General features: G+C 28.5%; 3 protein-coding genes and 1 long non-coding RNA gene across 7 annotated transcripts; 3 read left to right on the top strand and 1 right to left on the bottom strand.

Annotated features, from left to right (window-relative positions):
• Window positions 1-27829: 27829 nt before the first annotated feature.
• On the bottom strand, window positions 27830-33465 carry LOC127281084 (uncharacterized). Of its 4 annotated transcripts, none has more exons than XR_007842928.1 (4): window positions 33142-33465; window positions 32312-32477; window positions 31647-31812; window positions 27830-28000 (listed from the first exon to the last, which is right to left on the bottom strand). It is a non-coding gene; the product is annotated as an uncharacterized LOC127281084 (long non-coding RNA). The 4 variants fall into 4 exon arrangements; XR_007842927.1 differs by having other exon boundaries at window positions 33308-33465; XR_007842929.1 differs by lacking the exon at window positions 31647-31812.
• A 4905-nt stretch (window positions 33466-38370) lies between these two features.
• On the top strand, window positions 38371-39303 carry LOC127281093 (caspase-3-like). Its single transcript, XM_051304589.1, has 2 exons — window positions 38371-38513; window positions 38717-39303. The coding sequence occupies exons 1-2, from the start codon at window positions 38417-38419 to the stop codon at window positions 38953-38955; spliced, it is 336 nt and encodes a 111-aa protein (XP_051160546.1). The 5' UTR covers window positions 38371-38416; the 3' UTR covers window positions 38956-39303.
• Window positions 39304-46363: 7060 nt separating this feature from the next.
• Window positions 46364-56760, top strand: LOC127281088 (uncharacterized). Its single transcript, XM_051304581.1, has 9 exons — window positions 46364-46556; window positions 48617-48847; window positions 48949-49127; window positions 49475-49610; window positions 50146-50383; window positions 51175-51413; window positions 51580-51758; window positions 51837-51984; window positions 55401-56760. Exons 2-9 carry the CDS (start codon window positions 48622-48624, stop codon window positions 55658-55660), a joined length of 1605 nt encoding a protein of 534 aa, XP_051160538.1. The 5' UTR covers window positions 46364-46556; window positions 48617-48621; the 3' UTR covers window positions 55661-56760.
• A 5001-nt stretch (window positions 56761-61761) lies between these two features.
• LOC127281085 (high-affinity choline transporter 1-like) lies at window positions 61762-107232 on the top strand. Its single transcript, XM_051304577.1, has 13 exons — window positions 61762-61937; window positions 82665-82845; window positions 94335-94442; window positions 97125-97353; window positions 97467-97695; window positions 98541-98778; window positions 98929-99035; window positions 99126-99229; window positions 100560-100690; window positions 100820-101061; window positions 101212-101751; window positions 105833-106026; window positions 106710-107232. The coding sequence occupies exons 2-13, from the start codon at window positions 82674-82676 to the stop codon at window positions 106990-106992; spliced, it is 2577 nt and encodes an 858-aa protein (XP_051160534.1). The 5' UTR covers window positions 61762-61937; window positions 82665-82673; the 3' UTR covers window positions 106993-107232.
• Window positions 107233-108121: the final 889 nt, after the last annotated feature.

Genomic DNA, 108121 nt, shown 5'->3' with positions numbered 1-108121 from the left:
AAAGTTCCCAAAAAAATTCAATTTTTCTTAGGCAGACTATTTTATTGCATTTTCTTGCACAAAATACACCTAAAAGTGTAGAAAAAAATTGACAGCCAAATACGAGTAGAGGAAGACACCTATTACCACCAAAAAGTCATTTGACCCAAAAATCCAAAATCATAAAAAAGTTCCCAAAAAAATTCAATTTTTCTTAGGCAGACTATTTTATTGCATTTTCTTGCACAAAATACACCTAAAAGTGTAGAAAAAAATTGACAGCCAAATACGAGTAGAGGAAGACACCTATTACCACCAAAAAGTCATTTGACCCAAAAATCCAAAATCATAAAAAAGTTCCCAAAAAAATTCAATTTTTCTTAGGCAGACTATTTTATTGCATTTTCTTGCACAAAATACACCTAAAAGTGTAGAAAAAAATTGACAGCCAAATACGAGTAGAGGAAGACACCTATTACCACCAAAAAGTCATTTGACCCAAAAATCCAAAATCATAAAAAAGTTCCCAAAAAAATTCAATTTTTCTTAGGCAGACTATTTTATTGCATTTTCTTGCACAAAATACACCTAAAAGTGTAGAAAAAAATTGACAGCCAAATACGAGTAGAGGAAGACACCTATTACCACCAAAAAGTCATTTGACCCAAAAATCCAAAATCATAAAAAAGTTCCCAAAAAAATTCAATTTTTCTTAGGCAGACTATTTTATTGCATTTTCTTGCACAAAATACACCTAAAAGTGTAGAAAAAAATTGACAGCCAAATACGAGTAGAGGAAGACACCTATTACCACCAAAAAGTCATTTGACCCAAAAATCCAAAATCATAAAAAAGTTCCCAAAAAAATTCAATTTTTCTTAGGCAGACTATTTTATTGCATTTTCTTGCACAAAATACACCTAAAAGTGTAGAAAAAAATTGACAGCCAAATACGAGTAGAGGAAGACACCTATTACCACCAAAAAGTCATTTGACCCAAAAATCCAAAATCATAAAAAAGTTCCCAAAAAAATTCAATTTTTCTTAGGCAGACTATTTTATTGCATTTTCTTGCACAAAATACACCTAAAAGTGTAGAAAAAAATTGACAGCCAAATACGAGTAGAGGAAGACACCTATTACCACCAAAAAGTCATTTGACCCAAAAATCCAAAATCATAAAAAAGTTCCCAAAAAAATTCAATTTTTCTTAGGCAGACTATTTTATTGCATTTTCTTGCACAAAATACACCTAAAAGTGTAGAAAAAAATTGACAGCCAAATACGAGTAGAGGAAGACACCTATTACCACCAAAAAGTCATTTGACCCAAAAATCCAAAATCATAAAAAAGTTCCCAAAAAAATTCAATTTTTCTTAGGCAGACTATTTTATTGCATTTTCTTGCACAAAATACACCTAAAAGTGTAGAAAAAAATTGACAGCCAAATACGAGTAGAGGAAGACACCTATTACCACCAAAAAGTCATTTGACCCAAAAATCCAAAATCATAAAAAAGTTCCCAAAAAAATTCAATTTTTCTTAGGCAGACTATTTTATTGCATTTTCTTGCACAAAATACACCTAAAAGTGTAGAAAAAAATTGACAGCCAAATACGAGTAGAGGAAGACACCTATTACCACCAAAAAGTCATTTGACCCAAAAATCCAAAATCATAAAAAAGTTCCCAAAAAAATTCAATTTTTCTTAGGCAGACTATTTTATTGCATTTTCTTGCACAAAATACACCTAAAAGTGTAGAAAAAAATTGACAGCCAAATACGAGTAGAGGAAGACACCTATTACCACCAAAAAGTCATTTGACCCAAAAATCCAAAATCATAAAAAAGTTCCCAAAAAAATTCAATTTTTCTTAGGCAGACTATTTTATTGCATTTTCTTGCACAAAATACACCTAAAAGTGTAGAAAAAAATTGACAGCCAAATACGAGTAGAGGAAGACACCTATTACCACCAAAAAGTCATTTGACCCAAAAATCCAAAATCATAAAAAAGTTCCCAAAAAAATTCAATTTTTCTTAGGCAGACTATTTTATTGCATTTTCTTGCACAAAATACACCTAAAAGTGTAGAAAAAAATTGACAGCCAAATACGAGTAGAGGAAGACACCTATTACCACCAAAAAGTCATTTGACCCAAAAATCCAAAATCATAAAAAAGTTCCCAAAAAAATTCAATTTTTCTTAGGCAGACTATTTTATTGCATTTTCTTGCACAAAATACACCTAAAAGTGTAGAAAAAAATTGACAGCCAAATACGAGTAGAGGAAGACACCTATTACCACCAAAAAGTCATTTGACCCAAAAATCCAAAATCATAAAAAAGTTCCCAAAAAAATTCAATTTTTCTTAGGCAGACTATTTTATTGCATTTTCTTGCACAAAATACACCTAAAAGTGTAGAAAAAAATTGACAGCCAAATACGAGTAGAGGAAGACACCTATTACCACCAAAAAGTCATTTGACCCAAAAATCCAAAATCATAAAAAAGTTCCCAAAAAAATTCAATTTTTCTTAGGCAGACTATTTTATTGCATTTTCTTGCACAAAATACACCTAAAAGTGTAGAAAAAAATTGACAGCCAAATACGAGTAGAGGAAGACACCTATTACCACCAAAAAGTCATTTGACCCAAAAATCCAAAATCATAAAAAAGTTCCCAAAAAAATTCAATTTTTCTTAGGCAGACTATTTTATTGCATTTTCTTGCACAAAATACACCTAAAAGTGTAGAAAAAAATTGACAGCCAAATACGAGTAGAGGAAGACACCTATTACCACCAAAAAGTCATTTGACCCAAAAATCCAAAATCATAAAAAAGTTCCCAAAAAAATTCAATTTTTCTTAGGCAGACTATTTTATTGCATTTTCTTGCACAAAATACACCTAAAAGTGTAGAAAAAAATTGACAGCCAAATACGAGTAGAGGAAGACACCTATTACCACCAAAAAGTCATTTGACCCAAAAATCCAAAATCATAAAAAAGTTCCCAAAAAAATTCAATTTTTCTTAGGCAGACTATTTTATTGCATTTTCTTGCACAAAATACACCTAAAAGTGTAGAAAAAAATTGACAGCCAAATACGAGTAGAGGAAGACACCTATTACCACCAAAAAGTCATTTGACCCAAAAATCCAAAATCATAAAAAAGTTCCCAAAAAAATTCAATTTTTCTTAGGCAGACTATTTTATTGCATTTTCTTGCACAAAATACACCTAAAAGTGTAGAAAAAAATTGACAGCCAAATACGAGTAGAGGAAGACACCTATTACCACCAAAAAGTCATTTGACCCAAAAATCCAAAATCATAAAAAAGTTCCCAAAAAAATTCAATTTTTCTTAGGCAGACTATTTTATTGCATTTTCTTGCACAAAATACACCTAAAAGTGTAGAAAAAAATTGACAGCCAAATACGAGTAGAGGAAGACACCTATTACCACCAAAAAGTCATTTGACCCAAAAATCCAAAATCATAAAAAAGTTCCCAAAAAAATTCAATTTTTCTTAGGCAGACTATTTTATTGCATTTTCTTGCACAAAATACACCTAAAAGTGTAGAAAAAAATTGACAGCCAAATACGAGTAGAGGAAGACACCTATTACCACCAAAAAGTCATTTGACCCAAAAATCCAAAATCATAAAAAAGTTCCCAAAAAAATTCAATTTTTCTTAGGCAGACTATTTTATTGCATTTTCTTGCACAAAATACACCTAAAAGTGTAGAAAAAAATTGACAGCCAAATACGAGTAGAGGAAGACACCTATTACCACCAAAAAGTCATTTGACCCAAAAATCCAAAATCATAAAAAAGTTCCCAAAAAAATTCAATTTTTCTTAGGCAGACTATTTTATTGCATTTTCTTGCACAAAATACACCTAAAAGTGTAGAAAAAAATTGACAGCCAAATACGAGTAGAGGAAGACACCTATTACCACCAAAAAGTCATTTGACCCAAAAATCCAAAATCATAAAAAAGTTCCCAAAAAAATTCAATTTTTCTTAGGCAGACTATTTTATTGCATTTTCTTGCACAAAATACACCTAAAAGTGTAGAAAAAAATTGACAGCCAAATACGAGTAGAGGAAGACACCTATTACCACCAAAAAGTCATTTGACCCAAAAATCCAAAATCATAAAAAAGTTCCCAAAAAAATTCAATTTTTCTTAGGCAGACTATTTTATTGCATTTTCTTGCACAAAATACACCTAAAAGTGTAGAAAAAAATTGACAGCCAAATACGAGTAGAGGAAGACACCTATTACCACCAAAAAGTCATTTGACCCAAAAATCCAAAATCATAAAAAAGTTCCCAAAAAAATTCAATTTTTCTTAGGCAGACTATTTTATTGCATTTTCTTGCACAAAATACACCTAAAAGTGTAGAAAAAAATTGACAGCCAAATACGAGTAGAGGAAGACACCTATTACCACCAAAAAGTCATTTGACCCAAAAATCCAAAATCATAAAAAAGTTCCCAAAAAAATTCAATTTTTCTTAGGCAGACTATTTTATTGCATTTTCTTGCACAAAATACACCTAAAAGTGTAGAAAAAAATTGACAGCCAAATACGAGTAGAGGAAGACACCTATTACCACCAAAAAGTCATTTGACCCAAAAATCCAAAATCATAAAAAAGTTCCCAAAAAAATTCAATTTTTCTTAGGCAGACTATTTTATTGCATTTTCTTGCACAAAATACACCTAAAAGTGTAGAAAAAAATTGACAGCCAAATACGAGTAGAGGAAGACACCTATTACCACCAAAAAGTCATTTGACCCAAAAATCCAAAATCATAAAAAAGTTCCCAAAAAAATTCAATTTTTCTTAGGCAGACTATTTTATTGCATTTTCTTGCACAAAATACACCTAAAAGTGTAGAAAAAAATTGACAGCCAAATACGAGTAGAGGAAGACACCTATTACCACCAAAAAGTCATTTGACCCAAAAATCCAAAATCATAAAAAAGTTCCCAAAAAAATTCAATTTTTCTTAGGCAGACTATTTTATTGCATTTTCTTGCACAAAATACACCTAAAAGTGTAGAAAAAAATTGACAGCCAAATACGAGTAGAGGAAGACACCTATTACCACCAAAAAGTCATTTGACCCAAAAATCCAAAATCATAAAAAAGTTCCCAAAAAAATTCAATTTTTCTTAGGCAGACTATTTTATTGCATTTTCTTGCACAAAATACACCTAAAAGTGTAGAAAAAAATTGACAGCCAAATACGAGTAGAGGAAGACACCTATTACCACCAAAAAGTCATTTGACCCAAAAATCCAAAATCATAAAAAAGTTCCCAAAAAAATTCAATTTTTCTTAGGCAGACTATTTTATTGCATTTTCTTGCACAAAATACACCTAAAAGTGTAGAAAAAAATTGACAGCCAAATACGAGTAGAGGAAGACACCTATTACCACCAAAAAGTCATTTGACCCAAAAATCCAAAATCATAAAAAAGTTCCCAAAAAAATTCAATTTTTCTTAGGCAGACTATTTTATTGCATTTTCTTGCACAAAATACACCTAAAAGTGTAGAAAAAAATTGACAGCCAAATACGAGTAGAGGAAGACACCTATTACCACCAAAAAGTCATTTGACCCAAAAATCCAAAATCATAAAAAAGTTCCCAAAAAAATTCAATTTTTCTTAGGCAGACTATTTTATTGCATTTTCTTGCACAAAATACACCTAAAAGTGTAGAAAAAAATTGACAGCCAAATACGAGTAGAGGAAGACACCTATTACCACCAAAAAGTCATTTGACCCAAAAATCCAAAATCATAAAAAAGTTCCCAAAAAAATTCAATTTTTCTTAGGCAGACTATTTTATTGCATTTTCTTGCACAAAATACACCTAAAAGTGTAGAAAAAAATTGACAGCCAAATACGAGTAGAGGAAGACACCTATTACCACCAAAAAGTCATTTGACCCAAAAATCCAAAATCATAAAAAAGTTCCCAAAAAAATTCAATTTTTCTTAGGCAGACTATTTTATTGCATTTTCTTGCACAAAATACACCTAAAAGTGTAGAAAAAAATTGACAGCCAAATACGAGTAGAGGAAGACACCTATTACCACCAAAAAGTCATTTGACCCAAAAATCCAAAATCATAAAAAAGTTCCCAAAAAAATTCAATTTTTCTTAGGCAGACTATTTTATTGCATTTTCTTGCACAAAATACACCTAAAAGTGTAGAAAAAAATTGACAGCCAAATACGAGTAGAGGAAGACACCTATTACCACCAAAAAGTCATTTGACCCAAAAATCCAAAATCATAAAAAAGTTCCCAAAAAAATTCAATTTTTCTTAGGCAGACTATTTTATTGCATTTTCTTGCACAAAATACACCTAAAAGTGTAGAAAAAAATTGACAGCCAAATACGAGTAGAGGAAGACACCTATTACCACCAAAAAGTCATTTGACCCAAAAATCCAAAATCATAAAAAAGTTCCCAAAAAAATTCAATTTTTCTTAGGCAGACTATTTTATTGCATTTTCTTGCACAAAATACACCTAAAAGTGTAGAAAAAAATTGACAGCCAAATACGAGTAGAGGAAGACACCTATTACCACCAAAAAGTCATTTGACCCAAAAATCCAAAATCATAAAAAAGTTCCCAAAAAAATTCAATTTTTCTTAGGCAGACTATTTTATTGCATTTTCTTGCACAAAATACACCTAAAAGTGTAGAAAAAAATTGACAGCCAAATACGAGTAGAGGAAGACACCTATTACCACCAAAAAGTCATTTGACCCAAAAATCCAAAATCATAAAAAAGTTCCCAAAAAAATTCAATTTTTCTTAGGCAGACTATTTTATTGCATTTTCTTGCACAAAATACACCTAAAAGTGTAGAAAAAAATTGACAGCCAAATACGAGTAGAGGAAGACACCTATTACCACCAAAAAGTCATTTGACCCAAAAATCCAAAATCATAAAAAAGTTCCCAAAAAAATTCAATTTTTCTTAGGCAGACTATTTTATTGCATTTTCTTGCACAAAATACACCTAAAAGTGTAGAAAAAAATTGACAGCCAAATACGAGTAGAGGAAGACACCTATTACCACCAAAAAGTCATTTGACCCAAAAATCCAAAATCATAAAAAAGTTCCCAAAAAAATTCAATTTTTCTTAGGCAGACTATTTTATTGCATTTTCTTGCACAAAATACACCTAAAAGTGTAGAAAAAAATTGACAGCCAAATACGAGTAGAGGAAGACACCTATTACCACCAAAAAGTCATTTGACCCAAAAATCCAAAATCATAAAAAAGTTCCCAAAAAAATTCAATTTTTCTTAGGCAGACTATTTTATTGCATTTTCTTGCACAAAATACACCTAAAAGTGTAGAAAAAAATTGACAGCCAAATACGAGTAGAGGAAGACACCTATTACCACCAAAAAGTCATTTGACCCAAAAATCCAAAATCATAAAAAAGTTCCCAAAAAAATTCAATTTTTCTTAGGCAGACTATTTTATTGCATTTTCTTGCACAAAATACACCTAAAAGTGTAGAAAAAAATTGACAGCCAAATACGAGTAGAGGAAGACACCTATTACCACCAAAAAGTCATTTGACCCAAAAATCCAAAATCATAAAAAAGTTCCCAAAAAAATTCAATTTTTCTTAGGCAGACTATTTTATTGCATTTTCTTGCACAAAATACACCTAAAAGTGTAGAAAAAAATTGACAGCCAAATACGAGTAGAGGAAGACACCTATTACCACCAAAAAGTCATTTGACCCAAAAATCCAAAATCATAAAAAAGTTCCCAAAAAAATTCAATTTTTCTTAGGCAGACTATTTTATTGCATTTTCTTGCACAAAATACACCTAAAAGTGTAGAAAAAAATTGACAGCCAAATACGAGTAGAGGAAGACACCTATTACCACCAAAAAGTCATTTGACCCAAAAATCCAAAATCATAAAAAAGTTCCCAAAAAAATTCAATTTTTCTTAGGCAGACTATTTTATTGCATTTTCTTGCACAAAATACACCTAAAAGTGTAGAAAAAAATTGACAGCCAAATACGAGTAGAGGAAGACACCTATTACCACCAAAAAGTCATTTGACCCAAAAATCCAAAATCATAAAAAAGTTCCCAAAAAAATTCAATTTTTCTTAGGCAGACTATTTTATTGCATTTTCTTGCACAAAATACACCTAAAAGTGTAGAAAAAAATTGACAGCCAAATACGAGTAGAGGAAGACACCTATTACCACCAAAAAGTCATTTGACCCAAAAATCCAAAATCATAAAAAAGTTCCCAAAAAAATTCAATTTTTCTTAGGCAGACTATTTTATTGCATTTTCTTGCACAAAATACACCTAAAAGTGTAGAAAAAAATTGACAGCCAAATACGAGTAGAGGAAGACACCTATTACCACCAAAAAGTCATTTGACCCAAAAATCCAAAATCATAAAAAAGTTCCCAAAAAAATTCAATTTTTCTTAGGCAGACTATTTTATTGCATTTTCTTGCACAAAATACACCTAAAAGTGTAGAAAAAAATTGACAGCCAAATACGAGTAGAGGAAGACACCTATTACCACCAAAAAGTCATTTGACCCAAAAATCCAAAATCATAAAAAAGTTCCCAAAAAAATTCAATTTTTCTTAGGCAGACTATTTTATTGCATTTTCTTGCACAAAATACACCTAAAAGTGTAGAAAAAAATTGACAGCCAAATACGAGTAGAGGAAGACACCTATTACCACCAAAAAGTCATTTGACCCAAAAATCCAAAATCATAAAAAAGTTCCCAAAAAAATTCAATTTTTCTTAGGCAGACTATTTTATTGCATTTTCTTGCACAAAATACACCTAAAAGTGTAGAAAAAAATTGACAGCCAAATACGAGTAGAGGAAGACACCTATTACCACCAAAAAGTCATTTGACCCAAAAATCCAAAATCATAAAAAAGTTCCCAAAAAAATTCAATTTTTCTTAGGCAGACTATTTTATTGCATTTTCTTGCACAAAATACACCTAAAAGTGTAGAAAAAAATTGACAGCCAAATACGAGTAGAGGAAGACACCTATTACCACCAAAAAGTCATTTGACCCAAAAATCCAAAATCATAAAAAAGTTCCCAAAAAAATTCAATTTTTCTTAGGCAGACTATTTTATTGCATTTTCTTGCACAAAATACACCTAAAAGTGTAGAAAAAAATTGACAGCCAAATACGAGTAGAGGAAGACACCTATTACCACCAAAAAGTCATTTGACCCAAAAATCCAAAATCATAAAAAAGTTCCCAAAAAAATTCAATTTTTCTTAGGCAGACTATTTTATTGCATTTTCTTGCACAAAATACACCTAAAAGTGTAGAAAAAAATTGACAGCCAAATACGAGTAGAGGAAGACACCTATTACCACCAAAAAGTCATTTGACCCAAAAATCCAAAATCATAAAAAAGTTCCCAAAAAAATTCAATTTTTCTTAGGCAGACTATTTTATTGCATTTTCTTGCACAAAATACACCTAAAAGTGTAGAAAAAAATTGACAGCCAAATACGAGTAGAGGAAGACACCTATTACCACCAAAAAGTCATTTGACCCAAAAATCCAAAATCATAAAAAAGTTCCCAAAAAAATTCAATTTTTCTTAGGCAGACTATTTTATTGCATTTTCTTGCACAAAATACACCTAAAAGTGTAGAAAAAAATTGACAGCCAAATACGAGTAGAGGAAGACACCTATTACCACCAAAAAGTCATTTGACCCAAAAATCCAAAATCATAAAAAAGTTCCCAAAAAAATTCAATTTTTCTTAGGCAGACTATTTTATTGCATTTTCTTGCACAAAATACACCTAAAAGTGTAGAAAAAAATTGACAGCCAAATACGAGTAGAGGAAGACACCTATTACCACCAAAAAGTCATTTGACCCAAAAATCCAAAATCATAAAAAAGTTCCCAAAAAAATTCAATTTTTCTTAGGCAGACTATTTTATTGCATTTTCTTGCACAAAATACACCTAAAAGTGTAGAAAAAAATTGACAGCCAAATACGAGTAGAGGAAGACACCTATTACCACCAAAAAGTCATTTGACCCAAAAATCCAAAATCATAAAAAAGTTCCCAAAAAAATTCAATTTTTCTTAGGCAGACTATTTTATTGCATTTTCTTGCACAAAATACACCTAAAAGTGTAGAAAAAAATTGACAGCCAAATACGAGTAGAGGAAGACACCTATTACCACCAAAAAGTCATTTGACCCAAAAATCCAAAATCATAAAAAAGTTCCCAAAAAAATTCAATTTTTCTTAGGCAGACTATTTTATTGCATTTTCTTGCACAAAATACACCTAAAAGTGTAGAAAAAAATTGACAGCCAAATACGAGTAGAGGAAGACACCTATTACCACCAAAAAGTCATTTGACCCAAAAATCCAAAATCATAAAAAAGTTCCCAAAAAAATTCAATTTTTCTTAGGCAGACTATTTTATTGCATTTTCTTGCACAAAATACACCTAAAAGTGTAGAAAAAAATTGACAGCCAAATACGAGTAGAGGAAGACACCTATTACCACCAAAAAGTCATTTGACCCAAAAATCCAAAATCATAAAAAAGTTCCCAAAAAAATTCAATTTTTCTTAGGCAGACTATTTTATTGCATTTTCTTGCACAAAATACACCTAAAAGTGTAGAAAAAAATTGACAGCCAAATACGAGTAGAGGAAGACACCTATTACCACCAAAAAGTCATTTGACCCAAAAATCCAAAATCATAAAAAAGTTCCCAAAAAAATTCAATTTTTCTTAGGCAGACTATTTTATTGCATTTTCTTGCACAAAATACACCTAAAAGTGTAGAAAAAAATTGACAGCCAAATACGAGTAGAGGAAGACACCTATTACCACCAAAAAGTCATTTGACCCAAAAATCCAAAATCATAAAAAAGTTCCCAAAAAAATTCAATTTTTCTTAGGCAGACTATTTTATTGCATTTTCTTGCACAAAATACACCTAAAAGTGTAGAAAAAAATTGACAGCCAAATACGAGTAGAGGAAGACACCTATTACCACCAAAAAGTCATTTGACCCAAAAATCCAAAATCATAAAAAAGTTCCCAAAAAAATTCAATTTTTCTTAGGCAGACTATTTTATTGCATTTTCTTGCACAAAATACACCTAAAAGTGTAGAAAAAAATTGACAGCCAAATACGAGTAGAGGAAGACACCTATTACCACCAAAAAGTCATTTGACCCAAAAATCCAAAATCATAAAAAAGTTCCCAAAAAAATTCAATTTTTCTTAGGCAGACTATTTTATTGCATTTTCTTGCACAAAATACACCTAAAAGTGTAGAAAAAAATTGACAGCCAAATACGAGTAGAGGAAGACACCTATTACCACCAAAAAGTCATTTGACCCAAAAATCCAAAATCATAAAAAAGTTCCCAAAAAAATTCAATTTTTCTTAGGCAGACTATTTTATTGCATTTTCTTGCACAAAATACACCTAAAAGTGTAGAAAAAAATTGACAGCCAAATACGAGTAGAGGAAGACACCTATTACCACCAAAAAGTCATTTGACCCAAAAATCCAAAATCATAAAAAAGTTCCCAAAAAAATTCAATTTTTCTTAGGCAGACTATTTTATTGCATTTTCTTGCACAAAATACACCTAAAAGTGTAGAAAAAAATTGACAGCCAAATACGAGTAGAGGAAGACACCTATTACCACCAAAAAGTCATTTGACCCAAAAATCCAAAATCATAAAAAAGTTCCCAAAAAAATTCAATTTTTCTTAGGCAGACTATTTTATTGCATTTTCTTGCACAAAATACACCTAAAAGTGTAGAAAAAAATTGACAGCCAAATACGAGTAGAGGAAGACACCTATTACCACCAAAAAGTCATTTGACCCAAAAATCCAAAATCATAAAAAAGTTCCCAAAAAAATTCAATTTTTCTTAGGCAGACTATTTTATTGCATTTTCTTGCACAAAATACACCTAAAAGTGTAGAAAAAAATTGACAGCCAAATACGAGTAGAGGAAGACACCTATTACCACCAAAAAGTCATTTGACCCAAAAATCCAAAATCATAAAAAAGTTCCCAAAAAAATTCAATTTTTCTTAGGCAGACTATTTTATTGCATTTTCTTGCACAAAATACACCTAAAAGTGTAGAAAAAAATTGACAGCCAAATACGAGTAGAGGAAGACACCTATTACCACCAAAAAGTCATTTGACCCAAAAATCCAAAATCATAAAAAAGTTCCCAAAAAAATTCAATTTTTCTTAGGCAGACTATTTTATTGCATTTTCTTGCACAAAATACACCTAAAAGTGTAGAAAAAAATTGACAGCCAAATACGAGTAGAGGAAGACACCTATTACCACCAAAAAGTCATTTGACCCAAAAATCCAAAATCATAAAAAAGTTCCCAAAAAAATTCAATTTTTCTTAGGCAGACTATTTTATTGCATTTTCTTGCACAAAATACACCTAAAAGTGTAGAAAAAAATTGACAGCCAAATACGAGTAGAGGAAGACACCTATTACCACCAAAAAGTCATTTGACCCAAAAATCCAAAATCATAAAAAAGTTCCCAAAAAAATTCAATTTTTCTTAGGCAGACTATTTTATTGCATTTTCTTGCACAAAATACACCTAAAAGTGTAGAAAAAAATTGACAGCCAAATACGAGTAGAGGAAGACACCTATTACCACCAAAAAGTCATTTGACCCAAAAATCCAAAATCATAAAAAAGTTCCCAAAAAAATTCAATTTTTCTTAGGCAGACTATTTTATTGCATTTTCTTGCACAAAATACACCTAAAAGTGTAGAAAAAAATTGACAGCCAAATACGAGTAGAGGAAGACACCTATTACCACCAAAAAGTCATTTGACCCAAAAATCCAAAATCATAAAAAAGTTCCCAAAAAAATTCAATTTTTCTTAGGCAGACTATTTTATTGCATTTTCTTGCACAAAATACACCTAAAAGTGTAGAAAAAAATTGACAGCCAAATACGAGTAGAGGAAGACACCTATTACCACCAAAAAGTCATTTGACCCAAAAATCCAAAATCATAAAAAAGTTCCCAAAAAAATTCAATTTTTCTTAGGCAGACTATTTTATTGCATTTTCTTGCACAAAATACACCTAAAAGTGTAGAAAAAAATTGACAGCCAAATACGAGTAGAGGAAGACACCTATTACCACCAAAAAGTCATTTGACCCAAAAATCCAAAATCATAAAAAAGTTCCCAAAAAAATTCAATTTTTCTTAGGCAGACTATTTTATTGCATTTTCTTGCACAAAATACACCTAAAAGTGTAGAAAAAAATTGACAGCCAAATACGAGTAGAGGAAGACACCTATTACCACCAAAAAGTCATTTGACCCAAAAATCCAAAATCATAAAAAAGTTCCCAAAAAAATTCAATTTTTCTTAGGCAGACTATTTTATTGCATTTTCTTGCACAAAATACACCTAAAAGTGTAGAAAAAAATTGACAGCCAAATACGAGTAGAGGAAGACACCTATTACCACCAAAAAGTCATTTGACCCAAAAATCCAAAATCATAAAAAAGTTCCCAAAAAAATTCAATTTTTCTTAGGCAGACTATTTTATTGCATTTTCTTGCACAAAATACACCTAAAAGTGTAGAAAAAAATTGACAGCCAAATACGAGTAGAGGAAGACACCTATTACCACCAAAAAGTCATTTGACCCAAAAATCCAAAATCATAAAAAAGTTCCCAAAAAAATTCAATTTTTCTTAGGCAGACTATTTTATTGCATTTTCTTGCACAAAATACACCTAAAAGTGTAGAAAAAAATTGACAGCCAAATACGAGTAGAGGAAGACACCTATTACCACCAAAAAGTCATTTGACCCAAAAATCCAAAATCATAAAAAAGTTCCCAAAAAAATTCAATTTTTCTTAGGCAGACTATTTTATTGCATTTTCTTGCACAAAATACACCTAAAAGTGTAGAAAAAAATTGACAGCCAAATACGAGTAGAGGAAGACACCTATTACCACCAAAAAGTCATTTGACCCAAAAATCCAAAATCATAAAAAAGTTCCCAAAAAAATTCAATTTTTCTTAGGCAGACTATTTTATTGCATTTTCTTGCACAAAATACACCTAAAAGTGTAGAAAAAAATTGACAGCCAAATACGAGTAGAGGAAGACACCTATTACCACCAAAAAGTCATTTGACCCAAAAATCCAAAATCATAAAAAAGTTCCCAAAAAAATTCAATTTTTCTTAGGCAGACTATTTTATTGCATTTTCTTGCACAAAATACACCTAAAAGTGTAGAAAAAAATTGACAGCCAAATACGAGTAGAGGAAGACACCTATTACCACCAAAAAGTCATTTGACCCAAAAATCCAAAATCATAAAAAAGTTCCCAAAAAAATTCAATTTTTCTTAGGCAGACTATTTTATTGCATTTTCTTGCACAAAATACACCTAAAAGTGTAGAAAAAAATTGACAGCCAAATACGAGTAGAGGAAGACACCTATTACCACCAAAAAGTCATTTGACCCAAAAATCCAAAATCATAAAAAAGTTCCCAAAAAAATTCAATTTTTCTTAGGCAGACTATTTTATTGCATTTTCTTGCACAAAATACACCTAAAAGTGTAGAAAAAAATTGACAGCCAAATACGAGTAGAGGAAGACACCTATTACCACCAAAAAGTCATTTGACCCAAAAATCCAAAATCATAAAAAAGTTCCCAAAAAAATTCAATTTTTCTTAGGCAGACTATTTTATTGCATTTTCTTGCACAAAATACACCTAAAAGTGTAGAAAAAAATTGACAGCCAAATACGAGTAGAGGAAGACACCTATTACCACCAAAAAGTCATTTGACCCAAAAATCCAAAATCATAAAAAAGTTCCCAAAAAAATTCAATTTTTCTTAGGCAGACTATTTTATTGCATTTTCTTGCACAAAATACACCTAAAAGTGTAGAAAAAAATTGACAGCCAAATACGAGTAGAGGAAGACACCTATTACCACCAAAAAGTCATTTGACCCAAAAATCCAAAATCATAAAAAAGTTCCCAAAAAAATTCAATTTTTCTTAGGCAGACTATTTTATTGCATTTTCTTGCACAAAATACACCTAAAAGTGTAGAAAAAAATTGACAGCCAAATACGAGTAGAGGAAGACACCTATTACCACCAAAAAGTCATTTGACCCAAAAATCCAAAATCATAAAAAAGTTCCCAAAAAAATTCAATTTTTCTTAGGCAGACTATTTTATTGCATTTTCTTGCACAAAATACACCTAAAAGTGTAGAAAAAAATTGACAGCCAAATACGAGTAGAGGAAGACACCTATTACCACCAAAAAGTCATTTGACCCAAAAATCCAAAATCATAAAAAAGTTCCCAAAAAAATTCAATTTTTCTTAGGCAGACTATTTTATTGCATTTTCTTGCACAAAATACACCTAAAAGTGTAGAAAAAAATTGACAGCCAAATACGAGTAGAGGAAGACACCTATTACCACCAAAAAGTCATTTGACCCAAAAATCCAAAATCATAAAAAAGTTCCCAAAAAAATTCAATTTTTCTTAGGCAGACTATTTTATTGCATTTTCTTGCACAAAATACACCTAAAAGTGTAGAAAAAAATTGACAGCCAAATACGAGTAGAGGAAGACACCTATTACCACCAAAAAGTCATTTGACCCAAAAATCCAAAATCATAAAAAAGTTCCCAAAAAAATTCAATTTTTCTTAGGCAGACTATTTTATTGCATTTTCTTGCACAAAATACACCTAAAAGTGTAGAAAAAAATTGACAGCCAAATACGAGTAGAGGAAGACACCTATTACCACCAAAAAGTCATTTGACCCAAAAATCCAAAATCATAAAAAAGTTCCCAAAAAAATTCAATTTTTCTTAGGCAGACTATTTTATTGCATTTTCTTGCACAAAATACACCTAAAAGTGTAGAAAAAAATTGACAGCCAAATACGAGTAGAGGAAGACACCTATTACCACCAAAAAGTCATTTGACCCAAAAATCCAAAATCATAAAAAAGTTCCCAAAAAAATTCAATTTTTCTTAGGCAGACTATTTTATTGCATTTTCTTGCACAAAATACACCTAAAAGTGTAGAAAAAAATTGACAGCCAAATACGAGTAGAGGAAGACACCTATTACCACCAAAAAGTCATTTGACCCAAAAATCCAAAATCATAAAAAAGTTCCCAAAAAAATTCAATTTTTCTTAGGCAGACTATTTTATTGCATTTTCTTGCACAAAATACACCTAAAAGTGTAGAAAAAAATTGACAGCCAAATACGAGTAGAGGAAGACACCTATTACCACCAAAAAGTCATTTGACCCAAAAATCCAAAATCATAAAAAAGTTCCCAAAAAAATTCAATTTTTCTTAGGCAGACTATTTTATTGCATTTTCTTGCACAAAATACACCTAAAAGTGTAGAAAAAAATTGACAGCCAAATACGAGTAGAGGAAGACACCTATTACCACCAAAAAGTCATTTGACCCAAAAATCCAAAATCATAAAAAAGTTCCCAAAAAAATTCAATTTTTCTTAGGCAGACTATTTTATTGCATTTTCTTGCACAAAATACACCTAAAAGTGTAGAAAAAAATTGACAGCCAAATACGAGTAGAGGAAGACACCTATTACCACCAAAAAGTCATTTGACCCAAAAATCCAAAATCATAAAAAAGTTCCCAAAAAAATTCAATTTTTCTTAGGCAGACTATTTTATTGCATTTTCTTGCACAAAATACACCTAAAAGTGTAGAAAAAAATTGACAGCCAAATACGAGTAGAGGAAGACACCTATTACCACCAAAAAGTCATTTGACCCAAAAATCCAAAATCATAAAAAAGTTCCCAAAAAAATTCAATTTTTCTTAGGCAGACTATTTTATTGCATTTTCTTGCACAAAATACACCTAAAAGTGTAGAAAAAAATTGACAGCCAAATACGAGTAGAGGAAGACACCTATTACCACCAAAAAGTCATTTGACCCAAAAATCCAAAATCATAAAAAAGTTCCCAAAAAAATTCAATTTTTCTTAGGCAGACTATTTTATTGCATTTTCTTGCACAAAATACACCTAAAAGTGTAGAAAAAAATTGACAGCCAAATACGAGTAGAGGAAGACACCTATTACCACCAAAAAGTCATTTGACCCAAAAATCCAAAATCATAAAAAAGTTCCCAAAAAAATTCAATTTTTCTTAGGCAGACTATTTTATTGCATTTTCTTGCACAAAATACACCTAAAAGTGTAGAAAAAAATTGACAGCCAAATACGAGTAGAGGAAGACACCTATTACCACCAAAAAGTCATTTGACCCAAAAATCCAAAATCATAAAAAAGTTCCCAAAAAAATTCAATTTTTCTTAGGCAGACTATTTTATTGCATTTTCTTGCACAAAATACACCTAAAAGTGTAGAAAAAAATTGACAGCCAAATACGAGTAGAGGAAGACACCTATTACCACCAAAAAGTCATTTGACCCAAAAATCCAAAATCATAAAAAAGTTCCCAAAAAAATTCAATTTTTCTTAGGCAGACTATTTTATTGCATTTTCTTGCACAAAATACACCTAAAAGTGTAGAAAAAAATTGACAGCCAAATACGAGTAGAGGAAGACACCTATTACCACCAAAAAGTCATTTGACCCAAAAATCCAAAATCATAAAAAAGTTCCCAAAAAAATTCAATTTTTCTTAGGCAGACTATTTTATTGCATTTTCTTGCACAAAATACACCTAAAAGTGTAGAAAAAAATTGACAGCCAAATACGAGTAGAGGAAGACACCTATTACCACCAAAAAGTCATTTGACCCAAAAATCCAAAATCATAAAAAAGTTCCCAAAAAAATTCAATTTTTCTTAGGCAGACTATTTTATTGCATTTTCTTGCACAAAATACACCTAAAAGTGTAGAAAAAAATTGACAGCCAAATACGAGTAGAGGAAGACACCTATTACCACCAAAAAGTCATTTGACCCAAAAATCCAAAATCATAAAAAAGTTCCCAAAAAAATTCAATTTTTCTTAGGCAGACTATTTTATTGCATTTTCTTGCACAAAATACACCTAAAAGTGTAGAAAAAAATTGACAGCCAAATACGAGTAGAGGAAGACACCTATTACCACCAAAAAGTCATTTGACCCAAAAATCCAAAATCATAAAAAAGTTCCCAAAAAAATTCAATTTTTCTTAGGCAGACTATTTTATTGCATTTTCTTGCACAAAATACACCTAAAAGTGTAGAAAAAAATTGACAGCCAAATACGAGTAGAGGAAGACACCTATTACCACCAAAAAGTCATTTGACCCAAAAATCCAAAATCATAAAAAAGTTCCCAAAAAAATTCAATTTTTCTTAGGCAGACTATTTTATTGCATTTTCTTGCACAAAATACACCTAAAAGTGTAGAAAAAAATTGACAGCCAAATACGAGTAGAGGAAGACACCTATTACCACCAAAAAGTCATTTGACCCAAAAATCCAAAATCATAAAAAAGTTCCCAAAAAAATTCAATTTTTCTTAGGCAGACTATTTTATTGCATTTTCTTGCACAAAATACACCTAAAAGTGTAGAAAAAAATTGACAGCCAAATACGAGTAGAGGAAGACACCTATTACCACCAAAAAGTCATTTGACCCAAAAATCCAAAATCATAAAAAAGTTCCCAAAAAAATTCAATTTTTCTTAGGCAGACTATTTTATTGCATTTTCTTGCACAAAATACACCTAAAAGTGTAGAAAAAAATTGACAGCCAAATACGAGTAGAGGAAGACACCTATTACCACCAAAAAGTCATTTGACCCAAAAATCCAAAATCATAAAAAAGTTCCCAAAAAAATTCAATTTTTCTTAGGCAGACTATTTTATTGCATTTTCTTGCACAAAATACACCTAAAAGTGTAGAAAAAAATTGACAGCCAAATACGAGTAGAGGAAGACACCTATTACCACCAAAAAGTCATTTGACCCAAAAATCCAAAATCATAAAAAAGTTCCCAAAAAAATTCAATTTTTCTTAGGCAGACTATTTTATTGCATTTTCTTGCACAAAATACACCTAAAAGTGTAGAAAAAAATTGACAGCCAAATACGAGTAGAGGAAGACACCTATTACCACCAAAAAGTCATTTGACCCAAAAATCCAAAATCATAAAAAAGTTCCCAAAAAAATTCAATTTTTCTTAGGCAGACTATTTTATTGCATTTTCTTGCACAAAATACACCTAAAAGTGTAGAAAAAAATTGACAGCCAAATACGAGTAGAGGAAGACACCTATTACCACCAAAAAGTCATTTGACCCAAAAATCCAAAATCATAAAAAAGTTCCCAAAAAAATTCAATTTTTCTTAGGCAGACTATTTTATTGCATTTTCTTGCACAAAATACACCTAAAAGTGTAGAAAAAAATTGACAGCCAAATACGAGTAGAGGAAGACACCTATTACCACCAAAAAGTCATTTGACCCAAAAATCCAAAATCATAAAAAAGTTCCCAAAAAAATTCAATTTTTCTTAGGCAGACTATTTTATTGCATTTTCTTGCACAAAATACACCTAAAAGTGTAGAAAAAAATTGACAGCCAAATACGAGTAGAGGAAGACACCTATTACCACCAAAAAGTCATTTGACCCAAAAATCCAAAATCATAAAAAAGTTCCCAAAAAAATTCAATTTTTCTTAGGCAGACTATTTTATTGCATTTTCTTGCACAAAATACACCTAAAAGTGTAGAAAAAAATTGACAGCCAAATACGAGTAGAGGAAGACACCTATTACCACCAAAAAGTCATTTGACCCAAAAATCCAAAATCATAAAAAAGTTCCCAAAAAAATTCAATTTTTCTTAGGCAGACTATTTTATTGCATTTTCTTGCACAAAATACACCTAAAAGTGTAGAAAAAAATTGACAGCCAAATACGAGTAGAGGAAGACACCTATTACCACCAAAAAGTCATTTGACCCAAAAATCCAAAATCATAAAAAAGTTCCCAAAAAAATTCAATTTTTCTTAGGCAGACTATTTTATTGCATTTTCTTGCACAAAATACACCTAAAAGTGTAGAAAAAAATTGACAGCCAAATACGAGTAGAGGAAGACACCTATTACCACCAAAAAGTCATTTGACCCAAAAATCCAAAATCATAAAAAAGTTCCCAAAAAAATTCAATTTTTCTTAGGCAGACTATTTTATTGCATTTTCTTGCACAAAATACACCTAAAAGTGTAGAAAAAAATTGACAGCCAAATACGAGTAGAGGAAGACACCTATTACCACCAAAAAGTCATTTGACCCAAAAATCCAAAATCATAAAAAAGTTCCCAAAAAAATTCAATTTTTCTTAGGCAGACTATTTTATTGCATTTTCTTGCACAAAATACACCTAAAAGTGTAGAAAAAAATTGACAGCCAAATACGAGTAGAGGAAGACACCTATTACCACCAAAAAGTCATTTGACCCAAAAATCCAAAATCATAAAAAAGTTCCCAAAAAAATTCAATTTTTCTTAGGCAGACTATTTTATTGCATTTTCTTGCACAAAATACACCTAAAAGTGTAGAAAAAAATTGACAGCCAAATACGAGTAGAGGAAGACACCTATTACCACCAAAAAGTCATTTGACCCAAAAATCCAAAATCATAAAAAAGTTCCCAAAAAAATTCAATTTTTCTTAGGCAGACTATTTTATTGCATTTTCTTGCACAAAATACACCTAAAAGTGTAGAAAAAAATTGACAGCCAAATACGAGTAGAGGAAGACACCTATTACCACCAAAAAGTCATTTGACCCAAAAATCCAAAATCATAAAAAAGTTCCCAAAAAAATTCAATTTTTCTTAGGCAGACTATTTTATTGCATTTTCTTGCACAAAATACACCTAAAAGTGTAGAAAAAAATTGACAGCCAAATACGAGTAGAGGAAGACACCTATTACCACCAAAAAGTCATTTGACCCAAAAATCCAAAATCATAAAAAAGTTCCCAAAAAAATTCAATTTTTCTTAGGCAGACTATTTTATTGCATTTTCTTGCACAAAATACACCTAAAAGTGTAGAAAAAAATTGACAGCCAAATACGAGTAGAGGAAGACACCTATTACCACCAAAAAGTCATTTGACCCAAAAATCCAAAATCATAAAAAAGTTCCCAAAAAAATTCAATTTTTCTTAGGCAGACTATTTTATTGCATTTTCTTGCACAAAATACACCTAAAAGTGTAGAAAAAAATTGACAGCCAAATACGAGTAGAGGAAGACACCTATTACCACCAAAAAGTCATTTGACCCAAAAATCCAAAATCATAAAAAAGTTCCCAAAAAAATTCAATTTTTCTTAGGCAGACTATTTTATTGCATTTTCTTGCACAAAATACACCTAAAAGTGTAGAAAAAAATTGACAGCCAAATACGAGTAGAGGAAGACACCTATTACCACCAAAAAGTCATTTGACCCAAAAATCCAAAATCATAAAAAAGTTCCCAAAAAAATTCAATTTTTCTTAGGCAGACTATTTTATTGCATTTTCTTGCACAAAATACACCTAAAAGTGTAGAAAAAAATTGACAGCCAAATACGAGTAGAGGAAGACACCTATTACCACCAAAAAGTCATTTGACCCAAAAATCCAAAATCATAAAAAAGTTCCCAAAAAAATTCAATTTTTCTTAGGCAGACTATTTTATTGCATTTTCTTGCACAAAATACACCTAAAAGTGTAGAAAAAAATTGACAGCCAAATACGAGTAGAGGAAGACACCTATTACCACCAAAAAGTCATTTGACCCAAAAATCCAAAATCATAAAAAAGTTCCCAAAAAAATTCAATTTTTCTTAGGCAGACTATTTTATTGCATTTTCTTGCACAAAATACACCTAAAAGTGTAGAAAAAAATTGACAGCCAAATACGAGTAGAGGAAGACACCTATTACCACCAAAAAGTCATTTGACCCAAAAATCCAAAATCATAAAAAAGTTCCCAAAAAAATTCAATTTTTCTTAGGCAGACTATTTTATTGCATTTTCTTGCACAAAATACACCTAAAAGTGTAGAAAAAAATTGACAGCCAAATACGAGTAGAGGAAGACACCTATTACCACCAAAAAGTCATTTGACCCAAAAATCCAAAATCATAAAAAAGTTCCCAAAAAAATTCAATTTTTCTTAGGCAGACTATTTTATTGCATTTTCTTGCACAAAATACACCTAAAAGTGTAGAAAAAAATTGACAGCCAAATACGAGTAGAGGAAGACACCTATTACCACCAAAAAGTCATTTGACCCAAAAATCCAAAATCATAAAAAAGTTCCCAAAAAAATTCAATTTTTCTTAGGCAGACTATTTTATTGCATTTTCTTGCACAAAATACACCTAAAAGTGTAGAAAAAAATTGACAGCCAAATACGAGTAGAGGAAGACACCTATTACCACCAAAAAGTCATTTGACCCAAAAATCCAAAATCATAAAAAAGTTCCCAAAAAAATTCAATTTTTCTTAGGCAGACTATTTTATTGCATTTTCTTGCACAAAATACACCTAAAAGTGTAGAAAAAAATTGACAGCCAAATACGAGTAGAGGAAGACACCTATTACCACCAAAAAGTCATTTGACCCAAAAATCCAAAATCATAAAAAAGTTCCCAAAAAAATTCAATTTTTCTTAGGCAGACTATTTTATTGCATTTTCTTGCACAAAATACACCTAAAAGTGTAGAAAAAAATTGACAGCCAAATACGAGTAGAGGAAGACACCTATTACCACCAAAAAGTCATTTGACCCAAAAATCCAAAATCATAAAAAAGTTCCCAAAAAAATTCAATTTTTCTTAGGCAGACTATTTTATTGCATTTTCTTGCACAAAATACACCTAAAAGTGTAGAAAAAAATTGACAGCCAAATACGAGTAGAGGAAGACACCTATTACCACCAAAAAGTCATTTGACCCAAAAATCCAAAATCATAAAAAAGTTCCCAAAAAAATTCAATTTTTCTTAGGCAGACTATTTTATTGCATTTTCTTGCACAAAATACACCTAAAAGTGTAGAAAAAAATTGACAGCCAAATACGAGTAGAGGAAGACACCTATTACCACCAAAAAGTCATTTGACCCAAAAATCCAAAATCATAAAAAAGTTCCCAAAAAAATTCAATTTTTCTTAGGCAGACTATTTTATTGCATTTTCTTGCACAAAATACACCTAAAAGTGTAGAAAAAAATTGACAGCCAAATACGAGTAGAGGAAGACACCTATTACCACCAAAAAGTCATTTGACCCAAAAATCCAAAATCATAAAAAAGTTCCCAAAAAAATTCAATTTTTCTTAGGCAGACTATTTTATTGCATTTTCTTGCACAAAATACACCTAAAAGTGTAGAAAAAAATTGACAGCCAAATACGAGTAGAGGAAGACACCTATTACCACCAAAAAGTCATTTGACCCAAAAATCCAAAATCATAAAAAAGTTCCCAAAAAAATTCAATTTTTCTTAGGCAGACTATTTTATTGCATTTTCTTGCACAAAATACACCTAAAAGTGTAGAAAAAAATTGACAGCCAAATACGAGTAGAGGAAGACACCTATTACCACCAAAAAGTCATTTGACCCAAAAATCCAAAATCATAAAAAAGTTCCCAAAAAAATTCAATTTTTCTTAGGCAGACTATTTTATTGCATTTTCTTGCACAAAATACACCTAAAAGTGTAGAAAAAAATTGACAGCCAAATACGAGTAGAGGAAGACACCTATTACCACCAAAAAGTCATTTGACCCAAAAATCCAAAATCATAAAAAAGTTCCCAAAAAAATTCAATTTTTCTTAGGCAGACTATTTTATTGCATTTTCTTGCACAAAATACACCTAAAAGTGTAGAAAAAAATTGACAGCCAAATACGAGTAGAGGAAGACACCTATTACCACCAAAAAGTCATTTGACCCAAAAATCCAAAATCATAAAAAAGTTCCCAAAAAAATTCAATTTTTCTTAGGCAGACTATTTTATTGCATTTTCTTGCACAAAATACACCTAAAAGTGTAGAAAAAAATTGACAGCCAAATACGAGTAGAGGAAGACACCTATTACCACCAAAAAGTCATTTGACCCAAAAATCCAAAATCATAAAAAAGTTCCCAAAAAAATTCAATTTTTCTTAGGCAGACTATTTTATTGCATTTTCTTGCACAAAATACACCTAAAAGTGTAGAAAAAAATTGACAGCCAAATACGAGTAGAGGAAGACACCTATTACCACCAAAAAGTCATTTGACCCAAAAATCCAAAATCATAAAAAAGTTCCCAAAAAAATTCAATTTTTCTTAGGCAGACTATTTTATTGCATTTTCTTGCACAAAATACACCTAAAAGTGTAGAAAAAAATTGACAGCCAAAAACGAGTAGAGGAAGACACCTATTACCACCAAAAAGTCATCCAACCCAGAAATCCAAATTCATAAAAAAGTTCCCAAAAAAATTCAATTTTTCTTAGGCAGACTATTTTATTGCATTTTCTTGCACAAAATACACCTAAAAGTGTAGAAAAAAATTGACAGCCAAATACGAGTAGAGGAAGACACCTATTACCACCAAAAAGTCATTTGACCCAAAAATCCAAAATCATAAAAAAGTTCCCAAAAAAATTCAATTTTTCTTAGGCAGACTATTTTATTGCATTTTCTTGCACAAAATACACCTAAAAGTGTGGAAAAAAATTGACAGCCAAATACGAGTAGAGGAAGACACCTATTACCACCAAAAAGTCATTTGACCCAAAAATCCAAAATCATAAAAAAGTTCCCAAAAAAATTCAATTTTTCTTAGGCAGACTATTTTATTGCATTTTCTTGCACAAAATACACCTAAAAGTGTAGAAAAAAATTGACAGCCAAATACGAGTAGAGGAAGACACCTATTACCACCAAAAAGTCATCCAACCCAGAAATCCAAATTCATAAAAAAGTTCCCAAAAAAATTCAATTTTTCTTAGGCAGACTATTTTATTGCATTTTCTTGCACAAAATACACCTAAAAGTGTAGAAAAAAATTGACAGCCAAATACGAGTAGAGGAAGACACCTATTACCACCAAAAAGTCATTTGACCCAAAAATCCAAAATCATAAAAAAGTTCCCAAAAAAATTCAATTTTTCTTAGGCAGACTATTTTATTGCATTTTCTTGCACAAAATACACCTAAAAGTGTAGAAAAAAATTGACAGCCAAATACGTGTAGAGGAAGACACCTATTACCACCAAAATTCATTTGACCCAAAAATCCGAATCATAAAAAAGTTCCCAAAAAAATTCAATTTTTCTTAGGCAGACTATTTTATTGCATTTTCTTGCACAAAATACACCTAAAAGTGTAGAAAAAAATTGACAGCCAAATACGAGTAGAGGAAGACACCTATTACCACCAAAAAGTCATTTGACCCAAAAATCCAAAATCATAAAAAAGTTCCCAAAAAAATTCAATTTTTCTTAGGCAGACTATTTTATTGCATTTTCTTGCACAAAATACACCTAAAAGTGTAGAAAAAAATTGACAGCCAAAAACGAGTAGAGGAAGACACCTATTACCACCAAAATTCATTTGACCCAAAAATCCAAAATCATAAAAAAGTTCCCAAAAAAATTCAATATTTCTTAGGCAGACTATTTTATTGCAATTTCTTGCACAAATTACTCCTAAAAGTGTAGAAAAAAATTGACAGCCAAATACGAGTAGAGGAAGACACCTATTACCACCAAAAAGTCATTTGACCCAAAAATCCAAAATCATAAAAAAGTTCCCAAAATATTCAATTTTTCTTAGGCAGACTATTTTATTGCATTTTCTTGCACAAAATACACCTAAAAGTGTAGAAAAAAATTGACAGCCAAATACGAGTAGAGGAAGACACCTATTACCACCAAAAAGTCATCCAACCCAGAAATCCAAATTCATAAAAAAGTTCCCGAAAAAATTCAATTTTTCTTAGGCAGACTATTTTATTGCATTTTCTTGTACAAAATACACCTAAAAGTGTAGAAAAAAATTGACAGCCAAATACGAGTAGAGGAAGACACCTATTACCACCAAAAAGTCATCCAACCCAGAAATCCAAATTCATAAAAAAGTTCCCAAAAAAATTCAATTTTTCTTAGGCAGACTATTTTATTGCATTTTCTTGCACAAAATACACCTAAAAGTGTAGAAAAAAATTGACAGCCAAATACGAGTAGAGGAAGACACCTATTACCACCAAAAAGTCATCCAACCCAGAAATCCAAATTCATAAAAAAGTTCCCAAAAAAATTCAATTTTTCTTAGGCAGACTATTTTATTGCATTTTCTTGCACAAAATACACCTAAAAGTGTAGAAAAAAATTGACAGCCAAATACGAGTAGAGGAAGACACCTATTACCACCAAAAAGTCATCCAACCCAGAAATCCAAATTCATAAAAAAGTTCCCAAAAAAATTCAATTTTTCTTAGGCAGACTATTTTATTGCATTTTCTTGCACAAAATACACCTAAAAGTGTAGAAAAAAATTGACAGCCAAATACGAGTAGAGGAAGACACCTATTACCACCAAAAAGTCATCCAACCCAGAAATCCAAATTCATAAAAAAGTTCCCAAAAAAATTCAATTTTTCTTAGGCAGACTATTTTATTGCATTTTCTTGCACAAAATACACCTAAAAGTGTAGAAAAAAATTGACAGCCAAATACGAGTAGAGGAAGACACCTATTACCACCAAAAAGTCATTTGACCCAAAAATCCAAAATCATAAAAAAGTTCCCAAAAAAATTCAATTTTTCTTAGGCAGACTATTTTATTGCATTTTCTTGCACAAAATACACCTAAAAGTGTAGAAAAAAATTGACAGCCAAATACGTGTAGAGGAAGACACCTATTACCACCAAAATTCATTTGACCCAAAAATCCGAATCATAAAAAAGTTCCCAAAAAAATTCAATTTTTCTTAGGCAGACTATTTTATTGCATTTTCTTGCCCAAAATACACCTAAAAGTGTAGAAAAAAATTGACAGCCAAAAACGAGTAGAGGAAGACACCTATTACCACCAAAAAGTCATTTGACCCAAAAATCCAAAATCATAAAAAAGTTCCCAAAAAAATTCAATTTTTCTTAGGCAGACTATTTTATTGCATTTTCTTGCACAAAATACACCTAAAAGTGTAGAAAAAAATTGACAGCCAAAAACGAGTAGAGGAAGACACCTATTACCACCAAAATTCATTTGACCCAAAAATCCAAAATCATAAAAAAGTTCCCAAAAAAATTCAATATTTCTTAGGCAGACTATTTTATTCCAATTTCTTGCACAATTTACTCCTAAAAGTGTAGAAAAAAATTGACAGCCAAATACGAGTAGAGGAAGACACCTATTACCACCAAAAAGTCATTTGACCCAAAAATCCAAAATCATAAAAAAGTTCCCAAAAAAATTCAATTTTTCTTAGGCAGACTATTTTATTGCAATTTCTTGCACAAAATACATCTAAAAATGTAGAAAAAAATTGACGGCCAAATACAAGTAGAGGAAAGCACCTATTACCACCAAAAAGCCATGCGACCCAAAAATCCAAAATCAGAAAAAAGTTCCCAAAAAAATTCAATTTTTCTTAGGCAGACTATTTTATTGCAATTTCTTTCACAAAATACTCCTAAAAGTGTTGAAAAAAATTGACAGCCAAAAAAGAATAGAGGGAGGCACCTATTACCACCAAAAAGTCATTTGACCCAAAAATCCAAAATCAGAAAAAAGTTCCCAAAAAAATTCAATTTTTCTTAGGCAGACTATTTTATTGCAATTTCTTGCACAAAATACTCCTAAAAGTGTAGAAAAAAATTGACAGCCAAATACGAGTAGAGGAAGGCACCTATTACCACCAAAAATTCATTTGACTCAAAAATCCAAAATCAGAAAAAAGTTCCCAAAAAAATTTAATTTTTCTTAGGCAGACTATTTTATTGCAATTTCTTGCACAAAATACATCTAAAAGTGTAGAAAAAAATTGACGGCCAAATACAAGTAGAGGAAAGCACCTATTACCACCAAAAAGCCATGCGACCCAAAAATCCAAAATCAGAAAAAAGTTCCCAAAAAAATTCAATTTTTCTTAGGCAGACTATTTTATTGCAATTTCTTTCACAAAATACTCCTAAAAGTGTTGAAAAAAATTGACAGCCAAAAAAGAATAGAGGGAGGCACCTATTACCACCAAAAAGTCATTTGACCCAAAAATCCAAAATCAGAAAAAAGTTCCCAAAAAAATTCAATTTTTCTTAGGCAGACTATTTTATTGCAATTTCTTGCACAAAATACATCTAAAAGTGTTGAAAAAAATTAAACAGCCAAAAAAGAATAGAGGGAGGCACCTATTACCACCAAAAAGTCATTTGACCCAAAAATCCAAAATCAGAAAAAAGTTCCCAAAAAAATTCAATTTTTCTTAGGCAGACTATTTTATTGCATTTTCTTGCACAAAATACACCTAAAAGTGTGGAAAAAAATGACAGCCAAATACGAGTAGAGGAAGACACCTATTACCACCAAAAAGTCATTTGACCCAAAAATCCAAAATCATAAAAAAGTTCCCAAAAAAATTCAATTTTTCTTAGGCAGACTATTTTATTGCATTTTCTTGCACAAAATACACCTAAAAGTGTAGAAAAAAATTGACAGCCAAATACGAGTAGAGGAAGACACCTATTACCACCAAAAAGTCATCCAACCCAGAAATCCAAATTCATAAAAAAGTTCCCAAAAAAATTCAATTTTTCTTAGGCAGACTATTTTATTGCATTTTCTTGCACAAAATACACCTAAAAGTGTAGAAAAAAATTGACAGCCAAATACGAGTAGAGGAAGACACCTATTACCACCAAAAAGTCATTTGACCCAAAAATCCAAAATCATAAAAAAGTTCCCAAAAAAATTCAATTTTTCTTAGGCAGACTATTTTATTGCATTTTCTTGCACAAAATACACCTAAAAGTGTAGAAAAAAATTGACAGCCAAATACGTGTAGAGGAAGACACCTATTACCACCAAAATTCATTTGACCCAAAAATCCGAATCATAAAAAAGTTCCCAAAAAAATTCAATTTTTCTTAGGCAGACTATTTTATTGCATTTTCTTGCCCAAAATACACCTAAAAGTGTAGAAAAAAATTGACAGCCAAATACGAGTAGAGGAAGACACCTATTACCACCAAAAAGTCATTTGACCCAAAAATCCAAAATCATAAAAAAGTTCCCAAAAAAATTCAATTTTTCTTAGGCAGACTATTTTATTGCATTTTCTTGCACAAAATACACCTAAAAGTGTAGAAAAAAATTGACAGCCAAAAACGAGTAGAGGAAGACACCTATTACCACCAAAATTCATTTGACCCAAAAATCCAAAATCATAAAAAAGTTCCCAAAAAAATTCAATATTTCTTAGGCAGACTATTTTATTCCAATTTCTTGCACAATTTACTCCTAAAAGTGTAGAAAAAAATTGACAGCCAAATACGAGTAGAGGAAGACACCTATTACCACCAAAAAGTCATTTGACCCAAAAATCCAAAATCATAAAAAAGTTCCCAAAATATTCAATTTTTCTTAGGCAGACTATTTTATTGCATTTTCTTGCACAAAAAAAAACTTAAAAGTGTAGAATAAAATTGACAGCCAAATACGAGTAGAGGAAGACACCTATTACCACCAAAAAGTCATCCAACCCAGAAATCCAAATTCATAAAAAAGTTCCCGAAAAAATTCAATTTTTCTTAGGCAGACTATTTTATTGCATTTTCTTGTACAAAATACACCTAAAAGTGTAGAAAAAAATTGACAGCCAAATACGAGTAGAGGAAGACACCTATTACCACCAAAAAGTCATCCAACCCAGAAATCCAAATTCATAAAAAAGTTCCCAAAAAAATTCAATTTTTCTTAGGCAGACTATTTTATTGCATTTTCTTGCACAAAATACACCTAAAAGTGTAGAAAAAAATTGACAGCCAAATACGAGTAGAGGAAGACACCTATTACCACCAAAAAGTCATCCAACCCAGAAATCCAAATTCATAAAAAAGTTCCCAAAAAAATTCAATTTTTCTTAGGCAGACTATTTTATTGCATTTTCTTGCACAAAATACACCTAAAAGTGTAGAAAAAAATTGACAGCCAAATACGAGTAGAGGAAGACACCTATTACCACCAAAAAGTCATCCAACCCAGAAATCCAAATTCATAAAAAAGTTCCCAAAAAAATTCAATTTTTCTTAGGCAGACTATTTTATTGCATTTTCTTGCACAAAATACACCTAAAAGTGTAGAAAAAAATTGACAGCCAAATACGAGTAGAGGAAGACACCTATTACCACCAAAAAGTCATCCAACCCAGAAATCCAAATTCATAAAAAAGTTCCCAAAAAAATTCAATTTTTCTTAGGCAGACTATTTTATTGCATTTTCTTGCACAAAATACACCTAAAAGTGTAGAAAAAAATTGACAGCCAAATACGAGTAGAGGAAGACACCTATTACCACCAAAAAGTCATTTGACCCAAAAATCCAAAATCATAAAAAAGTTCCCAAAAAAATTCAATTTTTCTTAGGCAGACTATTTTATTGCATTTTCTTGCACAAAATACACCTAAAAGTGTAGAAAAAAATTGACAGCCAAATACGTGTAGAGGAAGACACCTATTACCACCAAAATTCATTTGACCCAAAAATCCGAATCATAAAAAAGTTCCCAAAAAAATTCAATTTTTCTTAGGCAGACTATTTTATTGCATTTTCTTGCCCAAAATACACCTAAAAGTGTAGAAAAAAATTGACAGCCAAATACGAGTAGAGGAAGACACCTATTACCACCAAAAAGTCATTTGACCCAAAAATCCAAAATCATAAAAAAGTTCCCAAAAAAATTCAATTTTTCTTAGGCAGACTATTTTATTGCATTTTCTTGCACAAAATACACCTAAAAGTGTAGAAAAAAATTGACAGCCAAAAACGAGTAGAGGAAGACACCTATTACCACCAAAATTCATTTGACCCAAAAATCCAAAATCATAAAAAAGTTCCCAAAAAAATTCAATATTTCTTAGGCAGACTATTTTATTCCAATTTCTTGCACAATTTACTCCTAAAAGTGTAGAAAAAAATTGACAGCCAAATACGAGTAGAGGAAGACACCTATTACCACCAAAAAGTCATTTGACCCAAAAATCCAAAATCATAAAAAAGTTCCCAAAAAAATTCAATTTTTCTTAGGCAGACTATTTTATTGCAATTTCTTGCACAAAATACATCTAAAAGTGTAGAAAAAAATTGACGGCCAAATACAAGTAGAGGAAAGCACCTATTACCACCAAAAAGCCATGCGACCCAAAAATCCAAAATCAGAAAAAAGTTCCCAAAAAAATTCAATTTTTCTTAGGCAGACTATTTTATTGCAATTTCTTTCACAAAATACTTCTAAAAGTGTTGAAAAAAATTGACAGCCAAAAAAGAATAGAGGGAGGCACCTATTACCACCAAAAAGTCATTTGACCCAAAAATCCAAAATCAGAAAAAAGTTCCCAAAAAAATTCAATTTTTCTTAGGCAGACTATTTTATTGCAATTTCTTGCACAAAATACTCCTAAAAGTGTAGAAAAAAATTGACAGCCAAATACGAGTAGAGGAAGGCACCTATTACCACCAAAAATTCATTTGACTCAAAAATCCAAAATCAGAAAAAAGTTCCCAAAAAAATTTAATTTTTCTTAGGCAGACTATTTTATTGCAATTTCTTGCACAAAATACATCTAAAAGTGTAGAAAAAAATTGACGGCCAAATACAAGTAGAGGAAAGCACCTATTACCACCAAAAAGCCATGCGACCCAAAAATCCAAAATCAGAAAAAAGTTCCCAAAAAAATTCAATTTTTCTTAGGCAGACTATTTTATTGCAATTTCTTTCACAAAATACTCCTAAAAGTGTTGAAAAAAATTGACAGCCAAAAAAGAATAGAGGGAGGCACCTATTACCACCAAAAAGTCATTTGACCCAAAAATCCAAAATCAGAAAAAAGTTCCCAAAAAAATTCAATTTTTCTTAGGCAGACTATTTTATTGCAATTTCTTGCACAAAATACATCTAAAAGTGTTGAAAAAAATTAAACAGCCAAAAAAGAATAGAGGGAGGCACCTATTACCACCAAAAAGTCATTTGACCCAAAAATCCAAAATCAGAAAAAAGTTCCCAAAAAAATTCAATTTTTCTTAGGCAGACTATTTTATTGCAATTTCTTGCACAAAATACTCCTAAAAGTGTAGAAAAAAATTGACAGCCAAATACGAGTAGAGGAAGGCACCTATTACCACCAAAAATTCATTTGACTCAAAAATCCAAAATCAGAAAAAAGTTCCCAAAAAAATTCAATTTTTCTTAGACAGACTATTTTATTGCAATTTCTTGCACAAAATACATCTAAAAGTGTAGAAAAAAATTGACGGTTAAATACGAGTAGAGGAAGGCACCTATTACCACCAAAAATTCATTTGACTCAAAAATCCAAAATCAGAAAAAAGTTCCCAAAAAAATTTAATTTTTCTTAGGCAGACTATTTTATTGCAATTTCTTGCACAAAATACTCCTAAAAGTGTTGAAAAAAATTGACGGCCAAATACGAGTAGAGGAAGGCACCTATTACCACCAAAAAGTCATTTGACTCAAAAATCCAAAATCAGAAAAAAGTTCCCAAAAAAATTCAATTTTTCTTAGGCAGACTATTTTATTGCAATTTTTTGCACAAAATACATCTAACAGTGTAGAAAAAAATTGACAGCCAAAAACGAGTAGAGGAAGGCACCTATTACCACCAAAAAGCCATCCGACCAAAAAATCCAAAATCATAAAAAAGTTCCCAAAAAAATTCAATTTTTCTTAGGCAGACGCTTTTATTGCAGTTTCTTGCACAAAATACTCCTAAAAGTGTAGAAAATAATTGACAGCCAAAAAAGAATAGAGGGAGGCACCTATTACCACCAAAAAGTCATTTTACCCAAAAATCCAAAATCAGAAAAAAGTTCCCAAAAAAATTCAATTTTTCTTAGGCAGACTATTTTATTGCAATTTCTTGCACAAAATACATCTAAAAGTGTAGAAAAAAATTGACGGCAAAATACGAGTAGAGGAAGGCACCTATTACCACCAAAAAGCCATCCGACCCAAAAATCCAAAATCAGAAAAAAGTTCCCAAAAAAATTCAATTTTTCTTAGGCAGACTATTTTATTGCAATTTCTTGCACAAAATACATCTAAAAGTGTAGAAAAAAATTGACAGCCAAAAACGAGTAGAGGGAGGAACCTATTACCACCAAAAAGTCATTTGACCCAAAAATCCAAAATCAGAAAAAAGTTCCCAAAAAAATTCAATTTTTCTTAGGCAGACTATTTTATTGCAATTTCTTGCACAAAATACATCTAACAGTGTAGAAAAAAATTGACAGCCAAAAACGAGTAGAGGGAGGCACCTATTACCACCAAAAAGTCATTTGACCCAAAAATCCAAAATCAGAAAAAAGTTCCCAAAAAAATTCAATTTTTCTTAGGCAGACTATTTTATTGCAATTTCTTTCACAAAATACTCCTAAAAGTGTTGAAAAAAATTGACAGCCAAAAAAGAATAGAGGGAGGCACCTATTACCACCAAAAAGTCATTTGACCCAAAAATCCAAAATCAGAAAAAAGTTCCCAAAAAAATTCAATTTTTCTTAGGCAGACTATTTTATTGCAATTTCTTGCACAAAATACATCTAAAAGTGTAGAAAAAAATTGACGGCCAAATACAAGTAGAGGAAAGCACCTTTTACCACCAAAAAGCCATGCGACCCAAAAATCCAAAATCAGAAAAAAGTTCCCAAAAAAATTCAATTTTTTTTAGGCTGACTATTTTATTGCAATTTCTTTCACAAAATACTCCTAAAAGTGTTGAAAAAAATTGACAGCCAAAAACGAGTAGAGGGAGGAACCTATTACCACCAAAAAGTCATTTGACCCAAAAATCCAAAATCAGAAAAAAGTTCCCAAAAAAATTCAATTTTTCTTAGGCAGACTATTTTATTGCAATTTCTTGCACAAAATACATCTAAAAGTGTAGAAAAAAATTGACGGCCAAATACGAGTAGAGGAAGGCACCTATTACCACCAAAAAGTCATTTGACTCAAAAATCCAAAATCAGAAAAAAGTTCCCAAAAAAATTCAATTTTTCTTAGGCAGACTATTTTATTGCAATTTCTTTCACAAAATACTCCTAAAAGTGTTGAAAAAAATTGACAGCCAAAAAAGAATAGAGGGAGGCACCTATTACCACCAAAAAGTCATTTGACCCAAAAATCCAAAATCAGAAAAAAGTTCCCAAAAAAATTCAATTTTTCTTAGGCAGACTATTTTATTGCAATTTCTTGCACAAAATACATCTAAAAGTGTAGAAAAAAATTGACGGCCAAATACAAGTAGAGGAAAGCACCTATTACCACCAAAAAGCCATGCGACCCAAAAATCCAAAATCAGAAAAAAGTTCCCAAAAAAATTCAATTTTTCTTAGGCAGACTATTTTATTGCAATTTCTTGCACAAAATACATCTAAAAGTGTAGAAAAAAATTGACGGCCAAATACAAGTAGAGGAAAGCACCTATTACCACCAAAAAGCCATGCGACCCAAAAATCCAAAATCAGAAAAAAGTTCCCAAAAAAATTCAATTTTTCTTAGGCAGACTATTTTATTGCAATTTCTTGCACAAAATACATCTAACAGTGTAGAAAAAAATTGACAGCCAAAAACGAGTAGAGGAAGGCACCTATTACCACCACAAAGTCATTTGACCCAAAAATCCAAAATCAGAAAAAAGTTCCCAAGAAAATTCAATTTTTCTTAGGCAGACTATTTTATTGCAATTTCCTGCACAAAATACATCTAAAAGTGTAGAAAAAAATTGACAGCCAAAAACGAGTAGAGGAAGACACCTATTACCACCAAAAAGTCATTTTACCCAAAAAACCAAAATCATAAAAAAGTTCCCAAAAAAATTCAATTTTTCTTAGGCAGACTATTTTATTGCAATTTCTTGCACAAAATACATCTAAAAGTGTAGAAAAAAATTGACAGCCAAAAACGAGTAGAGGGAGGCACCTATTACCACCAAAAAGTCATTTGACCCAAAAATCCAAAATCAGAAAAAAGTTCCCAAAAAAATTCAATTTTTCTTAGGCAGACTATTTTATTGCAATTTCTTGCACAAAATACATCTAACAGTGTAGAAAAAAATTGACAGCCAAAAACGAGTAAAGGAAGGCACCTATTACCACCACAAAGTCATTTGACCCAAAAATCCAAAATCAGAAAAAAGTTCCCAAAAAAATTCAATTTTTCTTAGGCAGACTATTTTATTGCAATTTCTTTCACCAAATACATCTAAAAGTGTAGAAAAAAATTGACGGCCAAATACAAGTAGAGGAAAGCACCTATTACCACCAAAAAGCCATGCGACCCAAAAATCCAAAATCAGAAAAAAGTTCCCAAAAAAATTCAATTTTTCTTAGGCAGACTATTTTATTGCAATTTCTTGCACAAAATACATCTAACAGTGTAGAAAAAACTTGACAGCCAAAAACGAGTAGAGGGAGGCACCTATTACCACCAAAAAGTCATTTGACCCAAAAATCCAAAATCAGAAAAAAGTTCCCAAAAAAATTCAATTTTTCTTAGGCAGACTATTTTATTTCAATTTCTTGCACAAAATACATCTAACAGTGTAGAAAAAACTTGACAGCCAAAAACGAGTAGAGGGAGGCACCTATTACCACCAAAAAGTCATTTTACCCAAAAAACCAAAATCATAAAAAAGTTCCCAAAAAAATTCAATTTTTCTTAGGCAGACTATTTTATTGCAATTTCTTGCACAAAATACATCTAAAAGTGTAGAAAAAAATTGACAGCCAAAAACGAGTAGAGGGAGGCACCTATTACCACCAAAAAGTCATTTGACCCAAAAATCCAAAATCAGAAAAAAGTTCCCAAAAAAATTCAATTTTTCTTAGGCAGACTATTTTATTTCAATTTCTTGCACAAAATACTCTTAAATGTGTGGACAAAAATGGACAGCCATATATGAGTAGAGGAAGACACTTCTTACCACCAAAAAGTCATTTGACCCAAAAATCCAAATTCATAAAAAAGTTCCCAAAAAAATGCAATTTTTCTTAGGCAGACGATTTTAATACAAATTCTTGCACAAAATACTCCTAAAAGTGTAGAAAAAAATTGAAGACACATATTACCACCCTTAAGACTACCCATATCATAAAAAAATTCGAAAAATTTTCCTTTTTCTTAGGCTGACGATTGAATTTCAATTTCTTGCACAAAATACACGTAAAAGTGTAGAAAAGAATTGATATTTAGGAAATGTTATAAATTATATAAAATATCCAAAAATATTACTTGTTTGCAGATACAAATTTACGTTTGCTCGCTATATTCGAAAACGTCTTACCTAACTATTCTGGCCACATCCATCCCTGCTAATTAAAAGTATCTGAAGATAACAAAGAAAATTAACTTTGAAAATTTTAAATCTGTGATTTTTACAACTTTTTTAATTTAAGATTTTTGTTGTTATAAATAAATAAATTGCTAAAATGACAAATTGACTTTAACCAAATTTAAATGTATTTTTGTTGTTTTTCCAAAACAAATTTTTTGTAGAACTTGCGTATATAGATGGCACCGAAACTATTGTAAAATGCGCAGAAAATTCTTTCCTTGTAGGTAACATTAATCTTATACAAATTCTAGTATAGGTCACTGGGGTAAAAAGGCGTTTTTTTTTTTGTTAGAAATCTGTAACTCTTTTATAATTGACAGTTTAAATATTAAATAAATATATTCGTTTTAAGGGTAAGTCCAGTATGTGAAACGTAAACAAACATGAAAATGTAAGAAATCTTGTGTACGCCCATGGAGTAGTATAAGGAGACCGAACGACATACATTTAAAGTGGACCAAATTTTGGTAACCGCTTATTGTCATGAAAATACGTAATGGAACACAAGCGCTCTTGTGGGAAGTGAGTAAACCACGAAGTAGTGTAAACAGTGGAAAAAATTAGAAATACGTTGAACATAACCCAAAAATACATTGCTCTTTATTTTTAAAACTTTTACAATGGCTGACTGTCCAGCTGAGTTTAACACAATCAGTGGCGCTAGTGTTCCATTACGTATTTTAATGACAATAAGCGGTTACCAAAATTTGGTCCACTTTTAACGCAGATTTAACATGGTCGTTCGGTCACCTTATACTACACCATGTTTACGCCTTTTCTTAAAACGAATTGTAAATTTTAACCAATTTTTACAAACAATATCTCATTCTTCTCTATGAAAGATTTTCTACAATTATCTGTTCGTTGAATTTTATTAACATAATATTTCGTTCAAAAGTTAATAAACAAATAAAATTTTTATTTTTTAATTCAGAATTGTAGAGAATCTTTCAAAGAGAAAAATGAGCCATTTTTTATAAAAATTTGAATGAAAATTATAAAATTGTTCACTAACTTTTGCGAAAAAAACACAAAATAATGTTTATTAATTATTATTTAGTAACAAATTTTAACTGAAAATAATTTTTTTTGAAAATTTTACAATTGGATCTTTCAAATTTTGCTGGAATCAATTTTAAGTATATTTTTAGTTCTATTAAAAACTACTTTTTAGTTTGATGTTATGTTAATGGTTTGAATCTCCTTAACCTTTTAGTTTAAATCAAACATATTATAATTTTCATTTAAATAAATAATATTTTTAAATTAAACATTTTTAAATATTATTTTTTCTAAATGTGGCTATAATGTTAATTGCAAATTCGAATAAATAGAAATTCCGTGAAGTGAATTTTCGGTTGGAAATTGGAAATTCTATCAAAAAATAATTCGAAGGAATAAAAATTTGGCTAAAAGAAAATTCTATCTAATAAACTTCCATTAAATAAAAATTCTCACAAAATAATTTTTTTCACAAAAAATACCAATTCACAGAATAATGATTAAATAAAAAAAAACTTTTAAGCATAAAATAATTTCTCTTATAAATTTTCATATTTTCTATTCTAATTTTTTTTTTTTTTTGCATCCTTTTGAATTAGTTCTACTATATTAATACTTGGGTTTCAAATTCGAATAATAAATAAATATGATTTTTATTTCAGGCTTGTCGAGGTGATAAATTCGATTCGGGAATTTCATTAATGCGAAGTGCTGTCAGAACAGAAACAGATTCTGCAACTGCTGCATATAAAATTCCAACCCATGCAGATTTCCTTATTGCTCACAGCACAGTCCAAGGTATTTTTTTTTTTTTTTTTCAAAAAAACCTTTTTCAAAAATTGCAAATTTTTTTCCAAGATTTACAACAGCAAAAGTACAAAAAAAAATTTTGTATTCTTCTAATGTATATGAAAAAAAAAATTGCATTTATTTTCTCTAATGGTAAAATTAACACAAAATTAAAAAAATTTCTATTTTTAAATATGTGTTTATAATTTAAGGATTTTTCTCCTGGAGAAATCCCGCGGAAGGAACATGGTACATTCAGTGCTTATGTGAAATAATCGATGAGCATGCTGAAACGACGGACCTTGTTAGAATGCTGACAATGACGTCGCGTAAAGTGGCCACGGAATATGCATCCTATGATAATTTAAATCCAACAAGACACGATCAAAAACAAGTTCCATCAATCACTTCAATGTTGATAAGAGATTTGTTTTTTACCAAAAAAACATAAAGTCAGTATAGGCTATTTTATAATTATTATCACCAAAAAAAAAGAAAAATTCAGCAGGATAATCAGAAAGATAGAGGGGAAAAAATATAATGATAATACTCTCCAAACGATCATACAAAAAAAAAAAATAAATCATTCCATGTATAATTATTGTACTGCAGTCTCTTCGATTATCACATGCGAAGATGAGATGAAACGGGAAAAGCACAAAAGAAAAATGACCTTTGAATGTCGAGTGGCTCCGCGTATATACCTCAAAAGCTCCTTTTTAGACAAAGGATGAACGACTTCTTGTCGTTCGTGTTCCACTTTTTTTTTTTTTTTTTCTTTCTTTCTTTCTTTTTTTCATCAAGAGAAAGAAAGATGACGAAAAAAAATTAAAGCTAGACTTGTTAATGTTACATGAAAGACAAAGCGTTTCGACAATCAAAGTAGAATTGAGAATTCTTTGCTTTTTCCATTGTCGACGACATTCTACGAAATGGCTTTAAAATTCTAGTAAAGAATAATCGTTGTTGAACCACTTTTTTTTCTATTTTAGAGACGATAATTTCATTCTAGATATATTATAGTTACATAGGGTTAGTTAATTTATATGTTCAAAAATCAAACACACACACAAAAACAAATTTAATATCTATAGTGTCTATTTATATATTTCCCACATTAGATCTGTGGCAAGTTTTTTGGTGTCGAATTAAAAAATTAAAAAATTTTTTTTTTTTTAACACAATTTTATAAAGTAGATTTTATCAGCTGAATTTTTTATATACTGAAGAATTTCTATTAAATTAAATTCTGATTTAATAAAATTTTCTATCTAACTAAACGTTCATGAAGTAAGATTTTCTAATATAACGAATAATAAAATTTCCATTTAACAAAATTTATGTCTAGACAAAATTTTCGGGAATTTTTATTTATCTATTGTTGTTTTATCGAATTTCTATTTTTTCCAAATATTTGAGATATTCAATATTATTTTTCTAAAAAAATTCAGAATTTTCGTTTAATAGAATTTTTCTATACATTGGAAAAAAATTTATTTGATTCAAATAATAATCGGTAATAGTCATGACTATATTATCAAATAAATATATTTACTAGAACTAAATAATTTTTGAGTCCATTCTTATGTTTTAAGTACAAAAAAATATTTGGTTCAAATACAGTTTATTTAATTTAAATAAAAATTATTTGGTTCAATTTCTAGAAAAAGAAAAAATTATTTAAGGATCATTATGACGTCATTAAAAATTCGCGTAACAAACAAAAATAATCATAATAAAAATCAAAGTTTAATGATAAATGACGTCATAATGTATTTTATTGATTCTTGGAAATGTTTTTTGAAATTTGTTAAATGTGATAGATGAATTTTTTTTTTAAAAATATATAATTTATTTTATACATTTTTCTATCACATATATATTTAATGTAAAAGTTATTTGTTGACTTCAAAAGGAAAATTTGAATTTAAAAAATTCTTTCTATAATTATTGTTAATAACAATAATAATTAAGATTCAACAAAAACTTAATTATTAATTTCCTATATTTGTAAAATAGGAAAAATATTGTAATTTTCTCATAGTTTATATTTATTTAATTCACTTTAGAGATATTACAATTTAGAAAAATTTGTTACTTTTGTATCAACTCTGTGAATCTTTTTTTTTTTTTTTTTTGCGAATAAATACAATTTTTTCACTTTTATATAGTGTCTGTATAAAAAAATAAAAACAAATCACTAAATCAAAAATGTACAGAAGTTTCTTGTAAATATTTTGAAACATTCATAAAATTCGAATTCAATGTTTGAATTAGAGAATTTTAAGTTTATCATCAACATTTGTGTGAAATTAGGAATTTTTTTTTATTTATTTTCAAAAATTATATAATAATAAAATGCTTGGTTTTAGTCGATTTATATTCCAAAAAAAGTGGATTTGTTTTTTATTTTAACAAAAATATTTTACAGATTTTTAAACAAAAAATTTTATTTTTAATAATAATCCTTTTCGAAGGGTTAAAGTTGAAATTTTTAGAAATAATTAAATTTCAAAAGTTCTTGTTAATTTTCAAACAATTATTAAATTTTACAGAACTAAAAATAATTTATCAAACAATTTTTGAAAAACATTTTTTAAATTTAATTGAATTTTCAAAGATTTAAAATTGAGATTTTTGAAATTTATTGAAACTTTAAGTGTTTTGTAATTAAAATTTTAGATGATTTCACTAAAAATTTATTGGAAAATGCGGACAAAATACAATAATTTGAAAATCATTTTTAATTGAAAAATGGTTTCAGATAGTTGAATTTTCAAAGAATATTATTAAAATAGTTAAAAATAATTGAATTTCCTTAGAGTTATAATTGAAATTATTGAATTTCAAAAAAAAAAATTTTCGATGGAAAATTTTAGAAATAATTAAATTTTAGATTTTTTCAGTTCATTTTGAATTGAAAATTTTGGGAAATACTTGAATTTTACTTGAAATTTTTTATAATAATTTAATTTAAGTTCATTTTTGATTGAAAATTTGGATAATTAATTTTGAATCGAAATTTTAGAAAATAATTGAATTTTATTTCATTTTAAATTGAAAACTTGGTAAATAATTAAATTTTAAATTGAACATTTTCGATAATTATTGGATTTTTAATTGATTTTGAATTAAAATTTCGGGTAATAATTGAATTTTAGTTTATTTTGAATTGAAATTTTTAAAAAATAATTCAATTTTATTGTGATATTTTTTTTTTAAATTATAAACAATTGTTAAATTTCATAAAAATTTTAATTGAAAAATAATTTTAATATAATTGAATTTGTGATGTATTTCATTAAAATTATTAAAAATAATTAATTTAGTGAAGAATCATTTTAGTTCAAAATTTGTTAAATAATTGAATTGAAGAAGATCTGAAGAAGATCTACATTTTATACTAAAAAAATGTATTTTATTTAAATTTTTTTTCAAATGTAAAAAAAAAATGTCGCATTTTATTAAAATAAGTCGATAAAAGTCGTATTTTTGAAAAAAGTCGGAAAAAGTCGTATAATCCGAGGCCTGTAAACGTATAATTTTCATTATTATTATTTAATATGTAATAATATTCTAATAAATTAAATTATTATTGATAATATTAATCTTTAATTTCTTTTTAACAAACAATGAAATACTCAATTTGGCGCGTTTAATTTTGCTAGTTGATAATATAAACTATAAACCTTAAATTTTGGCTTAAAACTTGTAAATATTATTTAATCGACAAAAAACATTACTTTCGCTGAAAGGGAAAAAAATTTCCTAATATGTTTATCAAAGACTAAATTAAAAATATTTTTCAAAAATTGTTTACTTCAATTTTGAGAAAAGTCACAATTAATTTCAATTTTTTAGATGCATTCGTTGCAATTACATTATTTTATACTAAATTTTTAAAATTTATGAGAAAAATCGAAAAAATTTGATACATTATTTTTTATCAGTTAGTATAACATAAAGAAAAACGTGTTTCAAAAGTACTTTATTTCTAAAAAAAAATTTTTTTTAATACTTAAAAAAAATCATAACCATAATCATTTAATTATATTTAATTTAATTGACTAGAAATTCCAGAAAATTAAAAAAATTCCTTACCATTTGAATTTGCCTTTTCCATTATTTTCCTTACCTTTAGACACCCTTGTTCATTTTTTCTATTAAAATCACCAAAAAAAAGGGAAAATAAATTTATTTGGTCGTAAACAACTTTTTTTTCACACGCGGACATAAATATTAATGTTATGATATACTTTTTGTCAAAGAATAAAAGAAAGCTTATAGAAATTGAAGCATTAATAAATTGTTAAAAATTTACTTTAAAGACGCTTCAAAAGTTATTATATATTTTTTTTGTCACACTTTTTTCAGAAAGAAAATTCATCTTTTTTGAGAATCAAATTAATAAATAAAAAATAAATAAGTTAATTAAAATTTATTATAAATAATACGAAAGAATATATATCGATTATAAGTAAATGTAGTATTTATAGAATGTTAATTTTGTTTCTCTATATAAATCCACATATTATTTTTAAAAAATCATTAAAATTAACATTCGCATTCACCCGTCAATGTTGGGACTCTTCAGATTTAAATACTGAAAATAAATTAATAATTAATTAATTAATTAATTAATAATTAAATAAATTTTATAAAAATATATTGAATTTAAAATAAAAAAATTTTTTTTAGAAAAATAACTAATATCAAAGTATATGGGAATTTTTTAAAATTATTTTTATATTTAAATAATAAACACGTGTGTAGAGTTTAACGGTGTGCAATTTAATTGTGTAGAATTTAAAAAAAAAATTAATTAACCAACAACTAATTAAAATGTAGAATTTAACGATGTCCAATTTAACTGTGTAGAATTTAACAAAATTTATAAATTTATTTTGTAGAATTTAACTGTGTAGAATTTTACAGTAATAATTTTCATTTTTGAAAATAAATTTGTGCAGAATTTAACAAAATTAATATTTTTTATTATATAAACGTGTGTAGAATTTAACACAACTAATAAACTGCGAAGAAATTTATTTTGTAGAATTTAACTGTGTAGAATTTTATAGTAATAATTATCATTTTTTTAAACAAATTTCTGCAGAGTTTAACGGTGTTCAATTTAACTGTGTAGAATTTAACAAAATTATTTTTGTTTTTAAATATAAACGTGTGTCGACTTTAAAGGTGTACAATTTAACTGTGTAGAATTTAACGAATTAATTTTTATTTTTAAATATGAATTTGTGTAGAGTTTGTCAGTGTGCAATTTAACTGTGTAGAATTTAACAACTAAATTGTGAAAAATTGAACTTGTGTAGAATACAACATTGTAGAATTTAACGTGTAGAATTTATACGGTGTAGAATCTAAATGTGTAGAACTTGAACCGCCCCCATGAAAATAAAAAGAAAATTTTGCAATAAGTTTTAGAGTGGGCCTGATGATCCTTTTGTTTATATAATTTGGTTTAAAAAAAACTTTTACTTTTTTTTCGTTCTTTTTTTTTATTTTCCAAAATGAAAAGTGTTTTTGAGACTAGTATCTAATAGTAAACTAATAGAAAAGCAAATTAAAATACATTTTATTTTGAAAAATAAAAAAAAAACTAAAAAAAATTATAATTTTTTTTTAAAACAAATTATATAAACAAAAGGATCAGCAGGCCAACTCGAAAACTTATTACAAAATTTTCTTCTTACCTATTTTCTTTCTTTAAATTTTTCCCGAATCGTTTTTATAAAAAGCAAAACTGCCATCTACCTTCTAAAAAGCTCGGCTATATTGATTTTATCGACAAATTTTTTCTCATGCATTTTAGGTTATGTTTATAAGCTGTCACTTTTTAATTATCGAATTGCACATTGTCTTTGATTTTCTGTTATTTTCATTTTCAAATTAAATAGTGAAATGGTCTCCGCAATTGTACTATTACCAAAATATCTGAAAAAAATTCGTTTAATTTTGAGTCGATTCAATTCGGCCATGATTGATATAAATTGATTAAATTTTTTGCATCAAAAAATGAGACCGTTTCGTGTATTATTTCTAAAAATGATACATAAAACGATCTCTTTTTGATATAACTTATGTGCATCAAAACGTTGCAAAGATTTGATGCAATTTTTGGTCTCAATTTGATACTTTTAGGAAAACTGTGAAACGTCGCTAGCCTCAAAAATGAAATTGCAACATCAATAAAAATTCATTTTTTGCACTTCCATTTCGTCTTCCTTCCCTTAAACCTTGGGCAAGTAAGTGATGATCAAGGTGAAAGACTTCATCAAGAAATATATAAACAATAAAAAACGCTTCTAAGGGAAAAGTACAGTGAATATAATCTCCGAATATTGCTGGACGCTTAAATTTTACGAGGACGATTCAAATATAAAATAAAATAAAAGGACTGATGCGAGCCAAAAGTTTTAAACGTTCATATGAACGAAATTTGTTTTTCTACTTCTTTAAGTGCGAATTTTATTACAAAATATTGTTTAAAATATCAAAAAAGAAGTTATTAATTTAATAATTGTTTAATTTAATTTACTGTTTTATTTTACATGGTCATCATAATTTTTTAATAATTTTTATAGATTGAGAAAAAATATTTCGTTCAGATGAACGTTCAGAACTTTCGGCTCACAAGGACTGAATGAACTCTTCTAATTTCAAAATAATATGAATTTTCGGATATTTTTTTAATTTAGTAATTAATATTAAAAATTTAAGTTGAATTTTAGTTAGTAAATAAAAACATTCTTGACAAAAAGTATATTTATAAAATATGTTACAATTTCATTTTTGAGGCTAGCTATACGTTTTTTTTATATGGAAAATAAAATTAATATTTACAGAAAAACTTATTCTTATAGAATGACCAAGATACAAAAAAATGTTTAAAACTTCAGAAGCACTTTACATATAAAACAATTTAAGAATAAACAATTAAGAAAAACTGATAAATACTTAAATTTGCTCTACGGGTCTTTGAAATAGAAAAACTGCAATAAATCAGTCAATTTTTAAAGAAAACTATTCAAATAGGGCTCGTTCGACGCACAATTTAGTACGCTTGAATATTATACATGAAGAAAAAAAATGTTTAAAACATAATTATAATGTGGTAAACATCGGTTAAAGTTGTAAAATTGAGGAAAAACTGACAATTTCTAAACTTTCTTGTAACTTTTCTCTTGTAAATATTGCTTTTAACATAAAAACTCTATGTGGGTTGAAAAGTCCTGCTTTTTAGCTTCAAAATGAAAAAAAAACTTTAAATCGGTGCAAAATTAAAAAAGTTACAAGGGTTTTAGTCATAAATATATGTAAAAACGGTTTTTTGGCTCTAAAATTAAAATTTGGGGGTGTTAGGGAAATTTTAAATATACCATTCTTAGTTTTTTGTTACCTACAACCTCTAGTAGGTCAGATAAAAAGTGTTTTTCGGCTGTCGGACAGTGTAATTATATTATTTTTTAATCGAAATTTAAAAACGTAGATACAAAATATTTAAAGGAATATTATAATAAATTATAAGAAATAAATTAAAATGACAAACACATAACCTCAAATAAACATATTTATAAATATATATTTATTAATAATTACGATACATACTGACAGGTTTCGTAAAAGTTTATATAGATTATGTAAGTAAGTAAATAAGTAGTAAGTAAATTAATATTAGATAAATATAATTATAATTAAAATAAAGAAAATAAAATTATATTTAATAATAAACTATCGATAAGTTAAAAATCAACAATCAATATTCGTTTTTTCGATATCCCCTCTAGTTTGCTACATACAGAGCAAGAAAGGAGGGAGCCTGCGCCATGATCTATGCGCATTTCAAGATTTAGAGATAAGAGAACAGCCAGTATTGAATTTGCCGGTGGATCTCGCGACATTTTTGACAAGTCGAATATTAATGTATTTTGGAGTGAGTTAAGTGAAACAAAAAAAAATAATAATAATAGTACGATAACAGCAAGGTGTGGGGCACAGTTTTACATGAGTTTTGTGTAACAATCAGTATTGGTGAGTTTCTGTTGTTTACATATTTTTTCCTGTTTTATCAATGGTAGTCTTCTTTCCCCGCCATAGTCGGCGGGAAAGGGTAAAGAGATTTGAAAATAATGACGACAAATTATCTGACTTTGCCATCGTGTTATCTTGCAATAAACGTTACAATTTTTAAGAAAAAGTAAAAACTGATTCTTTTAATGACTAAATTTATTTCAAATTGGTTGAACAGGTTGAATTTTTTCGGTGCTGAAAATTTATTTCATGTACGATATTTTGTTTTTTTTAAATAATTTTTAGACGACACATTTGGTTAAAATTTTTTTTTTTATAAAGTTATAACAATTTTAATTATTTAAGTCGGAAAAGTCATTTATCTTAAAATTAAAAAGCAGCGATTCCAGATGAGATTTTGACTTTTTTGGAATAGGTTAACCGATTGCAATATTAAACTTTAGAATTTTGTTATATATAGTAAGACTAATCTTTAACGTAAATTGCAGGTTAAAATATTTGTTAGTTTACGAGATTTGCAATAATAAAAAATTTCAAACTGCTATATCTTCCATTCTAATAATCGGATTAAGGTCTACTTTTTTTTAAAATGTCAAGGAAAATGAGAGGAATAAATCTCTTTCAGTTACAATTTTTTATAATTTTACAACCAAAAAAATTATTAAATAATAATTGAATAAATTTCACGCGACAAACTAAAATTCAATCACTTAAACGCTAAAATGATCTTACATGTGTTTTCTTTAATGTTCCAAAGGAATCCAATTGTAAATGCAAGTTTAACTTATTTAATTTTAATAATTTACGAGTATAAACAATTGGCGATTTCTGCTAGTTGACGTTGCAGACGACATTGCGTACGCAGCATTCTCCTGTAACCAGCTGACGTGATTCGTGGACTAAATTGGCTACATGAGAATGCTGCGTGCGCAATGTCGTCTGCACGTCAACTAGCAGAAATTAAAATTGTTTAAATACTAGTAAAATATTGAAATTAAGGACCCAAGCAGCACGGTATATTCCCTGAATATCCGTTGAATACCACAGTGGAATATTCTCATGATCTTCTAGGAAAATCAAAATGTCCGCATCATGGGAATATTCCATAGTGACATTCAGGGTATATTCCAGTGACATTAAGGGGATATTCAGTTGATATTGTGGAAATATTCCAGTGATATTGAGGGAATATTCCACGGTTACATTGAATTTTTTTTTAAATGTGTTTTTAATCTTCCTGCTTATTCAAATAACAATTTATTATATATTTCTATTATTTCAACACTTAAAAAAAATTCAATATAACCGTGGAATAAACCCTCAATATCACTGGAATATTCCTTTAATATTACCCTCAATGTCACTGGAATATACCCTGAATGTCACTGTGGAATATTCCCATGATGCGGACATTTTAATTTTCCTGAAACATGATGGGAATATTCCACGGTGGTATTCAAGGGATATTCAGGGGATATACCGTGCTGCTTGGGGAGGTTCTATGGATAATCGGATAAACAAGCAGATTTTGATAATACTTGGTGTACTACTAGATAATGCTTCTAAAATTATGTAGTTAAATTTTTAAGACCTGTAGGTTCTTGAGAAAAAAGTTATGTTCGTTTTATTTTTTCACTGCCCCAGTAAACGAAAAAGGATTGACGTGAATTGAATTCACGAAGAGCTTTGGGTGAATCCCGTTTAGCGACAAATACAAATTGGAGTTATTTTGCAAATCTCCTGAATACGACAAACCTCTATTGAACTGCGACGAAAAATCGTTCGATTTCAGCGAATTAATTTTCTATAAGCTTTAATTCTTTCTAATTTGTCTGCACAAATTCAATAAATGGGTTAATCAATTCGTTTGAATTCTACAAGAAATATTTTTTTATGCAAAAAATTAGAGAATTTTTCATTTTAAAAAATTATTTTTTTAAAACATTGTTTATCATATACGTTGCGTACTGCAGCTTCATTTAAATGTCTAAACAGAATAGATTTGTAATGTTATTTTAAAAAAAAAACACTGTCTTATTTTTCCATTTTCTTTTCATTAGCAAAAATGCCAACAGATAAGGACGCACATTGGTATAATATGAAGCATGAGAATCGAGGGAAATGTGTAATTTTTAATCATGAAGATTATGACGAGGATTTTGAATTCGATAAAAGAGAAGGATCAGCTAAAGATGTAGAGATAATTCAAATATCTTTTGGTAATCTTGGATTTACAGTTGAGACGCATAACAATTTAACTTACTATGACATCAAACATGTACTTAAAAACCGTACGTACCAGTCCATTATTATATATACATATATATGAATTAAATAAAATATTTTTTTTATGCTTTTAAATTTCTAATAGACAATTAACTCCATAATATAGTTCAGGAAGAAGACCACAGTAAAAACGACTGTATTTGCATCTTTGTTTTAAGTCATGGACTAGAGAAGAATCTCCTTTGTGCATACGATGTCGCCTATCCCTTAGATAAAATCTGGAAGCCATTTACTGGGGATAAATGTGAATCCCTAGCTGGAAAACCTAAATTATTCTTTTTTCAGGTGAGAAATGGTACTAAATGAAAAAAATCTACCTTTCAAATATGCTAAACTGAAACATTTTCTGAGATCATTAATAAAATTATTAATTTGTAAATATTCCTTTATTTTTTGCATGAAACTAAAAATAAAATTTTAAGGATTACAAAGTTACCATAAATTTGTATTATTAATTAACTATAAGCAAATGTATGAATTTAACATATTAAAAAAGTAAATTTTTCAAAAATTATATTTCCCCAACCACTTTCAGATGAAATTCAATGGAATTAGTCAATTAATTTCAATTACAGTTCTAATTATTGTAGTGCATTCGAATGATAAATAAATAAATATGATTTTTTTCTCAGGCATGCCGAGGTGACAATTTTGATCTCGGATTTACATTTTCGGGAAGTAGTGACTCATCAGAAACAGATTCTTCGGCTGCTTCATATAAAATTCCAAACCACGCAGACTTCCTTTTTGCGTACAGTACAGTCCAAGGTAATTTTATATCGTATTAATTATTTTATTTTTACTCTTTACACAATAATTTTTAAGTGTGTACATAGGGAGAATTTTGATTCAAATATACACAAAAAAAAATCAAATTTTCTTGATTTTTGTGGTGTCGCAACAATCTGTTGATCAAATCAAAAAGTGCGCCATACATTTTTTGTTCGGAACTTTTTTCTAATGACTTTTATAGTATTCCGAAGCGATTATCTCGAAAATTTAATTTTTCGAAATTTTTTCGGAACTTTATTTGAGTGTAGCTCAGCATCCGCTGGACCAATCAAAAAGTGCTCCATACATTTTTGGTTCGAGACTCCCGGGTTAAAGCTTTGGTGGTATTCCGGAGCGAATATCTCGAAAATTTAATTTTTTCTAAATTTATTTGAGTGTAGCACTGTGGAATACATCTCACGGAAACTTTTCGCTATCGAATTCGTAATCAAAATAATGAACGTTTCATAATTATCTTTGGCATTTGCCGCACTAAAGTCGCATTGTTGCAATAATATTTGTGTACTTTAAGGGTTTCGCTCCTGGAGAAATCCCGAAGATGGAAGTTGGTACATTCAGTCCTTATGTAAAATAATCAACAATTATGGAGATAAAGTGGCTCTTGCTAAAATGATGACAATGACGTTACGTAAAGTAGCCACGGAATATTCATCACTCCCTTCGGATAATGCGACTGAAAAGCACCAGAAACAAATGCCTGTATTTACTACAACGCTGCTAAAAAATTTGCGTTTAACCAAAAAAAACATGTAAAGAAGGTTGCCAATTTTAGAGCTGTAATATAATGATAATGCTATCGCATATAGCGCAAATCTCAAGGTGGTACAAATTAGCAAGTGCACGCCTTTTTTTTAAAAAACAAAATAACAATTTTTCTTTCTCTATGCAGAAATGGAAAATTGATATATAAAACTATAAAATGACATCTTATTTAACTAATTATATGAAAAAATAATTATAAAATTATTTCTCTAAAATGAAAAAAGATTTTAGGCTAAAATTTTGTGGGTTGATAGATTTGGGTACAATGCACCGCGCTGTTCTCCTGAAAAAACTTAATTTTGCGTTAAATTTTTCTAAAAATAAGTTTAAAAAGTTTAATTTTTAAACGAAAATGACAACAAAGATGGCGGCGCATACACAGACGTTGCTTGCGTGTGTCAGTGTCCCAGTAAACAGCGCCAATTCGAGCAAGTGACCGCTGAATGAACTATGATATTATTTTACTATTTATTGCTTTATTTTTATTATTTTTACGTTAAGTGAAGAACAGCCCTATGCTTTGCACCCTCCTTTATCAAGTTTTGAATATTTTAACCCGAAATCATTATTTATTTCAGAGAAAGTTGGAAACCACAAAAAAACGGCTTTTGCCCACATGGCCTTAATGTAGAAAAATCCTTTTCTTTGTCTTGAAAATAGTAAAAAAAAAAATGAAAAATTTGCTTTTTTGACACCTTAAGATTTTGCCCTTGAAAGTCAAAGCAGAATAGATTTTGATAATGTTATTTAGAAAATAAATTTTGTCTTATTTTTCCAGTTCCAGCTCATTAGAAGAAATGCTAATAAATAATGACTCCCATTGGTATAATATGAATCATAAAAATCGAGGGAAATGTATAATTTTCAATCATGATATTTTTAACACTGGACCCGAACAGAGACAAGGATCAGCTAAAGACGTAGAGAGAATTCAAATCTCTTTTGATAATCTTGGCTTTATAGTCAAAGTGCATAACAATTTAACGTACGATGAAATCAAAGATGAACTTATGAAACGTAGGTACCACTCATATTGTCAGTATAACAATTGAATAGAATATTTTTCTAGTTTTTTTTTTTTTTTTAAATTTCTTATAGAAAATTAATTTTATTGTTTTTCTATGCATATATAAGGTAAAGGAAATTAAAAATTTATTATTAATAATTGAATATTATGATATAGTTCGAAGAGAAGATCACAGTGAAAACGATTGTCTTTGTATTTTTGTTTTAACTCATGGACTAAGCAAGAATCTCCTCAAGGCCAAAGATAAAACTTACCCATTAGACGTAATCTGGAAACCGTTTACTGCTGATAAATGCAAGTCCCTAGCTGAAAAACCAAAATTATTCTTTTTCCAGGTGAAAAATAATTTATTGTATACCAATTATTATAGAATTGAGTAGTTTTTTCGACAAGTTTAAAATTTTTCATTTCAGACTAACAGAGGTGAAAAACTTGATCCCGGAATTACAATAGAACGAAATAATTACAAAATAATAGAAACAGATACTGGAACAACTGATTCAGGTTCAGATAAAATTCCAACCCATGCAGACTTTCTTTTTGCCTATAGCACATTTCCAGGTAATTTCATACTTTTTTCTTGTATTTTTAAAATTTTATCAGAGGAAAAAAAACAGTGTAATTTTTGTTATTCCAATCAATATGTATTTACAAAAAAAAATTATAAAACACTTTTTGATAGGATCAAACGTTAATTTTCTGGATTAATTCAAAGTGAACGAAATGTTTTCTGAATTTTTAATAATTGAATCGTAAATTTTAAGGCCAGGTCCAAGTGAGGCACCGCCATCTACATTGAAACTAAAATTTTGGAAAATTTTCAACAGCCTTTTCTTGAAAACAAGAAGGTAAAATGCTTTTTCCTTTATGGATAATTGATTATTGGCAAGATATACACCAGCTAAAACTTTTTTTGAGTTAAAATAATAAAAAAAATTTCATGTCAATAAATTAAATATGAGCACTTTTTTCACAAAAACTGTAACAGTACTTTCTCAGAAATTACAATCAAAAATGCAATTTCCATTTGGAAAATTAATAAACGCTAAAAAATACACGACCTAAGATTTACCAATCACGAAAATAACAAAAAAAAAGTTTTTTAACATAACATATTTTACTCATTATGACAGCCGTTTGGCAGGTTATATATGTCACCAGACGTTTTTGGTTTTGCCGAAAGGAGGAGATTGGCGCTGTTGCTAACCACCTGAAATACATAATCTACCAAAGGGCTGTCACAATCAGTAAAGCAGTATCAATATGTTAAATATTTAATAAAAATTTTTTTTTGTTATTTTCGTGATTGGTAAATCTTAGGTCGTGTATTTTTTAGCGTTTATTAATTTTCCAAATGGAAATTGCATTTTTGATTGTAATTTCTGAGAAAGTACTGTTACAGTTTTTGTGAAAAAAGTGCTCATATTTAATTTATCGACATGAAATTTTTTTCATCATTTTAACTCAAAAAAAGTTTTAGCTGGTATATATCTTGCCAATAATCAATTATCCATAAAGAAAAAAGCATTTTACCATCTTGTTTTCAAGAAAAGGCTGTTGAAAATTTTCCAAAATTTTAGTATCAATGTAGATGGCGCTGCCTCACTTGGACCTGGCCTTAAGGGCATCCGGGAGAAAATAATGGTTTTGTAGATTTCTTCTAATTTGAAAAAGATAGAATATTTTAGGTTGTAATTTTTTGGAAATAATAGAGGAAGGTCTTCTCGGAATTTTGCATAATCTTGATAAATAATTATTTGAAAAAAATGTTTAAACATTGGCAAAAAGAGGTTTCGTAAATTTCTTCTCATCTTTAAAGGATAAAGTATTTCGAGTTGGCATTTGGAGGAATAATAGAGGAAGGGTCACTGAGTTCATCACTCTTCTCCACACTGAGAAAAATGTTTAGTATCATCTACCAAAGTTTGGTTCTCTCTACCAAATTTTTTATTTGATATATGTGCAACTAATCCGTTTGGTTCGGGCTACTAAATTTTTTCGTTGAATCATTTTGTTCGGTCTACCAAATTTTTTGTTTTGCACAACTAACTTATTGTTTTTAAGCAAACAAAAAATTTAGTTAAATGAAAATTTTTTTTTTGTTTTCTCAACCAACTTATTTTTTTGTTTCACCTTTTTCTCTTTATATAACCTACCTACACGGAGAGAAAAATCTGCCTTTTATAGTATAGAAAGGTTTACATTTAATGCACAGAAATTTTCTATGCTATATAGGCATGAAATTTGAGTAATTATAGTACAATCGTATGTCTTTTTAGCATGAAACTTGTCTATGCTAATAAAGTTTGTCATATAGCCTCTTATTACATACTTATTATACTTTTAATCCAACGGCACCATGCGAAGATCGCACATAACATCATCCTACTATGTTTGCATAAGTTCTATGCTTTTTCGGGGATAGACTCTTGCAACTGGCGATTAGGGCAGTTCCAATTAAGTAAAGGTGGGCGTGGCCTAATCGCCAGTTGCAAGAGTCTATCTCCGAAAAAGCATAGAACTTATGCAAAAATAGTAGGATGATGTTATGTGCGATCTTCGCATGGCGCCGTTGGATTAAAAGTATAATAAGTATGTAATAAGAGTCTATATGACAAACTTTATTAGCATAGACAAGTTTCATGCTAAAAATTCTCAAATCTTTGCTCTATTAGTACACTGAGAGAAGTTTAACGCAACATCTGCATTTTTTGAGAGACAGATATTGTACCACAATTATGTGCAGACGCAGTACTAAAATCGAACAGCAGCAGCGCCAATTGAGTACTGATTCTGACCTAACTTATGGGACAAACGATTTAGTACAGTATCTGTCCACCAAAAAGCGCAGCTGCGATACAATTTAGAACCGATGTTGCTCGAAAGGTTAGGTACACTATCTGAACGTGTGTTTAGTACGAAATCTGTGTTTAACTTCTCTCAGTGTATGAAAAGTTTAAAGAAAAATAGCAGCAATCTATTTCATACTATAAAAGGCAGATTTTTCTCTTCGTGTATGCCTACTTAAATTAATTTCTATCGCGGAAAAAACCTAACACTGCTGGGGCTCGAACCCTCAGACTACGCAACGCTAGTCGAGAACGCTGACCACTACTCTACGAATCCTACTAACAATTTGAGATTAAATCATTTTCACAATGTATAAAAGCTGGAAAAAAACTTTCGTTCTTGTAACAAGTTTTATTTATTTATTTTCACTACACAAACTTTTTTTTTTAAAAAATGTCTGAAAAACATAAAAACTTCAACACTGAAACTTCACGACGCGAACGACATATGGTTAATGTTGACATCCCGTGAATGGGAAGCGACGCCATATTTACGAGAAGAGCGCGTGCGCAATACAGCATGTCAGCTATTTAGTACTGGGAACCAAACTATTTAGTTCGTAAACATGAAAGCTTCAAATATATTTTTTGGTAGAGCCAACTAAACTTCCCGATTTATTGCCACTTTCTATTCTGTTGTGACAACCATATTTTAGTAACGCCAACTAAAAAAGCTCAACAAAATTATTTTCTTATTATTACGAAATTATTTTTCTCAGTGCATTTTTGCAATAATATTGTAATTTGGGATAAGTTAGTTCAGCAGCGGCCACTATAGCTAGTATTGGCGCCACATAGATTCAATGTCTGTCCCCACTTCTGTCAAAAATCCAACTTTTATAACCACAAAATTACTTGTAAAAATGGAGATGATTCTTAATCAGCGAGCCCTCATCTAATTAATCCGAACAAAATATTTCAAGTTATTTACGAGTTATATCTCGCAAGGGAAAACACTTTTAGGTTAGGGATTTTTCCCCGATGGCCTTAAATTAAATTTTTTAAATTTCGTATGCAAAAATGACACTTACGCATTTTTTGTAGTTGACTTTATTTCGAATTTTACGATTCAATTATAGAATATTAAAACTAATAATAAAATTTTAAAAAAAATTTATACACTTTAAGAATTTTCCTCCTGGAGAAATATTGAGGAAGGAAGTTGGTACATTCAAAGTTTATGCGAGATATTGGATGACCATGCACATGAGATGGGCCTTGCTAGAATGTTGACAATGACATCACGAAAAGTAGCAACAGAATATTCATCTTATGCCAGTAATTATGGACATGATATGAAACAAATCCCTACAATTACCACAACGCTGCTAAGAAATGTGTTTTTTACCAAAAAACAAAAACCAAAATCCAATAAACGTCGTTGTTAATAATTTATATTATAAATGAGCAGGAAATTACACAGAAAAAACCTGTATTCCTTTTAAGTATATAGCGTATACGCTAATCAATTTGAAATTGGGATCTGAAATACTGCGATACGCCATCTGGTGACGACCTCGTTGTGTCAGCCATTTTTCGTTTCATCCTTTTTAAAATATATGTAGATGAAAGAGATAAAAAATCAAGATGGCTGACGCAACGAGGTCAGTTTCCCCATAATTCCCTATGATTTCAGATCCCATATTTTCATTTTGAGAATTAAAAGTTGGCTCCCTGAAGTTGGCGTGAAACGCTCAGCGTCGAAAATTATTTTTCATGCGACCAAAAATTTTAAATCATTTAAAAAAATTTTGAAAAATGTTTTGGGTTCACATAATATACCTTAAAAAGTATTTCTCGATGTATTATTTGGACGGAAAATATTTTTAAAAAAAATAATTTGACATTTTTTGGTTCTGTAAACAAAATTTTCAGCGCTAAGCGACGACGCCAACTTCATGGAGGTAAGTAAAATATGTTTTTAGGTTAGAAAAATAAAAACATTTGTTTTCATATCAAGAACGTTACTGCCAACTTAAATATAATAGCGCTAAATTTAAAAACAAAAAAAAAACTAAACTAAACTTTAAAAAAAGTAATAATTATTATTTTTTACTTAAAAACTACTAAATATTTGTACTAATAAAGAAAATTTTTCTGGTATTGTCGAAATATTAGAAAAATAATTATAATATTCAAAATCATTCTCCAAATGCAGCGAATCTAGAAATATGAAATTCCAACTAGGATCATTTTGAGTAACTTGAAGTTTGGCGCTTACTCAATTCGATACCCAACTCAAAATGAGTTCATGTTTTTTCTGTGTATGTTTCCGTGAAAAATTAAATTTCCTATTGTAAAATATAGGAAAGTCGTAATGTTCTCGTATTTTTTTTTTTTTTTATTCATTTTAGTTAATAAGTCAGAAAATTTATTATATTTTCTTTTGTATCACTTTTGTGAGTGTACAATTATTGCGAATGAACAAATTTTTTTACAATATCAGTATAAATTAAAAATAAATAAAAAATAAATTTAATCATTATTATTTATTATAGTGTTTGTTCTTTAAATTAATAATTAGATTTTAATTTTTTTTAATTCATTTAATACAACATTTCTTGAAAATATAAAAGAAAAAAATTTGTCATTACCATTTAGAGGAAAGTGGAATAATTTTTATAAATAAAGAAGACAGATAATAAATTTACCCTCAAAAAGGTTCATTTAATACAATTTTTCAAATTCATAATTCAAGAGGAATTATAAAAAGGACATTTAATTTTTCTTTTTTCCGCTTTATATTGTAAGGCTTTTAGAGCGGAAAAAATCTTAGGTGCATTCAGTCAGTGGAAAAATGTTTTTTTCTTTCCCCCTTGACTTTACTTGATCGTAATTCAACACTGAATTAAAAAAAAAAAAGTCAAGTTGGATTAACGAGAATAATTCTGATTAAGATATAATTTCAACATTTAATTCTAATTAGATTAATCAGAATTTATCTAAATAAAAATCCTAATTCTAAACAATTCTAATCTAAATAATGAAATACATATAAAAAAAAAGTGGTTAAGAAAAATTGTTCATGGCTAATTGAAATTTCAGTCGAATTATTACCTAAAAAATTGAAATAATTTTAAAAAGTTAGTCAAGCTAGTTTCTTAATTGAAATTCTATAAACTGTTACAGTTTTTGTGAAAAAAGTGCTCATATTTAATTTATTGACATGAAATTTTTTTTATTATTTTAACTCAAAAAAAGTTTTAGCTGGTGTATACCTTGCCAATAATCAATTATCCATAAAGGAAAAAGCATTTTACCTTCTTGTTTTCAAGAAAAGGCTGTTGAAAATTTTCCAAAATTTTAGTTTCAATGTAGATGGCGCTGCCTTACTTGGACCTGGCCTTAAGTCGACAAAAAGTTGAAGCTGATTTCCCCGTTTCTCATACAATTAACAGAGGTGTCGAACCTATCGGAAAAGTTGGGAACTAGTTACCCACACTGACACAAAGTGTGTACATACAGTTACTAACACATAGCACTTTCGCAAAATGGCTGCTGTGACATAACCTGCATAAATTGATTGTTTTTATATCGGTTTGTTTTTTTCTGGTTTTTGTAAATAATTTAAAGAAAAAAAAAGGAAATATGATTAGTTGTTCTATTAAAGGTTGCAAAACAAATTGTGTTAAAGACAATACAAAATATAAATCTATTTACAAAACTATTTTCAATGAAATACAAATAATAATGATGAGTTTCATTTTAAATATAAACCTTATTAATATTTTTATCACAACTATAATTAAAATAAAATTTAAACAGTTTAATAATTTATATTCACTTGCAGTTACTAATTTTACTTCGTTACTGTGTTTTTACACAATATAAATAATTATATCATGTTTATATTCATGGAGATTCTCCATGTTTACATCGCTCATGTCACTTTTAGCAGACGAAATTTCGGAGGTATCAATTTTTCCCGTTAGGGTTCGACACCTCCGTTAACTGTATAAGAGAAACGGGGAAAACGGCTTCAGCTTTCCCGGACAGTGAGGTCTCCTTATACTACTTCGTGGAAAAAAACCCAGTCTCATTTTTGTTGCAACTCAAAATGAGTAAATGCTAAACGACATAGAAAGTGGCGCCACCAATCTGACTCATTGTTGTTGCACCTCAAAATGAGTAGTGTACGCTACTCATTTTGAGATCAGGTATTTTCTGTGAGGAGGTTTTTCCTAAGCTTTGACTTTATGCATTATAGGTCATTATCTTTAATTTTTTATGTAATGTTTTCAGGTTTTAACCTCAAATCCAGCGACCACTTATCTTAAGATCTACAATTTTGAGGTTATGTTTTCAGGTTTGTTATAGTTTTTTTCTCGGCAATTCCTTCAACAGCGGCTGCGATATTTTTTTGTAATATAGGGAGATGACTTTCCGAATAGAATGAATAAAAACTAGATTGAAATATTTCAACATTTCAAGTATATATATATATATATATATATATATATATATATATATATGTTGGTTGGAAAGATTTCAATAAATCCTTTTGAGATGAATAATTTGGAGTTGTACAATTGTAAGTTGAAAATCGAGAAATTTATGTAATTTTCTATTAAAAGATTGTACTCTTGACTTTATCAGAATAGCAATTCCACTTCATTTTTATTGGATTTCTCATTCATTTAGTTTCAGAGTGGGTCAACGTTCTCTTCTCAAAAGTTATTTGAATACGGTCCAATAAAGAGGATTCATCATACTTCTTATATATATAACAAAACAGAAATTGACTTACTGTGATCAATTTAAAAAAGGGTTTTAGTCAGGGTCTCGTCAGTTTTTCTTGTTTGTAAAAATGAAAATAAATTGAATTTTTAACATTACCTTTTGTAAAAAATTTATTAACAATTAAAAGGAATATTTAAAATATTAGTGTTTTTTTGAGTAATAAATATAAACTGTCAAGAGTTCTTTGTATATTCGTATAATTTCAGAAAATTATTTAATAAAATTATCATCTGATTGGAAATACGAAAATGATATAACAAAATTTGTTGCGTTTGATAATATAGGAATCTACCTTACCGACAGATAACGAAGTAAGAAATTGAAAATATAAAATATTACCGACTTGCAGATATATACCTTGCCGACTAATAGTAAAAACAGAAAAATGAAAATATAAAAAAAAATTGCTGACTTGCAGGAATTTATATTGCCGACTGCTGGTAAATTAAAAAATATTAAAAAACTACCAACTTGCAGATATTTACGTTGCCGACTAAAGATTAAAACAGGAAATTGATGATTGTAAAATGAAAATATGAAAAATTACCGAGTTGCAGCTTATTTAGGTCAGTAATTTCTTATATTTTTGTTTTACCATCAGTCGGCAATATAGATTCCTATAAGTCGGTAATTTATATATTCTTTATTTTACCGTTAATTGGCAATGTAGATTCCTGTAAGTGGGTAATGTTTTATATTTTCATTTTTCTGTTTTTACTATGCGTCGGCAATGTAAATTTGCGCAAGTCAATAATTTTTTTTATTTTATCTTAAGTCGGAAGTGTAAATTCCTACAAGTCGGTAATGTAATTTTTATATTGTCATTATGCACAACGTTGGCATTGTAAACAACAAGTCAGTATTTTATGAATTTTTATTTTACCACATGTCGGCAACCTAGATTCCTACAAACCGGTATTTTTATATTTTGATGTTACTATAAGTCGGCAATGTTGATTTCTGCAAGTCGGTAAATTTTTATTTTGCAATAAGTCGTCAATATATATATGTATTTCTAAAATGGGTAATATTTTTTTCATTTTACCATCAGTCGGTATTGTAGATTTCCACAAGTCGGTTATGTAATTTTTATATTGTTATTTTGCACTAAGTTGGTAATGTAGATTCCAACAAGTCAGAATTTTTTGAATTTTCATTTTGCCATAAGTTGGCAATCTAGATTCCTATAAGACGGTATTTTTATAGTTTGATTTTATTATAAGTTGGCAATGTTTCTGCAATAATTGCATCATGTCATTTGTAAACGTTCTTAGTCGGAAATGTAGATACTTGAAAGTCGGTAATTTTTATTTTTTAATTTTACCATCAATCGGCAATATAAATATCTGCAAGTCGGTAATTTTTTTTATATTTTTAATTTCTTATTTTGTTAACAGTCAGTAAGGTAAATTTCTATATTATTAATCGTCAATATTTTTTGTCTTTTTAACATTTTTCATTTACAATCAGCATGTTTGACTTTTCAATTTTTCTTTTCACTCTCAGTCGGTAACGTAGATTTCTACATTACCAAAAGTCGGTAATCTTTGCCTTCTCTATTTTACTTTCAATAAGTAAGAAAGTACAAAGACTTTTTTAGTTGAAATAATCTTTCTCTTCCCTGCTTATCCCGTTTCAACGTCATTATTTTCCGAATAACTAGTTTCCGTACAACCAACGTTATCGCGTACCTATTTTCACTATATCTGCCATGTCAATAATATTATTTGAAAAAAATAATCAAATAGTAGGATTAAAAATTTTTTTTCAAAACAAAAATTTAATCAATAAATATTTATTTATTTAATTCAAATAAATATTTAATGAACAACAAGTAAATCATTTATACGAATAATTCCTTTATTTAAATCAATTATTATAAATTTCAAATTTCTCAATTATTTGGATCAAATAATTTTTATTTTGATCAAAAAAAAAATTTTTCAGCTTAAAAAAAATCTCATTCAAAATCAAATGAATATGAAAAATTCAATAAAAATAAGTTAACAATCAATAAAATTGAAAACTATAATGAATGACATTTGTGTCACACCCTTCTCAACTTTGCAAAAAAAAAAAAAATAGAGGGTTGTATGGAACGTTTGAAAAACGTCAAAAAAAAAAAAATATTAATTTAACCCCACGGTTGTCAACGCACTTAAATGGTGTATTTTTTTTTTTCTCTGAAACGCGAATGGAATATGAGAGTCATCTCTTCCTCAACGCAATGGCACGTATCATATCATGACGATGAGGGGTGGCTCCTGCCTGTATGAGAGAAGAAAAATTGTAGAGGAACCCTAAGAGGCGGGAGTTTGCGCGAAAAGATCAATACGTCGACCCCTCCACCCTCCTATATATACACGTGGATCTCCATCTCACTCTCTCTCTCTTGTGTCGCTATTCTCACCCCCGTAGCTTTATTTCACTCTGATTCACTCTTAACCACCCCTAGATGTGGTCCAGAGCTGAAACTGGATGCTGAATTTGGAATTCAGTCGTACGCCTGACGGCCTGACTCTTCAGCATCCGAGTAGCTCATGAGCGTGCGGTCACGGCCACGCGATTCACGATATAGGCACGTACTATTTTTTTACACCCCCCCCCCCCTTCCCCCAAAAAGCCCCCCACAATATCACCCCTAATTTTTATTGCTTTAATTTTTTTTTTTTAATTAATATTAATAAAGAAATTAAAATAGAAAAGTTTTTTTTTTATTACATTATAATTTGATTTGGAAATCAGGAGAGAACAAAAAACATCGTCTACATTTTGGGTGTGTTGAGCGGAGAAAAAGAGGGAGAATTGTAATTCCAAATTAAGAGATCCTGGACCGCGACTGCTATAGAGAAAAGAAGATGCTGGACTGAGGCGATCGAAACTTAACGCAGGATATGGTGAATCGTTAAGAGAGACGTTTTTTTTGTAAGTTCACTTCTTTTTATACATCAAATTCAAAAATTTAATATAATAATAATAATAAAAAAATTATTTTTGAATTTTTTTATGAATAATAATATATTCTGTATCATAAAGTATAATTATTTGCTAATTAAAAATAGTAATTTGTGAGAGCAAAAGTAATTTTTTTATTAAAAATATTTTGTAATTAAAAATAATTTTTTTGAACTTAAAAAATAATTTTTTTTTTCTAATTCACAAATAATTTAAAACCACCTCAAAAAATATTCAATAATTTATTAAATTACATTTTTTTTTTTTTGAATTTGATAAAAAAAACTACATCCAAAAAAAAATATTTCTTTGACAAATTTTTCTTTGTTAATAAAGAAAATTTATTTGGTTAAAACAAATTACCTTTGATTAAAAAAAAAATTATATTCGTTTCAAAGAAATATTTTATTAAATTCAAGTAATTATTTTTTTCACATATCAATGTTAGAATTTCTTTGATCTTTGATCTAAGAAATTTGTATCATTAAATCAAAGAAATTTTTCCTCTGGTTGTAAGGTGAGATACGAAAAATTATTTGCTTATATTTTATTTTATATATTATTTATTATAAATATTTATATTTTTTATTTTCTTTATTCAATTTCAAAATAAATTTTTTTTCTTTCATACAAAAAAGAGGTTTTGTTTCATTCAAATTAAATTTTTCTTTGATATACAAAAAAATAGGTTTTGTTTTTATCAAAATAAATTTTTCTTTGAAACCAAAAAATAAAGAATTTTTTGTTTTAAAGAAATTTGTAAATAAAAAAAATTATAATATTGATATAGAAAGTGAAAGCAACATTTATTTAATTTTAGAAAAAAAAATTCTTTATATATATATTTTTTGGAGGAACGAATAAATTTTGTTTTAATTATAAAGGAAAAATTGCCTTTAAATTAAAGAAATATGCCAAAAAAAATTATTTCATGAAACTTTTTTTCTGATTTGGCATTAATATAATTTGTCATAATCAAATAATAATATCAAAAATTGATTATATTAAAAATAAATTTTTTTTAAAAAAATACTCTCTCAATTTAAATTAGTGAAAGTTTTTATAACTAATTCAACACCCAGAAAAAATATTTCTTTGATTTTAAAGAAACCAGTTTCTTTGACTTGTTTTCTTTGATTCAAAATAAAATTTTCTTTGAAATAAAAAAAGCTTCTTAGTTTCAAAAAAAAATTTCTTTGATTCAAAAAAATTTTCTTTGAATAAAATAAATTTGTGCATGAAATCAAAGAAATTCTAACATTGATATAGAGTTAAAGAAACATTTATTTGAATTAATAAATAACAAAATTTCTTTAAAACGAAGATAATTTTGTTTGAATCAAAGATAATTTGTTTGAAAGAAAGAAATTTTCTTTGAAACAAAGAAAAATTTGTCAAAGAAATCTTTTTTCTAGGTGAAAAAGTCTTCTTAGTGACTATAAATATTGTGAAAAAAAAACTGGGGCAATTATGACATAGGGGTAAATTGAACAATATGGATATTTCTAAACACTAATGAAAAAGTTTTTTTTTTTTAATGAAATGCACACCCAAATGGAAAAAAAGTAATCTCGTATTCAATGGATTCCTCCTACTTTTATTTATGCAACTTACTCTTTTTGTATACGGTATCAAAATGAATTCCTCTTTTTTAAGAGGCTTTATTGCTAGAAAACTAAAATATTATTTTCGAACATTGACTAATTATTCTTTTTTAAAAATATGCATTTATTTGAAATGAAAATTTATTTTCTGTCTTAAAATATTTTTAAATATTAAAAGAAAACTTTTAAACGAATAGAAAAGCGTTGAGCTACAGTTTTTGCAATTCTTTTAATAATATAAAAATATTTATTTACATAGTAATAAACGTATTTCCTTTATCTTCAATATTTCCTTTATCTGTAAATCGATAGCAATGTCTATTTTTATAACATTAAAATTTATAATTCTTAAATATTTGAAAAAAAAGAAAAATTAGAAAATAAAAAATATTCATAATTAAAAATTAAAAAATATTCACAATTAAAAATTAAAAAATAAATTAAAAAATTTAAATTTAAATTAGAAATTTAATTTTTAGCACATATAACAATTTTGTTAAAAAATATAAAAAAAATATAGCACACGCAGTGAATTGCTTTTTTTTTATTTATAAGCATTTTAGTACACACAGTAAAATGATGACATATTTATGTGGAAAAAAAATTATTTTTCCACTAAAAAAAAAAAAAAATGAATAAATCAGGATTCTATTATAAAAAATTTTTTTATAGACAACTTTATTTATTTCTATTGTGTTCTTCAACTTCCGGCTTATGTTCCATATTTCCCTTAAAAGTTTCTCGTTTGTCGATTTTTCAATGTGCCAGTTTAGAAAACTTTCTGTCCATATTTTATACAACAGACGGAAAAGCAAACTTTCCAATATTCATATATATGTGAAATTAAATAATATCTACTTGACTAGGTCAATTTTTTAAAATTTTCTACTGTATGCTATTAAAAAAAAAAAAAAAAAAAAAAATTTTTATTCAAAAATTTTTTTACGTTCCATTGCAGAAAATAATTTTTGGTTTCGAATTTTTTAATTAAGAAAACCTGTTGCAAAGGCAACAGTCTGTAAACGAATGGAACGTTTGGCAAATTACTTAATTCTGGCTAAAGCTAGTAGTATAGGTCAACGTATGGTCAGGCGAAATTTTCATCCAAATTGCGGAGTAAATTTGTATATAACTTCTCAGTTTTAGTAGAATGATTACGAATAATTATTTTATTTATTTTATTTTATAATAATAATAATAATTCATGCTAAGAATTTTTTTTTTAAATAATATAAATTATTATTATTTTTATAAAAATAATAAAATTATTTATTACGGTAACTGTAGGTATTGCTGTGCGTGATGGTATTACTGTCATTTTAAAAAAATTATTATTATATATAATTTATAAATATATATTATTTTTCAAAATGATTACAAAATTTATTATAAATCATACTTAATGGAATAGTCAATAAAAATGTGCATTTCATCAATTGGTTATTTAATTATTTATATTTAAAATTGATTATGATTGAATTCCATGAAATTATCAAATATGGCTGCCGTGAACACTTATTCGAAAGCGTTAATATTTTCAATATTTTCAATAATATAAACAATTCAGTGTTATTACTCAATTAAGTATATGCTTCAATGTTTTAAAAAAATACTTATTTATCTTTATATTATTTATTTATAATTAATATTTCTTATAACTGTATTACCAGCAATAATTTCACTGCTTGTTGGCATTACTGTCATTTTTAAATACGTTAACTGCGCAACTCGCCGCAAAGGTAACCTAATCTTTTTGTTGACATGCAGCTCGATTTTAACAGTAATGCCGTCACAGTAATTGCCGTTTTGTTAGTAATTATCGCACAGAAATACCGACATTTTAACAGTAACACACGCATTTGCCATTATTTTTTAAATGGATGTTTTAAATAAAAAAAGTGCCAAACTAATCTCGAGTTTAATGATTAAGTAAAATTTAATAATTAAACTTTTATCTACAATTGGAATAACAACATTTGATGTATTTTTGAGGTTAAATTGAGCTTTGCAAAGTTAGTATATACAAAAAAGCACAGTAATACCCACAGTTACCCTATAGTTTTAGTTGGACACCGTTTTGGACTTTGTTTATAATCTTTTTTAAAAAAAATAAATTTAGTCAATTGAGTTATATTGTTAGAAAGATGTACAAAAGAGGAACACTTTTGCTGAAGATCGTAAATTGATTGGTCTAAAATTAAAAAAGTTCTGATCATTTTACAAAAAAGAAAAATCTAGTCAAGGTTGGACATTTTGTGAAAATCGTAGTGAATATGATTTAAAAAATAAAATAATATTTATAACGTTACTGAAAACGTTTTTCATGTTTATTTTTCATTTTTACATTATTATTATTATTATTATTATAGTTGACAATTAATATTATTTATAACGTTACTGAAAATGATTTTTAAGTTCATTTTTAAACGTTATTATTATATTATTTTTTTAATATCTTTGGCTGAATATGTGCTGTGTGTGTGTGCGTCAATGTTTATTTGCATATTTATTTATAAATTGTGTCAAATTCATAATTAACAAAGTGTCCAACCCTAATAGTAGAAGTAACAATTTCGAATTGTGCTAACCATAATCAGACATGTTTTGCGATTCGATTTTTCACTTCATTTTTTCTTTAATCATGAACCCCACAATACATGCAATAAACTTATTTTGCCGATTTCTTGTTTTCTTTATTCATTTTTTATGCTTACAAAACTTTTTTGGTTCCTACAAATGCACCGACGTCACAGCAGACGCTACTTTTGATCCTCCAAAAATGTAATGGCATTTAAGGAAGTTCTCTCGCAAACAGAAATGACGAAGAGTTAATTATCAAGCTTGATAAACTGATAGATAATGGTTTAAAGAAGATGTAGTTAAATTTTTAGAGGTCTAGGTGGATTTTGACAAAAGATATAAATAATTTTCTCTTTTCACATTTAACACGGGTTCTTATGGGAAATTGAATTTTTTGGTCTGAAATCTCAAATTGTGAAAAATCTGACGAAAAGATATTACTGGAACTTTATATACATAAAGTTTAATAGCCAGTGTTCACTTACTTTTAATAAAATTGATCAGACCTGGCTTAGGAGACTCACAATTAATTATTTTGTCTAAAAAAACACCGTATTTTGACAATCAGAAATTACTTAGCACAACGCTTGGCAACGTTGCGTCTTGTAGGTTAGGTATAGAAAAAGCGCGAAATTTGAAAGTAATATAAGTAGTATATACATATAATAGTATATTCTTCAAAGATTCATAATAATGAATAATAATTTGAATTTGCTTATAAAAAATTAAGATTTTTAAAATAATAAATTATTATTATTATTATTTAAAGAAAATAAATCAAACAATAGCAGACGACACGAAACGGAACGGGGGAAATATAATCCAATGTTGCCAAGCATTGAGCTAGTACTACGTGATACAAATGAAAACTTAAATGGGCATTGATTTGACTGACGTTGGAGGGGGACAACTTCCTTAAGGCCAGATGCAACTCGTCAAATGTAAACAAACATGAAAATGTACGTCCTAATTATTGACAAATTTGCGACAGCCTTTTTTTTAATAGAAAATAAAAATTGTTCTTTTTCTATGTGAAAATGGAAAATTCATATATAAAACTACAGCCTGACACCTTATTTGACTAATAATATATGAATAATATTAGTAATTATAATAAAATGAAAATTACACTGAAACAACAATTTTCTCACGCTGCGTCTACAATAGATTAAAAAATGTGTAACGATCGTGTAGTGCGTAAAGTCGTGACTTAGAATATTGAAAATTAACTGCTGTTAATAAACAAAAAACATAACCTCAAATTCAGATTTTTAATATTAAAAATTAAAATTGATAATTAAGTTAATTAAATTAATATTAAAATTAATTAAATTAATATTAAAAATCTGAATTTGAGGTTATGTTTTTGTTTATTAACAGCAGTTAATTTGCAATATTCTAAGTCATACAAGATACACGACTTTACACTACACTACACTACACGATCGTTACACATTTTTTAATCTATTGTAGACGCAGTCTTAAGGTTACGAATTTTTTTTTAGAATTAGAATTTGTTTATTGATATCAATTAAAGTTTTACAAAAGTTATAACATTTGTATTAACATAATGAAACTTAACCTATGGCTCCTGCCTGTGCGACTTATCCATATATATAAAAAATATTATTTTATTTATTTATTAAACATAATTTTTAAGGAAAATTTTAAATGAATGAAACAGGAAAATTTTTGAAAACCTGCTTAGCTTGTTGACTTAAACTAGTTTTAGATATTATTTACATATTTACAACTTACAACTATATTTACAATTTTAATATGTTTAATCTTAATTTGTGGTTTGTAACAAATGGTTGGGTAATCTACATTTTTAAGGTTACGAAAAAAAACCATTTGAATATATCTGAGGCACGGACGTTATGAACCTAGGTGGGAGAAAGAGTTGAGCGATTGGATGGTCACATCTTGGAAAGGGTAAAATTCTGAAACTATACCCCCACCAGAGGACAGAGACTAGGTCTTTTACCCCTTCCCACACTATTTCTCCCACCTAGGTCCTCTTCGTCCGAGCGTCAGATATATAATACTCAAATGGTTAATGGTTATTTTTCGTAACCTTGAGAAAGATGTCTAAATTAATTTAATTTTTTTTTATTATAATTATTCATATTATTAGTCAAATACAGTGTCAGGCTGTAGTTTTATATATGAATTTTCCATTTTCACATAGAAAAAGAATAATTTTTATTTTCTATTAAAAAAAAGGCTGTCGCAAATTTGTCAATAATTACGACGTACATTTTCATGTTTGTTTATATTTGACGAGTTGCACCTGGCCTTAAAAAAAATGACTGTCTATATGTATGTCTGTAGACAAAATTTTGTCCGACAATAACTCGTTTGACAAACATTCGTGTCAAAAAACTATACAGAAATAAATTATAAAATATGTACAAGGGGTGCAACATAACCTCGTAAATATATAACTGTCATTAATATTTATATGTTTTTCAAGTTTATTTTATTACTTTTTCTCTTAAAATTACTTAAAAAAGCTTATTAGAAATTCTATTGAGTTGTTTACTTATAACTTAAAAAATGTTAATTTTTTAAAAAAATTTTACGTTTTAGTAAATGTATGGATTTTAAAATTAGTAATATTTCAATATTAATTTTTGAATTTGTTAAACAATTTTCACAAAAAAAAAAAATAAAAACTTTTTTTTAACTGCAATTTTGACTATCTGTAGAAAATATTTTACATAAATAAAACAATTAAATAAATTTTTAGGTTATTTTTATAAATAAACAAACTTCAATGTATCTATTATAACGTAAAACAGTTAAAAAAAATTTCTTTTAAATTATGAATTTGATGAGTAATTATAATTGAGTAATTGATAATAATAATAATAATAATAATAAACTGTAATTATAATAATTTTATTATATTATTGAAATTAAAATCGTTTTAATAAATTATTTAAAGAAAAATTATATTTCAAAAATAAATATAAATTAATTAATTGAAAAAAAAATTATATTTCAAAAATTAAATTATTTTAATATCAGAGGTTTATCTAACCAGACCATTTTTCAGAAACCGGTGGTTGAACCCGCGGGTTCAATGAACGCAATAACTTAAATCGACGTGCTAATAGATTTCTTATTATGACTATATTTATTATTTATTTATTAATTCTTTTTATTATTATATTATTCGACATTTATTCCATAGAAAAAACAAATATCAACGTCAGATGTTGTCTTATATAAATCATCTAAAATTGGTGCACTTATCCTTTACAGGTTTAATTGCTCTTAAAAAAGAATAATAAAATAGTTTTATTTTTTACAGAAGCAGAAGTTACAGCGGGAAATTTGATTTACAAAGAGTCATATGTTTTTTTTAATTAAATATGACGATATGAATATTTTTCAATTGAAAAAAAAATAAAGAAAAAAGATTTATATTATGTTCATCTTTTCATATATCAATAAAAAAAAAAAAAAAAAAAAAAAAAAAAAAAAAAACAAGAGGAAAAAGAAATGATTGTAAAATGAAATCACGGATTTAAAAAAGAAAATAGAGAATTTATCTGCATAAAATCTCTATATAAAAAGATTTTTATATGCATACCTATATATAAATGTTTGTGTGTAAAATGGGAAATGAAAAAGAAAATCTGTTTTTCGAGGCACTCGAAGCTTTTCCGATTTTTCTATATACCACAGAAGTTTAATATGATCCGTCAAACACGGTGACCCTATTTGTGTGTGTGTATGTGTCATAGTCGATGATCGCCCGGCAGGAGTTGCTAGAATAGGTTTTGGTATCCTCGTTACTTTAATGGTCGTTGATCCGTATTGACTTTGTTCAAGAGTCAACCGCCAATTTCATTACTTCAATATTGACGATGCTCGAGTAGCAAATAAAAATTTAGATTTCTAATTTTCACCTCGTTAAAAAATTTCAAATAAGCTTCATCGTATAATATATTATAATTTTATCTCAAAATTATTTTTACAACATTTTCACTTCTTTTTTTAATTTAACCGAATATATTCTCTATGTGTGTACATAAAAAAATTGATATGTTCAATAATTTTATCCATCTATATCCGAGAATTATCAAACATTCTTCTTCCTCGAAATAATTTTACAGTATGAAATATATTTGATATTTTAACGAATTTCACAATTCAATAGACTATTAATTTTATATATAATGAATAGAGATTGTGAGAGATATGTAGGGGAGACCGAGGAGGAAAGTAACAAAAATCAGTTTTTTTATGCTAGCATTAAAAATATTTGTCGGATAAATTTGTCCAATATATTAAATGAAAGCTTGGACATTCACCTTTTAAATAAAATTTGAATTAAACATTTATAATAAATTGACAGTTCACAGTATAACTTTTACGCAAGCTCTTCATCTGTTACTTTCCTCCTCACCCCCGAGGAGGAAAGTAACAGTATAAAATTATGTAAAATTCTTTAGACTAATGACTATTATTAATTAGAAATATTTTTATTAGGAACACATAAAAGTTTAAGTACACTTTATACTTATTTGGCACATATTTGGGACATATTTAGCACATATTTCGAACATTTTATGAATTTAGCTCATTTTTTTTCTTAAACATATTTTATGCTTACCTAGATCACAGGTTTTTCTTAAATAAATCTCTGTTATTCGTAAAATTAAATACGATTTGCTTCAATCATTAGTTAAAACATGGACAATATCGACAACAGGAGAAAAGTAGCGTGTTACTTTCCTCCTCGGTCGCTTTTTTCTTGTATGTCAACAAAAACGTTAAAACTACACAAATGTTAAATTGTTTGTTTAAGCACAACTTAAAGACAGATAATAAGGCTACAAAATAACGAAAGGCACATTTTGAAAAACAATAAAATTAAAGAAATACGAGACTTTGAAAAATTGAACGAAAACTTACTTTTGACGTTTTTTCTGCACGTCATACCGGAATCAGACCTAACCTTTCTTGTCAGGCTCGGACACACTATGGAGGAGGAAGGGGGAACAGTGCCGACTAAAAATATGTTTGAACCATGTCTATCCGATAATTTGTTTAAAAGTTATAAGCTTTGTTACTTTCCTCCTCTGTTACTTTCCTCCTCGGTCTCCCCTAATAAAAAAAAAAAAAAAAAAAAAAAAAAAAAAAAAAAAAAAAAAAAAAAAAAAAAAAAAAAATGATAAATTGAAAATTGAATTGTGATCTAGATTTTTGGTAGGTCAGGTCATGACCCGAGGCGAACGTTGATAAACGTATAGCCACAAAGTGCTCATTATTAATTCGTATTATGTGAGATTCACTTTTTTTTTTTTGCTGTCGCTGCATTTTGTTCTGAGTGGCAAAATTGGAGTGAGAAATAATAGAACTGCCAGGAAGGAGAGATAATAATTTATTTTTATTATTATTCTTGAATTTAAAAATTGCATTTTTTTTATTAAATTTTTGAAACACTATTTATTATTTATTTAATTTTTTATATTTTATTTCGGGCATTCCATGTGAGATTTTCATTCAAAAAAATTTTTTTTTTTTTACTAAAACATTTTTTCCGAAATTGTTATAAAAAATGCGCCGAGTACTTTCACAGAAAATTAAAAGGCATTAAAATAAGCTGCAACGCTTCTTATTTTAATCCAATTTTGCTTATTTTAATACCAAAATGGATTTAAATAAGCAAAATTGGATTAAAATAAGAAGCGTTGCAGCTTATTTTAATGCCTTTTAATTTTCTGTGTTATAAAACATGTTTTTCTCTGTCATTCTAACAGATAAAAAATAAATTACATGAAAATTGAAATTTCGGACTGAGTATAGAGAACAATTGAAATAATTTCTATTACCGTAGGAATAAATAGAAAATTTGAGGTTTCTATCCCAAAAAGTTTAGTAATGATTATTATTAATTAAAATGAATTCTAAATATCTTAGAAAACATCTTAAATATTTTTCATTAAGCGAGTGCTATCAGTTTCCCTGATTTGTTTTAACTCGTAAAGGAATTACTATGAAATAAATTTTATGATCGTGTTCTAGAGTGAAATAAAATCTTAATTGAAGTTCATATTAGCGGTTACATTAATTGTGTACATTTTAGTACTTTGAAAAAACAATGAATTATAAGTTGCAAAAAATTGAATATACAGTTATTACATTTACATTTATTTTAATTCAGTTTTTCAATAATTAGATTAGTCTTTAGATTCATTTCTAAGCAGTTAAGGGTTCAATGTGCAATTCGATAATTAAAAAGTGACAGCTTATAAACATAACCTAAAATGCATGAGAAAAAATTTGTCGATAAAATCAATATAGCCGAGCTTTTTAGAAGGTAGATGGCAGCACTCATCTATTTTCTTTCTTTAAATTTTTTCTGAATCGTTTTTATAAAAAGCAAAACTGCCATCTACCTTCTAAAAAGCTCGGCTATATTGATTTTATCGACAAATTTTTTCTCATGCATTTTAGGTTATGTTTATAAGCTGTCACTTTTTAATTATCGATTTGCTCATTGTCTTTGATTTTCTGTTATTTTCATTTTCAAATTAAATAGTGAAATGGTCTCCGCAATTGTACTATTACCAAAATATCTGAAAAAAATTCTTTTAATTTTGAGTCGATTCAATTCGGCCATGATTGATATAAATTGATTAAATTTTTTGCATCAAAAAATGAGACCGTTTCGTATATCATTTCTAAAAATGATACACAAAACGATCTCTTTTTGATATAACTTAGGTATGTGCATCAAAACGTTGCAATAGAAAAAGATACAACCAAGTTTACTGTGTAATGAAATCTTTCTTTAAACTGTTTACCAAAAGCCTTTAGTGAAAATCCTATAAAAAACTTGGATTTAATATTTAAAAAGATTCAATATTTAAATATATTTTATAAAGATATAATAAAAATCTCTTTGAAAAGTTTTTTAAAATTAAAAATATTCTAACAGTTTTATTTATTTGATTCTAGATTTTTTATTGAATTTCAAATTGAATATTCTAATGAAAGTAAATATATATTTCTGATAGAAATATACATATATCAATATAATAATGATAAATAGTTAGTTTATTAATAATTGCAAGAAATATGAATGTTCTGATTAATAAATATAATAATTCAGGTTACAAAAAGATTTTAGTTATTACATTAAGTTGAAAATAGCTCCACACTGCTTGGCTCACGTTATAGTCCGTTCAGGACTCAGTACTAGACTCAAGTAGAACTCATTCTAGAAGCGCCTATCGATATGTTCATCTGCTTTGCACCGCCTATAAGCAAGCATATGAATCTTAAAACGTAAAGTCTATTAACGTGTTTTTTCCCCTTTTATATCATTTATTTTTAAATTTTTCATCGTGGAGCGGGAAAGGTAGACTACTTTAGGAATGAGACTTAAATTACAAGTATTGAAGCCTAATATTTCAAATCGAATTTCTCTCCGTGTAGTAAAAAAATAACATAACTAGAACGGAAGCATTAAAAATTGTGAATTAAGACTAAAAAGCGAAAAAAAATGAAAATAATTTCCACCATTATGTTATTGAAAATTTTTTACCTGCTCTTTCAAATGGTGCAAAATTCTTTTAAAAAAAAATTCAAAACTTACCCCTTTTTTCGAAAATAAAAAAATATATTTCAGAAATTTTGCCTAATATATATTTTTTATCGTGGTATTATTAAAAAAGTTACTATAAGAACAAAATTTTATAAAGTATTTTTAATAAAGTGAGATAAAATATATATAAATCAATCAATTTTTTAAAAAAGCCTTGAGGGTAATTTTTATAATTTTAAAAAGAAGGACAAAGACAATAATAAAATAACCTTCTTTTATTCCTAAAGGTTCAATGTCGGGGTTAATTCTTTAGTTAATGTGATCATCAATATGCAACTCCAATATGCCAATAAGATTAATTATACTTGGGTGAACCGGATGTGATGCAGGCGTATTCTCATCAGGTTTATGTTTCGAGGTCTATTGAGCATGTTATAGGTATGATGGACAGTACGTATTTAATCGAATTTTCAAAATTAATTAACCACCTCATTTTCGTTATTAGTAATTATATATACAAATATAATCATTTTTTGTTTTATTTAACAGTAAACGGAGTAATTTATATCCACAGAAACACTATATATTTTTTACTTAACACGTTATTAAAATACAGTATTAAAAAAAATTTTTTTTTTTGCAAATTGTTGAAAAAATTTGAAAATTAACCTTTAAACTGTTACAGGGGTCTCTCAGACCGCTATCTAAACATTTTTTTCTTTTATTTTTAATTTTTTCAAAATTGACATTTTTTAGATTTAGTAAACAAGTCAATATTATTTTTAATATGCTTTTTAAATTATTATTTTGAGAGAAAAAGTTATAAAATTAACTTAAAAAACATATAAATAATAATGAGAGTTACATTTTTGAGGTTATATTTACTAATTTTATCTCTTGATCTAAAAACTTAAAATTTTACCTTCAATTTTGACGTTATGTTCGCTCTCTTGATCCAGAAATACACTGTAAAAAATTATTTTGGAGATTGTACATTCACAATTTGTATTTGTGTTAAAATTTGTAAAATTACTATATTCAATAATAAGGTTATGTTACTACATTAAAAAAAGCACCTTTACCATTTCTATAAATTTACTACTTTCAAAGTGGGTAATAGATGAAACATAATTAGTTGTTGCATCTGTCACCTATTACCCACTTCGAAAGTAGTAAATTTACAGAAAATGGTAAAAGTGCTCTTTTTAATGTAGTAACATAACCTTATTGAATATAAAAATTTTACAAATTTTAACAAAAATACAAATTAGGAATGTACAATCTCCAAAAAGATTTTTTACAGTGTAGATCTAATTTTGAGGTTATGTTTGCCGATTTTAATCTCAAACCCACCGTTTTTTTGTTCAGGGCAACAAAAATACCAACAATCATGAAAACATAACCTCAAAAATAAGTGATAAATAATGGTCAAGAGGCAAAGGAAAAATTTAAAGGAAAATTTGGTTTCTAAAAACATGTTTGTAAATTAAATGATGATTTATGAATATAAATGATATTATATAGATATATATATATATGAATGAATATCTTTTTATTATATAAGCGCATTATTGATGATGAATATTCACAGAGGATTTAAGCGTATTTTACTGGTGGTTTCCAGGTGTATATTTACTTGTCAATGTTTGCAAAATGCTTCATAACTGATCAAATATTGACAATTTTCTATCCTATAGGTATAATGATATTTAGAATCACTTCAATTTGATACATGCTTAATAAAGCACACATAAAAGTATAGCAAATGAAAAGAGTTTAATTGAATGATTCATCATTCAATTATAAACAAGCTAAAAAACTCTCATAAAAAGAGAGGCAATACACATTATGTAATTCAGTCAACATTGGACTGTTATTGATTTAACATAAATGGCCGCACATCAAAAGCAAAACCATTTTATATATATTATAGGAAAAATCTATTTTTTTGCCAATTAGATCAGGATAAAAAAAAATTTATTTGAAACAAACAAATAAGTATTATTTATTTATATATATATGACACGCGTTCTGAAGAAAGCGGGTTCAGATACACGGAAAAAAGGAAAAAGTAATTTTTACTACTTTCATAGTAAAATGGGAAGTGTTCGAAGTTTCTGTAACTTTTACTCCAAAAATAGTAAAATTTACTCCAGAAATAGTAAAAATTACTACGGAACAGTAAAATTTTCTTCGCCTTCTAAAATAATCGATAGCAGATTTTCGTAGGTCATATCACCAGTTTTATTTGCATTAAAATCTGTGGAACAGGCAGCTTCTGAATCAAATTCTTTGACGTAAAACCAAAAAATTATTTTGAGTTGAAATTTGTTGTTAAATAATATTTAATATACATTTTGTATTTTTTAAGGTGAGGTTATGTTCAATAGTATAACCGTGTATAACTCACCGATAAACGATGAAATTGTCTCTTCATCCATTCACCACATTTGCAATAGATTTCTCACTTTAACCGGGTTCATTAATTAACAGCACTTTGTCATTTAAAAAAAAAAAATTTTGCGAGAATTCAAGATGACCAAGTGACATGGAACAATAAACCTGTTAGCTGCACAAATCCGGATTGTTCCATTAGCAATTGACAGAGAGTTTGCTTCTGCAACTGTACGGATTTACAAACTGAACAAAACTGACAACAAAAAATTCGTATTGTTCTTAAAACAAGACACATTTGCATTGACAACAATCCGAATTGTAATATCAACAAATCTACTGACAACAATTCAAAAATTGTTTGCACCACAATTCCATTTTTCTCCCTATTAAGTTAATTGAATATAGAAATTTTTCGTTTGGAGCAGTAGCTGCATCAAAAATTTTTCAGTGATACCTAGGGAAAAACTTATCAGAGCCTTGTTAGATTTTGTTTAAAGTCACCTATTTTATGATTTTTTTATTTTTTGACAGTTTTCACCATTTTTTTTTTATTTCTAACTCATATTCTACCCCCACAGCACCGAAACTATGCTGAAAATTTAGTAAATATTTACTTGCAATATTTGGAATATTTAATTGCAAAGTTTAGTGAAAAAATTAAGTGAAAATTAGTGAAAATTAAGATTATTAAATATACGAGCCTTGTATACTCTGACCACAATTTTGTTAAATCAAATAATAAAAATGTAAAGATTAAAAATATATATATATAAATATCCTAAATAGAACGTTACTAATTAGATCAATAACAGTATTTAATATTCTTTATATGTTCTTAGTTTTTTGATATTTATATATAATGTAAATATATAACAGATAGAGTGAAAGAAACAATAATTTATTTTTCAGTACCATTACAACTGAAATAATTCACTGGCGTCCTAATTTCAGATGTTTTAAATAAATTACCTTCGAGACTCTGTTGACCTAAATTGGAAATCTTTTAATTATATATGGGCAAATCCACGAAACTTTTAACTTTTGTGATTCTCGAATCGAACACTTAAAAATATTTTAAATTAAAACTTTGGGTATAATTTGTTTTTTTTTGCCAAATTATATACAAAGGAACATTTACGTACAGTATTAGAACAAAATATATTTATTTGACAATTAGTTTTATAAGTTAAAAAAGGGAAAAAATGCTTAAATTTCATTTGAATTTCTTGAAAAAGTTTATAAATTCTTAACGTTTTTATTTTTGCGGCGTGTAAAATATCACTTCAGCTACTATGGAAATATCTAACAGACATATTTTGTCAAAAAATTTTCACTATCCTATTAGTGTGCCACCACTAAAACTAAAAATACGATTGATTGAGTGATAGCACTTTTTAAAAAATTCAATTCAACGTCTTCTTATGAAAATATTTATTACGGTGTTGGATAAAAATAAAAGTTCAATGCATTTCTTAAAAGGTGATGAAGAAACAAAAATTTTAAGACCTTATTCAATGATGTGCCTCTAATTGTATTACTGTGGCAACAATTTAAAAATGATAATAAAAATCGTGATTTCATTTAAATTTATACATTTTTGAAAGGCACAACTGCATTTTTGCTTTAAACAGGTCAATCTATGGTGTGATTGAAACATTTTCATACATATATATTTGAACACAAAAACGCCGCTTAAGGGCAGGTCCAAGTGAGGCAGCGCCATCTACATTGATACTAAAATTTTGGAAAATTTTCAACAGCCTTTTCTTGAAAACAAGATGGTAAAATGCTTTTTCCTTTATGGATAATTGATTATTGGCAAGATATACACCAGCTAAAACTTTTTTTGAGTTAAAATAATAAAAAAAATTTCATGTCAATAAATTAAATATGAGCACTTTTTTCACAAAAACTGTAACAGTACTTTCTCAGAAATTACAATCAAAAATGCAATTTCCATTTGGAAAATTAATAAACGCTAAAAAATACACCACCTAAGATTTACCAATCACAAAAATAACAAAAAAAAAAATTTTATTAAATATTTAACATATTGATACTGCTTTACTGATTGTGACAGCCCTTTGGTAGATTATGTATTTCAGGTGGTTAGCAACAGCGCCAATCTCCTCCTTTCGGCAAAACTGCGAAACGTCTGTTGACATATATAACCTGCCAAACGGCTGTCATAATGAGTAAAATATGTTATGTTAAATTACTTTTTATTGTTATTTTCGTGATTGGTAAATATTAGGTCGGGCATTTTTTAGCGTTTATTAATTTTCCAAATGGAAATTGCATTTTTGATTGTAATTTCTGAGAAAGTACTGTTACAGTTTTTGTGAAAAAAGTGCTCATATTTAATTTATCGACATGAAATTTTTTTTATTATTTTAACTCAAAAAAAGTTTTAGCTGGTGTATATCTTGCCAATAATTAATTATCCATAAAGGAAAAAGCATTTTACCTTCTTGTTTTCAAGAAAAGGCTGTTGAAAATTTTCCAAAATTTTAGTTTCAATGTAGATGGCGCTGCCTCACTTGGACCTGGCCTTAAGGATTTTGAGTGAAATAAATTTTATTAAGTTAAGAACATGCTGAAAACACTTTTTTGGATTCTTTACCCCCTCTTTTCTCAAAATCCTGACGTGCTATGCAAATTTGGGTGCCAGAATCGTGTTCAGAGGACGAAAATACTTTGGAAAGCACTCCGATATCAAAAATAAAAAAAAATTGAATTTTTCAATTTTATATGTAATTTATTAACATTAAAGGGTTTAAAGAGTTAAAAATTGACGGCGTGAGCTAAAAATGAATCACGCATATGAATTTGTAGTGCTAAAATGTACTTAAACGTATGTATACAAAGTGACATCAATGTGTCAGCAAATGAAAAAAAAGAAAATTTTTTTTCTTGAAAGTTAAAAGTTTTGTGGATTTGCCCATATATACATATTACGTACATTCAACACAAAACTCGTGCATTTATTTCACATATTAAACAAATATTAAATATCAATTTAATAAAATTTATTATTGAAAGCTTTATATAATATAATGAATTGGAACCTCAATTGTTTAGCTGCTAGTAAAAATTACAATTTAAAAAAAAATTATCCTTTTAGCTGTTATAGTATTCGAGATATTTATATGAATTTTTTAAAAATGTGATTTTTGGATTGCTGAGGTCGAATAAAACATAAAGAGAAATCAAAAAATCGAGTTCGAAAAATTTTGGTATTACAATGCTTTCTCCATGAGGAAGCGATAATGCCTAGTAAATTTAGTAGTATAATAAATAATAATAATTATGTTAATATATATAATTTAAACGAAATTAAGTGATTTCCATCGAAAAATGTGAATGAACTTTTTTCTTTTATCGAGTTTCTTGTATAATTAGTTTATAAATTTTTTTCACCGTATATATATATATAAGAATGAATAGTTCATTTTCGTGTCGTAAAAATTTTTAATGTACTTTTTTAACAGTCTGGCATATAATCATCAGTAAGACTGCACCTGGTCCAGACTTTACCCACTTCAACTTCAACTTTGGCACTTGTAGGTCTGCTCTTTCGTAATTTCCGAGATTCTGAGCTGAGAAAAGCTTTTCACTATATATATCATCATCATCCCATGTGAATTTTCTGCAGTTACTCTCACTAGTTTTCAGTATATACATATACACATTCATTATTCGTTCATCAAAAACTGTTTAATTTATATTTCTGCAAACTTGCGCCCCTCGACTGAACGATTTGAATTATATAAAATGCGAATTATTTCTTTCCAGTTATCATATTTTGTTGCTTTTAGTTCTCTTGTATATCTTTAAATTATCAATAATTTAAAAAAGATAATGATCTTCTAGGAAAATTATAATAATCCACCTTACGGGTAAATTCCACATTGACATTTAGGAAATATTCCAGTGACAATATAAACTATTCATGTTTAAGTTTTCATTACATGCAAAATTAATATTCAATAAACACTGCGATTTTAATTTTTAATAATTAAACAGAAACTTTCAATCAAGCTAAAACATAGATAAACATAACCTTAAAATGATTTGCTTCTTAGGTCCCTTTTACCTGAAAGCGTATCACATATATGATTGGGAGAATTTTTATTTATTAATATCAGAAAAAATTAATATTATAAATTTTTTATTCATGTCTCGGATTTTTTTTCAGAATTCGGTAAATTGTAATGATAGTGATGCTAAATAAGTGTACAAAGAACACCGCACCATATACATGGGAATTTGGGGTCCGGTGAAATTTCTTGAAACTTTGTAATTTTGTAGTTTTTGACCTCCTGAACAAAAAATGTGGGGCGCATGATTATCTCATAAAAATCATTAGCTAGAATTTTCATTTGTATGAATTTCATTTGATAGAAATTCTATTTTGACGAATTTTCATTTTTCGAATTAGTATTTGAATTACTTTCTTTGTAAACGAAATTTTATTTAACATATAGTTTTTAGGTACCGAATTTTAATTTAATATAATTTTTATTTTACCAAATTTTTTTGTTATCCAACTTTTTATTTTATAGAATTACAATTTAAACCAATTTTAATTTATCAAAATTCTCATTCAGCAGAATTTTAGTGATTCGAATTGTATAACGTCAGAATTTTTAAACTATCGAATCTCCATGTGTCAGAATTTTTATTTACACGAATTTTTATATTTAATAGAATCCCTAAAACAGAGAATTTCCATTTGATAGAAATTACAAATGTCCGAACAAGCAAGCGTTAGAAAGATTTCGGCGCTAGTTTTAAAATAAACCAATCACAATTTTCTTAATAATTTCTGATTGGTCCATTTGAAAAACTGCGCCGAAATCTTTCTGACGTTTGTTTGTTCGGCCATTTGTAATTTCTATTAAATGAAAATTCGCTGTTTTAGGAATTCTATCAAATAACAATTCGTGTAAATAAAAATTCTGACAAATGGAGATTCGATAAATTAAAAATTTTTTTTGAGTTATTAAAATAATAAAAAAAATTTCATGTCAATAAATTAAATATGAGCACTTTTTTCACAAAAACTGTAACAGTACTTTCTCAGAAATTACAATCAAAAATGCAATTTCCATTTGGAAAATTAATAAACGCTAAAAAATACACGACCTAAGATTTACCAATCACGAAAATAACAAAAAAAAAGTTTTTTAACATAACATATTTTACTCATTATGACAGCCGTTTGGCAAGTTTGGCAGACGTTTCGCTGTTTTGCCGAAAGGAGGAGATTGGCGCTGTTGTTAACCACCTGAAATACATAATCTACCAAAGGGCTGTCACAATCAGTAAAGCAGTATCAATATGTTAAATATTTAATAAAATTTTTTTTTTTGTTATTTTCGTGATTGGTAAATCTTAGGTGGTGTATTTTTTAGCGTTTATTAATTTTCCAAATGGAAATTGCATTTTTGATTGTAATTTCTGAGAAAGTACTGTTACAGTTTTTGTGAAAAAAGTGCTCATATTTAATTTATTGACATGAAATTTTTTTCATTATTTTAACTCAAAAAAAGTTTTAGCTGGTATATATCTTGCCAATAATCAATTATCCATAAAGGAATAAGCATTTTACCATCTTGTTTTCAAGAAAAGGCTGTTGAAAATTTTCCAAAATTTTAGTATCAATGTAGATGGCGCTGCCTCACTTGGACATGGCCTTAAATACACCATTGTATTTTTCTTTTCTTCTTTTTTTCCGAATTTCTCATAAATAAATTCAACTATCTCTTTATAGGTTTTCTTTTTAAATAAAATTTCTCTCTCCGCTTTTGGAGTACATGGCTGTAATAATTCTGTAAAATAAGAATTCAATAAAATCAAAATTCTGACAAATGACATTTTGGTTAAATAAAACTTATGCTACATGAAAAATTGATTACATATGGAAATTCCGTTAAATACAAATTTTGAAGAAATGAAAAGAGAATGAAAGAATTTCCGATGGGATTCCGACGGAATTCTGACGGAATTAGGACTCTAAAAATTTTGAAACAAATTAATCGGAATTCCGTCGGAATCCCATCGGAAATTCTTTGGAACTCCGATGGAATTCCGACGGAATTACGTTGGAAGTTCCGGCGGAATTCTGATAGAATCTCCATGGGGCACTTTCCGGGGAATCTTTCCAAGTGGGGTATAAAAAACAAATAGTACTTTTAAATGAAATTTTTATTTAATTTTTTTTTTTAAAAAACTTTATAAATGAAAAATAAATTTTGCAAATTTCATCTTTATAATTAGAAACTTAAAAAATATAGGAAAATTTTGATTTAAAAAAAAAATTATTTGCGACTTTTTGAAAAGTCTTAGTTAACAAAAAAGGAAAATAATAAATTTTGATTTATTTAATAGATTAAAAAGTTTTATTTTATTATATATATATAGTAGAACGAAAAATTCTCAAAAAAAAGAATGCAGTAACTTTCCAATATGGAATATATAAATTAAAGATATATTATATTTATACATAAATGTAAACTTATATAGAAACTTTTTTTTTTATTTCAGAAATCCATAATGGGTCTCTACATACCAGGTGTAGCAGGATTCGCAACATTCTATTCCGGAATCCTGGGAGTGGGAATATGCGAGGCAATACTAAAAAGAAAAAAACTCCAACAAGGACAGGATCAAATGCTCCTGGGGAATAGAGATCTTGGAATTTTTTGTGGAGTATTTTCTCTTATTGGTGAGTATTATTGGTTAAAAACTATATTTTAAAAGAAAAATTCAAATTACATATTATTTTCTAAAAATTTATGCTAAAAAAAAAAATTTATTTGATTCAAATAATCGGTTACTTGACTATTATCAAATAAATATTTACTTGAACCAAATAACTTTTATTTGAATCAAATAAACTGCATGTATGTATGTATTTGTATGGTATTAACTTTTCGCAAAGTTAAATTTTTAAAAATTTTTTTTTACATTTCTATTTGTTTAATAGAAATATTTCTATTTTTATTTTAGTATTAATCCTTAACTGGCACAATTCCGCGTTCGAACGTAAATGGCACAATGGGTCTACTGGACCCGACGTATTCAAACGTGTATTGTAAAGCCTGTATTGAATATTTTTGCACAAAAATTTAATCTGAGGTAGCTTATGCCCTAATAACACAAGATATCTTGGGATATATTGGTAATATCCCGCAGATATCCCAGGGATATCAAAAGGATCTCTTAAGGATATCCAAAAAATCGGCGGTTTGGATATCCTTTGGATATCCACATGATATCTTCTGGATATCTCTATAGACTTTCATAAATGTCCTCCAGATATCCCATAGATATCATCAGGATATCCAATAGATATCGTCAGGATATCCCACAGATATTTTCAGGATATTCTCAGTATATCTTCTGGATGTCAAGAAGATATTCTCAGGATACATTAAGTGCATGAGTTTATTTAAAAAATTTGAAAAATGCGTTTCAAATCTTCATTTAAAATAAATTAGAAGCTCATAAGATTTTTGTTTTTATTATATTATTATTCATTATATTAGCTTAACAATTTTAACCTTTAAAAATATATGTTGAGATATTAAATATCCCCTGAATATCCCACGGACATCCTGAGGATATTCCATGGATATCCTGAGGATATCCCACGGACATCCTGAGGATATTCCATGCATATCCTGCGATATAATATCCAATAGATATTTTGTGGATGTTTTAGGGATATCATGTGGATATCCTATGGATGTCCTTTTGATGTCCCAAAATATCCTGGGGACCATTCTAGGATATCGACCATTGATATGGATATCCCATGGATATCCTAGAGATTTTGTTATGAGGGTGATGTGTTTTTTAAAATTTCATAAGTTTTATAGGGATTAATTTATTTCAAGTTAGTTAAAAAAAATTGTGAAAAATAAAAATAAAAAATTTGCGTGTTTTTACTTAAAAATTCATGAGCTATTTAAATTTTAATATTTTAACTTAAAAATTGAAGGTTATACTCTTCATGTGTTATTCTTTAAAGAAAAAATTACCATACAACAGCAGGACTTGCAAAAAAGGTATTTATTTTGCAGAATAAAATGTGACTTTTTAGGTTAAAATTAAAAATTTATAATTATTCATGTTTGAAGCTAATTTATTATTTTGTATCGAATTATATAATTATTATTATTTTATCAAAAAACTTAGAAAATTACTAAGAATATATGTCAAACTAATATATTAAAATATAAAAAATATAAAAAATATACACATTCAATTAATTTGAGCTCGAAAAAAATGCTCAGGTCTACTGGACCCATAATAGTGCCAGTTAAGGATTAATTATTAGTTATAATTTATTAAAATTATTTCGTTTATGAATATTAATTTTTAGATAATTTTATTTGAAAAATATTTTTCCAAATATAAGAAACAAATGCTATATACCTATTTTTCTTACAATTTATAAATTTGAAATGTTGAAGCAATTTCATCATTCAAAATTACGTAAGTAGCAATATCCAATGATACAAATCTCCCTTAAGAAGATTCTTTTTCAGTTAAATGATATATATGGTATATAGAAAAAGAAAAAATATCATGGATATTTCATGTACATTGCCATTATGCATGAGTCTGAATACATATACATAAATGCATGTACAATATATATTTTCACACAGTCTATAAAGTCAACGAATAATATTACAAAGATGAAAAGAATAGAAAGATTTCTTTTGAATTTATGAATTTTCACTAATTAAAAGTGGTGGATATAATAAAAAGTTGTTTTTGGAAATTTAGTGCTGATATATCAAGTATTTCTCTTTTTATATATAGCAAAGAAACAAAAATAAACATTTTTTGCTTCCTCATGGAGGAAGCTTTGTAGTCCTTTCGTTTATAAAACTTTTCAAAGTGGCGGAAACAAATTTTTTTCTTTATAGAAACATGTTATATGAGATCCTGATCAATTGTCCGGATGTATGTATGTGTGTGTGTGTGGATCCCTTTTTTGTTTAGAAGATAACTTTAACAGGTTTTAATGGATTTAAATAAAATTTGGTAGGCTCATTTATCATATTACTACCTCAAATCTGACCAAAGGATTTTGAAAAATACCCCAAAAAAAAAAATTTTATCGTCTTTTTTCCAAAAATTTTTTTTTAATCGAAAAAAATTTTAAATAGAAAAATTTAAGGTTACCCTCACAGCACCAGATATCCTAGGATTTTCCAAAAACATCCCTTGGATATCCTAGGGATACCCCAGGGATATCCTAAGGATACTTTAAGGATATCCAAAGTAGCGGCGGTTAGGATATCTTAGGGATATCCCAGGGATATCTAAGGATGTCCCTAGGACGTCCCAGGGATATCCTAATCATTTCCCCGGATATTATTAGGATATCCTCAGGACGTCCTAAGGATATCCCAAGGATATCCCTGGAATAATTAGGGATGTCCTTAGGACGTCCTAAGAATATCCACAGTATGTCTATATCTAAAATGATTTACCTCCCTAACAGCTTCCGGATATTTAGGATATCCTACAGACGTCCCATAGATAACCGTCGATTAGGATATCCATAGGATCTCCCAAGGATATCCGTTAATATCCTATGAATATCCTAGGGATATCCTAATTTCCGGATACGACTAAGATGTCCGTCGGATATCCTAAAATATCTGTTGCTGTTAGGGCTTGTCTACAAGAATTCTTTTTTCTACTTTTTCTTTAAAAAATCTCTTGAAACCAACTTAAGCGCTAACTATTTGTATCAAAAAATCGCTATCTCAAATAGTCAAAATTTGAATCATATAATGATATCCTAGGGAGATCTTAGCGATATTTCTGAAATATTTGAACGATATACCAAGTTTATCCCAAGAATATCCCCACGATATCCCCACAAGAATATCCCTGGAATATCCCAGGGATATCCCTAAAATATCCTCAGGATATCCCCAAGATATCCTCAGGATATCCTCAAGATATCCCAGGATATCCTCAGTATATCCCCATGATATCCCAAAAATATCCTACGTTACGACGGTTTGGATGTTCTTTGGATATCTTCAGGATATCCTAGGATATCCTACGTTTTCAGGATATCCTCAGGATATCCTTTTGTTGTGAGGGTATATATAATAAAATCGTATTCCTTACGTCAAGACGAATCGATCGATATATATAAAGTATACATTCGAGGTAAATTTAAAGAATTAATGAAAGTTAAAAAATCAAAAATTCACATTTTGGCTATAAAATTTTGCTTTCTCCACGAGGAAGCAAATTTTTTTGCTGATCGTAAAGAGGAAGCAAAATGTTCATGTAATGAACATCTGTATTTACAACTTGTTTTTAGAAATTTTTGACGAATTTTCATTTGTTCGAATTATTATTATTTAACAAAATACTTAGAAAATTATGTTAAAAATTTTCGGTTAATTAAAAATTCTTTAATGAAAATTCTATATCAAAAAATAATTCAGAACAAATAAAAATTCGACTAAAAGAAAATTCAATTTAATGAAATTCTATTAATTAAAAATTCTAACAAATTAATTTTAGATATTATTCATGCGTCTAGTATATAATTTTGTTGAATTTAATTATTTATATTTTCGAGTTTAGAGAACTCGGAGAGGTTCATTATTTTATTAAGAGGTGTGTAAAATATGTATAGGTGTCATATATATATATATATATATATATATATATATATATATATATATATATATATATATAAAGAATGAAAAACTAAATTAACAGACATGATGCAATTAAAAATATTTTTAGTTTTTCTTTCCCACAACTTTTCTCATAAAAAGTTTCACTTGTTTTATTTGACTATACCTAATTATTATAAGAAATTTTAATAATTAAATAATAATAATAATAAAATATTATATTATAATTAATGTTAACAGAAAATCCATGTAGTTAAAAGTACGAGTAAATGTTTATTGAATGACGTTTGGATTATTTTGTTTAATTTAACTCGGTATTACAATACTTTCTCCATGAGGAAGCAATATTCAATTAAAAATGATTTCCTAATTTTTAAAATCATAAAAATATAGAAAATGGGGACAAAATAAAAATTATACAGACAGAATAAAGTTTTTGCTAATTTAAAAAAATCAGTTTCTTTGATTTGTTTCATTAAAAATAAATTTAACTTGAAAATAAAAAAAGAAGATTGTAAATAATTTCAAAATAAAATTAAATAAATAAAAAAAAATTCTTTAAATAAAAGAACTACGTTTTTGATTATCAAACATTTTTAGTTAAAATGACCCGTCATGTAAATTTCCCGTTACCAGAGTAAAAAAAAATTCTAATATTATTGATATAGAGTGAAAAAAAATTGTTTATTTAAAAAAAAATTTTTTTTTTGGTTGTAGAGATATATTTTTTAAATATTTTTTTTATAAATTTTGTGCTTCGTATTTTTTTTATACAAATTCAAAAAATGCTTATATTCAAAGAATATATGAAAAGGGAGAAAATATACAGAATACAGACAAAATGGATGTTGACGCGATTGAGAATATACTAAAATAAATATTTCGTGATGTTATTGAAAATTTTAAATGCAAACATATAAGGACAATATTACTTATTAACTGTCTTTTATTTGAAGTCTGACTCGTACATATATATGAATATTGTGTGGATAATGAAAGAAGGAAAATATACAGACAAGAAAAGGGTTTAGAAAACAGAAAATAATAATACAAGATAGATGAAAAAAAAGGTAAAAAATATAAACGAAAAAGAAAGAAGAAATAAAATATGAAGCGCAGCACAAAATGATAATATCAAGAAAACGAGACATAAAGAACATAAAAAAAGAACTACTTCTTCTTTGTTTCGAAGATGAGAAGAAATAATACAATATGCTTTTATATATATATATATATATATATATACCCATGGGTATATATTTCGCACATGCATGTGCGAAATGCCAAGACTGCCAATACGTCCCAACATTGGCCCAGTAATGTCTGCCGAAGTACGGCAAACGTTACTGGACCAGTACTGGCGATTAATTCGTCCCATTATTGGCCAATCTTGGCACCGATTCTCGGTTACTCTGATTTGCCATTATTGGGACAAACTCTGTCCCATTACTAGGCCAATATTGGCACCGATTCTTGGATACTCCAATTTGCCATAATTGGGCCAATATTGGCACCGATTCTCAGTTACTCTAATCTGCCATTTTTGGGCCGTACTCCGTGCCATTATTGGGCCAATATTGGCACCGATTCACGATTACTCTAATTTAACATTATTGGGCCGAACTCTGTCCCATTACTGGGCCAATATTGGCACAGATTTTCGGTTACTTCAATTTGCTATAATTGAGGCGAACACTGTCCCATTAGTGAGTCAGTATTGGCCCATTGACGGCTGAAATGTTAAATTTATTTTGACAAGTCACTTTTTCCAAAGTTGGTACAAATTTTGGCCCAGTAATGGCGCATTAACGGCTGAAATGTTCCTCAAATGCAGCTTATCAAAACATTCTTGTGTTGAGATTCCCATATCCGCGTATAGTGTAGTGGTTAACGTGTGTTAGATTTCGGTGCGTTAGGTTGCGAGTTCGGTTCCCGCGAGCGTTACAAATTTTCAAATGTTTAAACAATTTCTGTCAGGTCTTGAATTATAAATGTATAGGGGTAAACGGTACAGTGATTGCCAGTATAAGCAAAAAGGGGATATATTTATACAAATTACAAATGTTTAATTATCGAAATGAGAAATGAAACCATTTGTAAAGAAATTAAAATATTGCATTAATCTGAAAATAATAATGAATTGTTTATTTAATATTAGTATAAATTTAAAAAAAAAATAAAAAAATCTTCACATGACAGAAAAAATAGTGATTGTCATTATTTTTACAGTGATTGACCATCAAATTTACAATGATTGCCCACTAGACATAAAATAGTAATGTAAATTATAAATTTTGCATAATTTATTAAAGAATGAATATAATTTGAAATTAATAAAGAAGAAGTAATTTTTAAAATAATTTTTTTTATTAACAATAATAAGATTCATTAAATATGACTTTTAAGTGTAAATAATACTATTAACCTAAAAAATTGGGAAAATTGTCGAATCTGACTCAATTGTAAAAATAAAAATTATTTTTGGCTACTTTGATTTGATATAATGATTACATGATTTTGAAGTTTTTCATTGCTTAAAGAAGCATATACGAAACACCTTTTTTTACCTTCGGCATTTTTTCGATAGCCTAAAATCATACTTCATATTAAAAAATTGTTAATAAAATATTACAAATCATTCTAATACATGCTGCGGCTCTAATTACATCTTTATTTTTAAAAATTAATTCACCAAATATGAAAAAACGTCGAAAAATTAAAAATACTTATCTCAAAAAAGTCTTGAAAATAAACGGTTAATCACTGAAAAATGACATAATAACCAAAAGGGCAATGACTGTTATTTGTTATTAATTGCAAGATAGTAGTTGTTCTCTATAACTTTCGGTAAATCGAGTCAAATTACGTTAAAACAAATTTTTTTACTTATTATTAAACTTATTTTCATGCATATAATTAAAAAATAATAATGATATGTATAATTTTTTCGTTAAAAAGTCAAAGAAAGTATCACCACTAACCTTGCAAATTTACAACTAAATTGACAAAATTTCAAAGAGCTAAGGACACTGTTCTCGAAAAGTGCTATTATTTTCATAATAGTGAGTCAAAGAATAAAAATCTTTTTACACTATTAGCAGAATATTCTGTAGAATTTATATAAATAAATAAAACAAAATATTATATGTAAATTTCGTTATTATTTCTGTTTGTAATGTAATGGTGGCAATCACTGTGAGGGGGGCAACAACTGTACCGCTTACCCCTAATAATGAATTAATTAGTTAATTAATTAATAATTATAATTTTTTAAACTTTTTTAAACTTTGACAATACTGGGCCACTAATGGCAGCAAAGATTGTCCCAGTAATGGCGTTCCGATACTTGGTTGCCGAAGTCCAACCGCAGTTAACACCACAAGATTCGGCCCAGTATTGTTTGCCAAGACTTGGTGCCTGATTTGATAATGCTGTACCAATATTGGGCCGTTTTGGTTTTCGCACTTGCGGGTATATGCATATAATAAATGAAGTATTAAGGAACATGACGAACAAAAAAATTGCTAAATTCAATAATTTCGGAATTATTCTACCATTGAAAAAAAACCAATTTTCTAATATTCATAACTCGAAAATTCAAGCACTTTATAAAAGAGAAGATGATAATCAGAAAAAATTTTAAGAAAAAGAGATATAAAAATAAAAAGGGTGATAGGAGGCAAAAAATATATTCAGTAAAAGAATAGAAATGTATTTCAGAAAAAGGAGATTTAAAAAAAAGAAAAAAAAAAGAATTTAAACAAGAAGGGGGTCCTTTATGTTTATTTCATAAACATTATGCTTCCTCATTATGTGAAGCAAAAAATTCGCTTCCTCGTGAAGGAAGCAATGAATTTGTCCAATTCAATTGATTGATTTAAAAAATTTCGAGTTAAAAATGTTTTAAATTAATTAAATTTTTTGAAAAATAAAGAAAATTTTAATTAATTTTGAGTGTAACATAAACTTTATATATACGAATCGATTCGTTTTAATGCAAGGAATACAATTATTTTATTCATCAACTTGAATTTTAAAAAAACACAAAATTTTTTAGCTAAAATATGAATTTTCGATTTTTCAATTTTTATTAATTCTCAAATTTTCAATCAAATCTATACTTTATATATACCAACCAATTCGTTTCAATGCAGGGAATAAAATTATTTCATATATAAACATGAATTTAAATAAACACATCATTTTTTAGCTAAAATGAGAATTTTTGATTTTTTAACTTTCATTAATTCTTTAAATTTCAATCAAATCTATATTTTATATATATATCAATCGATTCATCTTAACATAAAGAAGACGATTATATTATATATTACCTTAAATTTTTCGATTTAAAAATTTTTTCAATTAAAAAAAAATTTTTGGAAAAAAGACGATAAAATTTTTTTTTTGGGGTATTTTTAAAAATCCTCTCGTCATTTTTGAGAGATTAATGTGTTAAATAAGCCTACCACACACACACACACACACACACACACACATACATACATCCGGACAATTGATCAGGATCTCATATAACATGTTTCTATATATAGAGGAAAATTTGTTTTCACCATTTTTAAAAATTTTATAAACGAAAGGACTACATAGCTTCCTCCACGAGGAAGCAAAAAGATTAGAAAAACGAAGCGAAAATAAAAAGTAAATAGAAGTAAGGAGAAGATGAGTTAAAGTTAGAGGTGGTATAGATAAAAAAAAGTCTAAGAAAAAAAAAGAGGTGTAAATCCCCTCTCAGAAAATAGAATGAGAATAAGAACAAAAAAGAAAGTGAGTTTAAAAAAAAACGTGTTCATCAGGGAAGAAAGTTTTTAGGAAAAAAAAGAGGTGGAGTAGACATTTAGAAAAAGATAAATTTGAAACTACACTAAAATGTATCAAGGCAAAAACATTTTGAGAATATGAAATAGGGCGAAAAATATTTTAAAATAACAAATAATTTTGCACAAATGCATAAAATATATAATAATTACCAAACTTGCTAGACTTGTTCATCTTGATTGAAAACTGCTTGTAATCGCGTATAATAAAGAGAAATATGTTTTTTTAAGTAAAAAGTTTAGCCAACTTAAATAATTGGCTTTAAATTTGAAAACTTATGAAATCAATTATTATTTAAATAAATAATAATTCATCTTTTTTACTTAAAAATTACTATAAATATTCCTAATGGTAAAGAAAATCATTCTATACTATTGTTGAAATTAGGAAAAAATAATTGTTATTCAAAATCACTCTGCAAATGCTGTCAAAATTTAGAATTCTGAAATTCCGATCAGGATCATTTTTGCGGTAACTTGAAGTTTGTCATTTATTCAATTTGATACCCAATTCAAAATGAGTTGCAACAAAAATAAGTCCAATTTTTTTCTATGCACACATCTAAGGTTGATTTCACATTAGCTAAATCGCATCGTCTTGAAGACAATTTTTTAGAATGAGAAGATGAGCGCACATACAAAAAAATTTATTTTAAGTGTCCCTCACAGCACCAGATATCCTAGGATATTCCAAAAACATCCCTTGGATATCCTAAGGATACTTTAAGGATATCCAAAGTAGCGGCGGTTAGGATATCCTAGGGATATTCCAGGGATATCTAAGGATGTCCCTAGGACGTCCCAGGGATATCCTAATTATTTCCCCGGATATTATTAGGATATCCTGTGGATATCCTTAGAACGTCCCAAGGATATCCTCAGGACAATCACGGGAAACCTATCCCTCACAACACAAGGATATTCAGGATATCCCTGGGACGTCCTGGGGATATCCATTTGCTTTTGGCGATTCGGATATCCCTAAGATATCCTCTGGATATCCATGGACATCTCTAAGATATCCCAGGGATATCCAAACCGCCGAAAACAAATCGATATCCCCAGGACGTCCCAAGGATATCCTGAATATCCTTTTGTTGTGAGGGATTTGTATAAAAAAAATCGCTATCTCAAATAGTCAAAATTTGAATCATAATGATATCCTAGGGAGATCTTAGCGATATTTCTAGAATATTTTAACGATATACCAAGTTTATCCCAAGAATATCCCCACGATATCACTAGGATATCCCTTGAATATCCTTAGGATATCCCAAAAATATCCTACGTAACGGCGGTTTGGATGTTCTGAGTATATCCTCAGGATACCCAAGGATATCCTATGGACGTTTTCAGGATATCCTACATTAGTTTAGGATATCCTGAGGATATACTCAGGATATCCTTTTGTTGTGAGGAGTTGCACTATTCCTAAAATTTTAGCTAGTTAATATTAATGAAATTACAAAAAAAAATGTTGTTTTTTTAAAGAAAATAAAAATATTAAAAAATTCTTCCAAGACGAAGTATTTTTTTAAATGTTTGGCAGTTGGCAATGGTTGCGCTAGCATCGCCTAGTCCTAAAAGCGATTTAGCTATTGTTTAAGCAGCCTAAAGAACATAAAATTAACTACATCCTAATAACACAAGATATCTTGGGATATATTGATAATATCCCGCAGATATCCTAGGGATGTCCTATGGATATCAAAAGGATCTCTTAAGGATATCCAAAAAATCGGCGGTTTGGATATCCCATGGATATCTGAGGATATCCACAGGATATCTTCTGGATATCTCTATAGACTTTCATAAATGTCCTCCAGATATCCCATAGATATCGTCAGGATATCCCACAGATATTTTCAGGATATTCTCAGTATATCTTCTGGATGTCAAGAAGATATTCTCAGGATACTGTTTTTAAAGTCATTATGAGACTACGAGTGAGAATATTCTGTGAATTAAATTTTATAATTTTAACTATTAATATTAATTATACATTAAGTGCATGAGTTTATTTAAAAACTTTATAAAATGCGTTTCAAATCTTCATTTAAAATAAATTAGAAGCTCATAAGATTTTTGTTTTTATTATATTATAATTCATTATATTAGCTTAACAATTTTAACCTTTAAAAATATATGTTGAGATATTAAATATCCCGTGAATATCCTAAGAATATCCCACGGACATCCTGAGGATATCCCATGGATATCCTGCGATATAATATCCAATAGATATTTTGTGGATGTCTTAGGGATATCCTGTGGATATCCTATGGATGTCCTGTTGATGTCCCACAGACCGGCGGTTTGGATATTCTAGGGATATCCTGGAGACCATTCTAGGATATCGACCATTGATATGGATATCCTATGGATATCCTAGGGATATCCTTTTGTTATGAGGGCAGTAATAAATGAATTATTTTTAAAATATAAATAATTATAATACATAGGTATATAATAGCAGTCAAAAAAAGTAGAAAATATATTAAAAAAATAGAGTAAAATAAAAAAAAAAGGTATATCATCATATACAAATAAGTATAACAGTAAATGCAAAAAGGATACAGGTCAATTTTCAGTATAAGCCTTATAAGTGTCAGACAAATGAAGCTATTAAAGGCGATAGAAAATAGTTTTTATAACTCTTGTAATGTATAGATTGTTTAATTTTCTTTTTACAGCGACATGGGTCGGTGGCGCCTTCGTGAATGGAACTGCCGAGGCGATGTACACAAGAGGTCTGGCATGGTGCCAGGTTCCCATTTGCTACAGTCTCAGTTTGCTTTTTGGTACGAGTAAACCTTCACAGAATGTATCTTGATAGCATATCTAGATAACCAAAAAAAAAAAAAAAAGTTACGAGTTTCTGAAAAGAATCCAAGACCTATGATTTTACTCTTTTCTTGAATTTTTGTCAATGTTTACTATTTTAAATATTAAAATTTTAATAGAGAAAAATAAAATCTTAAGGGTATATTATGATATTGTCGAACGAGATATAAAACTTTTAATTTCCTTTTTTTAATCTAAAAATAGGTTTTTTAAAGTTTTCCATGGCTTTTAATCGAAGAATTATGAAAATCGAAGCGGTAAAAAATAATTATGGGATAAAAAAAGTCCCTTAAAAGCGTTTTCTGTCAACTTTATAATTTTAATTAGTAAATTTTTTACTAATTGTTAGTAAAAGAAAACGATTATTATTAATTTAAGAAGGAAAAAGTCGTCCTCTTTTATTAGTAGGGAATTACTATAATTTCAAAAATTATTTCATAGTTACCTACTCTATAAATAAATTAGTAGAATTTTAAAATGCAAATTCGTCATTTTTCCATCGTTTAAATAACTTTTTCTAAAAAAATTTTTAAAAAATACAATGGAAGTTTGTATTTAATAATATTATGTAAAATTACTAACACTTAGAAAAATATTCGACAAATCAGATGTCATTTGACGAAGTACGATGTTTAGTATTACCGATACTGAACACTAGGAACGCTACCATCGCGTCACATGACCATTTCACTGAAATTTAATGAATGAAAACTATTTAAAAAAAATAAAAATTACAATTTAAATTTTTCTTACTAATTTTAATGGGGCGCATAAATTTTTAAATATTCCCTCACAACAAAAGGATATTCAGGATATCCTTGGGACGTCCTGGGGATATCGATTTGTTTTCGGCGGTTTGGATATCCCTGGGATATCTTAGAGATGTCCATGGATATCCAGAGGATATCTTAGGGATATCCGAATCGCCAAAAGCAAATGGATATCCCCAGGACGTCCCAGGGATATCCTGAATATCCTTGTGTTGTGAGGGTTAGTTAAAATTTTTATTTTAAAGAATTTTATAAGATGGGTCAGAATTTCTCAAACACAGTAAACTTGGTTGTATCTTTTTCTATTGCAACGTTTTGATGCACATAAGTTATATCAAAAAGAGATCGTTTTGTGTATCATTTTTAGAAATGATACACGAAACGGTCTCATTTTTTGATGCAAAAAATTGAATCAATTTATATCAATCATGGCCGAATTGAATCGACTCAAAATTAAACGAATTTTTTTCAGATATTTTGGTAATAGTACAATTGCGGAGACCATTTCACTATTTAATTTGAAAATGAAAATAACAGAAAATCAAAGACAATGTGCAATTCGATAATTAAAAAGTGACAGCTTATAAACATAACCTAAAATGCATGAGAAGAAATTTGTCGATAAAATCAATATAGCCGAGCTTTTTAGAAGGTAGATGGCAGCACTCATCTATTTTCTTTCTTTAAATTTTTTCTGAATCGTTTTTATAAAAAGCAAAACTGCCATCTACCTTCTAAAAAGCTCGGCTATATTGATTTTATCGACAAATTTTTTCTCATGCATTTTAGGTTATGTTTATAAGCTGTCACTTTTTAATTATCGTATTGCACATTGTCTTTGATTTTCTGTTATTTTCATTTTCAAATTAAATAGTGAAATGGTCTCCGCAATTGTACTATTACCAAAATATTTGAAAGAAATTCGTTTAATTTTGAGTCGATTCAATTCGGCCATGATTGATATAAATTGATTAAATTTTTTGCATCAAAAAATGAGACCGTTTCGTGTATCATTTCTAAAAAAAATACACAAAACAATCTCTTTTTGATATAACTTATGTGCATCAAAACGTTGCAAAGATTTGATGCAATTTTTGGTCTCAATTTGATACTTTTAGGAAAACTGTGAACGGATCGGATTACCTAAAATTAAGAAATTTAATTTTCATAATATTAAGGGTGTCCAATGGTCTCTGGAATTTTTTTGGCAAGGAGAGACCTTCAATTACCGCACTATAAAAACGGCACTGAATGTAAAAAAAAAAAAATAAAAAACATTGATTTTAAAATAATTTTTTTTCGAAATATGGACACTTTTTACAAAATTGGCCAAAACACCAAGGATCCTTATCTTATAAATTTCCTAAATCCTAAAGATTGTGTGAATTTGTACAAAAATGGGATTAAAAAACGAAAAGTAGGAAAGTAATAGAATAACAACTTCGACTTTGTGCTCCCTGCATGTTTCTGCCACCTGGCGGCGGTAGAATGTAATGGAGCTCTCATTATATTATTTTTTCCTACTTTTCGTTTTTCAAGCGCGTTTTTGTATAGATTCGCACAATCTTTCGAATTTAGGAACTTTATAAGATAAGAATCCTTGGTGTTTTGGCCGATTTTATTAAAAAATTTCGAGAAAGAAGTATTTTAAAATCAATGTTTATCATTTTCACGTTCAGTGCCGTTTTTATAGGGCGATAATTAATGGACTCTTCTTGCTAAAGAAAAAGTTTATATATAAATCTACATATTTCGTTGGTAAAATATATTAAAGAACTAATTGGTAAAATAAAATTTCTACATTTAGATTTAGAGTTTGGTTGAAATAGTAGTAATTTTTTTTTTTTTTGCTTCTTATTTTTGGAACAGGTGCAATACTGTTTGTGAAACCAATGAGAAAGGCGGAATACATTACGATGCTTGATCCACTGCAGCAACGTTATGGTGCCAAGGTTGGTGGTTTATTGTTTCTACCGGCACTTTGCGGTGATTTGTTTTGGTGTGGAGCGGTCTTACGAGCTTTGGGAAGTTATCTCTCAGTGATCACAGGACTAGACACATATCTTAGTGTTTGTGCTTCCGCTCTCTTGGCAGCAATGTGAGTTTTTGAATCCATTTTTTTTCCTGTCAAAAAAAAAAAAAAAATCTTTATGCTTATTCATTTCTGCTTTTTAAAAAAAATATAATAATACAATTTTTCTTCCATTTTAGATATTCCCTCTTTGGTGGAATGTACTATTTAGCGGGAACAGATGCTTTACAATTAATTTGCATTATGCTTGGTCTTGGAATTTCTGCGCCTTATATTATATTTCATCCTGCAGTTGCACTTGAAAAAAAATTGGCTCGACAAGATTGGATTGGCGAAATCAGAAATGAAGATCTTGGTCTTTGGGTGGATGGTGCACTTTTATTAATTTTTGGTGGAATTCCTTGGCAGGTATATAAAAAAAGAAATAAAAAAACTATTCTTTTTTTGTTACTAAAAAATAAACACATATATATGTAATTATTATCGTCATCGACAAATAGAAAATTACACAATTTTATCTGCTTTTACTCCGTCTGACTCAATGTGGATTTAATCACTCACTCTCAATTACTCTTTCAGTAGTTAAGTACTTTTTTTAGTCAGACACAATATTGATTTTTCGATTCCGAACTTTTCTGTTAATAGAATCTCTCTGATTTAAAATTGCTTTTTTAATGACTTTTCATTAATTGTGAAAAGAGAGAAAATTTATCTGATTCCATTAATAGAAATTATTTATATAATAATAAATTGCTTTTTACGAACACTGTAAAAAAAAAGTGAAGTTAAATTTTCAACTCCCAAAATGATTCTATAAAAGTGGGATCCATTTGGAGTTAATTTTTACTCTCTAAATCTGAATTAGTAAAAAATGTTTACTAATTTAAATTAGTGACTCACTTTTTGCTTTAGAATTAGTTAAATTTTACTAATTGTTAGTAAATGTTACTAATAATTAGTAAAAATTTTACTAATTCAGAAGCAAAAAGTGAGTGACTAATTCACTTTGATTGCAATTAACTCCTCAAATTTTTGTTTACAGTTACAATGATAGTTATTCATTGAGTTAAAGGTGCTTAATTAATAGTAATATTTTTGGTTCTGTTAAAAACTACTTTTTAGTTTAAGGTTATGTTAATGGGTTGAACCTCATTAAAAAAATATTTTAATATATTTCTGATATATGTAAAATGGTATTAAGTAATATAATAGTGTAACAAAAAAAAATCGAAGATAATTTTCCTTTTGAATAGGGTTATTTCCGGCGAGTTCTGAGTATGAAAAGTAGTTCAATGGGAAGGACACTCTCGATCACATCGATGATCGGTTGCATGGCTTTTGCCGTTCCAGCAGCATTGATGGGCGTTGTGGCCCGTTCTACAGATTGGTATTTAGTCGAGGGCTACAATAGAACTATATCGATGGATAACGGAAATGCAATATTACCTGTGGTATTAAGGTTTTTAACTCCCCAATGGGTGTCTTTTATTGGTAAGCTTCCTATTCAAAATCATTTTTTCAAATCTAAACTAAACTAAAAAAAAACGTAAAAATACATATATAGTAAAATATATTTGAAATACATATATTCTATTTATAAATTTAAAGAAAACAAATTATTTTTAATCAATTTCGATTTAGGCTTAGGATCAATGGCGGCTGCGGCAATGTCTTCTGCAGATTCTAGTATTCTTTCAAGTAGCTCTATGTTTGCTAGAAATGTTTATCGATTCGCATTACGACCAAAGGTTTGTTGTAAAAATACAAATTTATTATTAATTTTTTCAAATTATTATAGCATAATGAAAATTTGATTCTATTATTTTCTTTACTTTCAGGCATCAGAAAGAGAATTAAGGTGGATTTTAAGATTCGCAGTGATTGCCGTCACTTCTCTTTCAGCTGGAGTTGCTATTACATTTGGCAGTATCTATCGAATGTCGTACGTTTACTTTAATTATCATAATAATTTCTTAAATAAAAATTCTTTTGGGAATTAGCAGAATCCAAATAAATTTAATTAAAAATGTTTATTTATAATAGGGTTTCGTAGTCAAGTCTAGGTTCGAAACCCTTTTAACGTGTCTTTCCGTCCATCCGTCGTACATCACAGATGAGAATTGAGACCATTGAAATAGTTAAGAATGTTGAGATTTGAGTTCATTGAGACTGTTGAGATAATTGAAATCGTTAAGAATGTTGAGATTGAAGACCGTTGAGACTGTTGAGATCATTATTAAAACCTATGAGACTTGAAATTTGAAACTGTTGGAACTTAAGTCTATTGACAACATTATGATTGTTGAGACTTGAGATCGTTGAGGTCATTGAGTTTGTTGTGACTTGAGACCATTGAGACTTAAGTCTGTTGATAACGTTGAGATTGTTAGAACTTGAGACCGTTGAGACTGATCAGATTTGAGTCGGTTAAAAACGTTGAAACTGTTTAAATCGTTAAGTTGTGAGTCTGTTAATATTTACGACTATTAAGACTGTTTAATACTGTTGAGACTGAAAAGACTTGAGTTTGTTGAAACCGTTGAGACTTGATACCATTTAGACTGTTGAGATTTTAAATCCACGAGACACTATGATTTCTTATTGTACCAAAAACAACCGACAAAATTTTGACTAACTTTTATGTGCTTAATCTGAATCTGGCATCAAAATTGACGCAGAACATCAGGTTCTTGAGATATTCTAGGCTAAAAGTGCAAAAAGTAAAACGTTTTTTATAATATTTGAGGTCATGTAACATCAAGAGATAATTTTTTTTCAAGAAGGTTGTTACAGCATCTGAAAATACTATTCTTACCCTTTAAAATGCATTTTGAAAATTTTAAAAATCTTTATTTGCCTCTAAGTTATCGTTATTTGAATTTTTTGAATCTGATACACGAATATTGAAACATTCACCACTCAAAAAATTCAAATGACGATAACTTAAAGCCAAATAAAAATTTTTAAAATTTTCGAAATGTATTTTAAAGGGTAACAATAGTATTTTCAGATGCTGTAACAACCTTTTTGAAAAAAAATTATCTCTTTTGATGTTTCATGACCTCAAATATGATAAAAAAAAACTTTTTTTTGCAATTTTAGGTTAGAATATCTCAAAAACCTGACGTGCTGTGTCAATTTTGAGGTCAGATTCGGATTTAGTACATCAAAATGCTTCGGAAAAAGTATAGTCTTATTCTTGGTTCTGAAGGTGGACAAAATTTTGTTGGCTTGTGTAATTAAAAATTTATACAAATAATAAATTTTTCTAGATTCTTGTGCTCTGAATTCGCATACGTTGTGCTTTTCCCACAACTTTTGTCCGTAATTTATTGGCCTTCTTTGGTAAACACTTGTGGATATTTCGCTGGATTTGCTACCAGCATTGTGTGTCGTTTGACAGGTAATTATTTATTTCCTTTTTTTTTTAACAGATAAAAATCTGTATTTAATTGTCAAATAATATTGTGAATTGTACAATTTATAAATAAATTGAAATTGTTAGAGTAATTATATTAAATTTCCATTTCAGCTGGAGAGGAATTACTAGGAATTCCAATTTACGTAGAGTATCCATTTTTCGATCGAAAAAATAATATACAACGATTTCCATTTCGAACTACAGCAATGTTGAGTGGACTTTTAGTACAACTTATTGTTAGTTTCATAACAAAATTGTTTCTAAAAGACGATTATCCTTCAGGAAAGTCCAAAAATCAAACTGGAGTTGTCCTAAGTACATCAGGAGCAACACTTATTGACTCAACGTTAAATGTAAGTCTTTTGAAAAAATTAAAATTATTATAAAATATAAATGATTTAGATAATAATAAAATTTATTATGAAATTAAAATCCAAATCACTTTAATTTATTCACTGGAATAAATTATGATTCTATCTATTATTGAAATTTCTTTAAAAAAGGAATCATCAAGTGGACCAAGTACATTGGACGGTGATAGAATGAGCGCGAGCATAACAATGACAAGTCAATTGAATCGTTACGATGCCTCAAATGAATTCTATCAAATTACTAAGAGCTGCACCGAGGAGAACATTCAAATAGCAAATCAGAGTTTAAGAAATTTGCAGAACTTACAAGAAACTGTGAGGTCACCCAATCGATTGAATCCAATTCCTCATCCCCCGGTTATCAACCACACTGGTCAAATTCTTGGTGTGAGAAACCTGACCAATTCATTGGGTCAACCAGTGTTACCCATTAAGGAGATGAACAATTGTTTGCCAAATTCCATTATTAAACATACAGATGCAACGATGCTGAATAATTCAACTTCCTATGCTAAATCTGAGAAATTACGTGAGAATGATAAAATTTCTGACAGAAGTAATATGGAACTCAATTTAAATCTTCATGATGGAACTGGAATATTAAAAAAGAATGTTAAAGGAGTGAAATTAATTGGAATGGATACTGGTACTTTGAGAAGAACTTCCTTGCAGGTAATATTTTTTAATTGTAAACAAACACTGTTTTCTTAAAGGTATCAATTTGACACCGAATTGGATTAAACTGGTACTTTCAAATTAACAGTGAATTCATTTCTATTATTGGTACTAATATTTTTGTAACTTAATTATTATTTGGCCTAATTATCACTTGACATAATTTCCATGTCGCCTAAACACCATTTCACATAATTATTATTTGTCATAATTTTTAATCTCCATTTATTCTTTTGTTTTGTCTTGAACTCAATTTTTATTTTGCCTAATCTTTATCAAATCTAATTCTTATGCGACCTAATCTTTAAGTAATCCAATTACTTAGCATAAACTTTATTTGGTCTACTCTTTAAATAACTAATTCTTATTTGGCCTAGTCTTTACCAAGTCTAATTATTATGTGTCCTAATCATAAAATTCTCCTTGCACCTAATCTTCATGTAACACAATTCTTTTTTAACCTAATCGTCATGAAGCGCATTAACAGGGTGGTCACTAAAATTTTCGAACAGAATTCAAAACTTTTTCACGATTCTAAAGCAAAAAAGGACAATCTTATTCGAAAAGTTTATAGATAGAGTGAAATAGAAAAGCGTAAACCACGGCTAGAAAGCATTTTCTTATTATTTATTATTCCAAAAGTCAAAATCATCAAGTTGAATTCAAAATTTTCCGGCGAATTCATGGTGTAACGCTAATTTAGATATTAGAAATATTAATTAAGAATAATAATAATCCACAATCCTGTGTTTAAATTACGTACTGTGATTTCTCTACACACTAATCTCCGGCCTACGAGCGTCTCTCATGGAAAGATTCCGCTAAAAACGGTCGAGAAACACGACGACGACCTGGTTTGAACTACCTGTTAACCCTTTGTATTGTACTTACGAAACACACTCTTGTTGAGATAATCCGCTGGATGACGATGAGGCTGCGACTTGACCCAATGAATAAAGACACAATAATTAATCGAACTTAACTATTTATTAATAATATATCTCACTACATACATTCAAATACTTTAATCCTGTCTTTTTAATATCACTGTTCGCTGACACACATTCGTATTATACGGCAGCTCGGATTAATCTGCTAATTGATTATTGCGCGCCCTCTTCCTTCCTGCTGGCCCATATCTATCTATCTATGATTTCTAATGTTTATTTTTAGGTTGATGCATTTGCTTCTTTACCCTTGTTGTCTGATAATGTAGTATTTGTTATTCTTGGAAGATGATCGAATTGAGGATTTTAGTAAAGGCCCACGTCAAGTATTTCTACTACGCGTGGGCGCCGAGTTTTTGGACGGCAGTCTTCAGGGTTGTAATCAATTATGTTTTGCAGTAGTATGTTTTCATGATTCTCGACTTGTAGAAATAGTTTTTTGGCTATATCCTGTGAGAATTTGCGTATACTAGGTACTTGCAAGTCTTTGTGTAGTTGTTCATTTGAGACAAACCATGGAGCTTTTGTTATTATCCTTAATATTTTGTTTTGTATGACTTGGATCTTGTTAATGTGAGTGTTTGCTGCCTGGCCCCAGGAGGCAATTGCATATGTCAGAGCAGGACGAATGACAGTAACGTAAATTAATTTCTTTGAAGCTAGATTGAGAAAGGGACTACTCAGTAGACACCAGAGTTTAGTTATTGCCATGAATCCTGTTTTCTTGATTTCGTTGGTGTGCGTGTTCCAGGTCAGCTTACGGTCGATGTGTAGTCCCAGGTAGTTTGCTTTATTCGACCAGTTGATGACTTTATCCACAACTTCGATTTTATCAGGAGGTGGATCACCTTTTGTTGGTGTGAAATACTGCTTGCGTCTTTTCCTTGTTGATGGTGATTTTCCAGGTGTCCATCCAGTCCACAACTTCATCCAGGGATTTTTGAAGTCTGGATATTGCAAGTTTAGGACTGCGAGACTGAGTTATAACGTGTACAGGTTATAAAGTATTGGACCAAGAACAGAGCCTTGTGGTACACCCGACAGAATGGGCCTGGTTGAGGAGAAAGTATTTTCCAATTTGACTGCAAAACTCCTGTTTTGAAGAAATGAATGAATAATTTTGACTAGATTTGTGGAAATTCCCGCCGTAGTTAATTTGTGAATAAGACCTTCATGCCACACTTTGTCGAAGGCTTTTGATGCATCCAGATAGGCAATTGCCGTGCAGTCTTTATGTTCATAACCTTTGTGAATTGTTTCCACAAGTCTGAGAATTTGCAGGTTTGAAGAGTGATTTTTACGGAAACCAAATTGTTCTAAAGGCATTAGATCTAATTCTTCAATTTCTGTCAGAAGTCTTGACAATATGATGCGTTCAAACAACTTATGGAAAAGGAAGAGAGAAAACTTATCGGCCGGTGATTTTCTGGTCTTTTATGATCTTTGCCTGGTTTTGGAATGGTGATAATGTGAGCTTTTTTCCAATCTGCTGACTGGCTCTTAGTCGGTGAGAATCCGGAAATATCTGGAACTTCCTAATCCTTCATTGGACAACGAACCACCTATACTAAGGAAAACCGCTGACACGCACAATCATACACATATGAATAGATTCTGTATTTGACATATTCGACGCTGATATCAATATAGAATTCACGACCATATTGGGGACTTATAGCTAAATAACGATATACTTCGTTATAATGGTTTTTTCAGCGCGTAAAGCTGAGTCCAGAATGGGCACGCTACGCGGTACGTTATAACGTTAACGTGTTGACGTCACAATTCTATTTTAAATGGGTGACTTCAACACGTTAACGTTATAACGTACCGCGTAAAGTGCCCATTCTGGACTTAGCTTAACTAAATCCACGCCGTTTTCTCGGTTTTCAAGATGCAAGGTTTCAAGATTCGGTGGTCTACCCTCAGATTAATTTTCTTCAAAATTTAAATTGGCCTAAATTCGATTGTCACGATCATCCTACAGCCTAATTCTCATTTGGCCTAATCTAAATTTGTCATAATTCTTACACTTGACATGAACTGTTTTTAATCTAATCCTTTTTTGAACTAATCGTTACTTGACATAATCATCATGTAACCTAATTGATTAATTAATTATTAATCGACCTAAACTTTATTTGACACTAGTTAATAATTGTTACATGAAGATTAGGCCAATTGATTATTAGGTCAAGTAAAAATTAATCCAAATAAGGTTAGATTAGAATGATACCTGACGAGAAGTAAGTTAAATAAACATTAGCTTATGCAAGAATTAAAACTATAAAGTTTGATCCTAAATAAGAATTAGGTTAAATATAAATTAGAATAAATAATTATTAGGACAGTTCAAAATTAGGCCAAATAAGAATTGGATTAAATACAGATTACAATATAAAAAATTTGAATAGTTAAAGATTTAGGCTGGAATAAGAATTAACATCATTCTATTATTTTATATATAAACATATCTATTATAATAATTAGGCCAGTTAAAAATTGTGACAAATAATAATTATGTCGTATAGAGTTTAGGTCGCATAAGAATTAGCTCAAATGGTGATTAGGCTAAAAGTGAATTAGATTACAGAAAAATTAGTTCAAATAAGTATTAAATTAAATACAAATCAAGCGAAGTGCGAGAATTAACTCATGATAAATTAATCAATGATGATTGTGACAATCGATTTTAGGCCAATGTGGACATAATTCATATTTTCGTCAATCTCTGATACCCTACTTGTCGAAAGTGAAGTATTTATTCAAATTGTTGGTAATTCGGGCAAAAATTCATATTTATTTTAATTTTGGGTGCTAAAGGCGTATCTATAATAATTGAGGTTCCGGATCTTAAAAGGGCATACGATCGAATTTGCATCACAAGTTCTGGTCCCTGAAGTTAAAATTTTGAAATTGTTCAACATTAGATTTTAACAGTTGGTTCTTATCGTTGGAATTTGATATTGAAATTTTCAAAATTTTAACTCCTGCAATCAAAAATTGTGATGCAAATTTGAGCGTATACCCTTTTAATATCCGGAGTCTCAAATTATCAATTTTGCAAAAATAGTTATAATGCTTTAATATACAAATTGATTATAAAACTATATGTAATATTTATGTTTCAGGGTACATTTTCACCAACACCTTCTGTGGAATTAGTTCATATACTGGATAGAAGGCAAAGTAATGGTTCCTTTGGTCCCAGTTCTTTGTCACCTGTGCCAGGAGTGGAGACTTGTAAAACACATGGAACCGCTGTGGGAGGTCATGGTGGCAACGAACATTGCAGGATCAAAAGAGGAATTGTCAGGCATCACAGGTGAGCATCAGTTTTATAATATTTTATCTCAATTTGACTTACACGATAATCCACATCACACGCGGTTGAGTTCAAAATTTGAAGTAAAATTAATATTTAAAACCAGTTTAATAATTTAGCAAGACTTTAAAGTTGTTAAGCACCAGTTGACAAATTAATGAAATTTTATGATTTTAAACGAACATGAGATGATTACTTTTTATAAAGGGAGAGGGTGATGGATAAAACCCAAGTAACAAAATTATGATTCTTTGGTGATTATACTTTTAAATATGAATCTACTTACAGCTCTTCTCGTTAATTCCTTGCAATATACACACAAAAGACGTCTTTTGTAACGCCTGCAAATAAATTATTTTATACATTACTTTATAAATATTTTCCATTGAGTCTGTTAAAAAAATTAATTGAGATATAATATAGGTATATAATTTTTTATAATTTTCAAGGTAAATTTTTTTTTTTAACTTTTATCATCTGCACACTGTTAGAAAAATCTGTATTAAATTTAATATATACAGTTCCATTAAATTTAATATACATTTACTTTAAATTTAATACACTTTATATTGAAAAAAATATTTCGTTCATTTGAACGTTCAAAACTTTTGGTTCATCTTGAGTTGTATACTTATACATTGAAGTTGAGAATAATTATTTCTTAATTTGCAATATAATTTCAGTTTTAATGAAACTGGTGATCGAATATTGACAACACTTGCCAGACAACCGACATATCCATCTATGCCACTTCGTCCTGAAGATGGACGTTTGACATTAAGAAGAGACAAAAGGCCTCATTCGATAATTGCTCGACATTCATCAGTAATGGAGGACAAGAATGTGCATATTTCAACATTTGGAACAGTAACTAGTCCAACTTGTGGAATGCATAATCCAACTATGCAAACGATGCAAACTTGCAATTATTTTTTGACTGATGACGAAGCTGTCAGCAGGTTCTAAGTGTGAGTTTGAAAAAAAAAGAAAGTATAAGAGCAATCAATACCTACATCCTCAGTTTTCAATTATAAATAAAAAAAAATTTACAAGAACATCATCTAACATAAAAAAAATAATTAACTTCAAAACATTATACAAGTAAAACATGTCTAATTCCCCAATATTATTTATTCTAAAATATTAATAATGTAAAAAAGTCTTTTTTCACTTTGAACAATTAAATTTTTTTTTTTTTTAAACTTATTCCAGAATTATTTATTTTAAAATATTAACGATTTAAAAAAATTTGTTTTAACGTTGAATAATTAAAGTTTTTTTTTTATTAATGATTCTAAAATTTTTTATAATTCATTTGTTGTGTAATATTTGAAATAATTGGATTATCTTAATTTATACTTATATATTCAACTACACGAGAAGTTAAAAAACGTCTTATTCGTATATAAATAAAAATTTAACTTTTAAGATAAAAATCAATATGTAAATATTAATTTTTTTAAAAAAAATAATTATAGTATTTCCATCCAGTAATCATAATTTTAAAGAAAACTCAAAGAATTTTTTTTTGTGATCAATATTATTTTATTGTAAATTCGTCTTCACGACGTTTCGATACCGTTAATATATTTATAGATAATGCAAATTTTATTATTATTATTATTATTATTATTATTTATAATTATTATATTCATCGTCATAAAATATAAACTAATTTTTACATTTTGAAAAAAACTTGATCTCAATCATAATGTAAAAAAAAAATTCTGAAAATTTTCTTTAAAATTTTGTAATACCTATACATATATATAGTAAAACATTTATTAATTTTAATGCACCGCTCATACATTGATTTCTAATAAAGAAATCAAAATTTGTAAATACACATACATTTAAAGTAGGATATAGAATTTAAGTGACAAAAAAAAAAATTCCAGAATTTCATAAATATTTTTAATTTAAAAATTTATCATTTTAAAATCTGGTATACAGCTCAAAAAATATCCCTCCATTGTGTAAGCAATTTTTTTTTCTTTTCTTTTTTTTTTTAACTGCAAATCTTGCAATTCGACTTTTTTATATTATTGAATCACTGACGAAAAGCGATTCCAAAATTATAAGGAAAAAATAATAC

The sequence above is a fragment of the Leptopilina boulardi genome, unplaced genomic scaffold (genome assembly GCF_019393585.1).
Source record: "Leptopilina boulardi isolate dan_hultmark-lab unplaced genomic scaffold, ZJU_Lbou_2.1 LbouV2_265, whole genome shotgun sequence".
Taxonomy (NCBI): domain Eukaryota; kingdom Metazoa; phylum Arthropoda; class Insecta; order Hymenoptera; family Figitidae; genus Leptopilina; species Leptopilina boulardi.
This window is presented reverse-complemented; position numbering and strand designations above follow the sequence as displayed.

Coding starts and splice junctions, on each gene's coding strand:
- LOC127281088 (XM_051304581.1), top strand. CDS start 48,622: ATGCCAACAGATAAGGACGCACATTGGTATAATATGAAGCATGAGAAT. Junction 48,848..48,948: donor CAAACATGTACTTAAAAACC/GTACGTACCAGT, acceptor TCCATAATATAG/TTCAGGAAGAAGACCACAGT. Junction 50,384..51,174: donor CGTTTAACCAAAAAAAACAT/GTAAAGAAGGTT, acceptor TTATTTTTCCAG/TTCCAGCTCATTAGAAGAAA.
- LOC127281093 (XM_051304589.1), top strand. CDS start 38,417: ATGCGAAGTGCTGTCAGAACAGAAACAGATTCTGCAACTGCTGCATAT. Junction 38,514..38,716: donor TGCTCACAGCACAGTCCAAG/GTATTTTTTTTT, acceptor TTATAATTTAAG/GATTTTTCTCCTGGAGAAAT.
- LOC127281085 (XM_051304577.1), top strand. CDS start 82,674: ATGGGTCTCTACATACCAGGTGTAGCAGGATTCGCAACATTCTATTCC. Junction 82,846..94,334: donor TGGAGTATTTTCTCTTATTG/GTGAGTATTATT, acceptor TTCTTTTTACAG/CGACATGGGTCGGTGGCGCC. Junction 106,027..106,709: donor GGAATTGTCAGGCATCACAG/GTGAGCATCAGT, acceptor ATATAATTTCAG/TTTTAATGAAACTGGTGATC.